At 34.6% G+C, this 122,771-nt stretch overlaps 12 protein-coding genes and 2 long non-coding RNA genes across 24 annotated transcripts; 8 read left to right on the forward strand and 6 right to left on the reverse strand.

The window, feature by feature from the left end:
* Positions 1-8,076: 8,076 nt before the first annotated feature.
* Positions 8,077-10,813, forward strand: LOC136276407 (basic proline-rich protein-like; the record flags this gene model as incomplete). Its single annotated transcript, XM_066088304.1, has 3 exons — positions 8,077-8,139; positions 8,223-8,295; positions 10,560-10,813. Coding segments are annotated over exons 1-3 (390 nt in total), but the record flags the coding sequence as incomplete, so codon positions are not given.
* A 709-nt stretch (positions 10,814-11,522) lies between these two features.
* On the forward strand, positions 11,523-14,883 carry LOC136276607 (uncharacterized). The gene is made up of 3 exons (XR_010715129.1): positions 11,523-11,962; positions 12,817-13,030; positions 13,390-14,883. It is a non-coding gene; the product is annotated as an uncharacterized lncRNA (long non-coding RNA).
* A 1,181-nt stretch (positions 14,884-16,064) lies between these two features.
* On the forward strand, positions 16,065-25,808 carry LOC105327620 (uncharacterized). Of its 2 annotated transcripts, XM_034467234.2 has the most exons (11): positions 16,072-16,363; positions 17,495-17,644; positions 18,987-19,089; positions 19,318-19,355; positions 19,465-19,557; positions 19,709-19,906; positions 20,973-21,137; positions 21,599-21,728; positions 22,552-22,703; positions 23,205-23,316; positions 24,951-25,808. In XM_034467234.2, the coding sequence occupies exons 1-11, from the start codon at positions 16,139-16,141 to the stop codon at positions 25,022-25,024; spliced, it is 1,440 nt and encodes a 479-aa protein (XP_034323125.2). In that variant the 5' UTR covers positions 16,072-16,138; the 3' UTR covers positions 25,025-25,808. The 2 variants fall into 2 exon arrangements, with proteins under 2 accessions (XP_065944256.1, XP_034323125.2); XM_066088184.1 differs by lacking the exons at positions 22,552-22,703; positions 23,205-23,316; positions 24,951-25,808 and adding an exon at positions 22,244-22,509 and having other exon boundaries at positions 16,065-16,363.
* A 2,989-nt stretch (positions 25,809-28,797) lies between these two features.
* Positions 28,798-31,084, forward strand: LOC105327622 (shematrin-like protein 2). Of its 3 annotated transcripts, XR_010714658.1 has the most exons (4): positions 28,798-28,925; positions 29,665-29,921; positions 29,964-30,120; positions 30,958-31,084. XR_010714658.1 is itself a non-coding variant. In XM_011428203.4 (3 exons), exon 2 carries the CDS (start codon positions 29,672-29,674, stop codon positions 30,113-30,115), a length of 444 nt encoding a protein of 147 aa, XP_011426505.3. In that variant the 5' UTR covers positions 28,798-28,925; positions 29,665-29,671; the 3' UTR covers positions 30,116-30,120; positions 30,958-31,084. The 3 variants fall into 3 exon arrangements, 2 of the variants coding, with proteins under 2 accessions (XP_011426505.3, XP_065943695.1); XM_011428203.4 differs by having other exon boundaries at positions 29,665-30,120; XM_066087623.1 differs by lacking the exon at positions 28,798-28,925 and adding an exon at positions 29,388-29,545 and having other exon boundaries at positions 29,665-30,120.
* Positions 31,085-37,374: 6,290 nt separating this feature from the next.
* On the reverse strand, positions 37,375-39,752 carry LOC105327623 (transcriptional regulator ATRX homolog). The gene is made up of 3 exons (XM_011428204.4): positions 39,585-39,752; positions 38,892-38,935; positions 37,375-38,682 (listed from the first exon to the last, which is right to left on the reverse strand). Exons 1-3 carry the CDS (start codon positions 39,620-39,622, stop codon positions 37,433-37,435), a joined length of 1,332 nt encoding a protein of 443 aa, XP_011426506.3. The 5' UTR covers positions 39,623-39,752; the 3' UTR covers positions 37,375-37,432.
* A 700-nt stretch (positions 39,753-40,452) lies between these two features.
* Positions 40,453-47,549, reverse strand: LOC105327624 (C-type lectin domain family 9 member A). The gene is made up of 4 exons (XM_011428205.4): positions 47,310-47,549; positions 42,988-43,236; positions 41,242-41,418; positions 40,453-40,764 (listed from the first exon to the last, which is right to left on the reverse strand). The coding sequence occupies exons 1-4, from the start codon at positions 47,374-47,376 to the stop codon at positions 40,538-40,540; spliced, it is 720 nt and encodes a 239-aa protein (XP_011426507.3). The 5' UTR covers positions 47,377-47,549; the 3' UTR covers positions 40,453-40,537.
* Positions 47,550-49,702: 2,153 nt separating this feature from the next.
* LOC105327625 (ubiquitin-conjugating enzyme E2 Q2) lies at positions 49,703-60,506 on the forward strand. The gene is made up of 12 exons (XM_066088662.1): positions 49,703-50,017; positions 50,275-50,379; positions 50,630-50,731; positions 51,050-51,138; positions 51,934-52,030; positions 52,754-52,838; positions 53,886-53,946; positions 55,784-55,874; positions 56,894-57,001; positions 58,135-58,230; positions 59,109-59,175; positions 59,911-60,506. The coding sequence occupies exons 1-12, from the start codon at positions 49,856-49,858 to the stop codon at positions 59,940-59,942; spliced, it is 1,095 nt and encodes a 364-aa protein (XP_065944734.1). The 5' UTR covers positions 49,703-49,855; the 3' UTR covers positions 59,943-60,506.
* Positions 60,507-61,953: 1,447 nt separating this feature from the next.
* On the reverse strand, positions 61,954-73,019 carry LOC105327626 (uncharacterized). 3 transcript variants are annotated; one of them, XM_011428208.4, is made up of 4 exons: positions 72,761-73,019; positions 70,892-70,973; positions 63,616-63,847; positions 61,954-62,563 (listed from the first exon to the last, which is right to left on the reverse strand). In XM_011428208.4, exons 1-4 carry the CDS (start codon positions 72,770-72,772, stop codon positions 62,302-62,304), a joined length of 588 nt encoding a protein of 195 aa, XP_011426510.3. In that variant the 5' UTR covers positions 72,773-73,019; the 3' UTR covers positions 61,954-62,301. The 3 variants fall into 3 exon arrangements, with proteins under 3 accessions (XP_011426510.3, XP_011426509.3, XP_011426511.3); XM_011428207.4 differs by lacking the exon at positions 72,761-73,019 and adding an exon at positions 72,576-72,754; XM_011428209.4 differs by lacking the exons at positions 70,892-70,973; positions 72,761-73,019 and adding an exon at positions 71,015-71,301.
* A 1,293-nt stretch (positions 73,020-74,312) lies between these two features.
* LOC117688791 (uncharacterized) lies at positions 74,313-82,885 on the reverse strand. 3 transcript variants are annotated; one of them, XM_034467229.2, is made up of 8 exons: positions 81,181-82,885; positions 80,977-81,074; positions 78,336-78,371; positions 78,009-78,114; positions 76,852-77,668; positions 76,716-76,739; positions 75,695-75,896; positions 74,313-75,473 (listed from the first exon to the last, which is right to left on the reverse strand). In XM_034467229.2, exons 2-8 carry the CDS (start codon positions 81,005-81,007, stop codon positions 75,355-75,357), a joined length of 1,335 nt encoding a protein of 444 aa, XP_034323120.2. In that variant the 5' UTR covers positions 81,008-81,074; positions 81,181-82,885; the 3' UTR covers positions 74,313-75,354. The 3 variants fall into 3 exon arrangements, with proteins under 3 accessions (XP_034323120.2, XP_034323121.2, XP_034323119.2); XM_034467230.2 differs by having other exon boundaries at positions 81,143-82,885; XM_034467228.2 differs by having other exon boundaries at positions 80,977-82,885.
* Positions 82,886-84,189: 1,304 nt separating this feature from the next.
* On the reverse strand, positions 84,190-92,761 carry LOC105327627 (uncharacterized). 4 transcript variants are annotated; one of them, XM_034467220.2, is made up of 8 exons: positions 92,624-92,761; positions 89,525-89,625; positions 87,954-87,989; positions 87,618-87,723; positions 86,424-87,321; positions 86,289-86,312; positions 85,264-85,471; positions 84,190-85,042 (listed from the first exon to the last, which is right to left on the reverse strand). In XM_034467220.2, exons 2-8 carry the CDS (start codon positions 89,553-89,555, stop codon positions 84,927-84,929), a joined length of 1,419 nt encoding a protein of 472 aa, XP_034323111.2. In that variant the 5' UTR covers positions 89,556-89,625; positions 92,624-92,761; the 3' UTR covers positions 84,190-84,926. The 4 variants fall into 4 exon arrangements, with proteins under 4 accessions (XP_034323111.2, XP_034323112.2, XP_034323115.2 ...); XM_034467221.2 differs by lacking the exon at positions 92,624-92,761 and adding an exon at positions 90,084-90,261; XM_034467224.2 differs by lacking the exon at positions 92,624-92,761 and adding an exon at positions 89,951-90,001.
* Positions 92,762-92,858: 97 nt separating this feature from the next.
* Positions 92,859-99,188, forward strand: LOC105327629 (E3 ubiquitin-protein ligase TRIM39). Its single transcript, XM_011428217.4, has 13 exons — positions 92,859-92,946; positions 94,637-94,835; positions 95,063-95,182; positions 95,295-95,338; positions 95,424-95,520; positions 95,870-95,978; positions 96,099-96,209; positions 97,246-97,344; positions 97,719-97,845; positions 97,962-98,100; positions 98,398-98,433; positions 98,638-98,680; positions 98,981-99,188. Exons 1-13 carry the CDS (start codon positions 92,869-92,871, stop codon positions 99,021-99,023), a joined length of 1,245 nt encoding a protein of 414 aa, XP_011426519.3. The 5' UTR covers positions 92,859-92,868; the 3' UTR covers positions 99,024-99,188.
* Positions 99,189-100,758: 1,570 nt separating this feature from the next.
* LOC117688790 (uncharacterized) lies at positions 100,759-111,799 on the reverse strand. Its single transcript, XR_010714575.1, has 3 exons — positions 111,665-111,799; positions 101,795-101,969; positions 100,759-101,517 (listed from the first exon to the last, which is right to left on the reverse strand). It is a non-coding gene; the product is annotated as an uncharacterized lncRNA (long non-coding RNA).
* On the forward strand, positions 102,744-108,265 carry LOC105327630 (universal stress protein in QAH/OAS sulfhydrylase 3'region). Its single transcript, XM_034467219.2, has 4 exons — positions 102,744-103,040; positions 105,836-105,916; positions 106,700-106,812; positions 107,599-108,265. Exons 1-4 carry the CDS (start codon positions 102,980-102,982, stop codon positions 107,791-107,793), a joined length of 450 nt encoding a protein of 149 aa, XP_034323110.2. The 5' UTR covers positions 102,744-102,979; the 3' UTR covers positions 107,794-108,265.
* Positions 110,834-114,297, forward strand: LOC105327631 (universal stress protein in QAH/OAS sulfhydrylase 3'region). The gene is made up of 4 exons (XM_034467217.2): positions 110,834-111,199; positions 111,718-111,798; positions 112,971-113,083; positions 113,694-114,297. Exons 1-4 carry the CDS (start codon positions 111,133-111,135, stop codon positions 113,883-113,885), a joined length of 453 nt encoding a protein of 150 aa, XP_034323108.1. The 5' UTR covers positions 110,834-111,132; the 3' UTR covers positions 113,886-114,297.
* Positions 114,298-122,771: the final 8,474 nt, after the last annotated feature.

Raw genomic sequence — 122,771 nt, forward strand, 5'->3', positions numbered from 1 at the left:
GGCAATTTTCTCGGAAGAAAATTCTGAGCTTTGTGTCTCAATCGTAAATTTTTGAGATACAAATTTGTTCAAGGATTAGAAATACCCGAGATAGTTCTACTCCACATTAAAAACTGCAAATTAAAAAGTCATTTTTTAGCTTAGATCGTGTCTTTGTGTCCTTTAGAAATTTTGCAATAAATTTATGAATGAAATGGAAAAAAAATTACTTATTTAGGAACTATAAATTTTTTAGCATCTTACTGCTAATATTGAAAATAAAGAAACCAAACCTAAAATATACCATGCAATAAAACAAAACTTATAAAATCTGAAGGATAATGAAGCAGCACTAAAGCAAAACATTTAAAGCAGCAATGTTCATTCTACTTTAAGTGGGGGGTGTTGATCAAAGCACCCAAAAACGACGCAATGGCGTGTTGTGTTTAGTTGCATTAGTATGGCGTACGTGTCATGTAACTTTGTTATAATAGCGCAACGGCATGTTGTGTGTAGTTAACAGCGCAACGGCATGTTGTGTGTAGTTAACAGCGCAACGGCATGTTGTGTGGCGCTCTTATACAGCGCGATGGCGTGTTTGTGACAGCAAGACGGCGTAATAGTTTAAAATTTTAAAAACAAAGCTTCTGATTGAATGAAAATAAGTTGAACCAAGAAAGAATTCAGTCCTATTACATGGTAAGCGTAAAAAAGTAGTTAACGATTGTTTGTTCTATGATGACCTTCGTAAAAACGGTGATTAAAAAGACAGAAATACTACATGTATCCCACATTTAATGCGTCAAAGGAAATGTAGAAACATCCTCCTACAACCGACAAAAACAAAAGTGGAAACGTGATTGTATCTAAGCATCTTTTTGTTCAAAAATAATCCCCATAAAGCAATCCCCTTGTCAATTGTATAATAGCACATTTGTAAAGAACACCAAATCTATACTACTGTATTAAAATAATAGACTCGATTTTTTTTTGCTTTAATACCGAGAAATCGGAAGAATACTGTCTTTTGTTATATATATTTTAAACATCACTAGTACTTGAAGATTACCAATTTGTTTTTCTTTTTTCTCAATCAAGCTTCGCTAATTAATAATCAACGAAAATTCCTTTTAAAAATACGGAAATCATCTGGATTTTTTTGGAAAAAACAGTCCTGCACATGCGCATTACATTCAAAATCCCGGGAGTCTTTTAGTTTATGTTTCCCCAATATCACATTTGCATGGATAAACTCAGAAACGATAATTCAAATGCCTGTAAATTTTCATTGAAAATTTGTCTTGCATTCTGTTCATAAAAGGAATAAGGGAGTGCATCTAACTGAGTGCATTTAATATGAAATATCCCGAGAGTCAAGAATGTAAACATGCTATGTAAATTCGAAACCTAAAAGTGTTGAATTCTTCATTAATATGAATTGAATTTTTAGATGAAAGGTATTTTACAGCCTCAAAATGGTTTGTTATGAATAATTTGACTGTTTATTTACTATGCAGCCTAATTAATTTTCTCCAAAATCGTTTCGGAGCGATTCTGCAATTTTTTGCAACAATACGGGTATATGGGATGCATTTTAACTGTGGTTAAGGCCTGTCCCGAGACACGGTTAGATTATTCTAAGTGTAGTGAAATTAATACCATCATTGTAGTCTTAAAGCTTGGTTATGTAAATGACAACATTACGGTGTGTTGATGTATCTATTTCGTAAATGTCCGATATCATATGCAACGTCAACCCGTGCACGCACGGGTCAAAGTCTTGTTATAATCATGCAAATAACAGTATTAGAGTTTAAACTACTCAACATTTTATTCGTTCTCGTTTCTCGTTTCTTGTTCTCGTTTCTGTCACTTTTTGACCATTTTAACACACCTTCCTATACTTTGAACGCTGTACAACTTACGTCGATATTAGGTAAAAGGTCTGGAAAAAAAATTTTGTTCATATGTCATCTTTTTTTCAGGAAAAATTGACAAGAACAAATACAAATTATAATGGTATAACATGACATTTTTTTGCAATCGAAGAATCTCGGAAAATCTTCATTTTATAATTTATCAATATCAAACAGGTGCATGTCGTTCGTAAACCATTTTTTCGCAGATAAACTTTACGCGCGTTCTTGGAACCAAGAAAGTAGTGATATAAGCGAAAAATCTTCGGATTTTTTAAAACATTTTATTAGTTTGATGTCGTTTAAATATCGAGGTGTTTCTTAACGATATTTATATATTATATCATAATTAAGTAATGAAAAGAGACTATTGAAGCTAAATGGAAAGCAATCTTATACTAATACTAATCTTAACGCAAACCAATCTTAAACTAATGCTTATTCTAACTCAAGAATTGTAGCTAAATGCAAAAAATTCTTAAACTAATTCTTATTTTAACGCAAACCAATCTTAAACTAATGCTTATTTTAACTCAAAAATTAAAGCTAAATAAAAACAAATATTATACTAATACCAATTTTTAAACTAATGCTTATTTAACTCAAGAATTGTAGCTAACTGGGAAATAAAATCTTAAACTAATACTTATTTAAACTCAAGAATTAAAGCTAAATGAAAAAAAATCTTAATTTTAACGCAAACCAATCTTACACTAATGCTTATTTTAACTCAAGAATTTAGCTAAATGGAAAAAAATGTTATTCTAATACTTATTTTAACGCAAACCAATCTTATACTAATGCTTATTTTAACTCAAGAATTGTAGCTAAATGAAAAAAAAAATATTATACTAATACTAATTTTAACGCAAACCAATCTTACACTAAGGCTTATTTTAACGCAGACCACTGAATTTGGTTACAATGGTTACAGTCACGATCATAGGTTAAATACTGGATATTTTATCAACAAAAATTCACCAATGTTAACAAAATTTCTAACACCAAACTTTCATGCAGTTTGTCATTCCCCTAAGAGTTGCATTTCTAGCTAAAACTCTCGGGCAACAGGAGAAATAAATCAACGCTATTGTAAAGAGTGAAGGAAAATACCTTTGAATGAATAATGGCTGAACGGGATTTTTTACAAAGTATGATTTTCCCCGATAACGCAGACAGCTATTAACAATAGCCACAAGAAATTACAATCGATTTTCTTTTATCTTACTTAAAAAACCAAACTTAAGATATTCCCCGCAACAAAGCAAAACCCAAAAAAAATAGTAAGAAAAAATACAAAAATTGGAGCAAATTGAATAGCACTGATACTAATCATTTTAAGTAGCAATATTCAATACCGAAAAAGTGTGGAGTGCTAAACAAAACACCCTTTCATCCATAAAATCTTTACCATTGTGTCCATATAAGACTAATACAAAAGCCCAATTACAAGTCTCGTCACACGTTAGTCTGTCGCGTAAACGATACTTCGCAAACCATGCTATCACTCTATTGCAACTTGACAGAAAGCACCTTTATGCTAAATCAAACTTCCCACAACACGCCGTCCGCACTTGTAAATAAGGGACAGCAAAATGTCGTGTTGTGTGACAGCGAGAGAGGGTGGAAGTTAAAAAAAATTGCATGGTTTAATTATCCCATCCTTTAACAGCCATTGCGCTGAACGTCAAAGTGCGATTTAACATTTAATACACCGTTCATAGTAGAGGTGAAACGCTCTTGTACCTCAACAGGGTTTTACTTCAACAATAAAGTTTAAAATCCTAACAACTAGGCAAACGCCAAATTCAGTAGCATAAAAAAACTAACTAAATGAACAGCAAAGATATTAAAGAAATATTATAACTTAAATGGCTACTAAATATTTAGATTCTCTTTTCCGTCACTTTTTGACGATTTTAAACAAGACTTTACTTACATGTACATGCGAGTGCTATGCAACTGACATCGATACCAAGGGGAAAAGTCCAATAATCTTTTGTTGATTTGTCATCTCTTTTCTCCGGAAAAATTGACAAGAACGAATGCAAATTTCTTACGGAGAATTATAATGGTATCTCCTGACATTTTTTACCCAAATGAAAAATCTCGAAACAACTTATTTGAACAGTTAAACAGAACCAAACAGGTACAGAGTATATTAACTTAATGAGATAAAATCTTAAACTAATACTTATTTTAACGCTAACAAATGAAAAGATCATAGGCTGATCTGTGAATATTTTATAAACTAAACTAATGCTAAGGAAATTTCTAACACCGAACTTTCATGCAGTTTGTCATTCCCCTAAGGGTCGCATTTGTAGGTAAGAGTTCTCGGACAACTAGAGAAATAAACCAAACCAACGCTATTGTAAAGAATAAAATATATACATGTACCTTAAAATAAATGGCTAAGTAGGATCTTTGATTGGCCATTATGTTTCCCTGCAGACTAATTGTAAATAAGTGGCTGTGAAGAAAGACAACTACAATGTGTTACGGAAGATATAACCTAAGTATAATGACTACAGGATATTTAATTCTTAGTATCTAACTAAAAAGCCAAACTTAAAATATTACATACCATATAGCAAAAAAAATTAAATGAATAAATGAAAAATAAAAGAAAGGATCAAAATTTGAAGCAAAATGAAGCAGCAATGATACTAACTATTTAAGTAGCAATATTCAATACCGTAGAAGTATGGAGTACTGAACAAAACACCATTTCACCCGTAAACTTTCTTTTTCTAAGATGTCCAGATGAGGATATTGCAAAAGCCCGTTCAGAAAATAGGTCCTGTCATCAAACACTCTGTCGCGCTAACGAAAGTTCGCACAACACGCCATCGCGCTATTGAAACTTTACGGAAAGTGTCTTTGTGCTTAATCAAACATCATACAATAGCATAACCTATCACAAAACTCCTTCGCGTGTTAACGCTCGCGCCAACGCCGCGTAATAAATAACGACGATGCATCGTGTGAATTTCGTAAGTGCGTTATGTTAAAAGTTCTCATATAAAGTTGTAATAGCAGAATGTCGTGTTGTGTGACAGTTAAACAGAGTGGGGGTTTAAAAGTGTAACAAAAAAAATAATTACAAGGTTTTATTGTCTACTCCTGTACGGTAAATGAGCTTAACGCCTAACTACGATTCAACGAGACATTTTGTATCGGACATTATATAAATTTGAAACGGCGGACCTGTTGAACAGAGTAAAATGCTTTTCTTTCTTTTATTACCAATATTTTGGTTACCTTTTTATGTGAAAAACGCTCTTGTGACTCGTTTTATAGTCTCTTTACTTTTACATATTTAAATGTTGCAATTAATGACAAGTTTTGCGCATCCAAGAGAAATAAAGGAACATCCTACAAACTTTGCATTCGACAAAAAAATTCACTTGGTTGAACTTAGTCAAGTTTTTACCTAAAATCCCCCAAAAACAATGCAAACGCGTAGTCAAAATTTGTAGCACAAATAATGATAAAAAAAACTATAATTTTATGAATACTATACTCTGTCTATGATTCTCGTTTCCGTGACTTTTCGACGATTTTCAACAAAAATTCACATTTAAACTGTAAGTTTAGTACAATTGAGAAACAAGTAAGATAGAGAGAAAAAAATGTTAACTTTCTACCTTGAAATGTATTTTCTTTTTTACCCGGATCAAGGATTGACAAAAACATGAGTAGTTTTCATACTGAGATTTGTTATTGTAAAACCTTCCATTTCTTATCCATTCGAACCACGTCCATTTTACAAAATTTGTGCTGTTTTAAAAACATAACCATATCGGTTATGTTATATCGCATGCGAAAGTAAAATCTATGTAGGCCTTACATTTTTAATTTAAGTCTGAGCTGCTATCTTCGCTAGACAATAAAAAGGGGCATTTTAAATTACAATCTTTGGAGATTTAGTGAAAAAATATCATTTAAATCCTGAGGTATTTTAAAATATTATCTTATAGTTTAGCAAAACGTAATGAACTAAACAAAGTATATTTTAGCCTAATGAAATGAACAATTTACTTATAATACGCAAACAAATTAATAAATGTATGTAAATAAGGTCAACGGTTTATCTGTGGACATATAGCCCTGAGGAATTAATAATTTAAACGAAATTTAAGCCCTCAAATTGTCGCTCGTATATTTATAAGATTTGCTTTTTGCGCTAAAAAATATCATTAGAAGTGTTCGCCAACTCTTTTGGAAAAAGATTTCTAAATTAAGAACTACATAGGATAAACACTTGCAACTGTTATTTAAGAACGCTGACAAATAAAAACTTAATAACTGTAACCTAAACCATATATTGTCTTCAGGTGTGATCAATGTCATCACTATTAATTTTCTAGCTTCGAACTGAAGAAAATGACGAATTAAAGCTTACGAATGCCATGCAAAAAGCAAAAACTAAAAAAATATAACGCTAACGCAACACTAATGCCAATTCAAAATCGGAAAACAGTGGCTCAGAAATGTGTTAAACAAACACCCACCCTTTCGCCAACAAAATAATGTCGGTAATTTTCCTTTTTATTCGGTCATTACTTCGTATTATCGTCGGAATGCAGTTTAACCAGCCGGGTACATAATATGGACCTGAATTGGTGTAATTCGGTGAAACAGAGTCAAACGCATTCTTTTTATACCAATACTTTGGTTAACCTCGTTTTAATTTACAAACGTTCTTGTGTCTCTATACCAGACACTCTGCTTGAAGCTTTGCATAAACAGAGTGACTAGTGTGAATTTGTCCCATGATTCCGTGTAGTACGTATTACAGGGAAAGTATGGGACAAAAGTAGAGTACAATTGTTTGTACTATTACGATCGTTGGACACACGGTCCACCGAGCGATTCGAAAGACGGCTATTTATACAGATTTGGAACGTACCTCGACACATCTTGTGCGTCAAAGGAAATGTAGAAACATCCTACAACCCTTTTCTGGCAGATAAAAAACATGCCCTCACTCTTATCTGTATCCGACACATATCCGACCAACAATAATTCACTCGTGCCGAAATCCTTTGTCTATCTTGATAAGCTTGCTCTTTCTGATTATGAGTATGACGTCAGTCTGTATCATTAGCATAAAAGGCTGTCCTTTTCCTCCCTCAGCGGACAGCTAGTCCAACAATCGTAACCACTAAGGCACCGTACTACCGCACTGAAATAAAGCTCTGAAGGTACCGTTACGCGAAACAAGTTCTTTTTTTAAAAGATGTACATACTTTCGCATTCGACGGAATAACACTGACGTATCATTTGATATTTTTATAATTATATGGAATTAGGGTTAAAAAAAATAGATTTGTGGCAAAACAGTATAAACAGTTAAGTTTTGAACTGTTAAGAAACATAATTTTGCAAAATGTTTGCTGATTTTATCTTACTTATTCTTCCAGATAAATGAATGATATGCTATCAAAAAAATTGAGATATTGAAAAGCATAAATAGATAGCATATATTTAAAATTTAATTATTGGCCCCTTTTAATTTTTATACCAGTAGAATAAGGTTATTGTAAGTAGGTTAAGATTATAAATGTTTTAGTTTTATCATCATTCAGTTTTTTGTAAATGGGCAGTGTTTAGAAAATTTATAAAGGAAATTTAGACTGAAATATTTTAATAACTGTTGTTTGAAACCTATTTTAAAGAATTTCTATTGAGCTTCACTGCCCTTTTTTAACTGTATTTCATTTTTGAAAGGGCGAATGTATTAGTAATATTTTTTGCAAATGAAAAAAACTCAATCATAGTGTAAAACTTTGAGGGTTTTTTTTCACGTACTAATAAAACTAATGGCCACTAACTCAAAAGGAAAGTTAATTTAGCATTAATAACACTATTCTATAACGATATCATACAAAAGATGGGTTTTATTTTATCATCATCAGTGGAGTTTTTACGCGTCATTCATAATTTTCAATTTTAAAACAACTTCCAATTATGGATGCCTTTATTGAAGCAACAGATCATTATTCAATTTAAGATAAATAAAACGATCCATATTTTGAACATAAGGTAAATATTTATGAACATTTTGTATTTTTATAACAAAAGAAATCGTAAATAGAATATAAAGTAATACAAAGCGGAACATCATAAACACTTGGAATTCGTTCAGTGCTCTCCTTAAAAAAAAGAAGAAAAAATGTGTGTAAACAACGTACGTACTGCTAGTGTAAAGCGCATTTATGACGAATATGTGGTTAAGGTGTGTCCCAACTGAACAGTTCGTAAGGATAAAGTTCCATGGGGTTTTTAATATTCGGATTATTAGAATAATAAACTGGGTAGTTGAAAGTGCAAAAAATAAGACATATCAAACAAAAAAAAGAAAAACAAAACAAAACAAGCAATCCAAAACATGACTGAACTGAGTACAAAATCTCTAAACTATTCTCGCAGATTTTGTTGCATTAGTTAACAAAATAATTTGTTTTAGATAACGTTTAATGTGAGAGGGGTCATTTTCATTAATTGCTCAGAAAACTACTTTGCATGGAATGGAAACCGAACAATGATTCGAAATTAATATAAATTGGACATTTCATGACTTATAAATTTAATTCTATGGTTAACTGCCTAATTTTTTTTCAAATTATTTGCATTTGATAATTCTCCTAAAAATTGTAAAACTAATACTTATCAATGAATATTGTTATTATCCTATTTTTCATGTCCATCTACTTCAGGATTGTCTACCCCATATCGCACAATCAACTTCTCATTGAAAAAATGTCATTTATTAATTTTATTTCCGAAATTATTTATATCCAAGTAAATTATAGTTACCTTGTTTTTATTAAAAAAATATATATAATAAGATTTTTATCGTAAATATTGTATTAACAGTAAATGTATATATGTAATAGTCTATTAGCAAATACAAGTATTCATATTTTGATATGTAAAGTAACATTTCAGGTATGCAGTCAACCAGACATTGCTCGACTAATAATGCTACATGTACTAATTATAATGCAGTATAACATCATATCAAGATATGTTATTCATATTCATACATTATAAAGTATACTCAACGTAAAATGCAAAAAAATTATCAATGGTGGCTTTACGTCAGTTGGGACCCACCTTAACTTAAAATAACCTTATCTATTTTTAATTTTAAGTCGATAATAAGATAAAAATAATAATGTATTTATGTGTGTCGCATTACCAATTGTAGGAGACCGTTGATATGATATGGACCATGCTCCGTTTCCCGACTTTTATCCCTCTTAATCACTGTAGAATAATAAAGATTACGTAATATATCATATAGATCAACTAGTAATAAAACAAAAAAAAAATCAGATAAAAGATTTACCTAGGATATCCGCTAAATTCATATCCGTGATCAAGACCTCCTCCAACCTGCCTGTTTCCAATAAAACAAACAAACTATTTACATTTTTAATAAAATAAATACAGGTTGCATTCTTGTATAGAAATACTCGTTTATAGCATCTTTGCAAACCTAATAGGGTTTTCGATCCACTGTGCGTCTCTGCAGTGTTGATCCATCATGAGACATGTCTCAGGATATATCTTAAGACCACTCTAAGTCATGTCTTAAGATGTCTTCAAGCATCTTACGTTAATTAAATTCCAATTCAATAAAATAGAATAATAACAAAATATAATGTGAAATGAAAGTCTATAACAGAACTATGTAGATATAAAAATTGGATTGTGAATATTAATTATTACTTTCAAAAACACACTTGAATAAGCAATTTCCATTGACTCTGTTACTAATGTTGTATTTGATCCACTGTTAACGATTATTCGTTTTATCTCCATCGATTTCATATCACCCTTACATGTTTCTACCTTAGGTAATATGCGTGCCTAAAAAACAATATCTTTGACATCATCTCCCATTTTAAAAAATCAGCGAGCCATATGATCACCTAACATAGCATCGAAATTCTTTCAAATACTCCCACAAGTATTTGTTAATTTTTTATTATTTTTTTTTTTTTTGGGAGGGGGGGGGGGTATGACAGGGAAGTGCTTTAGGAATGTCGATGCTCAATCCTTCCATGGGAATGCTGTTTCAATCAGATAATTTTGCCTTTTATCCTCGCTTCCTCTATCAACTTAGATGCATTTACAAAATGTACTTGCGAATTGCGATGTTTTCTTTTTGTTTTAAAAAAACAGAAACAAAACATTACGAGAAAAAGCATTATATTAAACTTGGTTTAAAAGTTTAAAAGTCCCTCCGTTCTAAATCCTATCTATACTTGTCACTAAGTGTGATTATTGTATTTCATTTTGAATATACATGTACCGTATGATATATTAAAATCATAAAAAGGATACAAGTACCTTAACGAACGTTTATAGTTTAAAAATAAACTTTACTATGTGAATATGAGCTATTGATAATGGATCAATTAGACAAAAAATGCACTCTATCATTTATAAAAATAACAGAAATCCTAAGATAAATCCAAGACATATCTTAGTCTTAAAGATCTTCATAAATATTAAATATGCCCACTAGCTAGCCAAAAAATATTATCAAAATATAGACGTTAAAGCCATTAAATAAAATCTTTCCATGCATATACCTTGGCGTAAACCTAAATATGACAAATGCATTTCTTTACCCATCAGAATGAGATGGAGTCGACGGCGCTCCTCCTCCTCCTCTTCCTCCTCCTCTTCCTCCTCCTCCCCCACCTCCTCGATGTCCCCCTCTTCCTCCACCACCACCACCTCCTCCTCCTCCTCCTCCTCCTCTTCCAACACCTCCTCCTCTTCCTCCTCCACCGCCACCACCACCTCCTCTTCCTCCTCCTCCTCCACCACCTCCTCCTCTTCCTCCTCCACCGCCACCTCCTCCTCTTCCTCCTCCACCGCCACCACCACCTCCTCTTCCTCCTCCTCCTCCTCCAACACCACCACCTCCTCTTCCTACTCCTCCTCCACCACCTCCTCCTCTTCCTCCTCCACCACCTCCTCCTCTTCCTCCTCCACCACCACCTCCTCTTCCTACTCCTCCTCCACCACCTCCTCTTCCCCCTCCTCCACCACCTCCTCCTCTTCCTCCACCACCTCCTCTTCCTCCTCCTCCACCAAGATCGCTTCCTTCGCTATCGCTTGGCGCATGATGATAACTTAAAAAGCGAAAGCTCGTGAACAAGTACAACAATGTGATGTTGTGAGATAGATAGATAGATAGATAGATAGATAGATAGATAGATAGATAGATAGATAGATAGATAGATGACAAAAAAGATTATGTATTTAAGGAATAAGAAATCATTCTTTGAGAATTATGAGGTGATAATTTCGGTCGGGGCGTGATCAAATCCAATAAAGCCCGAAGGGCTTTATGATAGACTTGATCACGCCCTGACCGAAATTATCGCCTCATAATATTCACAGAATGATTTCTTATTACTTATATTTATATAATTTAATGCCATTGTATGATTTAATATTTAAATATAAGTAAGCAGACCCCGCTGGCGCCTCAATTATACGTCATTTAAAGTTATGGGTTTAATAGTACAAAATCGATACGTAGGGTTATCACAGGCAAAGACATTGGAAAATGTAAATATAAACAAAATAAATTACGCCATTTTGGATCACAAATGCCGCAAGGAACATTCGAGTATGGCTTTCTCTCACTTTTATTTCAGTTCTAACTAAAGAAATCCTGTCACATGACCTGTTGTTTTCGTAAAAGAACCATATAAAAGAGTTGCACAGGCAATATACAGGGCTTCGAGTGTTTTTGGCATATGAATTCAGCCATGATTTTTGTTCGAGAGAGGGGATTCTTTCACGTATTTGAAAATAGTAGTTATTGTAAAACGTGTTTGACACGCATAACTCATATATAGCCAAATGAATTTCCACTGGGAAGAGGGCGTTGTCCAAAGAAAGTGGGCGCACAAGAATTCTAAGTTTGCTCTGAATTTAAATGTCTATAACCTAGAAATGACACCGGATCAAACAAACTTTCATTAATCCAGCACGAAACCAGTCAGCCATGCAAGACTTTATAATTTGAGGTAAAAAATACTAGTATTTAAAACAGCTTTGTCATATATCTGAACTTTGTTAATTTGCTTTTCAAATTTTTTTTTAAGTACCAAATTGGTCATCTCTGGGTCATCTCTCCGTCTTTCTTTTGAAAACAGCATATTTTATGAGAGAAGACCAAAGACAACAAAACCGTTTTAAAACTGCTGTAAATAAGTAGTTGTTTGCATTGATTGCGTGGTATTACAATATTCATACCCATATAAAGATAAAATCTTTTGCATTTCAAACATTAATTCACCAATTCTACATCCCAAAGAAACCAAATATTGATCAAAATACATGTATGTACAAAACTAATTGATGAAATTTTTACTCTTCTCGTGCTACCAGATTCCTACCGAATCTACATTTTAAGCGACTACTTTCTTTGAATACAAAAATGCGATGTGCTTTCTCTTCACGAACTTAATTACTTACGATGCAGTGCTGCAAATGGTTAAGATATCTTTGAGCATTGCAAACGCAACATCTAATGGTGCTATAATCAATGAAATGTACTATCTATTTCGTATCTTTAATTCAGTTCAACTCATTGACCAATAAGGGATCCTCAACAGTATGAATGTGCAATCCTGTAAATAAACAAGATACAAAACACAAATCCCACAGTTTCAAGAGGGAAAGAGGTGTTTAATTGAAAGGAGACAGACATTAACATCCTTATATAATTATGTTTATTATATATATATATATATATATATATATATATATATATATATATATATATATATATATATTATTTTTTATTTTTTTTTTACATCTACCAAGCATTATTTCCTCTATTTCTTACGGAAAATTATACACTGTAATTAATTCATAGCTCTTTAGAAACAGCCAGACAGGAATCTACTCGCCCCGTTTACCGATTGTCGAAACCTACAGCGACTGAAACTGACAGGACTGAAATTGACACGCCCTGTTTATCGATTGGTCGAAGACTACAGCGAACTAAGGAAAATCACGGACTGCATGAAATACTCATGATAATATCAGACTCAAAGTCTCACAGGAGACGATTTGGCTGTTTCTTTAAGGTAACGTACTTAACAGTAATTTAGTGGATTTTACTAACTTTTCATATTCGATTGATCAATTAGTTAAAAGAAAGATGTTAATATAAACAATAAAATGCTTTCTTTGAAGATTCATGCGGGTTATGATGGTAGCGATGCCTGCAGAAAAAACCCGCTAAAGCGGATATGTATTTTTTCTGCATTGTCGCTACCTTCAAATCCCAAATTGTTTAAATAAAACACTCTGTAATAAAAACTGTTTCTTTTGTAGTTTTAGTTGTAGCGCAAAATTTCGTTTTAAAGGTTATTAGTCCAGGTGATTTATTTTTTATTTGTTTCCAGTTTCTGATATCAGTTTTTTGGTTTTTTTCCGCTTTCAGCTCATATATCATAAATCTCCGACAAGGATTTACGGAGACAACCGAGCGTCGAATTGAACGAGACTATATTGAACTTCTGGCGCAGGAATACATACGACTACAAAAAATATTTAAATTGTTCCTACCATTTAAAATCTGACTATCTTCAAGGTATTTAGAAATAAGTTTCCTTGAAAAACAATGCTTTAGCGTACATTACATCGAATTTATCAATTATTTTTAAAAACTAAGTCTTGTCAGCAGCAATGATTTGTGCTGAGGTCCAAACACTGTTTCACTTTCGGTTTGTCTGAGTAACTGCATAGGAGAGTTGATTAAAATCAACTCCCAAAAATCACAAAGCTTCCACTGGACAGCGGGATGTTAGTTTTAAAAGAAAAAGATTAATATTCTTCTGAAGCCAAGAGAAGCTAACACTGTAAATGTCTTAATAGAATTTGGGACCAAGATTGAAGATGCGATTTAGAGTGAGACTAGGGTTATTTTGAAGTAGAATCAAGTTTCCCCTCTTATTAATGTCTAAAACACTTAATTTCTATTACTTAGCAAATATCTGATGGTCAGAAGCATTAAATAAAGCCGGACTCTGGTGTTGTTACATGTACACAAAACACAAAGCTTGTGTTGCAGTTTTTTCTATGAATATACAAACACTGGAGAAAATATTTCAACTTTATCTACAGAAAAATATCTTCGTATCTTATTAACCTGTCGTGTAGGCTAGAAAGACGCCAGATACTTTAGCATTAACCAAACGATAATATTAAACTAATGAAATCCTTCGTAACAAACCATAATAAACAATCCTTAAGTTACAATACAAATGAAAAATTATGCAACACAAATAAATTAGTTTAAATATACAATGCAAATAGAAAGTTTTTGAATACAATTGAAAAAGATACAATGCAAATGGAAAATCATATAATTCAAATGAAAATTATACAATGCAAATGAGAAATTCAGAATACAAATGAAATTAATAACAATGCAAATGGAAAATCATATAAATCAAAATAATTAAAAATGAAAATTATAGATCACAAATAGAAAATTAATGCAATACAAATGAAAATTTACACAATGCAAAGGGAGAGATCGAATATAGCGACGTTTGGCATGCCACAGTTTTGGATTTCGAACATAAACGTGTCTGTATCATAACTTTTTAACTTTAAAATAAGGAGCAATTGCATTATATAGGATACAGTCATACGTAAGGTCATTTGGGTTCGAAACACAGAGACTACGTGCAAAAGCCAGTTTTAATGCAAAATTTAACTTGAATAGCCCTAGCTTTGTAATATTGGAGAAGAACTTTGTATATATGATGACGAAGTAGTGCTGGTTTCTGCACGTTTCCTCCGTGTTCTTCCGTCAGCGTGCACGGGCGATACATAAGAAGCATTACTTTTTAAATAGTCAAATGCATTGATTGAAATAATGATTGTTTTAATACTCTAGAGAAAAAATAATTTGGTAACCAATATAATTTTTGTCAGGTCATTATTTTATACTGGTACAGTACCAGTATAATTATTATTTTGCCGGTTTAGCCACTGGTTCGAATTACCCGGAATGGGTCACCGATTGTGTCATGAAAAACCCTGTTAAAGTCGCTATGTCAAAGATAGTGCAAACCAATCTGTTACCTGACATAATCTCTCTCGATACAAAAACGATTAAGTTATTCGGGTATATTTAATATATTACATGTACATGATTTTTTATTTTATGTTTCGTGTCTCTTTTAATTAAAATAGAAAATATCAGAAGAATGATATTGCTGCAACATTTAAGCGGGCGAGTTGCAATGACATATTGATTTTTAACTCCAACAAGCGACCGAAGTTGGACCGATTTCCTTAGTCTAATCATGGAGGACTGTCCGAAGGTTTGTTTAGTATTTATTTATGTCAAAAAGTAAAAGGATCATATTGTTTAAAGAAATGCCTGTTGATAAACTATTAATTTTTATAAATGTAATGGATAGATATTGAAGGTTTCTTGTATATACATGTAGATACAAGATAATAGGAATCGGTAAACCATAAAGTCTGTAAATATTTCTATTCATGAATTTTCCAAAAAGAACAGATGTTAACTCAAAGAAATCAGAAACCCATTACATGCATTAAGTATTAGTAATTCTTATATTACACAGTATACACAGTGACGAATTTTCCACTCCTGAACTTAAAGAGATTTTCATTAGTTTCAACTATTCTTTTAAAGAGTATTTACCATAGAGTTTTATTTCTTGTGTAACTTTAACAGGAAGTTATTTATATATATATATATATTATTCCTTTTTCTTTTTTTTTTCTTTTTTGAAAATATTTCAATTTGTTTGCCATTTTATGAAGCTAAAAAGGGCTTGTTTTCTGTTTGAATCTCTGAGTTATCCAATATTTGTTCATACCCAAATATTCAGTTTGGATTTACGGCTATTTTCATCAACATGACAAAATCTCATTCAAGGAAGGATTAAGTTGTGTTGGATTTTGCCGTTACATATGCATTAAAGCAAATAAAGTGCGATTAGAGTTACGCAGAACGAGTTATCGTCCTTTGTTCAATGGAATCTAATTTTAGCACAGCCAAGATTTGCGTTTTAAATATACATTCAGTGATTGGCTCGTATAAATAGATATGAACCCTTGCATAGATATAAACAAAAATATCCGGTTAACTGTCAGACATAGATTCGGATATAGTCAAGACTGTCCTTATTAAACCTGGCAGAATAATGGCGACGAATACAGTCGATGTGTACGTCAAGTTACCCACGGGAAGGACCACTACACTGAGTCTGCCCCCGGATAGCACCGTCAGGGAGATACAGCAGCACGTGGGTCGCGAGGAGAGCGTCCCTCACGACAGAGTCGTCCTCAAATATCAGGGGAAGGCCCTGGAGAGCCGCAAGACAGTGGGGTGGTATGGAATAAGAGCGGAAACCATCCTCAAGGCGGAGGTATATATTTTTTTTTTTATTAATCTACAGGTTTAATCTGTAAAAGAAAATAATCGATGAAATTTGAGCTAGTTTAATTAATTGACTATTTGGAGTTTTAAAATTTGTATACCATGTAATGTGAATTTAGGCATGGCGGATTATTTATCCACAAGTTTAGTCATAAGGATTACATTATCGTACAAAACTAGATAATCCACATCCTTTTATACTCAGCAATTTTAATGTGCATGATTATACTTATATAGTATCAATGAATGTACACATGTCATGTACTTGCATTAGAAGTGATAACGGTCATGAAAGGAATCGTCATACGTAATATAATTTATAATATAGAAACCTGTTAGTGTTCTTTAAGGTATAGTACCTTTATCAAAAATATAATTAATGCGCTTGTTTATATATATATATATATATATATATATATATATATATATATATATATATATATATATATATATATATATATATATATGTATATATTCTAATCAAACACTCATAAATATTACTATACAGATATATGAAATGTCAGGCCTTTTTCAGCGGAACCAGTCCAAAACATGTGTAGCCTTCCGTCTATATAAATTGACATGATTTTAAAAATTTATTCAATGGTTTTCCTTGATTTTGCACAAAGGAGAATTTCTTTTTCTTTTTATAAACATTTTCTGGGACTGTGTATTTAAATTCTCCCTTATTCTAAAGAAATTCGATCGTATTCAATTAGCCATAGACTAAGCCGAACCATTATAATACGCTAAGAACGAACCTTCAAAAGCACTCAATATTCTAAAAGCGTTTACTTTAAAAAAAAATATATAATGGTATGTGTTAATTTGTCCTTATATTTGTTTTTTAGTTTTGACGTAAACATAGACGATAAAGTTACGACTGACGTCAGTTTAAATAGATCTAAACAAATCCATGAAATGTTTTATTTTAAAAAAAAAACAACACTCGTATCGGAGTAGAAGAAAGTTACAAATTCTAAAATTTACAATTTTGTAAATGCTAATTATAGTTTACGTCTACGTTTGCGAACTTCAGTAAATATGTGTTTCTTCGAACTGTATTCTTATAATCGATACACTGTCGTAATTGATAGATTAACCTGAACTGTTATTACAGGTGGTGGTTCCGAAGACCATCCAGGTGTTCGTCAAACTTCCGGATGGACGCACTGTTCCGGTCTCCGTCACCTCGACAGATCCGGTCTCCTCGGTCCTGACAGTCCTGGCTGACAAAGAAGATTTGGACGCAGATTCCTATCACTATCATGTGAGAATATTTCACTCATACCTCAATGTTATACAATACATTAACATTATCATGCCTTAACCAATATTATACAATACATTAACATTCTCATGCCTCCAACAATACGATTTATTACCTAATCAAAGGGATTTTGTTGTTTTATAACAAATTAAATATTTGCGTCTATTTTGAACTGCCGGTCAATAGACTGCGATCTATTAGACCGCCGGTCAATAGACTGCGATCTATTGGACCGGCAACGTATTTCAGAACGCGGTTATGTTAATGTTACATTCTTTCGATAGTTCTCAGGGAATGAATATTCCTTTACATAGACGCTGTTTTTAGTACTTGGTGAAACCAAATTCAATATTATCAAAATAGAGTATCAAATAATCAACAGTTTAAAAGCCTCATATAAGGTAAAAGACTATTTAAAATCTAATGGGTTGAAGACTCCCCCTTCTTTGTGTAAACAGGCACGTAGCATCGTTTTTGAAAGTGGGGGGGCCAGACTCATCCAAAAAAAAAAGGAAATGTTACGTTTCCCAAAATCTTCAAAATCCTAATCCGTGGGGGGGGGGGGGATGTAAATTTTAAAAAATTAGTTACTGCGAGAAAAAGTGGGGGGGCCAGGCCCCCCCTGGCCCCCCCTGATGCTACGTGCCTGGTAAACTAATACTAGTATTAAATTGAGATGTTGTAATGCATGCAACAGGTTTTGTGCATGTAAAAGATGAAAAAAAAATCTTAGTACATGTATATTACATAATGGCACGAAAACCATCTGCAATATGCAAATTGTAAACCCCGAAAACTAAAAAAGGAATTAGGTAATAAAACAATTATTTAATGCTTGAACAGTCAATAGACCAGAATTTTTTCCCTTGGTACAGGGAACAGCTCAGTATGATCTATTGCCCTCGGCCGTTGGCCTCGGGCAATAGATCATACTGAGCTGTTCCCTGCACCTCGGGAAAAATATTCTGGTCTATTGACTGCTCAAGCATTAAATAATTGTATAACAGTACAATAACGTCAATATCATAAATTACAATAACATTCTCATACCTCAAACAATATTATACAATACATCAACACCGTCTTTTCATTGTTAACATATATGTAAATCTATGAAATTAACATTAAATACACATTCCTTAGAGAAATGGAACATTCTTTATATTAAAAAAAATTAATTGAAGACATAAAACAGTCATGAGCATATACACAAGATCTTCATAATAGAGTAGTATATTATAGACTAGTATATAATAGACTAGTATATAATAGAGTAGTATATTATAGAGTAGTAAATTTTGTGGTCCTTGGGTCATGCAACTTGTTCCTTTGATTGTTGTAGAGCGGTGGAAAGAAGCTTGTAGTCGGAGACCCATTGTTCCTCCAGGGCGTGTCAGAGGAAAGCACAGTAGAAGCCAAAGAGATACCGAAAGCCAGCAAATTAAGTAGGCACCTGTCGATTAATAAACATATATTTATATAATATTACACCTAAAGCATGTCAGTTTTCCCGAGCTTTCTTTTCAAGTGGTTAATTATGTCGTTGGTGAGGGACATGGATCAGCTTGTCTGTGGGGAATTAGTATCAACACAGTCAGGATCCTTTAATCAAAACAGACCCAGATTTACTCTTTTTAAAAATTATTAAGTGTTTACAATATCGTTTTCTCTAGATGTTGATGCCGAGGAACCTTCCGAAGATATGAAAGATGTGAGTTTACCTTAAACTTTATCAATATATCTGTAGAATATGCATGTAGAAGAAACATTTATAAAAAGTTGTTTGATAGCATAGGGACAAATTTTCGATATTTTGATAGGCTGTGTTATCAAGCTTTGCCGCTGAAGGAAAAAACGTAGAAGTTGTCTTTTCATTTGATACGACGGGTAGTATGGCCAGCTACCTCAACACGGTAAGGGGCTTCGCTTTTTAAAAAGTATTGTTCAATACTTCATTTAACGTTATTCGTCTTACTATTGGACCTTCATCGCTGCATTTTTGAAAACTTCCAATTTCAACCTATTCCTGAACGTTACAAAATATGTTTATTGCTAATGTTCTAGGTGCGTGAGAATTTAGAGGAAACCTGTCGCAGACTTCTTCACGATATACCGAATATTCGGATTGGTTTAATCGCCCATGGTGACTATTGTGATCAAAACGTTTACGTCACCAGGCAGATAGATCTGACGTCAGATGTGCAACAACTTGTCGACTTCGCGAAGGACACACCAAGCACTTGTGGGGGCGACACTCCCGAGGTAGGCAATGTTTGAAGTCATGTTTTAAACTGCCATTTTCAATTAAGCACTGGGTGCTTATTTTTGGATGCCGTCGGTCCTATAACACACCAAGGCTGTGCAGACAAATTTAATACTGCGCGTTAGCGTGATATGATAATTTGTCTGCACTGCTCGGTGTGTTATAGGACCGACGACATCCAAAAATAAGCATTCAATGCTTATATTCATATTAATACTGATGTCTATTTGTTTGAAGTTTTTGTGTATCGTCACCTTTAAGCCATTATATATACATGTACTCTCGTAGTCAGGGATATTGAAAAAACGTGGAACAGCCATATTAATATATTCACTATTTAGTTCGCTTCCGTGACTACAATATAGTGCAAGAAACTTTGTCGAGAAAAATGTTTTTTTTATTAACGAATATATTTTATTTAAAGATTATTTTTCATAAGTTTTTATGTAAGTTTGAACGCTTTATTCAATCCATACAATAATAAATATATTCAAAACGCGTGATGACGTTATAATTTATGCTCATGCGCCGTGAAAAGGAAAGTGTAGGCTATTCACGGGAAATTGAACGTCGCAGACTTAAATGCAGTACAAACATAAGAGAAAGTATACACTGAACATAAATATTTTAATATAATTTAAAGGAAAGCAGCCAAAACTCTCGGAGTTTTTTTTCCCGTTTTTGACGAATAAAATATATCCAGAATGCCAACAGTGTCTCTAAAACCGTAAACGGCATATAGAATCCCTTTGACTTTCTTTAATATAATATCTACATTAACCATAGGTATCGAGGTTACTTTTTATAGGATTTCCAAAGTAATCAATGTGAAAAAACCATTTTCTACATAATTCCTTTATAGATATAAATTACGGGGAAAAGATGAATCAAATCAATTAATGCGTCGTAATGGATCTAGCACAAAAAGACACGCTGAAATTATTTACTGTAGATTATAGTATGTGTATAATATAGTTTAGATACGAAACAACTGCGTATACCTCTCTATACAAATTGCCACATTGTCTTCCCTTTTCCTGATAAGGCTGTAATTGTTTTTCCTAGTGTTATGAATGGATGCTTCATAAAGCCAAATTCATGGATTGGTCGGAAGACTCTGCGAAAGCCTTGGTTGTCATTGGAGACGCTCCACCCCATCCACCCTCATACACTGACCAAAACATCAACTGGTGGAACGAGACAGAGCTACTGAAGGGTATGGGGGTCAAGGTAAGACTTCAGCCAGGTAAAAGTAAACAGTGCCTGGTTCTGGACTGTGATGCCGTTATATAAATAGTGTCTGTGTGGGAGGGTAACAGTTGAAATTGGTACCCCGAGAAAACCATTGTCAACCGACGCGAAGCGGAGGTTGACAGTGGTTTTTTCGGGGTGCCAAATTCAACTGTTACGGTCCCAAACAGGCACTAATTATTTTATTATACTGAATGTCTTAATTTTATAGAAAATTTTACTGCTTTTATATAGAAATGTTGTGAATTCTACGGCGAACCGTACGCGCATATTTTACGCGTATGTAACAATTCGTTGGGTTACCTGTTGCCAAGTGTGTTGCTAACGGATTATCAACTGCGTTTAAACCAATCGAGTTTCAGTATTTAACATGAAAGTATAATACAGAAAGATATGTGCCCTCCTTGATGTACAGTAGATAATTGTCACTATTTATGTAGATATACGGAGTGCTCTGCAATAGATATGATGGTCCCGCCAAGCATTTTTACCAAGAGTTGGCAGATCAAACTGGCGGATGTTTCCTCCATCTCAATCACTTCAACCTGATCACCCAGATGTTCTTAGCAGGTGAGGACAAATCTGTTTGACTAAACAATCAAGTAAAAACCCCACTCAAGTAAAACATCAGTCAGATATGTTCCTAGCAGCTGGGTGAGGACAAGTCTGTCTAACTAAACAATCAAGTAAAAATCATTAAAGTAAAAACATTACCAAGATGTTTCTAGCTGGGTATATAAGTAATAAGTAATAACTCAAATTAAAGGTTAAAAAACACCCATAACAACTGGCATTTGATAACTTAATTTCAAGAGAAATTGAATGTTGTACATGTACTATAAAGTATTAACCACCAAAGACGTATCGCCTATACTTTTGTCTGTTTGTTGTGACACGCTTTTAAATTATTGTAGTACTCCTCAGTTTGTTATAACGAGTCAATGTATATCCTCAGTCCAAGACTGTGTACTCCTCAGTGTATTATAACGAGTCAATGTATATTCCTCAGTCCAAGACTGTGTACTCCTCAGTGTCTTATAACGAGTCAATGTATATTCCTCAGTCCTAGACTGCGTACTCCTCAGTGTGTTATAACGAGTCAATGTATATTCCTCAGTCCAAGACTGTGTACTCCTCATCGTCTTATAACGAGTCAATGTATATCCTCAGTCCAAGACTGTGTACTCCTCAGTGTCTTATAACGAGTCAATGTATATTCCTCAGTCCAAGACTTTGTACTCCTCATCGTCTTATAACGAGTCAATATATATTCCTTATGCAGTCTAAGACTGTGTACTCCTCAGTTTGTTATAACGAGTCAATGTATATTCCTTAGTCCAAGACTGTGTACGTGTATACGTTACATTTATACTAGTAACTGTGTATATCTCAGTGTGTTATAACGAGTCTGGTGGGGATCAGCTCGAGGCGTTCACTGAGGAGCTAGAGAAAGAGGGCAAGATGACTGAGGACACCAAGATTTTGATGAAAGAAATCACCGAGAAGAAGCCAGCTGAGAAGAGCGCCGAGTCCTCTAACATCCGGGTAAGTGACCACTGACATCCATTTAACTATTCCCTCAATGTAGGAGAACCCCCATGTGTGCTCGATTGTGAGCCGCACGGGAATTTAGAAGTTAGGGGATATGAAGGTTCAAATACTGAAGCATACCTAGGTTCTCAGATAGGACGTTTTTATTTGCATGTTAAATTTTCATTTCAGATTAAATTACATGGATATGCATATTGTAAAAGCAAGAATTATAAAGTAATTGAAAAATTATTCATATGTTTGGGGGGAGAAAGGGGGAGTGAAAATTTCATGGTGTGTAAAATACTTGAATATGCTGTTTTTGATATTTCATATATATGTAGAGAAAGTAAAAAAAGGGGACACGTCCTGGGATGATTTACTTTCATCCAAACCGTCTTGTCGTAATATATCAAATACATGCATCATGCTTTATATCATCAAGACTGGGAATGTTCAGGGTTACTTGTACTGTATACATGGCTTGACTCATGTAGATTGTTTAATGTGTTTCAGAGACGGCACAGCTACGATTGGTGGAATGAGAAAGAGAATTCCGGGAAGCACCCGTCCTATGTATACGACGCCGAGAAAGATGAGTGGAAGGAAAGCGTACATGCATCGCCTGGTAAATACTATACTTATACTTTGACAAAACGTGGCTCTTTGTGTAACTATTTGGTATAGCGGAAGCTTTACCTTGACGCTGTTTGGTTTTTTTTTCTTTTGAAGTTGTGCTATTTATAGTAACATTGGCGATTTGCCTGCCTATAGCCAGGGCTCTGCTTTCAGCAGAGCCCGGCTAAAAAAATAACAGAGATTGTCAACTCTGCCATTAGCGTGTAAATGTTACGGGACCAACCTTACTTTGAGAACTACAAGTACAACAGCAATATTGTATAAGTCATTAAATTTGAACCTGATAGTGAACATGAACATGAACCTGTAAATATTTTAAGCATGTTTTATTTATGAAATATTTACAAAAACTCTTTATTTAGTTTTTAAATTACTTTTAAAAAATTTACTGACTTTTCACAAAGTAATGGTAATGCATTACTTTACTCATTTAATGGTAATGTAATGCATTACTTCAAGAAAATTAAGTAATGGTAATGGTAATTTAATGCCCTAATTCAGGAAGTAATGGAAATGTAATGCATTATTTTACAATGTAATTCACCCCAAGCCTGATTCCAACTAAGCCGGAAAACATGAACATTAACATTTAACTTGGTTCTTCAATCGATAAGATTGTGTATGTTATATGATGTATAAGTCTTCCAAAATGATTTTTCTTACAATGCATTGTTTAAAATTTAAATTCAGTTTAATCAACTAAAGAGCCAACGAACGAGAAGGCAAATTTAGACTTGTTTTTATTTTCTTTGTACAAAATTCCTTAAGAGACGAACAGCAGTCATACTGCAAGTAGACTCGAAGCCAATGAAACACCTATTTAATTTGTAAAACATCTGTGTATAACCCGTCCCGATTTTAACTTCGGCTTGCGCATAAAGTTTGGTAGCATTATGGTGAAAGATTGTCAAAATAAAATTCATGACTTTTCAAAAATGGCACATTGCGTTTGGGAACTTTAATTTCGATTCCACCATCAACCTCTTCTATTGATTAATGAACTCGTACACCAACTGAATCGTCAACGGCCTGTGCATTCAGTTACGTAACTCATTCCACATTTGAACCCGAGCAAGAATATTTTGATCAATAAAACTATTTGTTTATTTTCTAAATAGAATTTTGTTTACACACAGAGGACTTAAAAAGATTTAATGCGTGTTTTTATAATACATATTTACTGAAATGCATGAAGACTTTCTGCACTATTTTCTTACGCGTAGACTCAATTCATGTGTTCTACGCGTGCCTTCCGGTTTGAGACTTCGGCTGACAGTAAACCAATAGACGGGGTCACGTGACCCCGTCTAAAAATGGTTCGGCGCAAGATACATAACCACTGGTAACAGTAGAATGTTGATGTAGCATTATTACTCCGGGCAACTATTTAACTACCATAGTGTAGAACTTCATTATTTTGTACCAAAACTTCGGCAGGCCATATTTACCCTGCAAAAGAGTCTCAAGACTGGGCATACTATTCAATTTATTAGAAATTACCACCAAATTACGTTATAATATATCATTTTCAAGGGTTCAAGTTTTGCAAATGCTTGAATTCATGATATTTTTTAAGTACTGTTTTGAATATAAATATAAACAATACTTATTTCTCTTATTCAGGTCCAGCGAATTTTATAAGCTCAACCCCTACAGATAAAAAGGTTAAAAAGAAGCAAAAGTGTGTTATCATGTGATGAGGAGTCCTATGTACCAGCGTATGAAACATGTCATCATGAAATAACTCTACTGCAAAGTTGAGAACCATGTTGCGTAATCACGTCATTACGAAATCTACGTCATGGTTCGCTGGTTCCGGACCACGTCACCAGACTGGGTGTTGTACCTCTGCATCTGAAAAAACGTCATCAGCCTAGTTTAAGTGCAATACAAGTTGACCATTTTATAGAGTGTACTGATAAGACTGGTCCCTAAAATCTAGCATTGTTTGGTTCAGGAATGTAGCGGGCAGACAGAACTTGTGATTGAAAAAAAACCGTGCTCTCTCAATCCATCATCATTTCAACAAAGTACTTGTTTTTGCATTTCTCTTGAAGCCTTGGTTGTGGGGTTTTTTTTCAATTTATAACATATGATATAAACTCTTGGAGCCACTGAGTCGTTTCTGAATACTATTAACTCCAATACATCGGATTTTACCTTTAAATTTAGTCCAAATTCAATTGTTTGTAAGTTAAGTTAGGTAAAAATTATGGAAATTGAAAATCTCTGGATGCCCCTTTTACATTTAACAGTGAGCGTCAAGGACCCACATTGCTAAATGTAGGTCACAAATAACAAGGATTCGAATGGTTATACCTTGTTCTTAATGACGTGTGTGCTACCATAGTGTAGAACTTCATCCTTTATAGCTGTCTTTGTTATATTTGTGACTTGTGCAGGCTTTTGATATAAAATTGCAATCAAAGTTTTTGTAAATACATGTATGATAAATTTTGTAATAAATTTTTATCAAATTAACCTTTTTTTACTTTTATATTTTTGCTTATAACTCATATAAAAGGTGTTGGTTGATATAGACAGCTGCAATTTACGCCGCACAAACAATTGCGCTAGTTTTGGACTGATTAATCTCATTTCCGAACACATTCTATACAAATGTTTGATTCCAAAAAAATCCTCGGACATTTTACTACAGATATCGTCACTTCACTTGTCTCTGACATTCTTTTAAACACCATCACCAGCCCCGTAAAGTGAAGTGGTGCAGTTTGTTTACGTGTAAAAATGGCGACTCTCGATCTCGACGTGAATTAATATACATTTGTACTTCATTTTCCGAGGTCGTATAGCATATCATGTTTAAGAGATAGTCTGAGACAAGTAAAGTGACGATATCAGTAGTAAATTGCCTGAAAATTTTAATGGTACTAACTGTTTTCCCAGAATTGGTGTGAGAATAAGGTTAATCGGTCCATTTTTTGTGCGCCGTAACTTGCAGTTTTGTTTCCTATGGGAGGCACTGTAGCTCCCAGGTCGTCCATCCGAATTTTTTCAGGCCGGGAGCTTCAGACCTGCAGCTAGTAGCGACATTGCTGGAAAAATACATAACCCGCGTTAGCGGGTTATGTAAATTTTTCCTGCAATGATCGCTACCTTCATAACCCGCATGAGTCATAAAAGAAAACATTCTATTGTTTATATTAACATTTTTCTTTGACTAATTAATAAATTGATTATGAAAAGTTAGTAAAATTCACTAAATTAATGTACATAAGTACGTTAGCTAAAAGAAACAGCCAAATCGTCTCTTGTGAGACTTTGAGTCTGGCATCATCATGATTATTTCGTGCAGTCCGTGAGTTTACTTAGGTCGCTGTAGATTCAGACCAATCGATAAACATGGCGTGTCAATTTCAGTCCTGTCAGTTTCAGCCTCTGTAGATTTCGACCAATCGATAAATGGGGCGTGCATGTAGATTTCAGTCTGGCTGTTTTAATGCAGCTATGAATTACCTATAACTTTCTGTAAGAAATAGAGGAAATTATACTTGGTAGATGTAAATATTGAATTATATATTTATGTATATCAATTTCCGTGGATTTAGTGAAAATCAGTTTCAAAGATACGTAAATTCATCGCCACTTCTATCAATACAATATAATATATGGTATATGGTAAATAAATAACTCAATATGACGAAATAAAAAACATCTGGTATTCAACGAAGACTTGTTAAACCTATAGTGGCATAGTTCTGCTACCACTTGTCAGATAATTATGCAGACTTGTCAGATAATTATGCAGACTTCTCAGATATTTATGCAGACTTCTCAGATAATTATGCAGACTTGTCAGATCGACTTGTCACTTGTTCACGGTTTAAAAATTCAATGTGAAACTTGTTTATATCCAATTTGTACCATGAATATTGTGTCAATTTGTAGTTGACATCATATTTTTCTGAAAAGTCGACAAAGATTTGACAAGTCAACATAATCATCTTTCAAGTCGACATTTTTTTTTTCAAAATAGCGCCCATTTTGTTATTCTGTGTTGATTTCATGCCTACCTTATTGGTACCCCCAAACTTACTTGATCGATTTACCAAAAACAAAAAAACAAAAACAAAAAGCAAAATGGCCAATATTTTGAACAGAAATATATAACAAGTCTACATTACGATCTGACAAGTCAATATGATTATCTACCAAGTAATGGCATAATTATGCCGCCATATAAATCATGGTTAAGAAATGAATAAAACAACTGCAACCCTGAATTGTACCGTCCAAACATAAAATTGTACGGATGATCGAATGGCCGCGCAAATGAAAAACAATAACACACCCATCCATCGTTATCATTCCTGAGCGATTTTTACGTTTTCACAAATTAGATAAATAAAAGTTAACCTGAGGTTTGCAAAGTAATATCGAGAATCACACAGAGCGAACAGAAATTGATTTGCAGTACATGGATGTACAATACACAGAGTACAGTTGATATTATTCGATAATGTCACGTTTGGGATGTTTTAATTATGTTAAACTTTTAGAGGGAAATAATTCCTTTTATTTGAGATTTTATTTAATAAATGTGTTTTATATTTGATCCTTTTGGAATTTCGAATCTTAAATTCATAAAACCTTCCGTGACAATCAATTTTAGAACCAAATAAAAGATTAGGAAACAACATATGAAATTACATCAATTCGGATGTTTTAATGCAGTGCCTGTTAGCGTTTACTGTCTTCTTTTTGCCATGACAAAAAACTGTCTTTATATACATCGTGAAATCTTCCCAAAAAAATAGAAAATGTTTACGCTGTCCGTCTAACATTTTCAGATCATAAGATATCAAGATGGGCAATTTATCAGCAGAACAAAACCTCCTTGCATCCATGTTAGTGGGGGGAAAAAGAAGACTGCATTGAAACGAGGTGCGCGTGAAGATGCACGTGTCAATGTTTGATATAAATCGATTAACCTTTGCTCTAGAATTGTGGACACATCCGACATGTTGTATTAATGTTTGCGGACGAAAAAAAAAACAAAAACAGAAAGGCAATTAATAAAAAAACAAAAACAACACATTCATCAAATAAAAAAAATATGAATAATTATACATGAACCCATCAAATCTTTAAAGATATCCAATGATCAACTTATCTTAAACTATCAAACAAACAGTATATAAAATATATAATATAATATGGTCTATGCATCTACACCAGTTAGATTATTGTACAACCCTTTTTTCTAAATAATCTCTCTCTCTCTCTCTCTCTCATATTTATTAACAATCAAACAATAACTACATGATTTTTTTATTTATGAAAAAGGTTAAAAATTACGTACATATATATATTGGTATTTCTGTTTAGTAAGGGAAAGGTTTTTGTATTCTGAACCATTCATGTCTATAGAATGACAAGACCACGTGACCCCGTGTCCTCGGTTAACCACATGTCTCAACGGTCAGCGCGATTGATGCCCCCTTGTTAATTCCATTGATGATTAATTGGAAACACTGAAGTAATTAGAAAAAATGTCACAGCTTTTGTATATATAGGGTCTGTGGGTATTGTATTTTACCATTATTCAGAGAAAGAGAAATAAAGAAGCGTCAAAAGGTAAGAATTTTCGGAAGAACTCCTATTCTTTACAATTATATAAAATATTATATTATAACAACTTATCTAGAATGTTAGAAAATGTTCACTATTTTGAACCAGTTAAATTCATTTATGTAATCAAAGTACTTAAGTGTTAAAGGGAGCGTTAAGTTAGCTCAACTATTTCCCTGGCATTATTATCATTGTGTTAAAAGTGGTGCATCTTTATATGAAGTGATGCATTTTTCATATCCCCAAACCAAAATCAATAATATGATCAGGCAAATCAGCTCCGCTATTCTGATCATTTCGTTTTGTGTGGTTCGTCGTTGTTTGGATCTTAAGTATTCCGTATTGTACATTTATGCTGTTAAGATAGACAGCTAGTTCTTTATCGGAAAATAGCAGTACAGCAGAAAAACGTTTTCATTAATATTTTCGCCGTAACTTTTCTCTCCATTTTTTCCTACTTTCTTTTAATAACTATTTTTTAATACTATCAAAATTAATTGGGATGTGAATAAGACTAGGTTACTAATACCATACGATACTGGATATTTTTTCTGCGTATTTGAATTTTTGCGATGTGAAAGTGATTGCAAATAAATCAGATAATCGCAAAAATAACTGGATAAAAGGTAACTAGTAAAGAATTAGGAATAGAGTTAACCATAAAGTGGCCAGAGGAAACCTTAACCTCATTAAAAGATAAGTTGATATCTAATTGTTCATTGATCAATTATCTTAATTTTTTCAGAGGCAATATGGGATCTTTAGTTTTCTTCTTTGGTGTGGTTCTGGCTCTTTCGAGCGTGTCCTGTACGTATAATAGCCCCTATGGCGGCGGAATAGGAGGGATCCAAGGCGGTTTTATCGGCGGACCTCAGGGCATGATTGGCGGGTACCGCTACGGCATGATCGGCGGAAGGGGATATCCATATGGCGGTGGATATGGCGGCATTGGTGGATATGGAGGATATGGCGGGATTGGAGGTGGCTATGGCGGCATTGGAGGTGGCTATGGCGGGATTGGAGGTGGATATGGCGGGATTGGAGGTGGATACGGTGGAATCGGAGGTGGATATGGTGGCTTAGGTGGATATGGTGGAATCGGGGGTGGTTATGGTGGAATCGGAGGTGGATATGGCGGCTTGGGTGGATATGGTGGAATCGGGGGTGGATATGGTGGCAAAATGAATTACTACTAAATAATGTAAGTATAATAGCTAGCGACACAAATAGGATCATGTAACTGTTATTTTTTTTAACGATAACTAGTGATAATTGCACTCCGCCCTTTAGAGTCACAATTACATCATTCATAAATATCAATTGATTTGTCAGAGATAATTATGTATCTTCCTGAGCAGTTGTCCATAAACCATTCCATTTTTTTCAGTAATCAAGAGTAGAATCTTAGTTAAATAGGATTCAGTCTCTCTGACTCAAACAAGTATCTTTTTTCATTTTATACATGAAATAAAAAACATATATACAAAGGGTTTTAATATAAAATCAGAAAACATACAACAATTGTAAAACAATCTTGGGGCAAGGTTTTAAAATCACCATAAAAGAGTGGTTTCTTTTAAATATTGACATATCTTATTACGAAAAGATTTTAAAGAGACATGGGCGCGATTTGAGCCTTGGCTCGGGCGAGCTAAAACCGTGAATCAATAAGGCGATAATATAGTGAGTTTATCATTCTTTGAGTATACTATGAGATGATATAAACTTGGTCGGGACGTGATCAAATCCAGTAAAGCCTTAAGGGCTTTATGAGAGATTTGATTCCGACCATAATTATCACTTTATAATGTTCAAAGAATTATTCCTTATAAGTTTTAGCAGTTATACCATTGAATATGACATAATTGACGTTTTTCCGTTTATTTTATTTCGTATATTTACACCAACCCTACTTGCGCCGAACAGCGCGTCATTGATGAAATGTATTGGACTATACGTTACAATTTTGATTCGTATTGTTATCACAGACCAAAACACTGGAAAATGTAAACATTTCATTTTCACTATCTCATTTCAGATAACCCCGGGATTGGTTACCCTCAACTTTGACAATTAGCATGGATGATTCCATCTGATTATGTATAAATTATGTAGATATCTAATACTGAAGGCATGAGAGCTGAAATAAAATCAGTTTCAATTGATTTAAATGTACTTGATTTTGTATTATTAGACCAACGTAGTTTAAATTCTGAATAATTTTGGTGGTTTCGGCGACCATTGCCCCGGCATCATCTGAAACCCGCGGTCATGCAGTCCATATACATTGTAGTACACGCTTACTGGCCGTGTGCCATCTCGCTGATCTCTGTTCGCACATAAATAATTCATGTCCTGTTCTGATTGGCTCCTTTATACTTTCTTGGAGGAAATTTCACTCATTATGTTAATGCTAACGCATTTACTTATAGAACTTGAGAATTTGATGTGTCCAATCCCATTGAAATATGTTCAAACTAATGCATGCACTAATAAAACGGCAAATTACAACTTCTCAGAACATTCGGCGAAAACGAGATATCTTTTATAATAAAATAATTGCATTCATGTCATACACATTTGCTTGATGTAGATCACGTATGGGTACTTTCTTATCCATGCAGTACATGGTGTCGATGTTTGAACATGTCATGGCCTACCTCTCTCTCTCTCTCTCTCTTTCTCTCTCTCTCTCTCTCTCTGTCAGTCTGTGACTCACCGAGTATGAATTACTTCTCCATTAGTTTCATCAATTTTTACCACCACCACCACCCCCCCTTTTTTTTTTTTAAATTTCCTTTAGAAACTGCGCACTCCTTCCATTTGTCCCCTCTTGCCTCCATAACTATAGGAAACGTTTCTCAAACAAGCCTAAAATGTTAATATTAAAGAGGTGCCATATTCTAGTATGTTGAAAAATGATAAAAAAAAAAATAGCAATTTTGAGGGGAAAAAACATAATTCTTCAATATATTCGTAACAAACATGTTCACAAAGAAGCCCATGGGCTACATCTCTCATCTGAGGAACAATAGGTATGATAAAATCAGTTTAATGGAGTCATAATACAAATTATCTGAACAATGTAGTATAATACATGTAATACATGTAGATCATGTATAAATAAAATCAATGTTCTTATGTTTATATCATTAGTCCATTTTCAAACAGGATGATTTTATAGTCATATCACATGTTGAGCTTTGCAGTTCTCAAAAAGATCCTAAACAATTGTTTAAACAGTGTTTATGGAATATAAACCTTCATCAATTACTGAACCCTTAGGAGGCCAAAAACTCGCCCAAGGACCAAAGTCTATACAATTTTAAAGAATCATCTTGCTGATTAGTTTCTGAGAAGAAGATTTTCAAAGATTTATTCTATATATTCCATATGTAAAAGTTCGACCCACCCATTGTGGCCCCACCCTACTCCCGGGGGTCATGATTTTCACAACTTTGAATTTACTTTACCTAAGGATGCTTCCACACAAGTTTCAGCTTTCCTGGCTAATTAGTTTCTAAGAAGAAGGTTTTTTAATATTTACTCTAAATATTCCTATGTAAAAGTTCGACACCCCCTCCCCCACATTGTGGCCCCACTATACCCCAGGGGTCATGGTTTTCAAACTTAAAATCTACACTACCTGAGGATGCCTCCACATAAGTTTCAGCTTTCCTGGCCAAATGGTTCTTCATCAGAAGATTTTTGAAAAATTCTCAAAAATTTTAAATAATTCCTAAATTTCTCCCCTCCAACTTTGAATCCCCTTTGCCTAAGGGTGCTTTGTGCCAAGTTTGGTTGAAATTGGCCGAGTGGTTCTTGAGAAGATGTTGAATTGTGAAAAGTTTATGGACAGACAGACAGACAGACAGACGACAGACAAAATGTGATCAGAAAAGCTCAATTGAGCTTTCAGCTCAGGTAAGCTAAAAACCCTGAAATATCTGAAAACGTGATCTGCGGCTCAGTTGTCTGCTGTCATATCTGCTGCGCTACAAAGATAAACAAACATAAGTGTCCATATAAACGATTTCCCAGAGCAATTAAATCGTCATGACATACTGTAATTAAAGGTCATATAAAACGATTTTTAACACTATGATTTTCTTTCATGAATATAAAGCTTGGTATAAACAAATGTTAAAATACATGATGTAAGATTTTTTTTGCCTTTCCATTACTGAGAAATAACCGTGAAAACTGAGCACCTGAAAAAATTCTTGCCCGCTTATCGTTCTTGATTTTGTGGATTTATGACGTCACAAAGACCCACCAATGTAAACAATGCATTAAAAATAATGTAATTTTACAGTAGTTTATCGATTAAATTTTAGTAATTTTTGCATATATGAACGTGTCTTTCTTTTCAAATGAGATCATTTGATTTCGTAGTAGCCTACAGATGACTTAGTTTTAATTGGTCGTTAATGAATAAATCTTATATCAGCTTCTCACAAAAGTAAAATCATGATGAAGATCCCGTACTGGAGTGGAAATTTAACGAAAGAAATGCTCCAACATTTACAGCTGATTAATGAATTATCCTTATCCTGGCCTTTTGAAATAGAAACATCCTTTTCTTCTTCGGTACGTATAATGATTGAGCTACATTTAAAGGGAATTCAAGCATTTAAATTGATTTGATTAATTTTGTCACATAAAAAAGTATATAAGGCAGGCCAATGAAAATGTTTGGTAAAGTTAGGACCAGTAGTAACCTATAAATTGCTATCAAAGGGCACCTGCACCAAAAACTCTAACTTGCTCCAAAAACCTTAACCTCCTCCAGCATCTGAAACTCATGGCCCTGATTCAGCATTCAGGTCTTGTCTTTCAAGTCCATGAGTAGGTCAAGATGCATCATCCATGCAAGTTTGGTGAAGATAGGACAAGTAATAACTTAGATACAGGACCTGCAACAAAAACTTTAACCAGGTTCGGACGCCGACGCCGACGCCGAGGGTATAGCATAAGCTCCCCCCGACTTCGTTTCGGTGAGCTAAAAACTACCCAAATATGAATTCTAAATTTGAATTGCAAACTGCGTTCTAGATAGAACGCAGTTCACTATTCAATTGCATATAAGGCAAGCGGGCCTCAAATATGAATTCTAAATTTTGAATTGCGAACTGCGTTCTAGATAGAACGCAGTTCAGTATTCAATTGCATATAAGGCAAGCGGGCCTCAAATATGAATTCTAAATTTTGAATTGCGAACTGCGTTGTAGATAGAACGCAGTTCACTATTCAATCGCACTAAATTTTGAATTGCGAACTGCGTTCTATAGAACGCAGTTCACTATTCAATTGCATATAAGGCAAGCGGGTCCCAAATATGAATTCTAAATTTTGAATTGCGAACTGCGTTCTATAGAATGCAGTTCACTATTCAATTGCATATAAGGCAAGCGGGCCCCAAGTATGAATTCTAAATTTTGAATTGTTCTAGATAGAACGCAGTTCACTATTCAATTGCATATAAGGCAAGCGGGCCCCAAATATGAATTCTAAATTTTGAATTGCGAACTGCGTTCTATAGAACGCAGTTCACTATTCAATTGCATATAAGGCAAGCGGGTCCCAAATATGAATTCTAAATTTTAAATTGCGAACTGCGTTCTATAGAACGCAGTTCACTATTCAATTGCATATAAGGCAAGCTGGCCCCAAATATGAATTCTAAATTTTGAATTGCGAACTGCGTTCTATAGAACGCAGTTCACTATTCAATTGCATATAAGGCAAGCTGGCCCCAAATATGAATTCTAAATTTTGAATTGCGAACTGCGTTCTATAGAACGCAGTTCACTATTCAATTGCATATAAGGCAAGCGGGTCCCAAGTATGAATTCTAAATTTTGAATTGCGAACTGCGTTCTATAGAACGCAGTTCACTATTCAATTGCATATAAGGCAAGCGGGCCCCAAGTATGAATTCTAAATTTTGAATTGCGAACTGCGTTCTATAGAACGCAGTTCACTAATCAATTGCATATAAGGCAAGCGGGCCCCAAATATGAATTCTAAATTTTGAATTGCGAACTGCGTTTTATAGAACGCAGTTCACTATTCAATTGCATATAAGGCAAGCGGGTCCCAAATATGAATTCTAAATTTTGAATTGCGAACTGCGTTCTATAGAACGCAGTTCACTATTCAATTGCATATAAGGCAAGCGGGCCCCAAGTATGAATTCTAAATTTTGAATTGCGAACTGCGTTCTATAGAATGCAGTTCACTATTCAATCGCACTAAATTTTGAATTGCGAACTGCGTTCTATAGAACACAGTTCACTATTCAATTGCATATAAGGCAAGCGGGTCCCAAATATGAATTCTAAATTTTAAATTGCGAACTGCGTTCTATAGAACGCAGTTCACTATTCAATTGCATATAAGGCAAGCGGGCCCCAAATATGAATTCTAAATTTTGAATTGCGAACTGCGTTCTATAGAACGCAGTTCACTATTCAATTGCATATAAGGCAAGCGGGCCCCAAATATGAATTCTAAATTTTGAATTGCGAACTGCGTTCTATAGAACGCAGTTCACTTTTCAATTGCATATAAGGCAAGCGGGCCCCAAATATGAATTCTAAATTTTGAATTGCGAACTGCGTTCTATAGAACGCAGTTCACTATTCAATTGCATATAAGGCAAGCGGGTCCCAAGTATGAATTCTAAATTTTGAATTGCGAACTGCGTTCTATAGAACGCAGTTCACTATTCAATTGCATATAAGGCAAGCGGGCCCCAAGTATGAATTCTAAATTTTGAATTGCGAACTGCGTTCTATAGAACGCAGTTCACTATTCAATTGCATATAAGGCAAGCGGGCCCCAAATATGAATTCTAAATTTTGAATTGCGAACTGCGTTCTATAGAACGCAGTTCACTATTCAATTGCATATAAGGCAAGCGGGCCCCAAATATGAATTCTAAATTTTGAATTGCGAACTGCGTTCTATAGAACGCAGTTCACTATTCAATTGCATATAAGGCAAGCGGGCCCCAAATATGAATTCTAAATTTTGAATTGCGAACTGCGTTCTATAGAATGCAGTTCACTATTCAATTGCACTAAATTTTGAATTGCGAACTGCGTTCTATAGAACGCAGTTCACTATTCAATTGCGAACTGCGAACTGCGAACTGCGTTCTAAAAACCGATTGCCCAATATCTTTAGGAAATACTTTGTGTACACATGTATTAACGTTTTATTATTATATAGATCGCGGAAATATGGCATTTAAGGATTTAGAAATGTATCGGTAAAATAAATCGGTTGTTTGATAAAAATAGTTGTGAACGAATGTTTATTTATTTATTTATTTATTTATTAAGAACAAGCATCAATAATGATAAAAAAAAAACGAAAGAAAACATTGCGGAAGAAAGTGAGATAAAAGGGATCTGTGAGTAAACACCGCACATACACGTTTTAAAATCAAAACACCGCACATTCAAGTACACGTTTCAAAAACAAAACATTTGAAGAAATTTCTCTTAGACTAAAAATAATTAAATGGTAACATATTTGTTAATTTGAAAGTGAAACAAACAATATAATCGTGAAGCGAATGAGGCACAATGAGGCCTACAAGTTGTTTAGAAAAAAATCTTAATGAATTGCATGAACGTGCAAATGGGAAAAAACGATCAGACTTATTTTTGAATTTGTCAATTTCATTAAAAAGATCAAAATAAAACATATAAATATGCTTATATTAAAATTATATTATACTTGCATGTGGATCTATGAAGAAAATCATTTATTCTCCCTGCAGTCTCGAAACTGAATATCATTATGTACACGTACGCTATTACATGTAAATAAAAACGCACACGATTTCATTTCTTGAGAGAAAAAATACTGACGTGGTTGATTTTTGTATAATTATACAAGTTTTTATATAAAATAGTATTTTTTTTCTTTTAAAATGCGTCAAAATGACATGGATCATATTTGTATTCACAACATAGCTGTATAAGGCGATTGGGTCTTACTGACGTCATAAACAAGGGAGGTAAGCCGCGTAAGTCAATGTTCCTTTTCCCGATTAAGTAATTTTGATCGACTGTGGCGCTCACATTTTGCATAAAATATCCAAAAAACAATGCCAGTCTTATTAAATAGGCACTTATGAACTCATTCCCGTATATAACTCAATATGGTCAGGATATCGTTTCATATGACCTTTAAAGGTATGTCACATGGTGTGAGGGACCCTAACTCCTACTTAAAGTACAGATTATCTAAATGAGAATTCTCATAAAAATGCTTTATACATTTAAACATAACAATACAGAGAATGTCCTTTTTCAGTTGTGGGTGGTTATACCAATAATAAAGATATCTGTGTGATAGGTATTACTTTGGTCCATTCTTGCGGTTATATGTAAATAAAATTCGAAACAATGCCCAAATACATTTATATTTAACCTTAAAACACATAAAACCAAAGATTTATTTCAAAAGCTTTGCATAATGCTGAAAAAAAAAATGACTTAATCATCAAACTTTTTTGACTTGGACATGTTTTTGTCAATGTAGAACTTCTTGCCCTCAGAGGGAGGCTTCTCGAACCCTAACCCCAGCCCTCGATTCTTATTGAATGACATGGCTTTCCCGTACTGGTCCTCCATGCTCCTCATGTACAGGTTCTCTTGATTCTGGGTCATGGCCACATTGCCACACTTACCCCCCAGGGTGGACAGCAGGGGTGCGTCACTCTTGGCGGCTTTAAACCCTCCCAATAAGCGCAGGAATTTGTTTTGCCGCTGTTCGTCGCCGAGGGATGCTGTGGTCCACTGTCCTGTGTAAGCTGGATCTGGGTCACTGGAGATTTTCTCGTTTTCAGTTCTTGGCCCACATTCAAGGCAGCCCTTTGACTTCTTCCGATCTGATTCATCGTCAGTATCTTTACCCTTCTTTTTCTTCCTCTTCTTGCTACTGGGCCTTTCAGAGCTGTCCTCATGGACGCTTTCACTGTCCTCAGTAATCCTATTCTCTGTGCCATGGTCAGTCATCTTGTGCTTACCCTTTCTGCCTTTCGTTGCTTTGTTTTCAGGTTCTGTTGCCCGGTCATCAGTATCTTTATCTTTGTCTGTAGGTTTTTTCTTTTTCTCTTTCTTCGACTGTTTGTTACTGGGGTCTGTTCCATCATACATTTTTGTCAAATCTTCGAAACATTTCTCACTCTTATCCTTAGATTTCTTCTTCTTCTTCTTTTTCTCCTTCTTGGACTGTTTGTCTTCATCACACATTTCTGTCAAATCTCTGACACATTCATCATTCTTATCTTTAGATTTTGTCTTCTTTTTTGACTTTTTTTTCTGTGAATCGGAATCCTCCATCGATTTAACACAAATCTTTTCCTCATCACTCTCCATCTCATCTTCCAGAACTACCGACTTCTTTCTTTTCTTCTTTTTAATGGGGGGACACTGGTCCTGGTTGTTTACACCATTGCGAAACAATGACATGCTCTCAGATTCAGTCTTCTTCTTTTTCTGTTTGTCTTTCTTTGATTTCTTTGCTGAACTTCCACAAACTTTATCACTTCCTAATTCACACTCCTTGTCAGTAACTTTATGTTTAACTTTTTTTCTCTTCTCAGTGACAAATGCATTTGAGTTTGTTAATTCTTCATTCCCCTCTTTCACCTCCTTCTCACATTTCCTCTTAGTATTTTTCTTCATATGAACATCATCAAAATTCACAGTGGGAACCTCCTCCTTATTTCCATTCTGCTCACCTTATAAAGACATAAAACATAAAAACACTAATTTCATGATGTTACAGTCATATGTATCATCTGATAGATAATAAACCTTTTATTGGAGCCATAATGACTTCCTATCATGATCACCAATATTATGTTTTAATTAGTTCACAACTTGTGTATTGAATAAGCATTGAAAATTCAAATATAGAAATGCTCAAGTACAGGTAAAAATGTAATACCTTCTGCAGCTTTCTCCCTGATTTTCTCCTTTTTTCGCTTTTTCCTAATAAAGAAGAAAGGTGGTCAGTTCATTGTTGTCTTAAAAACTCAGCATTGTTTTAACCAGTTTAATTTGAACTTTTCATATGTGAAGAAATTGATTTAAATACACAAGAAACTCATTCTGACGTTAATTGTTTCTTTATGAAGCATTCAGTAGATTAAAAAAAAATTCCATTTCACTGTTTCACAAGGCCTAAAATGTTTAGGGTAACCCGACCTAACCTACAAAAATGCCCCGATCCTACCATTTTTAGACGTCTGCTTTTAACCGATTGTGAATCTAATGTTATTTCTAATAAAAAATCTGTTTTTCAATATGACACAAACAAACATTCTTAGAATTCATACAGAAAAAAAATATGAAAAATGAAAAAAAATCCCTATGTACCTAATTTTTTTATCAGTGTTACCCTAAACACACAATTTTTTTTATAGGCCCAATGTAGGAAATTTTTGTATTTCCTTTCATTTTATTCTATAAATTCATAAGCAGGTTTTCTAATCAGCACTGTAATATCCTAATATCAATTAACCAATGACAAACAGCGGACAAAGTTTTCCAAACTGATAAACTTTTCACTATTCCTGGTTAATATCTAAATCAGAGACATATAGAACGTAGGTTAGTGTATATGTCCCTGTCTGAATACCTGCATAAATTGCTGTGTTCTGTGTTTGGAGATCCCATTCTGTATGTTAGAACCTCTGTTAAAACCGTCGCTTTGAATGACAATGCATTGAAATAAAACTTTCACATTTTTCGCTGTTTACATTCAACACGTGGGAAGTTTCTGAAACTTTGAGCCCGATATCATTTTCCACACATGGGAGTACCCTCGATCCCGAAGGAAAATAATCGAGTTTTTTTAAAAGCTAGCGTAGATAGAAAAAAAAAATCAAAAAGTTTTCATTTGTTCTTATATTTTCCTAACATCATTGATGACTGGAATATGGGTTGATACATACGTATAAAATTATAAGTCTTCTAAAACATTGTATATGTAGGGTTTTGTGTTGGTGTTTGCAGGGTCGTATATGTTAGTTATAGTAATAGATCTATACGTTCCTGATTTTTGTGATTTTTATTTTTGTTTGAGCCTTGTACTATTTTTTTATGTTTTGTAGTAAAATTAAAGTGGCTCACTACACCTTGGATAATTTCTCACATCAGCTGTAAATTACTTGATTATATATAAAATAGTATGATGCAGTTCTAAGACGTATATTTAATCAATATGTGCGAAAAAATATGCAATATCGGATTTAAGATTCAGTAAATATGAATGAAAGTTCCGAGCGATTTCGAATTCGTTATCTGCGGTTCAGAAGCCCGATATACTTTTTAAACACCTGAGCTCTTTGCAACGAAATAACCATTAAAAACATTGTCTTTAGATATACATAATTATGCTTTCATGTGATCATTCATATAGTTGATTCTCAAGAGAGATAAATTTGGGCTTGCAATCTGGTAAAAGAGATTTGTATAGATTATTTATAGTCAAAATAAAAACGAAGTCATGTTTGTGGTTTATTTTATACGCAAATACAACGTTTCATACGACTATAAAACCCTCGCTTCTTTGTAAGCATACAAAAAAGATCAAATCAAGTTTGGCCATTCACAGATCCGTCGTCTGGTGGTTTCACACCTCACCATCTGTATTGCTGTATTTTTCCGGTTGAGGGCGCTGCAGTCTAGTTGGTCAAGTTCTAATTGGTCGGTGGTAGTCACTCTTATGTCTGACACCGCGGCGCCATTGAGCCACCTCCAGTAACCCTCGTTGTCAGCGTCCGAGGCGCCAATGTGCCAGAAATTGGCGTCAGGGTCTGAAACACGATGAAATGTGCCATGGAATTAAATGCAGAAATATTTTGTTGATATCTATAGAATCAGAGACATAAATAACATGTCTCTGATAGAATCAAGGAATAACATTTGTATCCATCAAAAATGGTAATTCGTGAAACTTTAACCCTCTATTCATTTTCATGCCGACAGCGTATCATAACAAATCCTCCAATCTCTTGCATGTGTAACAATTTTGTTGCGTTTTGAACTTGGTTTAAAATTATGTTGACAAATCATTCAGGTGATTTAATGAAACCATATCAATGATTGTTCGAAAATTATTCACACACAGAAGTGCTTCTTGGTTAGATATTTTTTTCTTTTTGTTTTTTATCATCTGATAGTTATTAAAATTTAGTACAGACACGTTCTGACATATTGGCTAATACAATCCGTTAAAATTTCTACAATGAGTTCGAGGTTATGTCGCTATTGTTAGTGGTTTCTACACTTACATATATGGCCAATATAACCGGTCATGAATTCTATTTTTGATACCGTGTCCAGCATCATAAGTTGGCCGCCGATTTCCTGACATGCGTCACGTGACTGATTCCACGGTAACATGTTTGTAAACAAATCAAAGCACAAGCGGTATTTGCTATTGAAAGTATGGCCTTGTTTTTCGCACTCTACAAGAGAAAAAAACCCTTAAAATAACATAGTTTTATTCAGAAAAACAGAAAATTAATGGTGTAAATTCTAATTATATTCAATTATGAATTGGTCAAAATCAAAACATATTTTGATGTTTCGACTCATTCACTTCCACATAGAACCGAGTAAATGTTACGACAACGACATTGTGACCTATCGGAAATAATCACTTTAACCTTCAACCCAAGCAAGCAAAAAACTTGAGACGGTAGAGAAATATGATATCATATTGTTTTTTCATTTTCAAAAAATTGAAATTTGTTTTACGTATGCCGACTTTTCAGGCACGTAGAGCCTATGAAGTGTAGGGGGCAGGGAGGCACCCCTCCCCCCTCTGTTTGTCAAAAAACAATTAACCTATATGCATTATGTTGTACGGTAAATGTTCAATGTACTGGGTGGGTGTACAACAAGACCATGTAGTAAATTTTGTATTTACACCCATCTAGTACATTTAAAATTTACACTGTGACATATGTAAGAATGAAATTTATTTAATTGAATTTATTTCTTAAATTTTAATTTTTTAAATTAATTTAAGTCTAGAAGATAGTACGCAATATTTTAAAAGATGCTGAATAGTCTACATATTATCCAATAGATTTACAGTACGATTTTAAATATTATATTTTAATCTAAACAGTAACTTATCAAAAAAAAATCAAATGAGATAGCTGTGAAGATTCAACACTTTCCTCTCTATTGATACATATATATTATTATAATAGTAACTTGACCCAAAGGGTCGGATCACGTCGAGTTTGCAGGCGCGGATCATCAGATCAAACGGGACGCGAAGCGTCGAGTTTGATCTGATGATCCGCGCCTGGCAACGAGACGTGATCCGGCTCTTTGGATCAAGTTACTGTTATAATGATACATTTATTATACACCCTTGTCTATTTAAAAGTTTTAATTACAAAACTTTGTTTTTAAAATCAAATGTATCATGTTCACTTATATAACAATGCTATTTTGAAACGAACTCCTTTAAAACGCGCTAAAAATACAGACGTTATTTAACGCGTTCTACATCATCAGTTTCAGAGAGAGGTGATACGGAATCAGAAACCAACATTGTGGTTATCCGGAAACTCGGATCACACTCTGTAAAATTTACAGTATCAAGAAGGGAAAATTGAAGAGTATATAATAAAGACCTTTTCACGAAATGACCCCTCTAAATTTTCGGATAGTTTAAAATGTTTTGTAGTGATGATGTTTTTGTAATACAGAGGATGCATTATTTTAAGACCGATTAGGAATTGGAGGTTTGGTGAAATTAATGTTTTTAAAATTCGGTGGGGGGGGGGGGGGGGGTGCGTGGAATTTAAAACATATATTAAAATACAACTATATCGGTAATAAATACATGATAATATCTAAATAATTTTTGTAAAAATAGATAAATGTTTCTTGGTATGCCTTCTTCAGTACACCGATTATTTTATAGAATTAGTGAGAATTATAGAGACAGTATTTAAAAGGCATGTGGTGAAGTAAATGCAAAGCTGATGGAATATATTAGTAAGTTATTATTGTACCTGGTGAGATCTTGACAAAGTTTTGTATGCCGTAGATGTTCATAGATGTGTAATTCTGAAATGAGTACGGCTGGCAGATAGACAGAGAGGAGTCGTAAAATATCCCAGCACAATTTCCTGTTCCTGCACACGCCAAACAGCACGTGATCACGCCCACGCCTTCTTTCGACGAGATCACACCAGAGGTCGCTATTGAAGGGGAAGTTAAAATGGCGCCATCTATCAGTTCAAAGGTTACAGAGTTCATACCTAATAAAAAAAAAATATATAGAAACTATATCAAAATAATTATCATTCAAATAAAACCTTTTCTTGAAGTCATTTCTTGGAATATCGACTTTGGAAGAGAAAAGCATATCGATCGAACACGGCCGAAATCGACAAGCTTTGTGTGTATACCGGTATGTACATGTAGTTGATGTACATATATCATATATTATAAATATATGAATAAAAGGGTCATATATTTACTTATACTATTTTCTCTAGGGCAAACGAAGTCATTATGATGGTGAAATTTGCATATTTTTAATGGCATTTAGCATAGATGCTCTTTTTATTAACTCAAGTTAACTGTAACAAAACAAAATACATGTATGCCTTTAATAGCATACAGTGAAAATAATATTTTATCGTCTTGAAAAGGGGAACTTTTACCATCGCAACGTTGCCACATCGCATGGTCATTAAATTTTCCTCACACATCATCGTATCTATCGATATCGTCATACATACGACCGATATAGGATCATCGTCATAGAATCTCAAAAACATCATAAAACAGCAAACTCGTAACATCGCAACGCCGTTTTATCGCATAGCGTTGGTTGCCATAATACAGCTGGAAAATGGCAACAAAATTACTTCAGAGACATTGGAGTTTCAGGTCGTGTTAATAGGAGAAGTTAAAACCCTAAAAAGGAAAAAAAAATCATCAGAGGGCCGAGAAAGACACAGATTAACTGTAGCAGGAAGAATACATGCATTTTCGCCGTACTTTATGCAAGCAATAAGGCCTAAAAGAATCAATATTGAGTTCCCCCAAGATTTACCGAGAGAAGTTCAATGACAAAAAATCATTACTTGTTTAGGTGCCTCAAGTTAAAAAAATACTTTAACACAAACAAGTGTCCCCAAAAGACAACACATTCGTTCATTATTAATTACTGTTGTAATAGGTTCCGCTTTTGAATGTCTCATTTATATATGAAAACATCACAGGCAACGAAGTGCTAGTAATTCGACGACTGTGAAATTAAACAGTGGGTCTGGATGGCATCATCAACCGTAGCATGAAACATCTCTTGTTTTAGTCTTATGATATAGAGGATACCCATGTTGATCTATTCTTATGATATAGAGAATACCCATGTTGATCTATTCTTATGATATAGAGGATACCCATGTTGATTTATTCTTATGATATAGGTATACCCATGTTGATCTATTCTTATGATATAGAGGATACCCATGTTGATCTATTCTTATGATATAGAGGATACCTATGTTGATCTATTCTTATGATATAGAGGATACCCATGTTGATCTATTCTTATGATATAGAGGATACCCATGTTGATCTATTCTTATGATATAGAGGATACCCATGTTGATCTATTCTTATGATATAGAGGATACCCATGTTGATTTATTCTTATGATATAGGTATACCCATGTTGATCTATTCTTATGATATAGAGGATACCTATGTTGATCTATTCTTATGATATATAGGATACCCATGTTGATATATTCTTATGATATAGAGGATACCCATGTCAACTTGATCGTTTTCAATGGACATATTTTATTTATCGAGGCTGGGATCGAACCTAAAACCTTCTGCTTAAAAGGGACGGTCACACTACCACTACACCCTGCATCAACTACTGAAAGTAAATGGAGCCATCGATTATGATGATGTTGATGATGATAACGACGACGACGACGATAGTTTTCCTATTAATTCAAGACAGCCTTACTTTTGCCGTCTTCCTATGCAAAATTACATTTACATATAACTTATCCCCCCCCCCTCGTCGGAATAAAAAAAAAAGGAAACATCAATAAAATACAAACAACAACAAAAACAAACATGAAAATTCTGAAAATCCTTTAACATTGCTCTTAGATCTTCTTTGAGAATTGGTGTATCTCATGTATTTTTGATGTTTTTTTTTATTGCATTTCCACCGTTGCGGCATCACATCACATCAATTCATTGCATTCACAGAAAAAGTTTCGCTTCATATTATGGTTCAGGTATTTTGTGTGTCCCGTGACCCGATGTACACAAATTGGCCGGTCTTTCCTTGTTACATGTGATTGTGATGTGTGATGTGATTAAAATCAGGATTATAAGTCAAAGAGGAGCAGAATAACTACGTTATTTTTTATTCAGATTATCGCAATCTAATTAAAATTAGACTTGTAAATCCGCTCCTCTACGATACGCTACACAAGTGTAGCGATCGTACGTGAGCGGATCTAATTTTAATTAGATTGAGATTATCGTGCCCAGGAATTAGGTCTTTCCAAGAATATAAGACCACCTCCTTGATATCCAAACCAACACTCTCAGCTGAATCGAGAATGTTGAACATTTCACATTGCACATGAAGATTCCTTTAATTGGAGTACTTCCGAGAAATTCTTATTTACAATTTTCAGTATGTGTAATATTTTCTATCGAACTATCCCTTTAATAATCTAAGTTTGTTGTTTGGTAAATATTGAAAACAAATAGAAGTTGACAGGCCAAAGGGCTTATCCATTCCACTTTACCGCGGGATTACCAAACTGATTAATTGTCAGAATGCAAATAATTAAGAATTTTAATAGCCCTTAGGTGAAGATAATTCGCAAAAATGGATAGATTCGTGTCAGACAATTTATTTTTGGACGTGAACAGAAGTGTGATATAATGAATCAGGGAATTCATTCCTGGATTAAACTCTTTTTATTGCATTTTTTGTTGTCCGCAGACTTAACCGAACAATATTTCTTTTTATGTAGGCAGAAATTGTCTTGTATAGTATTTTGTTTTAATTATAATTTAGGTAATTATCTAAGCCTGCATAAGAAGGATTTCTTTTTTTTTTTTTAGGTCACCTGCTCGATCGTGATTTACATTAGATCCAGCGAAAGTTCGCCCAACAAAGCCAGCCATTTTCTTCCGTCCTCCCGTACCTTTTATTTATTTATTTATTTTTATTTTTAATGACTATTTGTATTTATCCCATAGTCTGTCTGTTTCTCCGTGTATGCCTTCTTGTCTATGTCGCTGTTCTTTGTGTTTGTTTGAACAACACAATTTTCGTCTATGCCAGCCGCCAGTGTGCATGTAAATAACCATAATAAGTTTCTCCATACGTTGAACTATATTACTATTTTACTTCTTAAATTTAAGCTACAGTAATTCTTTATAAACAATCCTTCAGATCGGAGATTCTTTACGTACACCTTTAAGTTAAAAAGGCAAACAATGTAAACACGTACAAGAGAGCATTTGTGGATACATGTAGTAAATATTTAATTAAAGAATATATTGCTCTCTTTGTTGATTGAATATGTTTTGATCACATGTAAATGGGGACATTGCAGAGATAAAAAGCATAAGCCGTGTCAGAGGGTTACTTCATTTTTTTTTCCTAAAATGATTACAACCATTGTATTCTTTAATAACAATAAAAAAAGTATTGTTAATTAACATCTTACCTTTTCAGTTAATTTTGGCAAATTAAAGTTATGATAACGTACGTATATATTTTCTAGTTGTTTTTACTCCCCTTTATAACTGTAGCCATTTTTGGACATGTCATGGAGGTAGCTTTTTTGATTTTATACAGTTTCATTGACTTGTTTTTACTGCATCAACCGATGAAAATTATTATAACGGAGATGTTCATCTTTATCCAGTAACTTAAGTTAAATCCTTCTCCATGCCATTAGGCACATAATGGCCGGTGTTTATCCCCGGTTTCCGTGGTGGTCATTGACTCCCCCTGGATGGGACACCAGTCTATCGCAGGTTACCTCACACAGGCCAAAGCCCAGTTTCAGCTGAATGGACTGAGACAATGTTGATTAAGTGCACGGCACCCAACGCAAAGTGACCGCAACGGGTTTTAAACCAGCAACCTTTCGATTACTGGCCTAACGCCAATGACCACTGCATGAGCCATGTGCTCAACTATCAAGAGCATCAATAAATGCTTATGTTTAATAATTTTTACGAATTAAAAAATACAGAAATAGATAGATACATAAATAAATAAAGTTTCTCTGTTTATGTACCCGTGAAGACTACAACACAGTCCTACCTTGTACATGCATGGCCGATGTAGCCACACTCATAACAGCTATAGTCAAAGCTAGCTTCATTTCCATCGCATGGTCTCGCGTTTATTCACAGTCTGTTTCGAGTGCCTCCAGATAAACAATGAAGAAATCTGTTGATTCGTTCAGCTGCTGATTTGATGCGAAGTAATCACACGAGAGCACGAATGGCAGGAACTGTTACAGTCCAACATCGCTTGATTTACAGACTGTGTATGTCTTAGTACAGCCACCAATCAGATCTGGAGGACTCCGCCGGAATACGCGCCGTCTAGACTATGGAATCAGTTTGGAGAGAGAGAGAGAGAGAGAGAGAGAGAGAGAGAGAGAGAGAGAGAGAGAGAGAGAGAGAGAGAGAGAGAGAGAGAGGTCGGACCGGACAAACGGACGGACACATACGTAAAGAAGTCTGAAGAGAAGATTAGTGTTAAACCTGAGGTGGGTTGCCCGACGTGTGCTGTGTTTATCAAAATTATCAAAAAAATGTCAGCGATGTTTCAATTATAACTAAATTGGCCCTCTGCATGCTAAATAAGCCATTTGAAGCATAGATAAATGGGTTTTTGCTTTTATTTCGCTCATAATTAACTAGACTTAGTGATTTAAATTATTTATTGTAGGGACACAGCTTTGACGTACTACTATGATAATGATTATCAGTAAAACTGGTCTGACTACTATCTGATTAAATTCGCTTACTTGAAAGATACTTAATCAATATTGTATTTATTAAATCGGAAATACTTTTTTTTAGATTGCATCAAGATCGATCTACTAAGTTCCAAGGGAGGAAGACAATACTATATCAAAACAAATACTTCATCAAATGAAACCTTTTCATGATATCCCTCTGGATGTTTTTTTGTATTAATCCAGTATTAATCCAGTAGGTATAGGATTTTTATCGGTAAAAATGATGCAAATAAATAATGTTTCATTTAAATTTGTTGCGCAGCTAGCTAGAAGAAAATTTCAATTAGCAAAAACGTATGCAGATTAAAGAAAATTTACAGTAAACCTTTGATAGTCTAAAACCTTTGTAGATAGATATTCATTGTATGGGGTTTTGAAAAAAAAAAAAGAGGCGAAATCACAAATCAAGACAATTATCGGATATACAAAAAAGTAAAAAACAAAAACAAAAACAAAAACAAAACAACAACAACAACAATTAACGATAAAGCCCCAGGTGGTGACGATGCAGTAAGTGAATATATAACGACAACCAATGAGACCCTTGTAAACTACCAGTATGCAGAATTATTAGATCTAATTTTGATTTTGATAGTGACAGAGTAGCAAAGGATATGCTATTCCGGGAATAGTTAAACCAGTTTACAAGAGCAAGGGTAACAGAAGCCAACCAGAAAATTACAGACCAATTACATGTTCTCATTTTGGATGTAAAGGAAAACGTTATACTAAATACATTTAATCATTGTAGAACAAACAGGTTTTGCAATTGATGCCTAGAGTAGAGTTATAAGATCTGAATAGTCTCCCTTTTTATAAAAATTGTAACAATAGCACTGGACAACCAGCTTTTATGAAATAAAAAACCTTGTCTGATGTGGTGCTACAGAATGATACTTGGTCAACAAACAGTCTGAAGAACGACCCATTTTGATGTCATGTATTGATATGATTATAATTAAATTTCTTACTCCAAGTAATACAAAAACTGCACCAGTATTTTCCAATGTACTACTATTCTCTTCATCATGTAAATTAAAGCCTGAATTATACTGATCAACAAACCCTTGAAAACCTTTACACATCTTTTTTGGTCTGATGTTTAACTTTAATTAAAACTGTTTTAGATTATTCTTTAATTCTCAATTATCTTAAACCATCGTTTATCAATATGTCACTTTTTATTACATTAAGTCGCTTATAAATTTTCTTACTGACAATTTTTTCAGAATTATACCTTACGGGTAACAAATTTACAGATCACAAACGTACACATCACAATCTTATAGATCACAAATTTAACTTATAGATCACGAACTTAAAGATCACAAACATACATGTATATAGATCACAAACTTATAGATCACTATAGTAGTAAAAGATCAAAGCCTCTAGTAAAAGATCAAAGCTTCTAATAAACAACTTTTTTGAAACAGTTTATTTGACATTTAGAAAATTGTCTCTAAAACAAACTGCCACCTCTCCCACTTTTGAGGACATTTGTTGGAGAAAAAAAATGATCAGAAAACTTAACATATATATCAACTGCAACCCCACCCTTGCAAACCGCTAACATAAAAAAAATGATTTTTCTCCTAATTCGTAATTTTACAAAATATCTCGTTTAGCAGGGCATAAATACGTAGATCCGCCTCTTAATTTTTGTAAACGGGGAAAACACTTCTTCGCGCATGCGCTACGCACTTGCCGCCATGTTTCATGGATCACAACATTGGGGGAAAAAAGAAATCTTTGTGTACATCTGGAAGCAATGATGTATAGATAACACTTTGGAGGAATTTTATTTATTTTTGAGGTTTTAACATCTTATGTTAGGATGGCGTGTTTAGCCAATTTGAAACAAGACATTAAATTCTTGGAAAGTGTTTTTCCAAAAGACCACAAAGTTTTCCAGATTTTGTCAGCTTCGGTTGACGAGTTAACGTGTCGTTTTGTAAGCAGAGATGGGCGAAAATATGATGTCCACGCTAATATAATGGTAAGTGGTCGGTTGAAATACTAGTTTCACGATTTTCTCTTAGATAAGTCTATTGTTTCTACGTCCACTCGGTATCACGCAGCTGATTCAAAGATTATGTCATCACCAGCTGTAAAGTGAACGTTGGGAATAAAAAAGGAAGTGAATTTCATATCGTGATAATTGACCCCATCTCTAACGACTTATTGTGTTGTATTATCTGTGTTAAATTTAAACTATATCAGTCGGTACTACGTTTTATTTCCATCTTTGAATAGGAAACCTACCCCCAGTCTGCTCCTATATGGTTCAGTGAAGATGACGACACCATAGTCAGCAATGTTATATCTCGCCTTAGTGAGGCCCCTCCAGACAAAAATAATGTAAGACAAATTTCATGACTTAAACATTTACAGGAATTAATGTAATGGACAATTGACACTCATAATGTGATAAAAAATGGAGAAATAACCTTACCCAAAATAAAGCAATAAACATTGAAAATAGAAAGTTAACTTATTTTTCGAAGTTTAGTAAGAAAATATTATATTTTCCTTAGATGATAAACATTGGCTTCTAAGTTCTTCCAATAAAGATTATTATAAAAGTAAACATTATTTGACCGTATTTTAGATTCTTCACCAAGTGCGTATTCTAGTGACAGAGCTTTGTGATTTGTTTGATATGTCAGCCACAGATTCCATAAATCAACTGGACAAGTTTCTTCGAGACAGGGTAAGTTCTTGTGATGTCTCAGAATAAAAACCTATGGAAAAAATCATGTGCATGTGTGTCCCAATGAAAAAGGCACACTCAGAGTATACTCAGGAATAGAGAAAAGTCCATAAGAAAGAATTGAAAATCATCTATAGCTAGAAGTCATGCTGAAAAAAAAATTCTCAATGACATGCATTATAAAAAATTAACCAGAGCTGAGTTTAAAATTGTGAAAGCATAGAAAATAATATGCTCCAAGGAAATGAGTTTTAACATTGTAATTATTTGTTGTTGTATAAATGCCCAGTGACACAGCTGTTGTTCTTCCATTCTCAGGGTCTGATGATGCAGCTCAGAAAGGAAAGCTCGGATGAAGAGGAGGAGGAAGATGAAGACCACTATGACATGGAGGAGGATTTATCAACGTGAGTCTGTGAATTGATGATGATAGTGATGCGTGCACAAATCATTTAGGGGGAGTCAATATGGCAGGCTTATGTTGTATCGTAGGATGAATATTGGTGTGTTAGTAGGGAAAAAATCTGTAAGAGAAGATGTATAATGGTAATATATTTCATATTTGTTTTTGAAATAATATCATTGTTGTTTGACAGCATATCCTAAAAAATTACTTTAAACTTCTTGAAAAAAGTTTAAAGTACACAAGTTTAAAAGGTTAATTTAATCAATCACTAAGGAAAAAATGTGTTTTCAATGGGCAGGATGTCACCTTCAGTGAATTATGTCACAGCATGCATACATCATCAAATATGTCAAGGTGATCAAAAAGTCAGCTGATTTACCTGTGGGTGAATGAAATAATGTAGACAATGATTACTGAAGAATTATTAATATTTGTTGGGGTCAAATTTAGTGGATTGCTGAAATTTTATAAGTTCTTGGGGATGTAATTTTGTGTATTTTTTAATACCTACCAAAGGAAATATGACTTTATAACCCTAATTTATTAATTTGTGGAGGATGTTAATTCGTGGCTGAGAGGTACCCACGAATTCCACAAAAATTGAACCACCACAAAGTCTAATAATTCCACAGTATACAGTGCATTTGTATTGATAATGTTTGAGAAATTAATGCTTTAAAGCAAATCATGGAAAGGGTAAAAAAAAAATTGTAATATGTTTTTATTAAAAATGGAATAATAATATGAAATCCTAACATATTGTTCTGATACATGATGTTTCATAATATGAAAACAGGAGTGAACAGAAGATGAAAGATGTTGAAGGAATCGACACAGAACAAGTCTTGGTGCTAGAGAGGTTAAAACAGAACCAGAGACAGGATTATCTTAAGGTAAGAAACAGATATAGACAGGATTATCTCAAGGTAAGAAACAGAATTATCTCAAGGTAAGAAACAGAATTATCTCAAGGTAAGAAACATTTAGAATTATCTCAAGGTATGAAACAGAATTATCTGAACGTAAGAACCACACAAGAGCATCTTACAGTAAGATTGAAACACCATCTCAAGATAAGAACTAGAAAAGATTATCTCAAGCTGAAAACCAGACAGGATTTTCTCCAGGTATTGCCGGTAAGAATCAAACAAAATTATGTCAAAGTAAGAACAGAGACAAGACTATCTTAAGGAAAGACCCAACCTCAAAATAAACACTACACTAGGATTATCTCCAGGCAAACTCCAGAATAAAGATAATACCAAGGTGAGGTAACTTACTGTTACAACAGTCTGTAGATAGATGTGTCTGATGAGACTGTCATATGAAGTAAGATTAAAATCTTAATTTGATTTCAGAGTTCTTTGTCTGTGCAGGGTGTTGAACATTTTTGTAATAAAACACATTACAGCTAACATGTTTTTATCAAATTCAGATATTAACACAAAAAGTAATTTTCATTTTATCACAGCAAGGAATTGTAAATTTTGTTTATAATAACATAAATCTGGCCACCGTTCTTTGTTCAAGTGTTGAGAATGGCATATTATGTTTTAATTGACGAGAGCTTTGTTTTCCTTTAATCATGTGTTCATAGTATGGCCACTGTTTTGTAGGGCTCTGTCACAGGTTCTGTTCAAGCCACAGACAGACTGATGAAGGAGCTGAGGGATGTCTACCGCTCAGACAGCTATAAAATGGGTAAGTTAGTACAGGGAGCTATAGAATGGGTAAATTATTACGTAGGGCTATAAAATGGGTAAGTTATTACATAGAGCTATAAAATGGGTAAGTTATTACATAGAGCTATAAAATAGGTAAGTTATTACATAGAGCTATGAAATGGATAAGTTAGTACAGGGAGCTACAGAATGGGTAAGTTATTACAGGGAACTATAAAATGGATAAGTTATTACAGGGAGTTACAGAATGGGTAAGTTATTGCAGGGAGTTATAAAATAGGTATGTTATTACAGGGAGCTATAAAATGGGTAAGTTAGTACAGGGAGCTATAGAATGGGTAAGTTATTACATAGAGCTATAAAATAGGTAAGTTATTACATAGAGCTATAGAATGGGTAAGTTATTACATAGAGCTATAAAATAGGTAAGTTATTACATAGAGCTATGAAATAGGTAAGTTAGTACAGGGAGTTACAGAATGGGTAAATTATTACAGGGAACTATAGAATGGATAAGTTAGTACAGGGAGTTATAAAATGGGTAAGTTATTACAGGGAGCTATAGAATGGGTAAGTTATTACAGGGAGCTATAGAATGGGTAAGTTATTACAGGGAGCTATAGAATGGGTAAGTTATTACAGGGAGCTATAGAATGGGTAAGTTATTGCAGGGAGTTATAAAATAGGTATGTTATTACAGGGAACTATAAAATGGATAAGTTATTACTGGGTGGGGGGGGGGGTATTAAGTAGGTAAGTTATTACAGTTAAAATGGGTATGCTATTACAAGGGGGGGGGGGGGAGAGATAATTGGTAAATTATTACATGGAGTTATTTTTGATGAATATAAAGCTTTGACAAAGCTAAACAGCATAAAACCTGGTAAGCTATGACAAAGAGAATCAAATTTATTTCAAATTCTGACTTCCATGCATAAAATAGTGAAGTTTTGACTGACAGGGAGTTATTCTTAACATGAACAAATCTTAAAAATGTTTAATGTTTAATTAAAGAGTTCTGATGAAGATGGTTGATGTGTGAATGTAACTTGCTTTCTTTTTACAGGTATATATTCAGTTGATCTAGTCAATGACAGCTTGTATGAGTGGAGTGTCAAGTTAAAAAAGTAAGTCTGACCTTTTGTGTAATTATTCAAGAAATCCGTTTCCAAATCTTTATACATGTATTAATCTGAAATTGATTTAATATGCAATATTCTGTCTTCAGTAGCACATGTGGATGACATTTATTTTTTATCAAGATGGGAATGTCGTAGAGTAAATTATAGAAACACCGCAATGAATATATTATTGGGGCCCTGCTCTGTGGGTGCTTTTAGTGATCAGTCCGTCTGTTCGGCGTCACTTGTCTGGAGCATATATCTTTCCTCTTTTCCCAATCTAGTTAATAATTCACCTACAGTGTGCCATTGAGTAAATGGTATGCAGTGCTTTGAAAAAAGTTTCTAGATCTAAGAGTAAGGTCAGAGAAGAATAATGTGTAAAATCCTTGTCCATTTCATATATATTTTCTCTCCTTGGTCTATTCTGGTTCATACTTTAACTACATATTGTCCTTTGTCAAAGGGTGTGCAGTGTCCTTAAACAAAGTTTCTGAGTCAAAGTCATATCATATTGCTGATTTCTCAGGCCTCTCACACCCATTTTTGGTAGTTTATCCACAATGTGTATTACAAGTTTAAAAAGAAGATGTAAAATTTCCCAAAAGGTTTTTGTGTAATTATTATATGCCAAATGACAAAGAAAAAAAAATGAAACAGGTTTTTAGAATTTTAAAAAAGTTATCTTATTTGTATATTAATGTAAGATTTAAACTATTTTTGAATTTATACCTTTTACAGATAATTGTTTCTTGATTGTGTTAGCTCAATGACAATATTTATAAAATCAGTCTTTGTACTGCTCTGTATTTGGGGTATTAGTCCAACCCTTTGACCCAATTACTACCGTTTTGTAGAAGGTCTGTTTAGATAAATAATTAACAGCTTATCAACTATCTGTAATATCAGGATTAAAAGTAATAAACATCGTTTTTATTAAAATTACACTGTCTCTGTCTGAGGAAATTCTGGCTAAGTTACCAATCACAAGAACTACAACGCGGTAGTGTTGCACATCTGTACAGAGCTTTAATGACTGCTGAACATACATGATATATATTAGGAATTAGAATAATTTTCTCTTAAATTACATTATTAATTTTAGGCAATCTCAAATTGGGAAAAAAACATTCATTTTTGGGATAAAAGATGCCTTTTTCACATTGGGAATGGGGCCGAATATCGGCCCCAATTAAGGAGAATTGAGAGGCCTGTTTCTTGTGTTAGTGGTTTCTAGGGTTGACTCTATAATGCGTTTAGTATTGTATGTAGTGAGTTCACTGTGTCTGTATGCATAGGCGTCGGAAGCAAATTGAAAGGGGGGGGGGGGCTAGACTAATCCTAGAAATATTGAGAAAAAAGTAATTCCCAAAATCATGGAAATCCTAATCCGTGGGGGCGGGGGGGGGGGGGGGGGGGGGGGGGGGGGGCTAGAATGCTTCTGAATCTAACTTCTCAATCTTTCACAATGAATTTTGGAACAATAATCTTTCCTGCGAGAAAAAGGGGGGGGGGCTGAACCCTCTATCATGCTATGTTTCTAATGGTTAGGTATAACTTTGCAAAAAAAAGTGGGGGGGGGCTAAGCCCCCCCTAGCCCCCCCGGTTCCGACGCCTATGGTATGTTCCAGGGTTGACTCTGTAATACATTAAGTATTGTATGCAGTAAGTTCTCTGAGTCTGTGTGTTCCAGGGTTGACTCTGTAATACATTAAGTATTGTATGCAGTGAGTTCGTTGTATATGTTCACTGAGTCTGTGTGTTCCAGGGTTGACTCTGTAATACATTAAGTATTGTATGCAGTGAGTTCATTGTATATGTTCACTGTGTCTGTGTGTTCCAGGGTGGATTCGGACAGCTCCCTCCATCAGGACCTACAACAGTACAAAAAAGAACATGGCAAGGACCACATCCTCCTCAACTTCACCTTCAAGGTCAGTGGCCAGAAACCAATTCATAGTGGTCAGCGTGGGACTCAATAGCCTCCATTATACACCAGATAATTATTCAGTTGCCACATACTATATACCATACAATAGCAATCTATTGCATATCAGATAATCAGTAGCAACCTATGATGTACCAGATAATAGATGGTCACTCATCATATACCAGAAAATTGAAAGTCACCAATAATGATCCAGATAATTACTCAGTAACCACAGCCCACCCAATATACAACTGGTTTAAACTATGTGGAATCAGCTTTGGCTTATTAACCATGAAGTGGTTTATATAAAGATAGGCCCCAGTGCAGATCATTCTAATATGAATGTGGTATATAAGTATAAATTTAAGTATACATATACTGAAATTTATGTAACTAAGGCAATATTTTATACAATATAAATCGAACTTTACTTTTAAGGGGCATTGTCACCTTTTTTTTCACTGCTTTTGTTCAAATTTCATTTTTTATGTTTTTAATGCCTTGGAAATCCATTTCTAATAATGAATCAAAATTTGAGTGTCAGTCGAAGAGTTATAAGCAAGGTAAAGACCTAACAACTTTTTTTCATATAAACAAGGTACGAATCCTTTTTTGTTTACATTGGTTCAATATACTGGTAAAAATTCTTTTCCAAGCTAATTTATGTCAGTTCTAATTCAATTTAAGCATAGATAAATAGTTCCCAGCATTTATCTTGTATCTAAAAGTCGAATGTATACATTAACATTCAATACAGAAACAAAGCTTTGTTAACATATGACAAAGTATTGTGAGCTCTGTATCTCGCTTGTAACACAACTGACCCTGAAATCTTGGTTGACCATTACAAATGCCTAACTGAAGGATCGTAAACATTAATAATGGAGAAATAATTTTTTACCAAAATGCTGACCATGCCCTTTAAAAGCAGAATTAAATATTTTCGAAAAATTTACATGTTACAAACAGTGTAACCATTGTTTTATTTTTCTGAAGATGCTAATCTTGATTCCCTGTTTTCAGGATAACTTCCCCTTTGAGCCTCCATTTGTACGGGTTGTCAATCCAGTCCTGAACGGGGGATATGTCCTACATGGAGGGGCTATATGTATGGAGTTATTAACTCGCCAGGTAAGCGATGGATATACAGTGTATATCCAAAGAATAAATGGTAATGATTATCAAAGTTTTACAGGTAAATTTTTGTTAGAACTGTTTCTACAAGAGCTGGGACTTTTGGCAGTATGTGTCAAACTCCAATATGATGATGGTAGGGTCTACCCATGGTTAACTGTCCAGTCATTGACTTGTATGTGTATGATAGTTTATTATAGATATGCATTGGAGGTGATCAGTTTACTGTGTCTACAAAGGGACTATTCAGTGCACTCTGTCAACACATACAAAATATTGAAGGAAATAAGTTTTACAACTTTCAAAGAAATTTAACAAGAAATTATGGCAAAATTAAATTTGTAGTAGCCGTTTTATTTTTAAAAAAGTAAGTGATATTTTTACATGGTGAAAATTTATCAAATTGTCTTTTTAATGATTAATATACATTGTTATACATTGTACAAAAGACAAAGTTTAAAAAATTAATAATATTTGAATTTGAAATCTAATGACTAACTTCTGCAGTCTGATGACTTACGATAATTGATTAGGAAGAGATACACATCAGAAAGTAATTCATTATCTGATTAATTATTTAAAAGACCTCATAGACTATTAATCCTTGATCAGTGAGAGTATCAAGGTTTGATAAGTCTGAACTTTCTTTATAATGATAAATCTACATTGCTTGTTAGTTTTGTTTTTAGTCCCTAAATAGTGGATATAGAACAACAACAGAAACTGATAGGGTGTGTTACTGTGTTAGTGGAGAAAACCTTTACACTCAGATTTCTTAAGCTTTGCATTATTCTTAAGCATTGTAATAAGTCAAACCTGATTCATTTGTAAAGTTGTCGGTAAGTTATTTTTGGATACATTTGATATTATTCAGTATTTCTATATACAACTTAAATTTTATTTAGCTTGATTTACATTAAAAAACATTTCCTTTCATAAGAGGATGCTCCACTTAGCAGTGCTCTTGTTAATAATTGTATTATTTAGGATTAAAAAAGATGGGTCATACAATCATACAATAAATGTGAATTGACCGGTCAGCAGTTTCAATATAATACTTCATGCTGGTGCTGTGTGTCACCCCTCCATATTATCCATGTAATGCTTCATGCTGACGCTGTGTGTTGTAGGGATGGAGCAGTGCCTATGGGATGGAGTCAGTGATCCTACAGATCAGCGCCACACTGGTCAAGGGAAAGGCCAGGATCCAGTTCAGTGCATCAAAGGTAGGCTGTAATAGTGTGTATCAAGGGCAAGGCCAGAATCAAGTTCAGTGCATCAAAGGTAGGCTGTAATAGTGTATATCAAGGGCAAGGCCAGAATCAAGTTCAGTGCTTCAAAGGTAGGCTGTAATAGTGTATATAAAGGGCAGGGTCATGAAGGATGTAATAGTGAATATCAAGGGAAGGATGTTTTAGTGTACATCAAGGAAAGGATGTAGAAATGTTTGTTATACTGTCATGTTATTAAATATTGAAATTTATATTCTATACAATACCCTCAGCATTAGCAAGACACTTGGCAACGGAAAACAAAATGTTACATGGGTTAAATTTTGTTCGTCGGATCGCTGTAGAATTCACCTCATTCTCAAAGTTCTCTTTAAAAAATGGTGCCTGTTTAGGAAGGTAACAGTTGAAACTGACACACCTTAAAACCATTTTCAACCTTTGCTTCATGTCGGTTGACAGTGGTTTCTCAAGGGTGTCAATTTTAAATGTTACCTTCTCAAACAGGCACTATTTATAAAGCAACAAAAGGCAAATCCAGGTGTCAGTAAGGATGTAATAATATTATCAGGATCAAAGTTCAGTAGTTCAAAGGTCGGCTGGTATAGTGTATATCAAGATCAGACCCAGGATCTTGTTCAGTGTCTTCATTAGGTTATTTATTTACATTAATATTGTATTTAGGTCTGAAGTAATCCAATTCATCACCAGAATTCTCTTTTGTTATGATAGTTACAAAATAAACGTAATGAGTATTTCTGGGTATACATATATAGCTTAATCGAATAAGCAATGTTGAGAAATGTATTTGTGATTTAATAAGATCAGTTTTGCCTTATTAAATTTTTACATAAAAGAGTTGTCTTATTTTTCAGAATCAGTATAGCTTAGCAAGGGCCCAACAGTCTTTCAAATCTCTGGTGCATATACATGAAAAAAATGGTGAGTTTATACATGGGTTTTCCTTATTAACAATTCATTTTGTTGCCGATTGTGATGATTGTACTTAAAATTCAGACTTTATTAAGTGCAAAAAATAAATTGCACTACTTAATTTCAAAAATGAATATTGTATCATAAGCTGAAGATATAATTGATTTATCATACAGTAAAACACGGTTATAACGAAGTGCCGGGAACTGGTGATGCTTCATTATAAGCGAAATTCATTGTTTCCCTCAAGTTTACAACATATAATGAAGTCACAAGAAATGAAAATCAGTTTGGTGTTAGCATCAATTCATTTTATTATTCTTTCATGTTAAATACTGAAATCTGATTGGTTTAGACGCAGTTGATAATCCGTTCTATTACCCTTAGAGTTAGCAACACACTTGGCAATAGGTAACACAACGAATTGTTACATGAGCGTAAGTTATGCGCGTACGGTTCGCCGGAGAATTCACTTCATTTCTATATAAAAGCAGTAAAATTTTCTTTAAAATTAAGACATTCAGTATAATAAAATAAACAGGTACTATTTATATAATAGGCATGTTCGCTATAACCTTGTTTTACTGTACAATGTAAAGCACATAAGTGATTTAAAATTAGGACTAAACGTTACGGCAAGTTTTTCTTGTGAAGTAAATCACAGTGTTATAATTTTTTTTTTGGCTTATTATGAACTACTTTGTGAACACATGCGTTTGAAGTCACTCCTTGATTTGTTCCCAGGTTGGTTCACACCCCCTAAGGAGGATGGATAACCCCAGACCAAAGATTCTCTTCCTTTACACATTGTGATCATCTTCATCCAATCTTCTGTCATCTCTGTTCATTGTTGGGACTCGGGGAGACATTAATGCTACCACTGGTGTCAAATACCTTGGGTGGTGTAAGGCGTCAACTCTTTTACTGGTGTCCAATACCGCAGGTGGTTTGTGTATAAAAGACGATGAAAATACTTGTTCAAGTGGATAAGACTATTACTTGACTTCCTGATGGTAGTGTTGCTCTACTTAATGTATTTCAATGAATTGAGAGAAAGAGAGAGCGAGAAAGAGGGGTGTTCATGCTAATTTGAGAGAGAATAAGCAAGAATAAGAGCAGATTTTGTTTTAAGTTGTCTTCAAGATATGCAAGTTTTACTACATGTTTTGTCTTGAGCTATAATGTATTATTTCCAATGTTAAAACTCATACACCAGCTGTGTGATGAATGTGGATTCTCTTGATGTAATGTTACTGTATCAATTAGAGACGTCTGGCTTCTCTCCGTTGGTTCTGTATGCAATTAACCAACTCTGTTAAATAAACATTAGACGATATTAAGCTTGGTTCACTTGTTATTAGTACACATGACATGAGCTGTAACTTCCTGTAACACAAGCGAGTGTTTCTGTTCACCTGTCAGATTCACAATTTTCTAAAAATAGGACCAATGAAATCCCCTCTCCCGATTGTAGGTATGTTTATTATCCCCTCGCACAACTTGTTCCCAAGGGGATTTAGCATCAAAGTGAAAGTAAGCAAGTCAAATCAACAAATTGATTTAGATTTAGTACAGGTAAAGAAAAAGTAGTTTTTGTAGTAACGGAGGGTTAGTAGAATATGGTCTCCTCATTTACCTAACTACATGTATATAGTCCTAAATAATGCATCCCCCACACAATAACTCATGTCGCGAGGGGATGCTCCGCTTAGCAGTGCCCTTTGTTTTAACAAATGTATTTGTGTTTTCTAAAGTCTGAAAATATAATGCAAATACTTATATATAGAAACATTGTTTTTCATTGAAATATATTATGTTGTAGAGGTTTGTATTTTTTTTTACAGGACATGCTTTGGCTATCTAAATGAGAAGAACTCTATGTTCGAATTATTTGTGATAATGAATTAAGAAAATAAATATTTACTAGTACTTGAAGTGATGATGCACATTAAACATTACAAATGCAATCTTCAATGCATGGATATATATAAAGATTTACATTTAACATGTTATTTACAAGATCAGAAGTACACTTTATAGTAACAAAAAACGTGATACGTTATGCATACTTGTAACCTAAAAGTACATACAAGTACCGTTCACGTATGCATGGGTAGGTGCAAAGTACTTGTACATGCATGTTTCAAGTATTTAACCTCTCTATTGTTTCCTTGTGTACAGAGAAAGAGACACTTGTAATGTTTATAACAGATGCCAGACAACAAATAAGGCTATTAGTTTCAGGTACAGGACTTGGAGTTGCTGTTGAAATAGGGAGACTAAGCCATGTGTTGGGGATATTTCAGAAATTATGAGAGAACAGCGGTTCACATATTGGGTATTTGGTCTGTCCATTCAAAGGGGAATAAAAATTGTTAATGAGATAAACGATCACTTCCTTTTTAAAATGGATATAAAGAATAAAAAGCTGTCGAAGTAGTGCATGTCCTCCAAAGAACAACTTCACTAGAATAGTCAATACTTGTGTTCCTTTTATAGTGCTATGTTTTAATTGTGATCTTAACCGCTAGAATTAAAATGGCTCAAAAAAGGTGTTGTGAGTTCTACACAGAAATATTCATGATATTTTTTAATGTCTACAGTGCTATTGTGATATTACTATGCAGTGGTCAAAATGTATACCCTACAAAGCGTAAATTATTAATTCAATTGGTGCAACCCCCAGTACGAGTCCGTAGATACAGCAATCGTTGAGAACGACAGTATAAATCCGGTCAGCAATGTGGCCCATGGGCCTCTATAATATCCATGAAAGAAAGCTCAAGATTTCTAGAACGGACTTTATTCGATCCCCGTTCTGTTGACACATGACATCAATATCAATGAAAGTAACTTAAGCATGTCTGACTTTGAATTTTGGAGAGGACTTATATAGGTTGTGCAATCCTTTGTGTTACTTTGATAATAAAATATTATTTAAAATAAATGGACATCACTATAGTATCTTGGCACAAGCTGTCCAAAAATAAAACAGTTCACAAAATAAATATTTCACAGCTGAAGGAAATCAATTCAGAATGAAAATTAATATAGTTCACAATTAAAATAAATCAGTTCATAGTTGAATTAATGGTAAACAATTTAAATAAATAGTTAGCAATTACAGCAACAAGTTCAGAACAGGCTGAGTCTGTCGATGTTCCGGGTGTTGGGCTGATCGAAGCGGACCCAGGAGATGTCCTCGGACCTCCACTCGGGGTTGATGAAGTGTCGGCTGACCCTCTCCCTCTCCTTTAAAGAGCGAGGCCGGGGGGAGTGACTGGTGTAGAAGAAGGGCTGGGTGTCCACGTTAGAGCTGGCGGACAGTTGACGGACGGGGGCCGGCGGGACGTGAACACGGCGGCAGTACGGCAGGCGGTCCTGGTACACGGCGTTTCTGGAGGGAACAGAATAGGTCTACATTAAAGCGTGGCAATTTATCTTAACTGTATACCGAAATAACATGAAAAATCACTGATTATTTAAAGTTATCTTCACTAAATTACCACATATAAATCTAATTGAGTAAAAAGGGTATATATATCATAGGCGTCGGAACCGGGGGGGCTAGGGGGGGCTTAGCCCCCCCCCCCCCCCACTTTTTTTGCAAAGTTATACCTAACCATTAGAAACATAGCATGATAGAGGGTTCAGCCCCCCCACTTTTTCTCGCAGGAAAGATTATTGTTCCTAAATTTACCTTGAAAGATTGAGAAGTTAGATTCAGAAGCATACTAGCCCCCCCCCCCCCCCTCCACGGATTAGGAATTTTATGATTTTGGAAAAAAAATTTGGGTAAGTAATTTTTTTTTTTTGGAAGTATAGGTATACTCCCCCCCCCCCCCCCCCCCCCGGATTAGGATTTCCATGATTTTGGGAATTACTTTTTTCTCAATATTTCTGAGGATTAGTCTAGCCCCCCCCCCACTTTCAATTTGCTTCCGACGCCTATGTATATATTTTCTTTGCGGAATTAATCTTGCGTGGGTTTCTAGACGTTCATTTCATAAAGTCAAGCAAACACCCATACAGGCAGGTAGCATTGTTTTTGAAAGTGGGTGAGGGGGGGGGGGGGGGGGGGCTCATTCGAGAAATCGTGACAAGCAGAAACTTAAAAAAGGGTGGTGTGGATGCAGTACCTATAACTTCAATTTAACGCGGTTAATTTCACTCCATTTCTTTTTTGTTAAAATTTAGAAAAATGTCTGCTGCGGAAAAAAGTGCCCCCCCCCCACCCGATGCTACGTGCCTGTAATACCAGTAAAAATAAAAGAATTCTATGTAATCCAGAATATTTTGCTATAAAGATTGTTAATGTGTGCAACAGTTGTATTCGATTTCACAGAAATCATTAACACCGCCAATTATATGCAATTCACGAAAATTTAAACTATTGTAATTATTATTATTTGAATTTATATGACCCCAAAATGACGTTAAAATTAGAACCTTTTAACAATCTCGTTTTTCCACTTGTGTTCGAAATCTTTCCTCCATTTATGCTTTTTCTCTTGTTCCTCCTCGCTCATCCAATTCCGTAAGGACGCATGCGCACTACACGTGTCCCTGTTCTGGAGGTTTCTCCGTATGATGTGGAGAGGGAGGCGGTGGGGTGAGACCGTCTTTCCCATGTCAGGCCGGGGGGCCGAGTGGAGCCAACGCTCACGTAATGCTGACGTCACTAAAATAAAGCACCTGTATTAATAGTTAGTTTTGTTACGATTTCGATGATAAACTAATAGGATGGAAAGAAAACTAAAAGTATATTTACATATCGGGTTAGTTATGATAACATAGGTTGACCAAGATCATTTGTACCGGTATAAATAAGGATCCCATTGTACGTACTAAGTCGAACAAGGTATACTTTAGTATGCACTGTAAGCATCAATGTATGTCAAATATTTTCTATTCATTATACATATGTAGGGTAGGTGTTCATTGTTTTTTTAAAGTTGATTGAATAGGTAACTAGTTGTACAAAAGAAATAATGTTACATATTGAGATCTGCTGTAAAGAGCAGCAATCTATTGTATAGAGCAGCAATCTATTGTATAGAGCATCAATCCATCGTATAGAGGAGCAATCTATTGTATAGAGCAGCCATCTATTGTATAGAGCAGCAGTCTATTGTATAGAGCAGCAATCTATTGTATAGAGCAGCCATCTATTGTATAGAGCATCAATCTATTGTATAGAGCAGCAATCTATTGTATAGAGCAGCCATCTATTGTATAGAGCAGCCATCTATTGTATAGAGCAGCCATCTATTGTATAGAGCAGCCATCTATTGTATAGAGCAGCAATCTATTGTATAGAGCAGCAATCTATTGTATAGAGCAGCAATCTATTGTATAGAGCAGTCATCTTTTGTATAGAGCAGCCATCTATTGTATAGAGCAGCCATCTATTGTATAGAGCAGCAATCTATTGTATATATAGAGCAGCCATCTATTGTATAGAGCAGCAATCAATTGTATAGAGCAGCCATCTATTGTATAGAGCAGCCATCTATTGTATAGAGCATCAATCTATTGTATAGAGCAGCCATCTATTGTATAGAGCATCAGTCTATTGTATAGAGCAGCCATCTATTGTATAGAGCAGCCATCTATTGTATAGAGCAGCCATCTATTGTATAGAGCAGCCATCTATTGTATAGAGCAGCCATCTATTGTATAGAGCAGCCATCTATTGTATAGAGCATCAATCTATTGTATAGAGCAGCCATCTATTGTATAGAGCAGCCATCTATTGTATAGAGCAGCCATCTATTGTATAGAGCAGCCATCTATTGTATAGAGCAGCCATCTATTGTATAGAGCATCAATCTATTGTATAGAGCAGCCATCTATTGTATAGAGCATCAATCTATTGTATAGAGCATCAATCTATTGTATAGAGCAGCAATCTATTGTATAGAGCAGCAGTCTATTGTATAGAGCAGCCATCTATTGTATAGAGCATCAATCTATTGTATAGAGCAGCTATCTATTGTATAGAGCAGCCATCTATTGTATAGAGCAGCAATCTATTGTATAGAGCAGCCATCTATTGTATAGAGCAGCCATCTATTGTATAGAGCAGCTATCTATTGTATAGAGCAGCCATCTATTGTATAGAGCAGCTATCTATTGTATAGAGCAGCCATCTATTGTATATATATAGAGCAGCCATCTATTGTATAGAGCAGCCATCTATTGTATAGAGCAGCCATCTATTGTATAGAGCAGCCATCTATTGTATAGAGCAGCTATCTATTGTATAGAGCAGCAATCTATTGTATAGAGCAGCCATCTATTGTATAGAGCAGCCATCTATTGTATAGAGCAGCCATCTATTGTATATATATAGAGCAGCCATCTATTGTATAGAGCAGCAATCTATTGTATATATATAGAGCAGCCATCTATTGTATAGAGCAGCCATCTATTGTATAGAGCAGTCATCTTTTGTATAGAGCAGCAGTCTATTGTATAGGGCAGCAGTCTATTGTATAGAGCAGCCATCTATTGTATAGAGCAGCCATCTATTGTATAGAGCAGTCATCTTTTGTATAGAGCAGCAGTCTATTGTATAGAGCAGCAGTCTATTGTATAGAGCAGCCATCTATTGTATAGAGCAGCCATCTATTGTATAGAGCAGTCATCTTTTGTATAGAGCAGCAGTCTATTGTATAGATCAGCCATCTATTGTATAGAGCATCAATCCATCGTATAGAGGAGCAATCTTTTGTATAGAGCAGCAGTCTATTGTATAGAGCAGCAGTCTATTGTATAGAGCAGCCATCTATTGTATAGAGCAGCAGTCTATTGTATAGAGCAGCCATCTATTGTATAGAGCAGCAATCTATTGTATAGAGCATCAATCCATCGTATAGAGGAGCAATCTATTGTATAGAGCAGCAATCTATTGTATAGAGCAGCAATCTATTGTATAGAGCAGCCATCTATTGTATAGAGCAGCCATCTATTGTATAGAGCAGCTATCGATTGTATATATATAGAGCAGCCATCTATTGTATAGAGCAGCAATCTATTGTATAGAGCATCAATCCATCGTATAGAGGAGCAATCTATTGTATAGAGCAGCAATCTATTGTATAGAGCAGCCATCTATTGTATAGAGCAGCAATCTATTGTATAGAGCATCAATCCATCGTATAGAGGAGCAATCTTTTGTATAGAGCAGCAGTCTATTGTATAGAGCAGCCATCTATTGTATAGAGCAGCCATCTATTGTATAGAGCAGCAATCTATTGTATAGAGCAGCCATCTATTGTATAGAGCAGCTATCTATTGTATAGAGCAGCCATCTATTGTATAGAGCATCAATCTATTGTATAGAGCAGCAGTCTATTGTATAGAGCAGCAATCTATTGTATATATAGAGCAGCCATCTATTGTATAGAGCAGCAATCTATTGTATATATAGAGCAGCCATCTATTGTATAGAGCATCAATCTATTGTATAGAGCAGCAGTCTATTGTATATATAGAGCAGCCATCTATTGTATAGAGCATCAATCTATTGTATAGAGCAGCAGTCTATTGTATAGAGCAGCCATCTATTGTATAGAGCAGCTATCTATTGTATAGAGCAGCCATCTATTGTATAGAGCAGCAATCTATTGTATAGAGCAGCTATCTATTGTATAGAGCAGCTATCTATTGTATAGAGCAGCAATCTATTGTATAGAGCAGCAATCTATTGTATAGAGCAGCCATCTATTGTATAGAGCAGCCATCTATTGTATAGAGCAGCAGTCTATTGTATAGATCAGCCATCTATTGTATAGAGCATCAATCTATTGTATAGAGCAGCAATCAATTGTATAGAGCAGCAATCTATTGTATAGAGCAGCCATCTATTGTATAGAGCAGTCATCTTTTGTATAGAGCAGCAGTCTATTGTATAGGGCAGCAATCTATTGTATAGAGCAGCAATCTATTGTATAGAGCAGCAATTTATTGTATAGAGCAGCAATCTATTGTATAGAGCAGCAGTCTATTGTATAGATCAGCCATCTATTGTATAGAGCAGCAATCAATTGTATAGAGCAGCCATCTATTGTATAGAGCAGCAATCTATTGTATAGAGCAGCAGTCTATTGTATAGAGCAGCAGTCTATTGTATAGAGCAGCCATCTATTGTATAGTGCAGCAATCTATTGTATAGAGCAGCCATCTATTGTATAGAGCAGCCATCTATTGTATAGAGCAGCAATCTATTGTATATATAGAGCAGCAGTCTATTGTATATATAGAGCAGCCATCTATTGTATAGAGCATCAATCTATTGTATAGAGCAGCAGTCTATTGTATAGAGCAGCAATCTATTGTATATATAGAGCAGCCATCTATTGTATAGAGCATCAATCTATTGTATAGAGCAGCAGTCTATTGTATAGAGCAGCAATCTATTGTATATATAGAGCAGCCATCTATTGTATAGAGCATCAATCTATTGTATAGAGCAGCAATCTATTGTATAGAGCAGCCATCTATTGAATAGAGCAGCCATCTATTGTATAGAGCAGCTATCTATTGTATAGAGCAGCAATCTATTGTATAGAGCAGCTATCTATTGTATAGAGCAGCAATCTATTGTATAGAGCAGCAGTCTATTGTATAGAGCAGCAGTCTATTGTATAGAGCAGCCATCTATTGTATAGAGCAGCAGTCTATTGTATAGAGCAGCCATCTATTGTATAGAGCAGCAATCTATTGTATAGAGCAGCAGTCTATTGTATAGAGCAGCAGTCTATTGTATAGAGCAGCAATCTATTGTATATATAGAGCAGCCATCTATTGTATAGAGCATCAATCTATTGTATAGAGCAGCAATCTATTGTATAGAGCAGCCATCTATTGAATAGAGCAGCCATCTATTGTATAGAGCAGCTATCTATTGTATAGAGCAGCAATCTATTGTATAGAGCAGCTATCTATTGTATAGAGCAGCAATCTATTGTATAGAGCAGCAGTCTATTGTATAGAGCAGCCATCTATTGTATAGAGCAGCCATCTATTGTATAGAGCATCAATCTATTGTATAGAGCAGCCATCTATTGTATAGAGCAGCAATCTATTGTATAGAGCAGCCATCTATTGTATAGAGCAGCAGTCTATTGTATATATAGAGCAGCCATCTATTGTATAGAGCATCAATCTATTGTATAGAGCAGCCATCTATTGTATAGAGCATCAATCTATTGTATAGAGCAGCAGTCTATTGTATAGAGCAGCCATCTATTGTATAGAGCAGCAATCTATTGTATATATAGAGCAGCAGTCTATTGTATAGAGCAGCAATCTATTGTATAGAGCAGCAGTCTATTGTATATATAGAGCAGCAGTCTATTGTATATATAGAGCAGCCATCTATTGTATAGAGCAGCAATCTATTGTATAGAGGAGCAATCTATTGTATAGAGCAGCAATCTATTGTATAGAGCAGCAATCTATTGTATAGAGCAGCCATCTATTGTATAGAGCAGCAATCTATTGTATAGAGCAGCCATCTATTGTATAGAGCAGCCATCTATTGTATAGAGCAGCAATCTATTGTATAGAGCAGCAGTCTATTGTATATATAGAGCAGCAGTCTATTGTATATATAGAGCAGCCATCTATTGTATAGAGCAGCAATCTATTGTATAGAGCAGCAATCTATTGTATAGAGCAGCAGTCTATTGTATAGAGCAGCCATCTATTGTATAGAGCAGCCATCTATTGTATAGAGCATCAATCTATTGTATAGAGCAGCCATCTATTGTATAGAGCAGCAATCTATTGTATAGAGCAGCCATCTATTGTATAGAGCAGCAGTCTATTGTATATATAGAGCAGCCATCTATTGTATAGAGCAGCAATCTATTGTATAGAGCAGCAATCTATTGTATATATAGAGCAGCCATCTATTGTATAGAGCATCAATCTATTGTATAGAGCAGCAGTCTATTGTATAGAGCAGCCATCTATTGTATAGAGCAGCAATCTATTGTATATATAGAGCAGCAGTCTATTGTATAGAGCAGCAATCTATTGTATAGAGCAGCCATCTATTGTATAGAGCAGCAATCTATTGTATAGTGCAGCAATCTATTGTATAGAGCAGCAGTCTATTGTATAGAGCATCAATCTATTGTATAGAGCATCAATCTATTGTATAGAGCAGCAGTCTATTGTATAGAGCAGCAATCTATTGTATAGAGCAGCCATCTATTGTATAGAGCAGCAATCTATTGTATAGTGCAGCAATCTATTGTATAGAGCAGCAATCTATTGTATAGAGCAGCAATCTATTGTATAGAGCAGCCATCTATTGCATAGAGCAGCAGGGGCTGTAAACAGTTGTCTGGTACAGAGAGACCAGAATTGCGGCACGTGTATCCCTAGTATATCATCCAGTATCAACTTCTGGTGTACCGTATCTGGGTTTGTCGGTACTCTGTTAGCATACGTTACTGTTTTTAAGTTTCAATGTCTGTACAATAATTTATTAGTACTTACAGTTTTGACTTTGTGGCAACGGTAATTAACAAATAAGCATGGAGTCCAAGTTTGCAAGCAATATACATATACCGCGTCGATATTTTATAAACATACATTTGCCAGTACATCCTAAGCATACATTTGTCGTTACATCCTAGGCATACATTTGTCATTACATCCTAGGCATACATTTGTCGTTACATCCTAAGCATACAGTCGCCAGAACATCCTAGGCATACATCTGTCATTACATCCTAAGCATATATACATTTGTCGTTACATCCTAAGCATACATTTGCCAGTACATCCTAGGCATACATATGTCATTACATCCTAAGCATACATTTGGCGTTACATCCTAGGCATACATTTGTCATTACATCCTAGGCATACATCTGTCATTACATCCTAAGCATACATTTATCATTACATCCTAGGCATACATTTGCCAGTACATCTTAGGCATACATTGTCAGTACATCCTAAATATACATTTATCGTTACATCCTAAGCATACATTTGTCATTACATCCTAGGCATACATCTGTTATTACATCCTAAGCATACATTTGTCGTTACATCCTAGGCATAAATTTGTCAGTTCATTTTAGGCGTACATTTTGTCAGTGCCTTGTAAGCATACATTTACCAGTATATATCGTTAAAGCATACAGTACATTTGTTAGTACATTGTAAGAAAACATTTTTCAGGACCTTGTAAGCATACATTTGCTAGTACACATTGCAAGTATACATTTGCTAGGACACTGAATGCATACACGTGTCAGGACTTGTACACATACATTTTAGTACATCTAATGCATACATTTGTCAGAACATTTTAAGCATAATTATATTTGTCAGGACTTGTAAGCATAGATTTGTCATGACCTAAGTCGTTGTAAGCATAGTTATTATTACATTTGCCAGGATCTTGTAAGTATACATTGTTCAGTACATTGTAAGCATATATTTGTTAATACATTGTAAGCATACATTTGTAAGCATACATGTGTCAGGGTATTTTAGGTGTACATTTAGCTTGACCTTGTAAGCATACTTTTTAGCAAGTCTTTGTCGATTCTTTGCAAGCATACCGTGTACAATGTCAGTACTTTGTAAGTATATATTTGTTAGTACTTAGTTAGCATGTACTTGCTGTCAAGGTTCTGTACATTGTAGTAGACAATGATTTGTCAGTACTATGTAAGTGTATCGGTGTACATACTGTGCCTGAGTCTGTCGTTAGGGCGGTAAGACTTGGTCAGGAACTCCTCGTGATTAGCTTGTCGTATTTTCTCCAGTGAATCCTTGAAAAAAAGAAAAAAATCAAAGTACTGAAAGTACTTACAATATTGTCGATACTCCGGTGACATATTCCCCCGCTAATAACACGATGAAGCTTGGCTCACAGATGTCGGAGCGTCGACCAGAGTGCTATCACCCCCGGCTTATCGGCTCGGGGTTCGGCGGTTCTCTATGTAATCTCTGTTTTGATTGATGTTTTTTTGTGTAGAAAAATCAATAGCGATCTGTCAATCGGAGGTATTGATAAGTCGTGAAAAATTAATACAAGGGAACCAACGTGAGAAAATCCTTGCAGTGACGGGCTCTGGTCTCGTAAAACGCGCACTTGTTGTGTGGGGAAAACAATGCACCAACAAATGTTGAACCTGCTCAGCTTTTGGGGGGACCTTTAAATACGAGCACGAGTACACATCAGTGCCGTTTGAAGCTTTTATAGTACGTTACTATCAACCCTTAATTAAATTGATTTTTAGAATGATAATGTAAATTAAAGTTACCTGAGCCACCTGAAGATTTATTGGTTTAAATGCCGTTATGTATACAAATAAACATGTAGATTACTTACCAGACGACCTGTATTCATGAAAAATACAAGTATGTAATTCAATTGTCGTATTATACTAGTATATGAGACGAACTAATTCTTCGCTAGTACTGTTGAATTTAAAAGTACCGTTTTTTGCATGAACCGTTTTGCCAATACTTGAAATGAGATTCCATTTAATATTACATTTAAGTTGCACAATATCATGTAAATTAATCTTTTTTTAAATGTGTACAATCACCCCCCCCCCCCCCTTACCACTGTAACCCACTGGAAGTTAGGGGCTGGTACCTGTAATAAGTATGTAGCTTAAAACACAAACAAGAATCGAAGGCATACGGAAATTATACGGTCCGACTCTTGGACTTGATAAAACACTTGCACCTCCACCCCCCCCCCCCCCCCTCTATCCTCAAATGTTGTTTTAGTGCTGATATTTGTAAGATTGTATTTGAAAAGGCGAATATAATCGTAGATTATGCAATTGCAAATCATAGACTTCAATGCATATATTGCCATCTACATTTCGCCGTGATCAGGCTCATGCTGATGTTTAACTGTTTTCTTAGGCTATATCATAATTCGGGAAGATATATGATTTGTCAATCATATTTAAACATGTCAATACTGTTAGGGTTTGAAAATGCTTACACTGTATTTTTTAAAAGATAAATGAACAATATATAGATTCCAATTATCTGATATCAAAACGATACATATAATTACTAATTAGCAGTTGCTAAGTTTTATAATTTGTTCAGCAGTTTAGAAGAAGATTTTATAAATGCACACTTTACATGCGCTTGTTGGACGGAATGGGAATTAAATGTTTTTGGCAGTCAATACTATAGAAATATACATACATAGCTATCTAATGTTACGATCTATCGCGGTCTATGCAGTAATTCCATTGACTATTTTGTTGGTATGCCTTTTATTAACTTATTTATAAAAAAATTGTGCATGTCTAGCATTTGGAATCAGAGAGAGAGAGAGAGAGAGAGAGAGAGAGAGAGAGAGAGAGAAAGAGAGAGAGAGAATAAATTTGGTTTTGATTTACCTTCAGTGAAAGTTTGTCCATTTTGAAAAGATCGATCTAAGAATAATTTTGTCAGGCACTGTCTTTAATCCACACTATTAATTTGCATTAAATCCCCATTAAGTGACAAATTCAGAGATAACGATTTCTTTTACTGGCGGAATCTTTCATTACTACCACTTTGTACCTGAGTATTCCAATCTTACCTCCACACTCATTGTTTAATGGAATCCAAATAACCACCAAAGGCACAACAATTACTTTACTTCCATATTGTTACAGGCGATAAATATTATTTCTCTATTCCGCTGCCATTGTTAATCAATTTGCCTTAAACTGATTTCATCTCCCTTTTCATTACACAGGTTTATAGTCAAGTTGGGGGGCGACGATCTACAAATGTTACTCGGTTTTTAAAACACAAAGAATATAACAATGGGTAATTGCACGCCTGGAATGGATCGGTTTAAATGCCTGTGCATGGGATTCGTTCGGACTATGCAGAGTCTCTAATAGGCCTGATAATCTAATCCAGTACTGCGCCAGATTAAATGCAGTGGTGGACACCGGTGCATTGTCTGTTGGGGATTTATACTTACAGGATTAACGGTGAAATTAGGATTTTCCAAGGGCGTCATTCGATGCCAGAGACCTCCTGTTTGTCTGTCCGTCCGTCTGTCTGTCTGTCAAAGAGGAGGCTCACAGAATTCCGGGAAAGCGTTTTACAATTATCATGGGACAAAGTCGTAGATATTTACATTCTTTACACAAAATCTATTCAAATCTATTTTTGCAACTATCATAATCCATATACATGTACTTTCAGTATATTGCAATTGAATTAAAACAAACTCTAGCTTATGATAACAAGATAACAGGTAGCATTTATTAAGTTAGACTACTCTAAAGCAATGCCTTCTTTCGTAAAATGCACTCTGGGGAAATAAATACTGAATAATCTGTACATAGTACATGAGGTACATTTCACTTTAGAATAGAATTACTAAAAAGCTACCTAAATAAAAAGGTAAGTTTAGATTTAAAAACAATTCACAATAATTTTTAAAGTTAAAATATGGAAATATTTTTTATACTTACTAACCCTATTTTCATTTTATTTTTAGTATTATTTCTTATTTGTTGCATAAAATAAGAGTGTTTGTAGTGGATGTTTTTTTTGTTGTTTTGGACCATTTTTTGTTTGTTAGTGAGGTATTCCATATCCACTGGGGAGTGACAGCATATTAGAGTTACTTCTCTTAGAGTTACAAAACACAAAATTTGTAATGTACGTTGCATAACAGGTTTTAATAATTAGCATTTTTTTTGTTATTGAAAATTAAAAACAAACTTAAAACCAAACAACTGCTGTATCAAATTACGAGACAGTGAGAGGAAAAACTGTTTGACTGCACAATGTTGAATAATGCTTGAAGCTATAAATGAGTTAAACAAGATTTGTTATACTTTCATGTTAAATACTGAAATCTGATTGGTTAAGACGCAGTTAATAATATTTACTATTACCCTCAGAGTTAGCAACGCACTTGGTAACGGGTAACATTAAAAAATGTTACATGCGCGAAAATTATGCGCGTACGGTTCGCTGTAGAATTCACGTTATTCCTATATAATCGCAGTAAAATTTTCTTAAAAATTTTAAAAAAGACATTCAGTATAACAAAATAAATAGTGCCTGTTTGGGAGGATAACAGTTGAAATTGACACCCCTCGAAAACCATTGTCAACCTCCGCTTCGCGTCGGTTGACAATGGTTTTCTCGGGGTGTCAATTTCAACTGTTACCCTCCCAAACAGGCACTATTTATATAATGTTAGGTGTAAAGGCAATACTGGTAAAATCCAGTTTACAGTTTACCTGTACAGGTGATATGTAACAGATCCACATATATACACAGATACCTGTTGTATAGCACTATCAAAACAAGGACACTCTAAATTCCAAAATATAGAGCAATCCTTCCAAGTTAAAAAACAATCAAAATTAAAAAAGCAAACCCTGGAAAAGATTCATGCAGATCTTCAACTTCTTTTTTGTAAAAAAAAAAATCACAACCAAATCTAAAACTTGCTACCAAAAAAAAACACCTTCAGATCTAGTTCCAACTCTATAATTTGCATAAATACAAGTCAAAGTTCATGTCAATAAATTATAAACTCTTGTTTGGCTCTATGTTTTCAACTGTTGCTTAAAGTACATGTTTTATAAAAATACTAATAGCAAAGTACAAACATATAAAAAGATGATGAATACTTTGTAGAACTACACAAAATAACTTATTGTGTTATGCAGCAAGTATTAGTCAATTAGAGTACCTTAGGGCATCATGAATGAAAATATACACAGTCATATTTACAAAATCTGGTAAAAACATGGCTTGAAAATCTATCACAATTCGATCTCCATCAATGTAAATATCACAATTCATTGCTTAATAACAGTTACCCAAACAGCCTCATAATCACATTCCAAATGGAGAATTCACACAAAAAATATAGAAAAAGGAAACAACAAACACATACACACACACTCAACATGTACCCATGCAATCCTATCATACAGCGATGCTACACCTCCTGACTGTTGGCCATGTTTCCTCTTGTTTGGAGTTATCTTTCCCTGACAGTTTCATCTGTCACCAGGTGGTGTCTGGCTGTGTGGAATGGTTTAAGGTGGTGCTACAGTTCATCGACTCGTAAATTATGCATAGTGACCTAGTTTATCAAATTAAGTAAGTTTCTTTAAGGTTGATTTTAATGCACTTGGCCCCTTGGCAATGTTAATAACCCGTTTTGTTGAGATATCTCTCCGCCTCCAGAGCCTCAGGACAGTTCATTATGACCTTAGGGAGGAGACGGTCAATATACGACTTCATGTCCTTGTTTTCCTGACGTAGCGCTGAAAAAAAGGATTCATTCTGAAAACTTAAACAGCCTTTTTACATGAAAAGAACACTGGTTGCATCTTGGAAGTGATTTTTCAAAATTTGTTTACTTCTTAATGCGCACTCTAAATTTTTGTCATGTACTTTACAATTCTCTACAATTATCTAAAATATTACAACTTTTATGTATAACTTTTAGTTTCAGTTTCCCTATTTGACACATTATGACTGTTACCTATATTTTCTAGTTTCAGTTTCTCTATCTGACAGAGGAGGTGGTCCATGGAGGGTGGTGGTTCTGGACTGGGGGGTCCATTACTGTACTTCGAGAATGGGGATAGAATATTTCCATCACTGGCGCGCCGCTTGTATAAGTGGTTCTTTGGCTGTCCGTCTCCTTGAACATTCTCAGTGCTCTCGGCCCGGGGCAAAATAATCTATCAGGTCAGAAATCCAAAATATTATAATACCTGTTATGCTTCAAAGATAAAAATTTATTTATTTCTGATTATATTATATCAAGAATGTAATGAGATTTTCTATGTTTTAAATGTGTATAGAAGTCTCCTATGGAAATAAAGTTGCAAATAGGAAAACTGTTGTAAGTAAGAACTCAAAGCTTTCTTTTTTTTAATTTTGCACTCACGAAAAATTATATATTTCTGTTTTTTCTTCCTAAAAACAAATTATACGGAGAGTTTTACATGGTAGCAAAATTTTAATAAGTTTGTTTTGACTAATTGAATGATAAATGGAACTATATTGAGGATCATGTACAAATTATAACTACAAGTATTAAACATGCATTAAAATGTATTACAAGAACATAAAAGTGCTTAAATTATTTTAAAATGAAGAAAACATTATTCAGCTGGTAGTGTGAAACATGCTATAACCCAAGTTGATGAATTTAAAATCATTGTTCTAATCATGCAATTCCCATAGTCACAGGTACTGCACTCTTAGCCTGGTCAAACTTACAGACCATGTAAGAAATGGTGTACAGTGATCTTATTATCAGAGAAGTAAGAAAGTCAACCATAGATTTGTTATTTTTAAATTTGTTTCACTGTGCTTCTTAAAAAAACCTCATGTTCTTTTGATCTGCTCCCTTAGATTGCTTGAACAAATCATATCAACTGAGTTTATAATGCATAGATAGTGTTAATTAACAGATTGAGAAGAGAGGAGGGTAGAAGGAAGCGTTGTTTAGGTAATAAGGGACAAATTTTAAGACAGGTATTGTAGTGTCTCACCTTTATCCTACAGGAATGTGATTTCTAATACACACACAACAACACATCATCAAACAGTCAAACTTAACATTACAGTAAACAGTGCAGAGTCTGCTATAACACACAAAACAGTACGGGTGTGTTTAAATGTGAATACCTGTACTGTCTTCTTGGGTGTCTGGGGGGAAGGGGGCAAACTGTCGCTGGCCGATCGCCATCCGTCCGTCTGATCATCCTTGGGGTAGCTGACCTCTCCCTCTGGGGGAAGTTCCTCCACATAGCTGTACGCTTGTCTCAGGCGACCAATGTCGCCAGATTCCGTCTTTATCTCCACGTTTCCGATTCCTGCCAGAGATGGTTTGGTCGTACAGTAGATTCTATTGGAGGATTCCCATACTACAGAGTCAGAACATTCACACTCACAAATAGTCAAGTCCACAATGTCTGCCTTACTCATGCCTAAGTTTCTGCCTTCAATGGTCACCTTGGTGCCTCCTTCTATCAGACCACATGACGGGGTAACCGAGGTGATCACTGGGCTCTTCACCTGTTTATTATTCTCCTCATTCTGATGGAATTTCTCAAAGCTAAAAATATCCTGGATGGACCGGGAGAATTTGTTGTGGAGGGTGGATAACTTGGACCCTCCCCCCTGTTTGCTCTCTTTGCCGTTCTTGAGGTTGATGATAGAGGAACTGTCAATGCTGAACCTCCTTTTGAAGATGTTTGTCGGGAGACTGTTGGGACTCCCTGTTTTGATGACCGGGGTATGCGCCTGCCTATACTGGGATACATGGCACCTATAGATGAGTTCTCCCTTGGGGTTGGGGCACTTTTTGTGGGGCTGTAGGGACACTATGGTGGTGTACCCAGGTGGTCCTGAGAGACTGGTGACAGGTATATTCACCTGACCAAGGATGTCTTCTTTCTCTGTCACTTTGAAAAAGACCTGGTCCAGGGGGTTGGTAACTTGTCTATGAATAAAACAATACTGACTTTGAAAAAAGAAACAAAACCCAATTTAGTTTATAATAAATATGCGGGTACGTAGTATGTTGACTATTATGAAAAATGCTATTTTCTCAACTTAGTTAAGGTCCTACAAGATAATCAATGAATATTTTATTAACAAAATATGTAAATGACACAGGTCAACATATCTATTTGAGATTGACAACATTTCAACAATAAAAAATGCTGTATGATGCCAAGATTTTCAATCTTTCGACAATAAAACATGCTGTTTGATGCTGTTTTTAGATTGAGATTCTTTTTTTCTCTCCATCCATTTATCATCTGGATAACAATACTTACATGGTGGATTCCTCGTTCCATTCTGGATTTCCATCTGGATCCTTTACCACTGTTGTTCTGTATTTCTTAGAGCCAACCCCAAAAAGTACAGAGAATTTACATTTTCCTGCAAGAAATTAGAGGAATCCACTCTAAATATTTGAGTTGAATCTAAAAAATGTCAAGGATGTTAGCTCCTTTACGTTTATCAATCTACTGTACTATCTTTTTACAACTTTTTTAATAAGCCTAACAGGAAATTTAAAATGGTTGCTTAATATCACCATTAGAGAGAGAGATCGCAGAGAGAGAGAGAGAGAGAGAGAGAGAGAGAGAGAGAGATCTTACCTTGTCTCTTGCTCTGTAAGCCTTTAGCACTAACAACTGTAATATAAACAGAAAAGCTCTGATTTTTTTCATATCTCATTGTTTTCTATCATCTACTGAAATTACTTACCGGTAACAAGTCCAAAGAACTGCACAAAAAAAGCTAGATCAGATATCACCCATCTCCTTAAGAAGAAGGATGGGGTCCTAAGGTCAATCAGATAATTGACAGCCTCTCTGTGAGGTGTACAGAACTTTGGTACTCGTTAGAAGGGTCAGACCTGCTAAACTGGCTCAAGCTAATGGTGGGCTTGTTTTGTTGTACAGGAATAGGAGATCTTACATGTAACATTGACATCCTTAAGATACTGTAAATTACGTGCTACAAACTGGGAGTGGTCAATCAATTACACGACTAATTAAGTTAATCAGCATAAATATGTGATTATGTGGAGAGAGACACTGGACTTTGACGGTTTAAAAATGATTATTGATGATGTGGTTATTCACTTGGTTCAATAAAACATCTTGTCAACAATCGGAAAATAAAGTTTAGTTCCCTGTTTGTTTATACAATATACTGCTAATTTACATCAACATGTGACCAGTACTTCTTCATTTTGCATTTTTTATTGTCATTTAAGGTGTAAAAACCTCTGCAGGGAAAACTGAAAGGTCAGGCATGTATTTTGTGGAGAGATTAGGAGAGAGCTGGTGTGTGCATGATGGTTACATACATGTAATGGCGTGAATGGCCCGGGGCCGCCCACCTAATATACTCACGTCTGACACATTCAATAATCTACTCATTTGTTCAGGATTTCTACCTTCTGAATCCCGAGGTCTTGAATGGATCAGAAAACAAATCACTTGGTGACAAGTTAGTCCTTGACAAAAGCACTGCAACCTTACAAATCACCATCAACTCATGCAGGTGTTTGATTATAACTACCCCATTGTCATTAATGATAGACATGCATGTTTTAATCAACATATGTAATTATGAAATGTTACAAACTTGAGAAGCACCAATACAACAGAATTGTGGAAGAAATAATTCATTTTACTAATAAAACATGAACAAAGTTTCAGGGTATGTCTGACTTGGTACTTATAATTAATAAAGCTGATTTTCAATCACTGATTAAGAATGTTTTAATAACTAACCAAGCCCAAGGCTTGTACATGTACCTCAGTTTATTAGTAACTGCTACAATAGAAATTCTTCCTTGCACATAAATGAGTCATGTTTCAGTTGATATCGTTATACATGTACTGCATTTTTGTACATTAAAATTTTGTATGTTTTAACTTTTTTCCTGGATAAAACAAGATTGCTATAATGAAGTTAAATATATGGACTACTATATGATTGTATTTTCTTAAATGGAATCAAAATGTCCATGTAATATGTAACAAAAACACCACAGACATGACTGAATACAGGTAATGTGCATGCTAATTACATGTACCCGGTTCACTGAGTGACTACCTTAGTATGTACATGTGTATATTGTATGTACAGGTAAATTAGTTCTGGTCAATCCCAACCTCACCCCTTCTAAACAACTAATTTATGCAACATCAAAATAAGTCTCAAACCTTTGGTACAAAGGACACGTCCATTCTTCTTTAAACTAATCTCCTTAAATACAGGTCCTAATACCTAGTACTAACTTTTTAGCCAGGCTCTGCTGAAAGCACTGCCAGAGTCCTTGCTATAGGCAGGCCAATCGCCAATGTTACTATAAATAGCACAAATAAACAAAAAACCAAACAGCGCCAAGGTAAAGCTTCCGCTATACCTAATAGTTACACAAAGAGCCACGTTTTGTCAAAAGTGTTGGCATTTTGTTTCTTTTTTTAAATTTCGAATGAATTGTCTCTCTTTTTTAGTTTTCTTATTAATAACGTGTTTTTAAAACATTACTATGCATTTTGGACACATACAATGCGCATGAATTTGCTGCACGATGAAGAAACGGGGATTGAATATATATATTGCTTGTTGCAAAATTCAAGGCAGCAACTGTTGAGTTTTTTAACTTCTACTAGACAGACTTATTTTTTTGTTTATAGCCGCTTACAAAATTTGGTCGCTCTCTGATGCTTTGCCGACATTAAAAGCATGAGAGAGAGAGAGAGAGAGAGAGAGAGAGAGAGAGAGAGAGAGAGATATTTTCAGTCTTTACTACACAATATGCAGAAAGACACACCAAAAGAGCCCGGCTTTCAGTAATTCAGTACTTTGATTTAAGTTAGTTAAATAAATCTTTCAGTTTTACATAAAATATCTCCTGAATGTATGTACTCATGACACATCAATCATTATAATATATTCCAGGTATATGTAGACAAATGCAATTGATACATCTTATCTTCTACATACATCAATAGTATGTCAATATACTTAGATGTAAGACAATGGTTTATATAATTTCTAAGTATAAGTGCCTAAACCTCAATACACATGTACCAACTGGTTTACACAAGCTCATCAGTAAAGTTAACTTGCTTCATTACATAATTCCTCAGTGATAATTTTCTACCCCTCAGATTCAATATCACTGGAAGCATTTATATGATCATCATCAAATCTTTAATCATGATATAAAAAAATGGCCATCCTTGTTGAAATTCTCAATATGAGGTGTGTACTTACCAACAACAGTCACCTCTGCAGCATCGTTCATCCTCACTAAGTCCGTGCTACTCCTCAAACGCCTCGGTCAATCATAATTCTACTCGATATCTGTTCACCTGTAATAGTTAATTAGTTATATATATAACTGTTAATCCAACAAGGTGTGGGATAGTTGGGTACTTACAACTTGACTTGTCTAATCATTGAAGTCACCACATTGACCTGAGTTAGCCTGGAGATCCCCAGCACTGCATTAATACTGACTACTGAGTGTATCAATCTTCCTCAATAACAACAATACAAACAACAGGACATATGTTTTTATCTAATGACACCAAGTGACTTCTTTTTTTCTCTCATACTTCCTGAATGCAGATATTATTTGAACTGGGTATATATTTTCACCTGCATGAATAGATCAAAACCTTCCTTAAGAATTACTTATATCTACTTTACAGTCCATAAAAGATAAGCTCAGATGACACTAGGATGAAAGTGTAAACACCATCATACAAAAAGATACACAACTGATAAGGCCTGATTATCTAATTCAGTACTGCGCCGGATTAAATGCAGTGGTGCATGGACACCGGTGCATTGTCTGTTGGGAATTTATACTAAGAGGATTAACGGTGAAATTAGGATTTTCCAAGGGCGTCATTCGATGCCAGAGACCTCCTGTTTGTCTGTCCGTCTGTCTGTCTGTCTGTCTAAGAGGAGGCTCACAGAAGTCGTAGATATTTACATTCTTTACACACAAAATCTATTTAAATCTATTTTCACAACTATTATAATCCATATACATGTACTTTCAATATATTGCAATTGAATTAAAACAATTATTAGTTTATGATAACAAGATACCAGGTGACATTAATTACGTTAATTAGACTAGTCTAAAGCAGTAACATCTTCCGTAAAATGCAGTCCGGGGGAAAGTACTGAGTAATCTGTACATAGTACATGAGGTACATTTCACTTTAGAATAGAATTACTATAAGGCTAGCTAAATAAAAAGGTATGTTTAGATTTAAAAACAATTCACAACAATTTTTAAAGTTAAACTAGAAAACTGACCAGTCAGGAAGGGCCCTGCTATGACAATTAATATACAGAAGTGAAAAAAACTTTGAATTCCATCCTCTGTATATTAACAATGATGAAAAATAAATGCCCGGCATAAGATGTAAAGAACTGCAATATATAGGATCTCATGATTTGTAGTTGGATATGATTTTCATCCAACAATTAAAGTGTTAAACTGAGGGGTAAAGATATAAGGGTGCAGCTCATGGAATGAGAGTTTAATTTGATTACATTTAAAAAAAAAAATATATGAAAATTATAAGTAACAACTGTATTTTTAAAATTTCAAGATAATTCCTGAATGTCCAAAAACTCTAAATAGTAACCTTGTATCTGCATAAAACAGGGATAACCTCATGTCTTATAAAAAAAACCTAAATTAAATGTGTATTGAAAAAAGATTTAAACAGGTGTTTTATAAAATGCAAGCCTTCAGTGAATGCAAATACATTGTATCACCCAGGGTTGACCTCAACTTCAAAACAAACATCAGTTGCAGACAAAGGTGTTCATTAATCTTCATATGACAGATAGAGATAATCCTCTAAATTTTCTGCAGCAGGCAAGATAATTATTCCCAGGGGGTTAATTGTTCTGCTCTCTCATCCTTTTCTCCTAAATTTACAATAAGATTTTTTTTTTCAGAAATGACAGAATGGGGTTATTATCTGATTACCTGTTAAAATTAACAGCATTAAGGCAGAAAAAAATAAAATAAATAATTAAAAAATAAAATAGTGAAAAAGGATATCTTAATATATATCTTGATTTTAGAATTCAATAAAATTATCATAAATCATTGTGTACGGTATTTTAACCAAAATAACGTATGAATATTATATTTTAAATCCATATTTCAAAAGAATGTACACAATACTACACATCATTCAAAATTGACCTCAACTTCAAAACAAAGTTCATTTGCAGACACAGGCAGTGCAGTAATTAATCTCAGTGTGACAAATAAAGATAAAGCTTAGGAATTTCTTCCTGTGGAAGGTTAATTAATCCCAAAGGACAAATATTGCACAGCTTTCCTAGTATACAATGGTAACATTCTCAGCAGTTATCTCTCTTTGCCCATTCATTCTTATGCATAGTTAAGGAATCTACCCCACCACCCCAGCTCCAAACCAGAAGACATAGAGAACCAAACTTAGCATCAAAATATGTATTTCTGCCTACTGAACTACCATACCAAATTTGAACTTGATTGGGCAACCATAAAAAAAGTTATTAGAAAAAAACAGAAAATTTGTGGACGGAAGTGACAGATGGACAGACAGAAGGACGGACGGACAGAGTGATTACTATACGGCACCCGCAAATCCTTGCTGGGCCCTAAATATGGAAATATTTTTTATACTTACTAACCCTATTTTCATTTTATTTTTGGTATTATTTCTTCTTTGTGGCATAAAATAAGAGTGTTTGTAGTGGATGTTTTTTTGTTGCTTTGGACCATTTTTAGTTTGTTAGCGAGGTATTCCATATCCACTGGGGAGTGACAGCATATTAGAGTTACTTCTCTTAGAGTTACAAAACACAAAATTTGTATGTACGTTGCATAACAGGTTTTAATTTCATCAACAATGATAACCATGGTAACAGTTCACAACCTTGATCAATTTTCTGTCATTTTCCCCTAAAAATAACCTCCTCATGATTTCCACAAGCTCAATAAAAATTTAACCAGGCTTTAAGGACACTACATCTTAACTAAAACATTTCAAAATTAAAATACAGAAGTCTGAAAACAATAATTAGCATTTTTTTTGTTTTGGAAAATTAAAAACAAACTTAAAATCAAACAATTGCTGTATCAAATTACTAGACAGTGAGAGGAAAAACTGTTTGACTGCACAATGTTGAATAATGCTTGAAGCTATAAATGTGTTAAACAAGATATGTTAGGTGTAAAGGCAATACATGTACCCCGGTAAAATCCAGTTTACAGTTTACCTGTACAGGTGATATGTTACAGATCCACATATATACACAGATACCTGTTGTATAGCACTATCAAAACAAGGACACTCTAAATTCCAAAATATAGAGCAATCCTTCTAAGTTAAAAAAAAAATCAAAATTAAAAAAGCAAACCCTGGAAAAGATTCATGCAGATCTTCAACTTCTTTTTTGTAAAAGAAAAAAATCACAACCAAATCTAAAACTTGCCACCAAAAAAAAAAATTCTTCAGATCTAGTTCCAACTCAATAATTTTCATAAATACAAGTCAAAGTTCATGTCAATAAATTATAAATTCTTGTTTGGTCCTATGTTTTCAACTGTTGCTTAAAGTACATGTTTTATAAAAATACTAATAGCAAAGTACAAACATAAAAGATGATGAATACTTTGTAGAACTACACAAAATAACTTATTGTGTTATGCAGCAAGTATTAGTCAATTAGAGTACCTTAGGGCATCATTAATGAAAATATATTCACAGTCATATTTACAAAATCTGGTAAAAACATGGTTTGAAAATCTATCACAATTCTCCATCAATGTAAATATCACAATTCATTGCTTAATAACAGTTATCCAAACAGCCTCATAATCACATTCCAAATGGAGAATTCACACAAATAATATAGAAAAAGGAAACAACACACACACATACACACACTCTACATGTACCCATGCAATCCTATCATACAGCGATGCTACACCTTCTGACTGTTGGCCATGTTTCCTCTTGTTTGGAGTTATCTTTCCCTGACAGTTTCATCTGTCACCAGGTAGTGTCTGGCTGTGTGGAATGGTTTAAGGCGGTGCTACAGTTCATCGACTGGTAAATTATGCATAGTGACCTAGTTTATCAATTTAAGTAAGTTTCTTTAAGGTTGATTTTAATGCACTTGGCCCCTTGGCAATGTTAACCCATTTTGTTGAGATACCTCTCCGCCTCCAGAGCCTCAGGACAGTTCATTATGACCTTAGGGAGGAGACGGTCAATATACGACTTCATGTCCTTGTTTTCCTGACGTAGCGCTGAAAAAAAGGATTCATTGTGAAAACTTAAACAGCCTTTTTACATGAAAAGAACACTGGTTGCATCTTGGAAGTGATTTTTCAAAATCTGTTTACTTCTTAATGCACACTCTAAATTTTTGTCATGTACTTTACAATTCTCTACAATTATCTAAAATATTACAACTTTTATGTATAACTTTTAGTTTCAGTTTCCCTATTTGACACATTATGACTGTTACCTATATTCTCTAGTTTCAGTTTCTCTATCTGACAGAGGAGGTGGTCCATGGAGGGTGGTGGTTCTGGACTGGGGGGTCCATTACTGTACTTTGAGGATGGGGATAGAATATATCCCTCACTAGCACGCCGCTTGTGTTTCATGAAGTGGTTCTTTGGCTGTCCGTCTCCTTGAACATTCTCAGTGCTCTCAGCCCGGGGCAAAATAAGCTATCAGGACAGAAATCCAAAATATTATAATACCTGTTATGTTTGAAAGATAAATTTTTATTTATTTTTGATTATATTATATCAAGAATGTAATGAGATTTTCCATGTTTTAAATGTGTATAGAAGTCTCCTATGGAAATAAAGTTGCAAATAGGAAAACTGTTGTACGCAAGAACTAAAGTTTTTTTTTTTTTAATTTTGCACTCACGAAAAATTATATATATATATTTCTGTTTTTTCTTCCTAAAAACAAATTATACAGAGAGTTTTACATGGTAGCAAAATTTTAAATAAGTTTGTATTAACTAATTGAATGATAAATGGAATGATATTGAGGATCATGTACAAATTATAATTACAAGTATTAAACATGCATTTAAAAGTATTAAAAGAACATAAAAGTGCTTAAATTATTTTAAAATGAAGAAAACATTATTCAGCTGGTAGTGTGAAACATGCTATAACCCAAGCTGATGAATTTAAAATCATTGTTCTAATCATGCAATTCCCCTAGTCACAGGTACTGCACTCTTAGCCTGGTCAAACTTACAGACCATGTAAGAAATGGTGTATAGTGATCTTATTATCAGAGAAGTAAGAAAGTCAACCATAGATTTGTTATTTTTAAATTTGTTTCACTGTGCTTCTTAAAAAAAATTCATGTTCTTTTGATCTGCTCCCTTAGATTGCTTGAACAAAACATATCACCTGAGTTTATAATGCAAAGATAGTGTTAACAGATTGGGAAGAGAGGAGGGTAGAAGGAAGCGTTGTTTAATAAGGGACAAATTTTAAGACAGGTATTGTAGTGTCTCACCTTTATCCTACAGGAATGTGATTTCTAATACACACACAACAACACATCATCAAACAGTCAAACTTAACATTACAGTCAACAGTGCAGAGTCTGCTATAACACACAAAACAGTACGGGTGTGTTTAAATGTGATACCTGTACTGTCTTCTTGGGTGTCTGGGGGGAAGGGGGCAAACTGTCGCTGCCAATGGTGAAGCTGGCCGACCGTCGACCGTCCGTCTGATCACCCTCGGGGTAGCTGACCTCTCCCTCTGGGGGAAGTTCCTCCACATAGCTGTACGCTTGTCTCAGGCAACCAATGCCGCCAGATTCCGTCTCTATCTCAATGTTTCCGATTCCTGCCAGAGATGGTTTGGTCGTACAGTAGATTCTATTGGAGGATTCCCATACCACAGAATCAACACATTCACACTCACAAATAGTCAAGTCCACAATGTCTGCCTTACTCATGCCTAAGTTTTTGCCTTCAATGGTCACCTTGGTGCCTCCTTCTATCAGACCACATGACGGGGTAACCGAGGTGATTACGGGGCACTTGCCGGCCGAGTCCATCCCAATCCCTATGCTCATGTAATTGTGTCCCCTAGATTTCATCTGTTTATCATTCTCCTCATCCTGATGGGATTTCCCAAAGCTAAAAATATCCTGGATGGACCGGGAGAATTTTTTGTTGAGGGTGGATAACTTGGACCCTCCCCCCTGTTTGCTCTCTTTGCGGTTCTTGAGGTTGATGACAGGGGAATTGGCCAAGCTGAACCTCTTTTTGAAGTTAACGGTGGCAGAGTTTGTCCGGAGACTGTTGGGACTCCCTGTTTTGATGACCGGGGTATGTGCCTGTCTATACTGGGATACATGGCACCTATAGATGAGTTCTCCCTTGGGGTTGGGGCACTTTTTGTGGGGCTGTAGGGACACTATGGTGGTGTGCCCAGGTGGTCCTGAGAGACTGGTGACAGGTATATTCACCTGACCAAGGATGTCATCCTTCTCTGTCACATAGAAAAAGACCTGGTCCAGGGGGTTCGTCACTTGTCTATAAATAAAACAATTCTGGCATTGGAATGGACCAATCTTAACTAAGCTATTTTTTTTTTTTAATGATGAATGTTGGTTGAATATAACCAAGAATGCAATTTTCCAAAGATATCTTCCTACATTATGATTAATGAATAAAAATTTCATTAACAAAATAAATAAATAACACAAGTCAACATGACTATTTTAAATTGTAACTTATAACTTTTCCACAATTACCGGTATACAATATGCTGTTTCTAGATTGAGCTTTTTTTCTGTCCATCCATTTACCATTTCGATTACAAAACTTACATGGTGGATTCCTCATTCCATTCTGGATTTCCATCTGGATCCTTTACCACTGTTGTTCTGTATTTCTTAGAGCCCACCCCAAAAATTACAGAGAATTTACATTTTCCTGCAAGAAAATGGAAGAATCCTTAAGTTTTTAAATACCATATTTGAGATGAAGCTAAGAAATGTCATAGAAGTTAACATTTTTAGATGAACTATCATTTTACAACTTTCTTTAATCAATATGCCTATAAAGAGGAAATCTAAAATGCTTTCTTAATCACAATTATATAACAGAGAGAGAGAGAGAGAGAGAGAGAGAGAGAGAGAGAGAGAGAGAGAGAGAGATCTTACCTTGTCTCTTGCTCTGTAAGCCTTTAGCACTAACAACTGTAATATAAACAGAAAAGCTCTGATTTTTTTCATTCCTCATTGTTTTCTATCATCTACTCAAAATGCCTAACATGTCCAAAGAACTGCACAAAAAAAGCTAGATCAGATATCACCCATCTCCTTAAGAAGAAGGATGGGGTCCTAAGGTCAATCAGATAATTGACAGCCTCTCTGTGAGGTGTACAGAACTCTGGTACTCGTTAGAAGGGTCAGATCTGCTAAACTGGCTCAAGCTAACGGTGGGCTTGTTTTGTTGTACAGGAATAGGAGATCTTACATGTAACATTGACATCCTTAAGATACTGTAAATTACGTGCTACAAATTGGGAGTGGTCAATCAATTACACGACTAATTAAGTTAATCAGCATAAATATGTGATTATGTGGAGAGAGACACTGGACTTTGATTGTTTAAAAATGGTTATTGATGATGTGGTTATTCACTTGGTTCAATAAAACATCTTGTCAACAATCGGAAAATAAAGTTTAGTTCCCTGTTTGTTTATACAATATACTGCTAATTTACATCAACATGTGACCAGTACTTATTCACTTTGCATTTTTTATTGTCATTTAAGGTGTAAAAACCTCTGCAGGGAAAACTGAAAGGTCATGCATGTATTTTGTGGAGAGATTTGGAGAGAGCTGGTGTGTGCCTGATGGTTACGTACATGTAATGGCGTGAATGGCCCCGGGCCGCCCACCTAATATACTCAAGTCCGACACATTCCATAATCTACTCATTTGTTCAGGATTTCTACCTTCTAAATCCCGAGGTCTTGAATGGATCAGAAAATAAATCACTTGGTGACAAGTTAGTCCTTGACAAAAGCACTGCAACCTTACAAATCACCATCAACTCATACAGGAGTTTGATAACTACCCCATTGTCAATAATGATAGACATGCATGTTTTAATCAACTTTACATATGTATTTATAAAATGTTACAAACTTAACTAGATGCTGTCATTAGACAGTAATACCCGCACCAAGTGTTTGCCCCTAAATAACACTGTTTTGTACCAGTTTAATTAAAAATGAAGGCCACATGCAAGCTCCTGTAATACATTTTAAAAATTATGATTTTCATAATTGAAGGATGAGATCCCTTCCCATATGATAAGTACACATGAGCAGCACTTTATGTGCAATTTTGGGTTGAACTGTTTGCAGTGAATTTTCAGTTAATCAATAATCTTAACATTTCATGTCATAGAAAGTATAATGGTCTATATAATTATTACAAACAAAATTAAAAATTAAATTATGCCCCCTCCCCGTGGCAGTTGCCGGTTTCAGATTTGCTTCTGTGTGCCTACATGTACATCCTCGTGTGCACAGATTTAGAGAAGGGGTGGGAGCTAATCAGTAGAGTTAACATCCTTCATTACATAATTCCTCAATGATAATTTTCTACCCCTCAGATTCAATATCACTGGAAGCATTTATATGATCATCACCATATCTTTAATCATGATATAAAAAAATGGCAATCCTTGTTGAAATCCTCAATATGAGGTGTGTACTTACCAACAACAGTCACCTCTGCAGCCTCGTTCATCCTCACTCACAGTCGGTGCTATTCCTAAAAATGCCTCAGTCAATCATAATTCTCCTCGATTCTTGTTCACCTGTAATAGTTAATTAGTTATATAAATGTTAATCAGACAAGGTGTCGGAGAGTTAGGTACCTACAACTTGTCTTGTCTAATCATTGAAGTCTCCCCCTTAACCTGAGTTAGCCAGGGGATCCCCAGCACTGCATTAATACTGACTACTGAGTGTATCAATCTTCCTCAATAACAACAATACAAGCAACAGGACATAGGTATTTATCTAAATTGACACCAAGTGACTTCTTTTTTTTCTCTCATACTTCCTGAAAGCAGATATTATTTGTACTGGGTACTATTATATATTTTCACCTGCATGAATAGATACTTCATTAAGAATTACCTATATCTACTTTACAGTCCATGAAAGATAAGATCAGACGACACTAGGATGAAAGTGTAAACACCATCAAACAAAAAGATACACAACTTCTCTCCCAAATGTAAACACTTTACACCACCATTAAAATACATACGTTGGCCAGCAGTACTATACAGGGGCTCCCAGGATAGACTAATTTTGTCAGTATTGATGGCCTGTGCAGACTAGCTATGATACAAAAACATGTTGATTTGACAGCTTGAGCCAGCCAGTATCAGTACACACATTTCTGTCTGTGGAGAAAGGACGACATGTCCTTTGTGTACGCCCCCCAGTTATTATGGGACCTAACAAACACCAACCAATGACGTTTTACCTCCGTCCGCGCTGATAATATTATGTAGCGGCCAGTCTTAAGTTCCTCTATGTCCTTCATACCTCTAATTATCTAAAGACCCTTTTCTCACCTGCTTCTACCTTTGTTAATCAAATTTTTACCTGTGTTTACCTTTGTGTGTAGTTTCACCTGTACACACTCACACACTTACCTGGAGAAAAATGTGTATGTAAAATAGTTACCCAACCGTGATGATGTTAAAACAAGTGTGTCAGATTTATGAATTATTCACAAGTGGCGACACAGTCGTTGTCTTCAGAGTTCTCTCCATTAATAAATTATCCAATCTGTATAATTCTTGTCGTTTATCTTTTACTTACATTCTACTGTACATAGAGAATGTCTCTTACCTGTGTTGTGTTAAACACATCCCTCATCTCAAATAATATGAAAATGTTCCCCTGACAAAAGTTATGTCTATCATATCCTTTACTTCTACTTCATATTCACAAATCACATGACCTTAACAATTATTTATATAAATGTCAAACAATTGTCAAAGGAATGCCTTAATCTTCCCTTTAAGTCTCTACATTATCATGTTTATGTACTAGCAATTCATTCATTACATTTTTTTTCTCTATTTCTTTATTAACATAAAATACTTAAGTTATTTCAAAGAACTAATGCTCAATATACAGAAACCTCATAAAATTGGTTTTTGTGAACAGTTAAATACAGACAAATCATTAAAAAAAATTTTTTAAATAAAATCAATTTAGCAGACTTAAGAAATCCAGTTTTCAGATGAAAATGTGACAGTTTGGATGCCATCATTTGTCTAATAATGCTATTTAGGTTTTGTTTTTGATTCCAACAGAAGTTTTTGAAGTAGTACATGTACATGTGTTGGTACAGGTGTATATATTGGATGGCTTATTTACTCCCTCCGTATGTACCTGTCCCTGGCGGTCAATATGAATGTACCTGACTCGTGACAGCCATATAAATGATGAAGATGAATTGTTCATACATGCAGTGAAACTCTTCTTGACAATAATGGACAGCGGAGACACAAATCATCTAAATTCAACATTTTTCAATAATTCCTTTCCATATCAATTTCAAGTTACAGGTTCTGAGCCATTTATGATATCTCCGACAGATCAAGTTCATGCAAGACACAAAAGACAACAAACTGCCTGATGTATTGATATTTGACTGATAAAATCTATATAACATAAATTAATTTATCTATGGTACATGTATAATTATCAGCTACTTGTATTCTATATCAATCAACCAAGCATTGATTACAACAAATGTCATGTCAGCTGTTTCACGTACATCAACAAACTGAACAAATCCTTCCTATCCCAGGATAACTGAATCCTGAAAACTAGTGTAATTAATTGACTTGGGCTTGATAACATTTGTAGGTATTCAAACAGAATCAATGTGCTGGTGGGATTATTCTATAGACCTTCACAGTAACTGGCGTATTGCTCTTGCAGGGCAAATTGACACATTTTGGTGATTCCGAAATACGACGTAACATTAATTGTTTAATTCACCTCACTTTGTCTACCCGGTACCCGACTCTACCAACATTAACTTCCCCAAACTATATCAATTTGCCCTACAAAAGAGAAGTACAACAGTTACTGTGAGGGGGCTATTTCATTTAACTTAATATTCATCTCTAATTGATTACCAACACAAATTTATCTGTTAATCACACCAGTGATTTGTCCAATTAATGTCCAACATGACCATTTGTAATGACACTGACCCAGGGCTTAGTGACATAACCTGACTCAGGTATCAATGAATCCTGATAATGATGTTTATGAGTGTTAGCATCCTATGTGAAACTCCACCCATACTTGAGTAACACACCATAAAAGGGTTATAGGGTAAATCACAGGCACCTAATTTTTTTTTACAATCAGTTGTTCAATAAGCCAAATATTGAAAAATTCTACTCCTCTATAGGCCTATATTAAAAAGATCTAGAGGGGGTATAATTTTTTTGTCATTTGGCTTATTGAGCAACTGTTTGTCAAAATTCAGGTGCATGTTGGTAAAGCTGCCATCCAGGGTGCAAATAAATCTAGTGCCCTTGCAATTTCAAAACCCCAAACCATATGACCATGTGTAAAGCATCATCAAAATCGCAGATACCTGTATTACGTAACAGCTGTCAGACGTACGGGAACTTGTAATATACAGAACATAACTACCTGTATACGGCACTACCAGTCCTAGAAAAATCGCGGCTAAATACATTCAAGAGTTCAATAACGTTACACCAATCACCACGATAATCAAACACCCAATTAATCGAGTAGTCTTACCGTGTTTATGAAGTCTAGTTGAATCTTTGGATATGTGCTTTGTTTTAATAATTCTGGGAAATGTCTAGCAATAAACAATCACACACTGTGTTGTTTTGTCTGTAACTTGACGTGTTTTGATAATTATCGGATGACAGAATGCTTTCTGGTTGGTTCGGAGGGAAATGGCTGGAACCAATCAGAAAACGTTTGTTATATCGCAATTACTCTAAATCTAAATTTAGAAATCTAAAAATAGACATCGAATGAAACAAATTGTAAGTAATAACGGAAATAAGAGAAAATCCATGATGGAGGAATCCAATCTACCTTTGACTGTTTCAGTAAGGTTTTATGTATAGTATTGTTCTCAGCATAACATTTTTAAAGCTAAGATGACTATTTAGGTAAAACTAAAAAGAGCAAAAAAGATCTTAATGTTTGGAACGTCATTCAAAATTTATTTTTAGATATTATGACATTTTGTGTAATTTGTAATGAATCATTAGAAAGTTGACATTTCGACATGAGAGCAAAAAATGTTAACTGGTTAAGAACTGCAGTCAGGCCTATATACAATCAGTCCTAGCTGCACTGATGAATTTTTTAAATTCAAACCTAGCATGTGCTCTGCAAATATAATGCAGACAATGTTGATGTATACATATGTATGAAGTACGTGCATTTGCAAAGTTTTAAAACATTAAATTCGTAACAGGATGGGAGAAATAATGACAGACCAGGGCTACGTTTTACAAAAAAACTTACGACTTATGACTAAATTAATGAATGCTAATTAATCACAAACTGATCAATGTTTTATTCTATTTATTATATGGCTGTAGAATATTATTATGGGCATCAGAGTAGTTGTATAAATAAAGTTCTGTCTAAGTTTTGTTCTTTATATATCATTCCATGAGACTGAAAATTTTTATGACTGTCGTAAGTTCTTTTGTAAAACGCAGCCCTGGCAGACTGGGATATTAAACCTGGTCCCCCAGAATTCCTAATCAGGTGCTTTTTCAGGGTTGTCTCTAAGACCCGGGAGGCGGGAAATTATCCCGCCTATAATGCTTTAATGACCCGGCTATAATTGCATTTCAACACAATGTAGCTATAAGCAAGACCCCCAGACCACCTTTGTATTTTTTTTATTTCTCCCTTCTACTTCAATTTTTAGAGACAACCCTGTTTTTATAGCTAGCCACCGCTTGAGCTATCTGGCACTGGTATTCAAACAGGTCTTACCATCACATTGCTCCCCCTTAAATGATCTTTGCCCTAAAAGATCAACCCAGGCGCTCTCCCCTGGCAGGAATTAACCTGACATTTCCAGCGTTTAGCACCAAATGTAATGGGATGGGAGAAAAAATAATGGACCAGACGGGGTTTCAACACGCCCCCCCGCCTCCCCCCCCCCCCCCCCCCCCCCCTGAATCCCTAAGTCAGGTGCTCTACCTATTGCTTTCCATCGCACTGTCATTCTGGTCTGACCGTCCCATATTAATTAATATTTCAGCAGAGAACATATAATTTACCACTTTCATTAGAGAAGGTGAAAGCTTGCTTCCATTTATTCAATCTGATTAATATCAAATGTTTGATCCGCTCCGACAAATTCGATATCGCTATACAAATTGTGTAGCACAAATCTGTGTACACAAATCGCAACGCAAATTGTGTAGCGACATTAAATTTGTCGGAGCAGATCAAAGATCTGATTTTAATCAGATTGCCATTTATTCAAAGATCATGTCATTTTATTTCTTTGAAAAGAATGCATGCATGGCTTTAAACATATACATTTAGAAAACACATCTTATTTTCATATTTATGAAAATGATTTCTACATATATATTTCCTTTAAAAATCTTAAATCTTTCATTTGTAATTTGTTACTGGACATGCTGGAATTCAATTAAAGTGTAGACTTATTTGTTGTAATCCATGGCAAATTTCAAGTTGTGAACCAACATTTAATTTTTTTCATTTATAATGAACTTGAAACTAATGGTTGTGCAATGATTGTAGATAAATAAGCTAGAGGACTACTTACAGTGTTCAATATGCATGAACTCCTTATCCAGCACCACTGTGACATCCTGTGGACACAGGTACTGCTTCACCTGTATCAAGGAATGGGTTGACAGGAAGCATACATGTCCGTGCTGTAACGCCCGCCTGGAGCAGAGTTCTCTGATCAAGGACCACCAGTTTGATAGTCTTATAGGTGAGGAATGAGTAGATCAGTACATGTATGTTCTACATAGTACAAGTGAATTATAGTTGACAAGTAAATAACTGATACTCAATTGTTTTGTAATGATTATTTCAAAGTTAACTTTGAACTAAACAGCTGATTTTTATTAGATTGCTAGTACAGGTGTATACAGTCACTTGTAGTGCAAAAACAAATATTAATGGTTTACATACTGTGTACTCTTTTAAAATAATTAGCCACCATCACCTGTGAGAGAGAAAGAGAGGAGGAGAAATACTTTGAGTCATTGATAAACTCGGTCAGCCATGAGGAGACCTCAAACCTCCCGCTCTCCCCAGTGGAGAAAGTTTTACAGAGTGAGTCCCAAACTTTGATATAGAATATAGGAGAAATAACTTCCATATGAGAACTTTATTCTGGCATAAATTTATTGCATAATGGGTATATCATTAATTTTTATCATTTAAGGTCACCTTAAAAGAAGCCTAGCAGCACATGAAAAATATTTACAGGTAAGAAGAAAGTCAGATCTCCAAAATATTTTCATCCAATACTTTTCATTAGGGAAAAAGATATAATTGAGGAATTATTTTCCAGAATTTAAGAGCAGAGTTTCACAGGAAGATGGTAACTCTGGACAGGGAACACTGCAAAGCCATCTCTGACCTACAGATCAAGAATCTCTCTCAAGAGGGTATGTTCATGTGAAACCAATATCCATAAAAGTGCCCTGTTATTGTCATGAGGTTCAATTTATTGCCATTGATATTTTTTGAGAGAACAGGCCCTTGGGCCATAAAAGTTAGAAGAGCCCACTTTTGGTCTCAGTCTCACTTTTACAAAGGGGATATGTAGTGGAAAAATGAGATCAAAAGTGAGCTCATCTTACTTTCATGGCCCCAAGGCCAAGATTCAAAAAGCTATGTGAGGAGAATATATATAACTGAAAGATTATCTTTTTCTTACTGATTGGAGAGCAATAATAAAGTACAGAATCTATTAACGAATCAATTTTCATCAAATTTCATTTGTTTCACTTTCAGACCTAACTCAACAAACCTCTGATTTAAACAACACTCTTATTGACCAAAAGAAATCGCTGCAAGAGGAACTTGAAACATGTACACGGCTTATAGCAGATGCATTCGACAAGTGAGAAAAGCAACACAGACACCTAGAGATTTGATGATGTTTTTGATTTATTGATCATCTATATAGCTGGTATGTCCTTGGTCAATATCATTTTCTGATACTTCTGAATGTATGTTTCAGACATCTACAGAGTCACATTCCACCGCTAGAGGTTCTCCCGATGAAGGTCTCCATTAATGTCTTAGACAAGAGCATCCACCTCTCCGATCTCCTCCTAGCTCCAGCTGATGTGTAAGCGTGTGTTATTTGTTTATACATGTAATGCTAATTCCTCCAAGAGTTACATACTATACTTATCGCTATCACATTTTAAGGCAGATATGTTTGTTAACTCTTGAGTAGTCACATTTTTTGCATTATTACTGAAATGATGTGCATTCTACATCTCTGGTACTACAAAAGGATGAAGGATTCAGCATAACTATAGTCTGTCCCAAGATATTTTTGCCACATATTTCCTTAAATTATTTGATATTTATAAGTACCTCTTGGTTCAGATGATGTTCATTGAATAGTATGAAAAAATCCCAAGATATCTCCTTTGAAATGCCCCCTGTAGCTTGTCGAGTATCAATACACGGCTAAAAATAAAAAGTCCATGGGGTTTTTCCATTGCCAAGGAGATGAAGACGCCTGGATGATCACGTTGAAAAATTGCACAAGGCGTCCCGAATACTCCCGAATGGAAAAAAGTTGTCAACATTCCCCATTATAAATCTCCTTAGGAAATCTGTTTTCGTTCTTGTGAATTTTTACAAGGGAAAAATGATAATGTGTGAATGAAGTTATCTTGGGAATTTTCTCTTTCATTGATTTTAATTGCACTTCTGTCACAGGTATGTGTATTTTTATTAAAAATCGTTCAAATATGCAGCATTAATATCTTGGGACAGACTATAGTAAGACTTTTGATGATTTCCAGGGCTCTTGATAGAAAGCACCAAACTTGCTGGATAAAAATCTAATTGTATAGTATGGCAGACCCTATATTATATATTTTTAATTTTTATCTATTAAACAAGGTTTTAAATGTTGTTTTTTTTCAAACAGAGCCATTAAATCAGTCGGCAAAATTTTATTCAGAAGAAGGATAACTCTTGATACTGTTTCATTGTGTGATATATTAAAGATGTGTATTATTCAAGGACAGTGGCCATGTAATATTGAGTCTAGCAGTGACATCCTATATATGATTCCAGGGCAGTAAATGATGTTCATTAGGTATTGATTTTGATATTTAATATTTTACATGTATGTATGATTCCAGGGCAGTGACCAGGATAAAGCTTGCAGTGGAGGAAGCGATGAAGGCCAAAGGGAACCCAGTGGTGTCCTGGGGGGATGACATCCACTTCATCCTGTTTGGGTGAGTAGGACTCTAATTCTTAACATTCTCATGTCATTTTCAATACTTCATGTTGAATTGGAATTTGAATTTAATGAACTATTTAAATTGGTTTTCTTCTTTCAAATTTTAATTTCAATGTAAATGTATCTCTTCCAAGGTTTGTTATCATGAACAGATGTTGTATATTCTGTCAGTATCAGTATAAGTCAAAATTATATTCTAAAGAAATACCAGGTAGATACTTGTTGGCAGTCTGAGCTATTGGTAATAATAAACTGGAAGGTACAGGTTTCTTTGTCAAAGGGAAGCAACAGTTTGTTTTTTCAACAAAAGTTGCTAGATTCCACAAGTATCAATAATATTCCAGTTTGAACTGTTTTTGATTTTTCCAGTCCATTTGCCAAGAGTAATCCATTTGAGAAGCAGCAGATGATAAGGGAGATTCTGTACAATGGACTGGAGTATCCGGATGTCCATGTACTGTCTCCGGACTGTCGACCCGTTCTACAGCTGGGAATGGTAACTGCTGATTTACCTTGTCTTTTCTTAGTTATACCATTTCATCATAAAGTTTTTGGATTGTAATGTGTCTATAGTTGATTGCCATTTTTGAGTTTTGTTAATGATTTCAACAGAAACCAAACAGTGAGATCGTTATTCATGGAAGTCTTCGCTGTGAGAGTGACCTGCCCAAGCGGTGCTTTGTTCAGACTTTTAAAAAGGACAAGAAAGAGACCGTGGACTACTTTTACTGTAAACAGTGCTCCTTCAAGTGTGAGTAAATCCTGAGAGAGGTTTATTAAGTGTTGTGCTTACTGACAAACAGATACTGTCAAACAGATATTTTCTTATCCATTTTCTTGCATCATAAGATGTAAGATAATATTTTTCCTAATTATTTGATGGTTATCACAAATCAAATTATAAAGTACATGTAAATGTAAATATGATGATATTATGTTAAATTTCCAATTACTAAGTTGCTTATAAAGGTATCAATTTATCATATATTTTATCTATTTTGAAATATATCAATAATTATATAAACCTTAATTATTTTTTTTTATTCAGGGATATGTAGACCATGCATGGATGTTTGTCACAAAGGTATGTAGTGAAACACGCAATAACAAGGTTTCCTCCCCAATACATGTAGAATAAATTCAAACAAAACAATCTAAGAAATTACATAAGAAACAACAAAACCGTGAACCACTTCCAATTGTTTCACCAACAATGCCACTATACTTTGTGATTTGTGTTATTTCAAATTATGTACACTACTTATTTAAATATTTTGTTTTGTTTTAGGGCATGATGTCGTGCCTTATATAATGAACCATGTACCAGAATGGTAAGTCTGTCTGTGTGTCAGAGGCGTGTTCAACAGAGCAAGTACTCGCGAGCGCTCGCCAAGATTTGTGTTGCAGGTATAAGGAATTTAGGATGGTTGATAGGAAAATTAATATATTGTAAAGAGAGGGCAAAAAAAACCAGTTTCCTAAAGGTGGTCTTCACCCAATATTCTCTGCTTAAAACATTGTACATGTATAATGTTATATCTTGTGCTTCAGATATTTACGAATATTCTAATACTTGATTTAGTTTAATTTATTGTTTATCATTTACGTTAAAAGTGATTTGTTTTTCTCAGGGCTTGCTGTTATTGTCCTAGGAAGAAGAAATGTGTCCTCTAGGACTAGGAACCATAAACACTATCAGAAATCCATTTACAAACATCTCTTTTACAAAGAGACATTATTTATCGTTACTACTGTTGGAGCTATGACAGCTGATCCATTGTTTTTATACTGTGATATTTTTGTGAATGAGTCTGATTTATTAAATGAGACTCACCTAAATTTGTGTTGGTGTATTTCATTTCATCAGGTTTTAAGCACAATATGCCACTTTATAAAAAGTGCCTGTTTGGGAGGGTTACAGTTGAAATTGAAACTTTACAGCTTTTATATAGGAATGACGTGAATTATTCGGTGAACCATGCACGCATAATTCACGCGCATGTAACAATTCGTTTTGTTATACTTTCATGTTAAATACTGAAATCTGAATGGTTTAGACGCAGTTGATAATCCGTTCTATTACCCTCAGCGTTAGCAACACACTTAGCAACGGGTAACATAACGAATTGTTACATGCGCGTGAATTATGCGCGTACGGTTCGCCGTGGAATTCACTTCATTTCTATATAAAAGCAGTAAAAAAGATCTCTAATATTAAGACATTCAGTATAATAAAACAAATAGTGCATGTTTCGGAGGATATTTACATTCTACTGTGTTTTTCCATTAAATTCCCTGATGTTTAAATGCCTCTAAATGCAACCCCTATTCACTGCGTATGAATTTACGAGTAATTTACATAAGTAGTTCTCAAACAGTGATTTCTATGTTATCGGTTAAAAAATGTATTTCATGAATGTTGTCAAAACACCATGTTTTACAATTATTCAACAAAAAGTTGACTTTATTGTTAAAAGCAACATTTCAAGAGTTATTTATCATGGATTATATTTTCATGCTCGTCGATCTCATCTCAACAGTCTATGTGAAAACCAGTTTAAACCGGTTTTACAAAACAGCTGTTCTTGCTGTTACTTATTCACTCCCTCCGTGATCTGCACTTTATATCGATTTATATAAGTAAACAATTGATTTCTTCAGTAAGGGAATGTAAATATAAGCATTGAATGATTTATTTTTGACGTCGTCGTGTCAATAACTGCCGTCAGGTGAGCAGACAAATTATCATAACGCGCTAACGCGCGTTATTCAATTTGTCTGCTCACCTGACGGCAGTTATTGACACGACGACGTCAAAAATAAATCATTCAATGCTATAATAACAGTTGAAATTGACATCCCTCGAAAACCATTGTCAACCTCCGCTTCGCGTCGGTTGACAATAGTTTCCTCGGGGTGTCAATTTCAACTGTTACCCTCCCAAACAGGCACTATTTATATAGTGTTACCCGTTGCTAAGTGTGTTGCTAACACTGAAGGTAATAGAACGGAAAATAAACTGAATCTAAAACAATCAGATTTTAGTATAAAACATGAAAGTATAATAAATGCTATTATAACTGTAAATCTCTGTAAAGAAAGTGAGCGCACAAGATTGTAAGTTTGCAGGAATCCTCGACACGAATCAATTGGGATTTAAATGTCTATAACCTCGAAAGGCTATGTACAGGTTTCAACAAAAATATATTATGTTGAGAGTCGAAGTACATGGCTATTCCGGTTATTAAAAAACTCACAAAGCAATGAGAGGTAAACCGATAACTAGTTGGAAATGTTAATGAAAACATTATTTAATGAAGTTATATTGTGTTATCCTAAAAAACTAGTAATAAGAAAAGAATTTTGTTATAGTGTTCATACAGCAGATCTAGAAATCAATAAAAACAAATTAAAATATACCGGTATATTATAATTCAACATCATGTTATAATAACATACATTTAAAACAAAAAAGTTTAATTTTTTTTAAAAAGACCACCAGTTGGATTTGAACCCAAAACACTGAATGTATGTATTCACTAAATCCAGGACGAAACCACTGAGCCACGGAGACTTGTCAATATATGCTCTATAAAGTACTGTTTGAAACACCACTGTCATATCAATGGACTTTGTTTTTTATCCTTCAAAAAATAATTTGAAAAGTACATAATTAGTCATCTCTGGGTCATCTCTCCATCTTTTTTTAAAATGCGACATTTTTAATGTTGAAATATGTTACCTTTACACGTTTCAAATTTGTGGAGAGAAGATCCAGAGACAACAAAATCATTTAAAAACAGTTGTAAATAAGTAGGATTTTGCATGAATTGCATCGTGTTGCTATATTTAGACCCATATTATAATAAAACCTTTTGCATTTCAAATATTTTTCCACTCATTCCACATCCAACAGAAACCAAATAACGGTTATAATTCGAAAAATATTCAAAATTAATTGATGAAATTTTCACTCTCCTTGTGCGCCCAGATTCCTGCCGAATCTACATCTTAAGCGCCCACATTCTTTTTCACTTTTTCATCGTTTTCTTCGTAACCTCTAACCAATTCAATCCGAATTGCATTCCAACGTAAACTTGAGAGATGGAGAATCAAGTTTGATGAAATGAAGGACCAGGTCTTATAGGAGGGGAGGTAACCACTGAGTCTGGAACAACAAAACGTATGTACAAACATCCTTATTGAAAATAAATATATTTGCTCAAATGGTTCACCCCCCCCCCCCTACGTGATTAAATGTAAACCAAAGTTTTAATATATATCTTTGAATTTTTTTTCTCTCAAGATTAGCAGGTGTTCAAAATTATAAGGTAATACAACATCATACAGAATTAAGTATTGCTAGATACCTTATTTTTGTATTCATTATTGATCTTTTATATTGGTATTGGAAGATATAAACGGAGCTGAACTTTTGTCCATACCGTTCAGTAGTGACACACCGTGAATTCCGACATTCTGTTCTTCTCTATAAAGCAGTTTTCGGGTGAGCGACATGGCCTAGGTCCTATAGGCGTCCTGTCTATTGTTCCTTTTTGAATTGTATATTTTTCTCTGGTTTTGCTGCACTTGCATTTCTCGTATGTGTGCAATGCTGCCCTAAATACACATAAAAAATAGGGAAGATATTATAAATTAATTATAAACCAGTTATATTCTTGTCTAATGATACAACATATTAAGAGATCTGATCTTTGAACTTCGGCTACTCGTGACGAGTGTTGGGAGACTTTGTTCAGAGTGAGAGTGGGTCCTCCCTTAAGAATTATGGGATCAGATAAATATATAGGTCGCATTATACTTTTAAAAAAAAATAACAATCACATGTTTGTCAATTTTCCCACTTTAATACTTACACATATCTTTTTTTATTTTCCCTTTTAATCCATTGATTTTGTTTTTATAATGCGTATTTTAGCGAACAGAAAAGCTTTAAACAAAAGATTAGATTCATGGAGATTGTTAAAGTGGACAATAACAACCATGCTATCATGAGGACAAATTAAGGTCACAACCGAATCTATGAAATTTTGGTTGCAATCTATTCTAAATTTACGAGTTTTTTTTACTTAGTGAACGAATTTGAAAGCAATAGATGTATGATTCTCTTTTTTTTTTTTTTGGGGGGGGGGGGGGTTGTAAAATAATGTTATGCTGGTTGTAAAAGTTTAAACAATAAAAAATATGTTTACTCCGTTTTGTCTTGTTTTGTGTGTAATTCATTGTCGGAAACAACCTTGATCGCTGTTTGAAGGCAATCATAGGTGGCTGTGATCAGCTGATTGACAGTCCCTTACAAATACATGTACTTTCTACACTGATAAAAATAACTACTGACTATAACAAAGACTGTGATGTACTTGACCCCTGTGGATACAGTGAACTACGGTCAAGTATCTGACCCAGTCCGTGACCTGTGTACTGTTTGTGCGTACAATGATACGGACTAGTCGTTGTACTGCCGTGGAACAAGTCCGCGTGACGCGCTGACGACAGGAGAATTCCGGACGGCCGAGTCTATCAGTGAATAGGGCAAACAATCAGAAGGAGTAGACGAGTTCACGGTGAGCAGTCGTGTGTGAAACGTCCCCCGCCAACCTAGGAACAAAATGTCCCGGACTATTGTGATAGCCATGGACGGCAGCCAGCACGCGGAGTTTGCCTTCCAGTGTGAGTACAGTTATAGATGTAGGGGGGTCTAAATATAGACAGGCCTGCGTAACAATACAGCCCGTCAGTCCCTGGGCTAACGCACACTATATATGTACATTAGTGTACTTCAAGATGATGAGAAATACAGAAGTGAAAAGGACAGTCACATGCGATATATAGACACACATAAGTAGTACAGATACTGGCATCTACTCATCCTTATTATTAGCGTTATCAGAGGTTATCATAGTCGTTATTCTGGAGCATGATATAGAATTGTGAATTGTAACTAAATACCATCAAATCAACTTAATTCTCTCAATAGAAATAAATCGAAATTTAATGCGAAAATTCGTGTACATGTAGATATTTTACTTGTATAATATCCAATTATATAGCTGTGCATTTCGCTACATCATGTAATTCAATTTGTGTAATACTCAGCAGGCTGTGACGTCATACATCTTACCTGACAGGTGAAGTGATGGATAGACTGTTTGACAATTCGTGTACTGGGTAAATACTGGCTAAATACACTGAATCGGTGATCCGTTTTATCATTACTAGCATATCAAATATTGATAGCTCTTCAAACAGCCAAACTTGATATGTCTGCACCTCAAGATTTTACAAAAACACCTGAAAGGACAATGTTCTGTTGATCTTTGATTTCCTCAGCTATGCATGTCGAAGTCTTAATCTATTGCCTTTTGGTGTGTAAATTGGGAGATTACAAGTTTAATTGGATCAGACCATATAAGACTAAGTATTCACTACAGCTGACCATAGGTTTTATTTGGCTACGATTCGTCTTATCATAAATTGAAGCTTTTGATTACATATATTTCAATTTTCAACAAAAGAAGATCTGACATACATGTAATACATTTGATGTCGATAACCAAGGCCTACCAAGTCGGTGGTTCGCCGGCCCCTTGCTTTCCTGGGTGTGTCTTGAGAATTCTAACTATTCTTAAAAAAAATCTTCAATACGACAGTAAGCTTACGGCCAGTTTGAACAGTGGCGATATAGGTCGGCCAGATTACCTATAAGCATGTAGAGGTTTGTCAACATGCCGTTATTTAAACCAAATCAAAGCAAAATATCCCCGTTACTAGACCAGGTACATTTTATCATCGAGCTACATGTAAGTGAACCTAGCTAGAATATCAGACAAGTCCTATTTTTGAGGGGTTGATGCATATTTTAACTTCAACAGAGAGTGTTAACTAAGAAAGCTGTGCAGCTTTTCTGATAATTTACACAAGACGTTCTGGAACATCTTGCAAAGTCATGTCATTTCCATTTTTCCATGTTTACTAAAACCAGAGTTTAAACATTACTCATATGTTCTCTCAAGAAAACAAATAGGCACTGAGCTTGAGCTCTTGATCTTGACCTTTACTCTTGGTTAGAATGGAGAAATCACACCATGTATACAGTAAGAGGGGAGTGCTCGATTGTCGTTACTATTTATAGACTGCATGGATCTCCTCTAGGAAAGGAGCTCTATACATAAAAAAAGAAAAATACCAAAATTTAAAATGCAAATTTTTTCGGATTTATTCTTGACTAAACAATGATGTATAGGTAAATATATCATATCCGAAAGTTTTTTGAAAGATCTGATGGTTAATTTAATTTTTCGACCATCGAGCCTCCTAAAGAAAAATTAGCAGTATATGTTACAATGTAAGTGATTTTTCCGAAAGTACATGCACACAATTTTGTTTCGATTCCATATATCTATAGTACGCGTATTTTGTGAGGAAAAAAGTACAAATATTCATTTTAAGAATGATCAAGAATGGTCACAAGAGTGATTTCAAAAAGCATGCAATTTGTAATGATAAACGCTCGCCTTCTTGGCCACATCGATATTGTTTCGACAATCTATGGTGCCTCGTATGAGTTTTAATATGGAAAGATTTGCACACTATTCACTTGAAATGATCAAGCACTTTCATAAATAAAAAATATATCCCACGAAGTTTCTATTTCATTTCATTACATACATAGTAATAAATGGAGGTTTTTTGCATATGTGATACAGATGACATCACAAAACTCGTATCGGCCTCCAGGGCTGATACAGGTTATCAACCCTCTAGGGCTGATACGGGTCCGTATCACACCCCTTGCGGAACTCCTCTGCCTTTTTCGTTTCGGCATTTGCGCATGTTTTCAGAAGAAAGTGAAACATTTGTCACAGTCGTCATTTTTAAGTGCTGTTGAAAACTTCAAATGCTAAGAAATGTTTTGGAGCAGTTAACTTTTAAAACCTGGGGAAATTCCGGTTCTGTAGCTGCATGACTGTTTGTTAAAACAATTAGATCTCATGTTTTTATTCAATACATGTACAAAAAACTTTCAAATAATATAATTAAAATCAATTTGTTCAAGTTTGTGGTTTTTAAAATTTTATTACTAGGTATGTAATAAATATAATGATAAATACCCTTTTTCCATAACACAACCTGTATCAGCCCTCGACCACTAAATATCATCCCTCGGGCCTTCGGCTCTCGAGCTGATATTGGAATTTAGGGCTGATACTGGCCGTGATATGGAAAAGGATATGTATTATTCTCTATGTATTTTATTGTTTCCGATATGATTTTGAGATACCTGTATCTAGCCTAAAAAAATTACTTGTAAAATCCACGCGAAGAAAATTTACGTGAGTTTAACGTAAGGGAAAATTGGTGAATCTACATGACGAAATAATGAAATTTGTACAATTGCCAAAATCTCAGTCGTATGTAAGATGTAAACTCATTATAATTTTTTTTGACTGGTTGTCCATGTACAGGGTATGTCCAAAAGTGTTACAGAGAGGGAGACAAAGTGGTGATTGTGTACTGTGCCGAGTATAACGAGTTATCGAGTAAACGTAAGTATCGAAAAAAGTAAGTATCCAATAATCGTAAGTAAACGTAAGAATCAAATAAATGTTAACGTCATGATGTAAACGTTAATACACATTTTTCAAATAAAAGTAAATGTAAGTATTGATTTAACGTAAGTATTGAACAAATGTAAGTAAAAATAATCGTAAGCATGCATCTGGTAAACGTAAGAATCGAATAATTGTAAGTACATTGTATATCATAAACATAAGTATCAAATAATAGTAAATGTAAGTATTGAGTTAACGTAAGTATCGAGTAAACATAAGTATTGTGTAAACGTTTGTAATGAATCTATGTTTCTATCAAGTAAACATAAATATTAAGCAAAATTACTTACAAGTATTGAATAAACTTAAGTATCGAGCAAAAGTAATTATCGAGTAAACCTACATGTAAGTGTAGAACGAAAGTAAATATCGAGTAAATTAATTGTGTAGAGTAAAGTGAGTCTCGAGAAAACCTAGTAAGTTTCGAGCAAAATTTAGTATCGAATAAACGAAAGTATCGAGTTAAAGTAATTATCGAGTAAATAAAATACCAGGTAAACTTAAGTATCGAATAATTGTTAGTATCAGTAAACATTAGTAATTGTAAACGCAAGAATTTAATAAAAATCAGGGTTAAACTGAAAGTCTACTTTGTTATTGGAATAGTATGGTATGAAAGCAGTGGAAAAACATCCATTGATAATTAATGGCAATAAATATCCTTTTTATCGTTGAATATATTTGTTTTTATTACCTAATTCTATTGCTCTTCCCTAGCTCTGACCCTGATGTCGGTAGACAAGTCTCTGATCACCAATCTAATAGAGGGCGAGGAGGCCAAGGTGAAGAAACTGGCGGCAAAGTTTGAAGACTTGGTTAAAAAATACAAGGTAAAATGTTTATTGTATCAACACAGATTTAAATTACTGCTCCATATTGTGAAGCAATACAATGCTACTTGCGTACTCTTGTTAATTACTAGTATTCCTACACAACGAGTGATAGAATGATTTTTTCGGTGCTATTTTCAGTTTTAATAATTTACTTTCATCACATGTGTAACTACTTTGGACTATTTAGGTATATTCTACATTGACAAAGCGTTTTCTCCGAAATATGCATAATAAAGATAAAATTGATTCCTACAGAAAAGTTAAAAATCGGAAGTAAGCAATGGCCGTGGCATGTTGTATTACTTATTTTCGTCCGCAATTCCATCCTTTTGTTATTCGTCTAATTTTTCATTTATTGATTTATTTATTGATTTATTTATATTTTTATATATTAATTTTATTTGGTTTTCTTTTGCTATGCTTCTACGTAATGAGGTGATGTTTAGTTCTCTAGTTCAATGATATACAGCAGATCTAACGGTTCAATCATCGAGTGATTGTTTTACTTAAAAGTCATTCCCCTTGGCATTTGAAAATTTCAAATTTATATCGTGATTGTATGTTGGAATCTAATTATTTGTAATCTCTTTCAATACATGTGGTTTACAGACCAATATTAAGTGTTTTTCCTATTTTTACTAAATTTTTGCAGTGTAGTGTAGACTGTCGTTTGTTAAGTGGAAAGTTTTGATCATTTTCTTTTCAAAAAAAAGTTTTTGGCTGCTTTTTCAGATATTAATACCTAATCAATCGTCCTATTCACAATATCCGTGTTTGTTACAGATTGAAGGTAAAATTGTCCGGGTGAACGGAGAACCAGGGCATGGCATCATCAAAGTAGCGGAGGACGAGAAAGCAGCCATGATTGTGACAGGAACACGTGGAATGGGCACCATCCGCCGGAAGTTGCTCGGAAGTGTCAGTGAATATGTGATACACCACTCGCCAGTTCCGGTTCTGGTTTGTCGACAAGAATGAAATATTTATACACATTGAAAAGCAGGTCCAAATGAATGGAAATTTATCAAATTGAGAAGGAGACTGATGACAAATGAATAATGTATTCAAGAGAAAAAGTTGTGATCAGAAAGTGAACCTAGAAAAGTATAATAATAGTTTGTGTATTCTGGAAAAAAGTGAGATGGGGACATCAACTAATTTCGGCCATACAATCGGCAATGTTTCTTTCTATTTTCTTGGAGGAGTTGCAAATCTTTCTCTTATAAATTATGATATTACAGATACATCGATGATTTACAAACTGCCTCGTGGAAAACGACCGACCTTTGCTAAATAACGGAACTCGATCGAGGAATTGTGTACGTGTTTCGATCTTTCTTCAATTGATTTAAGTCTCTGAACAAATTTGAACCAACCTTGAATGATTTGTTATTTCATTAATTTCAATGAGAGTCTTATTTTTTTTTTTATAAAAAAGGCATCAAACTTATTGTTTCATTTCCTTATTCAGTTTAAAAGGACTGAGAAACGATTCGAGATCAAAATGTTATTTCTCAGTTTACGCTTTTGTATAAACCGCATCGCGGTTTATAAAGCGTAAACTGTCGATCCCAAACCATTTTATATTGTACATATAAAAACTAGTAAATATAAATTTAATTGCTTATAATTTAATTTTTGCTATCGATTGTAGATAAAAACAGTCTATGGCCTTTAAACTGACATTAAATTGTGCAAAATTCAAACGTTACGTCAGGTGGATCGATACGTTTTTGACGTTAGTCACACTTTGACGTAGACAATATTTTTTTAATCATACGATATGAGATAATTTTTTATATAGTCAACCAGAAAGCGCGTTACAACCTGAATTAAAGTGTATAAAAATTACTTGTTCAATTCAAATGATTGACCAACATTTGAATGATAGAAGTCAAGTTACAAGTAAGTTACAAAGGCAAGAACTCATTGTTATGTAAACAAAACTGGAGTCATTAGAAGTACCCAAATTAACCATTCTAAACAAAAACAAAAACCCGGAAAAATATACAATTTAAGATTTAGAACTCAAAGCGTGTCTAAGTCCCTTTAATGTATATAAACTATAATTCTTTATGGAGAGTATTGTAATGCTTCTTTAAATCTTGGTTGATGAATTAACCTGGATCAATGACGATTTAATCTAGTGACACGTTCATCAAGGGACAACGTATTGTTTTACCGGAGATTAGTTGTAAATACAATCATGCGCTTCATTAGGCCCAGAGTCAATAAAAAAATTTGGAAGTTAACTCATATGCATTAACCAATTATGAATTGGCACTCTTTACTCTTACAGCACCCCCTCCCCCCGCCCCACCATGCACTTTTGTTCTATCATATTCTAAATTAATAAATTTCGTATCGTGAAATCAATGCCTAATTGTTTGGGGGACGAAAAGAACGATAGAGTATGTCCCGATTTTTTCTATACCATTGTGAAATTTCTTTGTTAAATATACATCAAAATGCGCTATTGGATACATTTTTCTTTTTGAAAGATTTCATTCCTTTAAACTATAATTGGGTAATCTGAGAGAGATTCAAATATAAGCACCAAAATTAATATTTTTCTAGAAATGCAATATTTTGATAGTTATAATTTTTGGATTTGATCTAGAATCAATCAATCAACCCTGTTAAAGGAATCAATCAAGTGAAAAGGTGCAATGTCTTGATACGGTATAGATTGTTACATATAGGATGATCACATGGTCATATGCATGTAACTTGCTGTCTGTATAAATTTTGGAATATCTCTCAAAATCAGTTTATCAGCCCACAGCTTCAGGTTCACGATATTTGGAATTGATACCGACAAACAGTAATTAAAATATGTTATCATTGAATTTTTTGCGTTGCAGAAAAAATGTTAACATTTGGAAGAAGCGATTTGTACATACAAGAGTAGTTTGTACTATTTTGTATGGATAGAGAAGAAAGGCGAATCAAGATGGCTATATAGATGCATATTTCGCAGACTTTAGCATTTTTTCCACTTGGCTCTATTATTAGTCAAATCAATGACTATATCTTATTATTTTTTTTCCTATGTACATCAAGTGACCTGTCTATATATAGACACCTACACACTTATCACAGACCGCGAACTTTTGACCTCGCGGAAAGTTGTAGGTGAGTTGTATCATGTGTATGTTATGGTGGATGGGGGTGAGAGATGTCATCACCGGTTAGAGAATCCTTCATCAGCGAATCAGTGAAGGGATCCGTTGGCTGCACTGACCAGATCATTCTCATAACTGAATAATTGAATTGGCATCGTGTAAACCTTAGGAGAGATTGGGACGGTTATAAATATGTCATGAGTCCAAAAAAGGAGAACCTTTTTTACGCGTGTGTTTGCGTCAATTATTGATACCATGGTTTCTTGTCTAGATGTTGAGGTTTCGCTGCGTTATTGATGTTTGTGAGTGAGCAGGATATTGTCTGCCTACTGTTCGACGTCTTCTTTTCTTTTTACTCTACACGAGACCTAATTATTTAAACAGATATAAATAAAATATAGAAACTACATTTTTATCTGCATAAAAAAATACGTCCATAAATCGTTGATCATTTATGAGTTAATTCTGTGGTTCATGAACGTTTAATGTCTTACCACACATGAAAACTTTTCAATTATTATATTGCAGTTTATAGTTATAAACAGTTCTTTCTCAGATCGAAGTCATGATTCTAAAATCTTTAATTTCTCTGGAATACTTTGATATATAAAACACAATTAATCATTGTCGGGGTTTTAATATCCTTTTCTTACGCCTTATTTTCACTGCCATTTCCTCTCAATTTCTACAAAATTTTCCATCAGAAAGTTGATTACGCTCTTTTTTTTTCAACCAAAAGGCACATTTTACGACAATCATATCGATTATTAATTACTAATTAAGTTTCCCCTAGGAAACAATAACATTATTACTCTGTTTTAATAATCATTCCCTTCCACGCGAGTAAACATTGTGGAGACGCAGTACTTGTGAATCAGAATTTTAAATGCGTATTTTTTGAAGGACAAGTATATAGACCGCGTTTGTTTTCATCGTCAGCTGATCTACCTGGATGACCTAAATCAAATCGATCTACTGTTGTATACGTGTCTTAGAGAGTTGTAAATACAGCGAAATACTCCGTCTGTTCAAAATATCGCACTGGAGGGGTTATTTATAGGGAAACGGATACACACGTCATTTTCATATTTCCCCCGAGAGCTGCCGGTATAATAATTTCATCATAAAGGCCATAGTTCTCTGATATACACCGAAGGGGACTACGTAGTGACTGAGGAAATTCCGGAGGAACATGGCTTCAAAGCGGGTAGTGATAGTGGCTATTGATGGCAGCGACCACGCCTATGATGCGCTAGACTGTGAGTATATACATGTAGTGTCTCAACTTAAAAAAACTACATTTAATTTTAATATTCATTTCATAAACTACGTGTTTACTATCAACAAATGTCGTCAATGACTTCCCTGTGTGTAAACTTAAGTTTGTAAACATATTGCTGTTATAGATAGTAAGTTCAACATGTTAAACAACTATATGTTTAATATGATGTCGATAAGCAATGAATAAGTAAAGAACTTGTGTCAATCCTATTATTGTTTATGACATTGGATGCGGTGCATCGATCAGCAGACTTTTCGAGGTTTAGATAACGTTTCTTAGAAAAGTATATTGGATACCTTGAACTCATAACTCTCTCACCCTTTTATTATTTCACCTTTCAATGACAGGGGTGCTTTATTCCTTTATCTTTTCAACATTACACTGTTCACAATCAGAAAATCGAAGTGCCTACTTGCATGTTTTCGTTGTGCTGCATGTTTACCTATAAACATTTTTGGAGAGTTCACGGGTTCAGCGTGTGTGTCTTATTTCCAGGGTATCTGTCCAACATCCACCGGTCCGGCGACATGGTCATAGGCGTACACTGTGCCGACTACAGCAAACTCCAGAGTCAGCGTAAGTCACGACGACGGGGTCATTATTCACTGGCATTGTTTCATACCACAAACTCGAGTTATGTAAATGACACTTATAACCATGGGCCCAAACTACTAGTATATAAGTAATGATATGGCAGTCAATGTTGTTGGTAGATTTCTAACATAACTTTAGGGTATGGGGTAAGGAACTCTTATCCATAATTTTGTTTTCAAAAACGTTCTCTATAATCTACAAGTAGCTGATTATTGATTGTTTTCAATGCCATCGTGTTAACGGGCTTTAGACCCAGCCTGGATCGTCCCCTGGGTAAGTGATGATCGGGTTCTATCTCCAGAATCATTGCAGCTAGCAGTGCACAGTCGGATTTTCTCTGATCCTATTATAACGTCTGTCGGCCAAAGATGAACAGTTACAGCTTTACTTGATATTCTTTATTGATCGCGTTATTCTCCAAGTCCTCAAGATGCGCAGTTTGATTGATTCTGAAGTAGAGAAAAATTGAAACTTTAGACTCGATAAAATGTTATTCAAGTGCCACCATCTCGGCCATTTATATCCAGAGTGATAGTTCAAGCATAGTATTTTGCATACTGAGCTCCCCCCCCCCTCAATAAAATATATTCAGTCTGGTTTGCGTGTAGCTGGTATAATTTTTGTTGCGCAGAAATTAATATGATTATCCCAAAATGAGCTATAAAAAGCTGTTTCCATTTCACGGCAGTGTACATGTAATTGTAAATTACATTACGTTGTCCGTAATTGCCGTCATATGCACACTGAGGACAAGTTAGCATTGACATCTGGATATTTGGGTTGCTAAAAACGATAAGAAACGCATTATATAAAAGCCAGGCACGGTTTTACCAAACATGCCTTTTATCATTTTTGTAAAATTTATTCGTAACTACGTAAATGTGATGGCTTTCATAAAGAGAAGAAGCATATCGCGATATCACCGACCCATTTACAACTTACTGAAAGCAAAATAACATTTTTGACAATGCTGCAATTTTTCTTTTTACATTGAATGCATTATGGGGTTTTTTTCTCATCTTTAATTTCAGATATCTTAACTTTATCCTGTGTCCCATTTGACAACCAATCAAACTGTGTATAGGCTCGATCTTTGTAAACAAAACACTTGATTCATTAACCAGCTGTGTAACTTGTAAGTTTCACTTTTATAGCTCTGACCTTGTTGTCAAGTGACAAGTCCCTAGTTACCAACTTCCTGGACTCGGAAGAGACATCGGTGAAGAAAGTTGCGGCAACTTTTGATTCTAAGGTTTTGAAGAATAAGGTAGGAGTATACACCGTTACAATCTAATTGGTTACCATGTAAACTATTAATGATTCAAATATTTAATATGAGACTTTAAAACAATAGCTAAACAATATACCTAAGTGACTGCAGCTGATCTAAAGATAATGCAAGTCGTTTTGATTTAGAATATGGATTTAGCCAGCCTGTATCCCGATTACATGTCGTATTATCAAGTGAAAACATCAAAAAGCTTTTACCAAGGAAGTATAATACTCTGTTAGCGTGAGATTACTCAAGTTTCATAAATCAAATTCCATAAATTTAATGTCATTACCAAAAGTCAGACATTTGAATTTCTTTCAGTTAAATTAAATTAAAAGCTTAAAGTTTCTGGTGTAAACAAAACAACAGAGAAGAATGACTTATTGTTGTTGATATTATGACCTTGTACAGATATCAATTGTCACTGACCTCAAGAGCTGAGTTTATATTCTCTCTCTCTCTCTCTCTCTCTCTCTCTCTCTCTCTCTCTCTCTCTCTCTGCCATCACCATTTCACTTTTAAAAATTCAGACGCTGGCCTATAAATGCAACGCATTAGATTTTATCTTAGGCCTGATAATATCGAGGTTTTCTTTTGCCTGCAGATCGATGGCAAGTTCATCCGTATAAACGGAGACCCAGGACCCGGTCTCGTTGAGGTTTCCGTGAACGAGAAGGCCGCCATGATTGTGATGGGATCCCGGGGTCTTGGCACCATTCGTAGGACGCTGTTAGGAAGCGTCAGCTCTTACGTCATGTGTCACGCGTCAGTTCCGGTGATTGTTTTCCGGAAGTAGTTCCATTGCAGTTCTACTAATTGGACATCAGGGTAGACGACCGTCAGACATTCCTATAATCAAACGCTCTAATCAACATAATGATACATGCTGTTTACATAGACTATTTCATGGAAATCAAATGGAAATCTGCAATTATCCGCAATCAGTGACGTAAAATATGTATGTAGAACAAAATGGCTTCGCTAGACTGCGCCATGACTTTACTATGTCATTTTAGCCTAAAGCTTGCTAGAAATGATGATGATTGAATTAGACTACAACGATTGATGCTGAGTCTGTGTGCTTGAAATAAACAATGATCTGACGAGAGAGTCATTTATATGAGTGATAGTGGACAAATATTCTTGTGTGTCAGAACTCATGGTAAAACCTAATAAATCGTATCCTCTGATTCAGGAAAATATTATGATTTCAGTGTTGACTTTTCTATACATGAATTAAACATGATTAAACATACTAATTAGTCTTACACTAATTACCATGGTAACAAATGATAACATGCTGGGCAGCCACCAGACTGTTTTATCTGATTTTATCTCTTTTTACTAATCATTGTAGGTTTGATTAATTATTGTAAATTATTGTTTGACTGACAGAGAAAATCGGAATACTCGTATAAAATATTCACACATAAAAGGTTGTTATAAAGTCTAACACTCTTTTTATAATCTATAACCAAACGGCAGGACTTACAACTAAACCTCAGTATAAATCATTTCGACCTAGTAAAAATTCAAGATATATCAGATAATATACAGAGAAACAGTAGTTCGATCCCACATCACTTTGATATATATCCATGTTGTTCGAGATCGATGTACAGAAAATTCATCAAAGAAAAACGGGAAAAAGAAGATTTGAGAATAATTGTCCAACAAAACAAAACAATACAAAAACAACAGGTAACTTTTTTTTCTTCATAATACAGTATCAAATAGATATAACAAAATATTTACAATTTTAACTGTCTTTGTCTGTGATAACATTACGAATCAATTTTGAACAATATAACACAGTAACTTCAAAAAAAATAAGTGACACAAAATGGGCGTGTCTTATAGCTTATATGTCCTACACCGGAAAACAGTATTGGCTGCGCCGCGTAGTAATACATAGCATTGGCTACTTGAAAAAAAAATAGAGTTTTTAAAATGTTGTTTTAAAGTGTACAAATTGAAAATAATGTAAATATATAAATATGGAACGCCATAGCTGCCTTATGTGGCTATTTTATATGTAGATGGTGCTTTATTATATTATGCTGTGGTTATTTCATGTGAAGATGGTGCTTTATTATATGAAGATGGTGCTTTATTATATGAAGATGGTGCTTTATTATATGAAGATGGTGCCTTATTATATGAAGGTGGTGCTTTATTATATGAAAATGGTGCTTTTTTATGTGAAGATGGTGCTTTATTATATGAAGGTGGTGCATGCCTTATTATATGAAGATGGTGCTTTTGTATGTGATTATGGTGCTTTGTTATATGAAGATGGTGCTTTATTATATGAAGATGGTGCTTTTTTATGTGATGGTGCTTTATAATGTGAAGATGGTCACTCAGAACTTTATTTTTGAAGACTGAGTTAAACAATTATTATCTCGAAATTTTGAAACTAGAACAAAATTGATACAGTTAAAATCCATTTAATACACAATTGCTAGTTTCTCTTTTTTAGCATAATAAGTATTTATGTTACGAGATGAACTGTACGACTTAATCTCAACTGAATTGACAAATATGATTAATTGAATAATACAATATTTTGTCAGTATTTCTTGACATTTTACTTTTGTCTTTACCACTTATAAAAAGGGCTTTCTTTGAGCTATATTATAGTATAGTAGACCTTTCCCTGTGACTTAATTTCCCTTACTTTCTCTTCAAGTCAAATCCTATCACCTATAGCTAGGGCATCAGTCTGTTTAAAATCAGATCCTCAATCCGTTCCTTTATTTGTTTTTTTTTTATGATGTTTTGTTTTGAAACACTCAGAATGTGAGCTCTTCCTCCAAACTCACCACTTAGGTTAAAGATGAACGGTCATCAATGACGAAGACCGACTGGGCGATGACAATAACAAAATCAAAGTACTGAAAAACTGACGGGAGTTGATTTTGTCGATGTTTATTTATTTTAAAATCAATGATATGTTATTTTGCATGACAAGTACATGTAGTTTCTAATTTGTATTTGAATTACGCACATTTTTATAATATGAATTTTTGGACTTTTTCGACAAGAATGTCGAGAAACCCCAATATGAATCATCTTAAATAATATTTAAAGATAAAATTAATTCAATCAAACTATGTATCAGTAATAGAAATATTTCTCGAAAATTGTATGGATCCAAGCAATATTGAACTCCATAGTCTCGTTCAACCAAACGCTCGGCTGACACCGTAAATCTCCGACAAGCAAGGGAGACTCTCTGCTTGTCGGAGATTTACGGAGACAGCCGAGCGTCGAGTTGAACGATACTATATTGAACTCTGGCGTAGGAATACATACGACAAAAATATCGAAATTGTTCGTACCATTTTTCAAGGTATTTATAAATAAGTTTCTTGAAAAACAATGCTGTAGCATACATTACATCGAATTTATCAATTATGTTCAAGAACTAAGTCTTGTCAGCAGCGATGATTTGTGCTGAGGTCCAAACACTGTTTCACTTTCGGTTTGTCTGAGTAACTGCATAGGAGAGTTGATTAAAATCAACTCCCAATTAAGAGCGGATCAAAGATCTTATTTTAATCATATTGCTGGGGCATAACCTTCGCTTAAACACAAATAATTAGTAAATTCAATTTTCTGCTTTTCAGGATAACGTTACTAGGCTTTAATTCTTGTAATATTCCGTCATTATATAGTTGTCACTTAATAGATGTAAGTTCGGTTTGGGTAAAGTCGTACACAGCTAGATCTCCTCGATAGCTTATATACTAATTGTGCTAGAAAAAAGAGGAACTAGCAATAGTGTATAAAATGGATTTTGATCGCATCAATTTTTTGTTTTAATTTCAATATTTCGAGATAATACATAAATGGTTAACTCGGTATTCAAAAATAAGAGGAGTTCCGAGTGACCGCCTTCACATTAAAAAGCACCATCATATAAAAAAGCACCATCATATAATAAAGCACCATCTTCACATAAAAAAGCACCATCACATAAAAAAGCATCATCACATAAAAAAGCACCATCTTCATATAATAAAGCACCATCTTCATATAATTAACCTCCACCTTCATATAATAAAGCACCATCTTCATATAAAAAAGCACCACCTTCATATAATAAAGCACCACCTTCATATAATAAAGCACCATCTTCATATAATAAAGCACCATCTTCATATAATAAAGCACCACCTTCATATAATAAAGCACCATCTTCATATAATAAAGCACCATCTTCACATGATATAACCACAGCATAATATAATAAAGCACCATCTTTACATAAAATAGGCACATAAGGCAGCTATGGCGTTCCATATATGAAGCTATATGGAGCTAACAGACTAGTGAGAGGGCCGGGTGACTGTGGCCATGTTTAGACTACTACATATAAAATCTGTATAAAAATAAATAGATATAAATTAAATATATACAAGACGGGATACATTGTAGGTATAGAGACATAGCAAATGGTTCTATTTATTGATCTTAAATATTAGAATTTTTCTTTACTAAATAATACTTAATGCATGTAGCTAAAAGAATCTTATCTAATAAGTACAGCAGATCTGATGTGAAGTTTGTTGACCGCCGGGCCTCTTTGAGTTTCAGTTCACGTCTATTGATGCCTGTCCTCTCTGTCCTTGTGCTGTGAGATCTACATGAGTTATCTCCCGGAAGTTGATTATGATATATATATATAACATCGAGGTTTAGATAAACTTTGCGAAGTATTAAAAAAATGTAACAGGATTCGAAGTTGCCTTGTTAAGTTATAAAGTTGCCTTTTAACATACTCACATAAAAACTAAAAAGGACAGATTATAATAAACGATCAGAAATCCAAAGACAGACAAAGCCGTTTCAATATGAATGTAATCAATATCAAAATAGTTCACAAAAAGACTAACTTCATGAGTAAATAAGTCATGGTGAAGGAATATCAACATCTTTTATCACAATAAAGCATATTTTTCAAACATCATTTTCCATTTTTTTTCAATACTCGTTTGCGATATTTTATAGTGAGTGTGAAATGCGGGAGTTTGAGATTTTCTCGATCTGCAGTGATTTCTATAACTGAGTACTTCCATAGCCCGCATGAACCACCAAAGAAAGCAGTGCACTGGTGTACTAAATATCTTTTAAAGTTATTCATTTAGGCAAGTAAACTAACTTTGAAATACTGTTAAAACGACCCAAAGTTTTATAGACGGGATGATAGACATGTTTTGGCTTCTGTCGATGCTTTCCGTTGATATTAGTTTTGTTAAAAATATATAGCCCATGTCATGGGCATTTGAAGTAAAAAAAAAACACCTCAAATGCTTACACATCAAAGCATTTTTTTTTAAAGTTTTATAAATATTGCCAATGATGATCCGTATGTATGCATGTAAACTGCGTTTTGAAATATCACGAATTAATTAAGCCAGTCAGATTAGGACATGTTCAATGTATCTGGGTATCGTTTTTATTTCATGAAAAAGAAGAAAAATGTGCAGTGTATTTATGTTAATATATCGCCGATATTATGAATTTTATAACGCACTTGATCGTTTGAAAATACCTTTCAAGTTCGTATGTAATGAATACATCAATTCAGTATAAAGGACAGGCGCGTAGCTAGGCGTACGCAAGTACGCAAGTGCTTCCACGTCATTTTCAAAAAAAAAAGAAATTAATTAAAAAAATAATAATAATGCTGGATAATGAAAACTTTCTTTTAGGAATAAAAATTAAACTAAATCGCTGTTTTCTCAGAATTTGCTGAGAAATAGCACAGACGACTTGCCTTTCTCTTTCAGTAAATGACAAAAATAATAAATTGCTCTTCTGATATATTCTATTATTATTTGCATGCAATTCTATAGCCTGAGTGATAGGTTGACAATAATTATGAATAGATTATCGAGATAGAAATAACGGAGTCTTAGAGTTTAAATATTTAATTATCTTTTGTATTACATGTGTATTTTTGTAGACAAAAATGTTATAGACCATTACGAGAGAAAGCACAAGACTTCTTAGATATAAATTAAATTAATCTCATTATAAATAAGGCACTACTTTTTATTTATCGTTATTTTATGATGATGTTGAAGTAAGCATTTTACACATTGAAAACTGGGGTAATTTTGACGAAACTCCTTTTTCTGGTGCTCAAAATAAAGTGCTTGAAATGCTGAAAAACTCGCATGCTTGTGGGGGTCCCCACCAGGGCTTCGCTCCCACTGGAGCTGGGAGGGGGTGGGGCTCAAGGAGGCCCCCAAACCCCTTGCCTTAATTTGCTTCCACAATAAGGAAGCCCTAGCTACGCCCCTGAAGGACCACTGTGGTAAATTATTATTATGCCCTTGGAGTTGGTTAACTACATGTAGAGTCTCTCTTTCAAAAACTACATACGAGAAAAGCATAATTACATATCTTCTTGGGCTTTCAGTATCATATATACCATATATTGATTTTTAGAAATTATCATACATTAGTGGTAGAGAATCTTAGAATTTCATGCGTTCTAATTTCTTTATCGTCTACCTGGGTGTAAAATCCAGTTACACGTCAAAGGTCGTTAACTGCAGTTACTCTTTTTTGATATTCAATTTGAAATGACATACAATTTTTAAATAGCTTGGGACATTGTCATTTAATCTTCATCAAGAAAAAGTTTGTACAAAAGCCATACAATGTATCGCGATTTGTTCTTTCATATAGATGTAAGTAGTGAACACTTTTTCTTGCATAGAAAGAAACGATTTCCAGGTAACAACCTGGCATATAAGAGCATCGAACTTATAGAAACAACATACATGTATATAAAGACTAATTAAGTATTTGAGAATGATTAATAGGTCGTACCAATTCAACCTATGTCTACCAGAAACAAACACGCAGTTAATCTATGTTACAAGGAATCCTGACATTATCGATTTAAAAAATAATAAAATTAAATTGAAAATTAACCGGATTTTAAAATAGACTGTATTAAGCTTATAATAAGCTGAGCATGGAAACCTCCAAGCCAAGCCAGCATGGCGTCTGGTAGAATGTGACGAATTTGTCAATTTTAGGAATCCCGAATTAACTTGAATTATCTTAAATTTGTAACCACGGATTAAAAATGAAAGAGCTGACAGACTTCAGCAAGAGACCAATCATTCCCAACACGTATTATATGTTAAAAACTATATTTTACAGCACGTGTCATGAGAGGGTATGTATAACCAGTGATCACTGACCGCTTCTTATAGCGTGGACGCATTTCCAAGCTTCCTGTTTTTACGGAGAAAGTAATCGATAGAACCGAGACTGATTAAAAGGAGCTGCAAAAAAATAATAGACATTTCGTTGACTGATGGCGCAAATTGGCATCAACTAGAATAGTGATATTTAACAACAAAAGACAAAATGTCTCCCAGTTATCATTTTTTGGAATCCTGATTGCAATCGACAGATGATTGGTAGCGCTCATCATAGTCGCTGAAGATTTTGAAATTCTAGGAGACGATTTATCGCGGAATATAATTACGGTGGAAGGAAGCTGAACATAGCGCATTGTCCTAGGACCTTCAAGGAATCAATAACGCGGTATTGACTGAGCAAGAAAAATGTATAAATGCAGCAGATTTAGAATGCAACATGTGCTCGTGTCATTTGCGATGTTTTAAAGTGGCGCCAATCTCTTTTTTAAACGGATTTTGTCCTAGACTTTCCGAAGTTGTTTCCTGGACTTTCTGGATTCTGTCCTGGACTTTCCGTTGGGGATGAGTCGGACGGAAATTTCCCCGCACGGAAACAGTATTGCATTATCTATTTCGACATGCGACATTTCATTAGAAGTCACGAAAGAAACAGACGACATAGTTTAAAAACAGCGGATGAACAGAGGCGGGGCTCGCTGTCAAATTCTAATGACAGCCATCTTTTTCGAAAATCGTCACTTCCGGCAAGGGCATTCGCCAATAACTCCCCGACATCGAACGTGAACGGAGCCGGTAGACGATTCCGGCGATTTAACACGATATCGGACGACATCAACCCCGTGACACTGTCCCTTGTCGTCTGCACCATAGCGTTCTTCATCGTCGCTGCTCTATTCTACTCCCTGTACTGGCGAAAGTGAACCGCTGAACCATTCTTGACTATAGTACTGCGACCTTGATGAAATTGCTTAGGAACTAGCTTTGCTAGGTTTGAATTCTTCGCATAAACAGACATTCGATAGTCTTTACTTGTGATTAACGAAAAACTGATGTGGGCATTGGTATATAAGTTCAAGGGTTTTTCCTTGCAAGCAGGTTTTTACTGTTTGGCTTTGTAGAAGGTTATTCCGTTAATGGTGTTTGTTTTTTTTAAGGATGGCAGTATGACAATGGACATATTTAAGAAGCAACCTTATCTTATGGAAGCTGAGAGATTGGTTGTGCACCGAAAAAGTCAATACGTATAGTGAAAATATCGGTACTTTCAGCCCAGCTTTGTACGTTGTTAGATGTTGTTAGATGGTGCAATCAGATTTGCATTTATTTATTTTTCCTATTTCATGCGTGAAGGGCTTAAAGAATTTCCGTTTGTACAAACTCAGATATACAGTAGTAAACTCTTTATGTCCCCGGTAGGTGGCAACGTTCTTAGTAAACAACTTCTGTTGAAATTTTATGGATTAAATGAACTCTGAATGTATTTAACAAAGTACGGGTAATGAGGATAATAATGACCTAATGAATATGTAAATGTTTACAAATAAATTTTCGCGGCTTCAATGATAAAAAATTTGAAATAAATTCATTACTTGTTTTGAGTTTAAACGGTCTCATTTATCAAAACCAAACTTAAAGTTCATCAAAATGGATTTTGAATGTATTATTATATGATAAATGTAAACATTACATTGTGTTGAGAACTATGAATTACTCAGAAACTATAAATTTAATTCAGTAACAAGTTTGTCTAACATTGTATATTTTTGTATATGTTACTTAATGTCTGCTATTGATACAGTGTATTTTCATCTATATATCAATAATGTTTTATATGTCTTCTGGTAATATTTGCGTCACATATATCGATCAAGTCCCATTTTGGTCGTAAAATTGTAAAGTAAATACCGTAAAAGCAGAAAATTTCCTTGCTGTAGAATTAAGTTGTTTTGTGAATTTTAATAAGTTTCTTTGGGAATTCAAATTTAATGTTTGAAAAGTACCTTGTCACAAGTCTTACAAATGATATCCATGAAAATAAGATTGATGGTAATTTCTCATATCAGCTAAATAACAGTAGAATTACATTTAAGAAACTTCCGCATATCCATCCTGCTGCTGTTTCCATGACTACGTGTCGTCTACTAAATATCTGGATAAGAATTATGCGTTCAATGATGGATCTAATGATGCATCAGTTTCATTGTACAAACAGTTTTTTAAACAATAAACGTAGCTCCTGAAAAAATAGCTTCTGAGACATGAGAGCTGGGTATAAAACTTTGCACAATACATGTACATATGTACATTTTAAGTCTCCAAAAAATGTAACCAGAATGATACTAACTAAACAAAATGAATAAGTGAAAAATAAACACATTATTTAATGGTTGTATAAAATTACCTGAAGATTAAACATTGCAATAAATAGTTTGTCGTGAACCCCGAAAAGACAAAACATACAAATACTTGCATTTATCAAACAACACCTT

The sequence above is a fragment of the Magallana gigas genome, chromosome 6 (genome assembly GCF_963853765.1).
Source record: "Magallana gigas chromosome 6, xbMagGiga1.1, whole genome shotgun sequence".
Lineage (NCBI taxonomy): Eukaryota > Metazoa > Mollusca > Bivalvia > Ostreida > Ostreidae > Magallana > Magallana gigas.

Bases quoted from the DNA above. Each gene is read 5' to 3' on its own strand.
- LOC105327620 (XM_034467234.2), top strand. From the start codon at position 16,139: ATGGCGACGAATACAGTCGATGTGTACGTCAAGTTACCCACGGGAAGG. The intron at 19,090-19,317 runs GTAGGCACCTGT...CGTTTTCTCTAG, and splicing joins ACCGAAAGCCAGCAAATTAA to ATGTTGATGCCGAGGAACCT. The intron at 23,317-24,950 runs GTAAATACTATA...TCTCTTATTCAG, and splicing joins AAGCGTACATGCATCGCCTG to GTCCAGCGAATTTTATAAGC.
- LOC105327622 (XM_011428203.4), top strand. From the start codon at position 29,672: ATGGGATCTTTAGTTTTCTTCTTTGGTGTGGTTCTGGCTCTTTCGAGC.
- LOC105327623 (XM_011428204.4), bottom strand. From the start codon at position 39,622: ATGGGATCTCCAAACACAGAACACAGCAATTTATGCAG. The intron at 38,936-39,584 runs GTATTCAGACAG...CTTCTTTATTAG, and splicing joins GAACACAGCAATTTATGCAG to GAAAAAGCGAAAAAAGGAGA. The intron at 38,683-38,891 runs GTATTACATTTT...TGTCTTTATAAG, and splicing joins CAGGGAGAAAGCTGCAGAAG to GTGAGCAGAATGGAAATAAG.
- LOC105327624 (XM_011428205.4), bottom strand. From the start codon at position 47,376: ATGGAAATGAAGCTAGCTTTGACTATAGCTGTTATGAGTGTGGCTACA. The intron at 41,419-42,987 runs GTACAATAATAA...TTTCTCTTGTAG, and splicing joins CTTTGTCAAGATCTCACCAG to AGTGCGAAAAACAAGGCCAT. The intron at 40,765-41,241 runs GTAAGTGTAGAA...ATCGTGTTTCAG, and splicing joins CGGTTATATTGGCCATATAT to ACCCTGACGCCAATTTCTGG.
- LOC105327625 (XM_066088662.1), top strand. From the start codon at position 49,856: ATGGCGTGTTTAGCCAATTTGAAACAAGACATTAAATTCTTGGAAAGT. The intron at 52,031-52,753 runs GTAAGAAACAGA...ACTGTTTTGTAG, and splicing joins AGAGACAGGATTATCTTAAG to GGCTCTGTCACAGGTTCTGT. The intron at 55,875-56,893 runs GTCAGTGGCCAG...CCCTGTTTTCAG, and splicing joins TCCTCAACTTCACCTTCAAG to GATAACTTCCCCTTTGAGCC.
- LOC105327626 (XM_011428207.4), bottom strand. From the start codon at position 72,596: ATGGACAAACTTTCACTGAAG. The intron at 70,974-72,575 runs GTAAATCAAAAC...CTTTTTTTCAAG, and splicing joins TGGACAAACTTTCACTGAAG to GATTCACTGGAGAAAATACG. The intron at 63,848-70,891 runs GTATGTACACCG...GCTTTATTTTAG, and splicing joins TAACGACAGACTCAGGCACA to TGACGTCAGCATTACGTGAG.
- LOC117688791 (XM_034467229.2), bottom strand. From the start codon at position 81,007: ATGAACGATGCTGCAGAGGTGACTGTTGTTG. The intron at 78,372-80,976 runs GTAAGTACACAC...TTTATATTACAG, and splicing joins TGCAGAGGTGACTGTTGTTG to TTGTTAGTGCTAAAGGCTTA. The intron at 75,897-76,715 runs GTGAGACACTAC...CTGACCTGATAG, and splicing joins CACATTCCTGTAGGATAAAG to ATTATTTTGCCCCGGGCCGA.
- LOC105327627 (XM_034467220.2), bottom strand. From the start codon at position 89,555: ATGAACGAGGCTGCAGAGGTGACTGTTGTTG. The intron at 87,724-87,953 runs GTAAGATCTCTC...ATTTTCTTGCAG, and splicing joins CTTACAGAGCAAGAGACAAG to GAAAATGTAAATTCTCTGTA. The intron at 85,472-86,288 runs GTGAGACACTAC...CTGTCCTGATAG, and splicing joins CACATTCCTGTAGGATAAAG to CTTATTTTGCCCCGGGCTGA.
- LOC105327629 (XM_011428217.4), top strand. From the start codon at position 92,869: ATGAAACAAATTGTAAGTAATAACGGAAATAAGAGAAAATCCATGATG. The intron at 92,947-94,636 runs GTAAGGTTTTAT...CAATGATTGTAG, and splicing joins ATCTACCTTTGACTGTTTCA to ATAAATAAGCTAGAGGACTA. The intron at 98,101-98,397 runs GTGAGTAAATCC...TTTTTTATTCAG, and splicing joins TAAACAGTGCTCCTTCAAGT to GGATATGTAGACCATGCATG.
- LOC105327630 (XM_034467219.2), top strand. From the start codon at position 102,980: ATGTCCCGGACTATTGTGATAGCCATGGACGGCAGCCAGCACGCGGAG. The intron at 103,041-105,835 runs GTGAGTACAGTT...GTCCATGTACAG, and splicing joins CGCGGAGTTTGCCTTCCAGT to GGTATGTCCAAAAGTGTTAC. The intron at 105,917-106,699 runs GTAAGTATCGAA...GCTCTTCCCTAG, and splicing joins TAACGAGTTATCGAGTAAAC to CTCTGACCCTGATGTCGGTA.
- LOC105327631 (XM_034467217.2), top strand. From the start codon at position 111,133: ATGGCTTCAAAGCGGGTAGTGATAGTGGCTATTGATGGCAGCGACCAC. The intron at 111,200-111,717 runs GTGAGTATATAC...TCTTATTTCCAG, and splicing joins CGCCTATGATGCGCTAGACT to GGTATCTGTCCAACATCCAC. The intron at 113,084-113,693 runs GTAGGAGTATAC...TTTTGCCTGCAG, and splicing joins CTAAGGTTTTGAAGAATAAG to ATCGATGGCAAGTTCATCCG.